The sequence below is a fragment of the Equus przewalskii genome, chromosome 27 (assembly GCF_037783145.1).
Source record: "Equus przewalskii isolate Varuska chromosome 27, EquPr2, whole genome shotgun sequence".
NCBI lineage: Eukaryota > Metazoa > Chordata > Mammalia > Perissodactyla > Equidae > Equus > Equus przewalskii.
In genome coordinates, this window is record NC_091857.1 from 773,692 (window position 1) to 917,870 (window position 144,179).

At 37.3% G+C, this 144,179-nt stretch overlaps 1 long non-coding RNA gene across 5 annotated transcripts; it reads left to right on the top strand.

The window, feature by feature from the left end:
- The first annotated feature begins 49,213 nt into the window (after positions 1-49,213).
- LOC139079833 (uncharacterized) lies at positions 49,214-98,104 on the top strand. 5 transcript variants are annotated; one of them, XR_011533782.1, is made up of 4 exons: positions 49,340-49,532; positions 74,838-74,962; positions 88,547-88,678; positions 95,991-98,104. It is a non-coding gene; the product is annotated as an uncharacterized lncRNA (long non-coding RNA). The 5 variants fall into 5 exon arrangements; XR_011533784.1 differs by having other exon boundaries at positions 49,376-49,532; positions 88,543-88,678; positions 95,987-98,104; XR_011533783.1 differs by having other exon boundaries at positions 49,384-49,532; positions 95,987-98,104.
- The last annotated feature ends 46,075 nt before the right edge of the window (positions 98,105-144,179 follow it).

A 144,179-nucleotide genomic window follows, 5' to 3' on the forward strand; every position in this document is an offset into this window, starting at 1 on the left:
AATGTGATTCCCTGATCTCTCCTTCCTCCCAACATCATAATATCTTTCTTGTATATAGCCTTCCGGTTGGGCAAGGAAAACACTGGAAATGGCAACAATAAAGAACAATTCTTCTTGTAACTAATAGGTTGGATGGGGGCAGGATGGAATTATTCCTTCCTGAGCCTGCTCATCCTGAAGCTAATCCCTGTTATTGAAGTGGATTGACGTTGCAGGACGTGAAAACAGCAAACAGCCTGTAGGTTACGCCTTTAGGGAATGCTCAGCTATTCTTTCTTCCAGTGAATTATATCCCTGACTCTAAGATTTTGAATTTTATAGGGAGATTATTCTTTTCCCTTTGGGAGATTTAGCAATATAATGAGTTCTATAGATTTTATTGGCATTGATTCATAGCTGTTTATAAAAAAAAATCATGCTTTAAAATATATACCTGAGTTACAATCCAATTGATGATTGTCAGCAGCAACAGTTGAATGTTAAAATATTTACCAATAATGTGAGGATCTGTGACGTCACCGTGGAGGTGGCTTCATCTTCACAGAGGTCGAAGATTTTTGTCTACAACTTTACTCATAAGAAAGACTTTGTAGGTAAATATAACATAGCATCAATTTGGATTTTAAGTGTTCATTTCACAATCTTAGGTTTTCCAAGTAAGTATGCATTGTAAATATATATTTACTGGCATGGAATATTTTAGTATATGGTCCAGATATGCCATGATAGAATTTCCTATAGTAACTAACTTGTAACAATGGATATGCATTCAAATAGCAAAGTGACCAGTACAGTTATGTGGTAATATATCAATGTCTGTGCTAAAAATCATTTAATCAAGGGGAAAAAATGAGGCACATCTATGAAAAATAAATTACTTGTTCTTAACCTAAGGCCACTTACCTAGACTACAATAGAAACACATATTTCATATTTAAAACATTACTCATACAGCTTTTACGATATCTTTCAGTATCATTTAAACTAGGAGAGGTCCTTAACTTATGATGTGGTCATCTGAATCAGACTAATGTAATCAAAATTGAATTTTGAAAAACTAAAAGAACAAAAAGAATCATATTTATCAGTTAATAATCAAACTCAAAGTTATATCTAGAAGGAAAAGATTATGTTAACCTTCCAGAAATATGATGTTTTCCAATAAAAAGCTTAAAAAGCTTTAGTAAAGCATTTACTAAGATCAGCATGAAAGTTTGATCAAAAATCATATTTTATTTTTTGTGGGAGAATCATTATTTTGATACGTTGCATAAACATAATTATACCTTGACACAGTATATTTTGTTATGAAAATAATGATTCCTTTTTCATATCATCCAGACATTATATCCACCATCTTCCTCTGTCAGCTTACTGTGTGCTCCCAACTGGTTGCTGTGTTCCTCTTTTCTTGTTACCCATTTCATTTTGGAGTCTATAGTCACTCCAGAGGCTAAACTTACACTGACTTGCTGGTTGGAAGAAATGTTTCAGACTCCTCCTTGTGATAATATTGCATCATAATGTGAAAATAAGACAGATGTGCCTTATTGTGATCATCTAAACCTCCTCTGTCCACTTGGGTAGCAGTTAGCCACATATAGCTATTTAAATTTAAATTAATTAAAATAAAATTAAGAATTCATTTCCTCAGCCATACTAGCTACATTTCAAGTGCTCAGTAACCATATGTAGTTGGTGGTTACCATATTGGACAATGTAAAACATTTTTGTCTTGCAAAAATTTCTATTGGAGAGCACTGATAAAGTGTATATATTGACAAGCTCTTTTGGACATGCCTAATAGAACTTTATATTATTTTCATAAACAGAAAAGAATAACAACTCTACCTCTCCTTAGAAACTCTTTAATAACAAACCCAAAAGGCCCAACATTAAGGGTACAGTGATAAACTAAAATGACATTTTACTAGGAGAATAATAAATTTCTCTTTTACCTTTGCTTTCTTGACTTGGCAATGTCTTCCCTCTCTCCTCTACCTCTAACTGTTTAATAACCCAAGTTTATGTTATCTGGTCATTTACTTATTTTTGGTACTTTTAAACAAATAGGACAATTAAAAGAGTATCCCTATTAGGGATTTTCTGAATTCTTTTTTTGACTCACCATTTAGGCTGTGTATTTCAGAAGCTGTTCTGGATACTGAGGAAACTAGAACAAAAAAGAAAAAATCTTGTCTTCATAAAACTTCTGTCGTCTTGCATAGGTGTTTGTGCGTGGGGAGGTGGGGTGGAGCTTGCCTCGGCATGGCGTGATAGTCACTCACAGATGCCCTTCTGAACTACAGTCTTCAATTCTTAAAGATGCAGGTTTATACTTACAATATTCCTCCATTTTACATAGAAAGCCAATGAAATAAATCATGAAAAGCATATCTTTTAATCAAAATATCCATTTATTTTCTATGAAATATCATACAAATAATAAATTTAAATTCAAGGCCAATAAAACATTGAAAAGAAAGCATATACATTGATGTATATTATTTATGCATGTGCATATGTATACATGTACATACACTTTAACATATCTTTTTCTGACCATACAAAGCTGTTTAACATATTTTGTCTAATTACACTTCAAAGTTCTAAAATTACATGGTAAAACTTACCACAAAAGCATTCTAATAAGCCTCATTCATTCATTCATTCATTCATCCATCTCATCTACATTGTTGAATTTATTGGCATAAATTTTTTTATGAATTATCATTCAGTTCAAAATCTTTTCTAATTTCTCACGTGATTTCTTCTTTGATCCTTGGATTATATAAAAGTGTGTTGCTTGTTTTCAAATATTCAAAGATTTTATTGTTATTATATTCCAATTTAATTTTGTTACTTTTTTGTGTGTTTATTAAATTTTAAATATATCCTGGACATTGTAATGATAGACTGAAGAGTTTTGTTTCTCTTTTACTCTTGGTGTGAAATCCCCCCAGGAAATCATGGGCTGAATCTTCACGGAAGCAGCAGCCTGGGGTACATCCTCTCATTTGCTAGCTTCACCACTTTCTAATTCTTTTTCTCAGGTTGACCTAACTCCTGTATGCCCCTAACTTTGACCCTGTAGGCCTTTTTATCCAGGCATCCTGCATTGAGCACTTCACACATAGTCATTGTAAAGTTCTTTTTTCCCTAATTCCAGAGTTGATGTTGAGTTCTTGACTTTGACACACAATTCCAGATAAACAAGGAGGAACAAGTCTCTCTCTCTTCTTCTCTCTCTCTTTCCTGTGTGTATGTGTGTGTGTATATATACACGCACACACCAGTGTATATACTAGTCTAACAACTTATTTAGTATTCCTTAAATCATAGTCCATCATTTATTCTTCATAGATGAATCAGACACAAAATGTCTCCTAAAATTAGCAATAAGGGTTTTTTCCGTTAATATTTCAGTGTATTCTAGATAGAATTTTTATTGCCCTAGAACCAGATATAATTTCCCATCCACCAAAGAATCCACCACAGGCTTCTCAAGAATGCAGCTGAAACTTGGTTAAAAAGGCAGCTTGCTTTATGTGCAACATCAAATAGTAGCTGGTCCTAAAGTACTTTGACTTTCCTACCGAATTCAGGATCCCCACAATAACTTTATGAACAAAGGATTGGAGGAATTACTATGGCTGATGAAACCTTCCAGAAACTCTGAGAAATAAGCTGTAGAGAATTAAAGTCACAAACAGAGGAAGTATCACAATTCTTCATCGTTAAGTATCAGAGATTTAGACACATAAACCTAAAAACTAGGTCATTTTTAAATTTAACGAAGAACGTGGTTTTATGTACTCTTTACTTTCTCTTTTTTAAAATTATTACTTTAAAAATTATTATTATTATTTTTGTCATATTATAGGTATCCAATCATTCTTGTAGCCTTGAAATCTTTTCTGGAACAAGATAGTTGCATAAATAAATACATTTACTTAAGATCTCTCAGCTTCAGTCACCTTTCCTTTGAAATAGGGAGAATAATTCCTATTGCATAAGACTTTTAGGAAGGTTAAATGAGAAAACATATGTAAAACATCTAGGAAAGTGTTCAGGCCATAGTAGCTATTTAATACCTATCAACTTTCTCCCCTGCCCTGTTAAGTTTTTCTTTTGGTCATATGGGCTCTATTAACATTTTTATCCTCCATGTTGGTAGACTAAATCATGCCAGGGAAATTTCTAATACCTAAAGTCTATGATTTTAAAGTAGTTTCATTTATTTAATTATTTTTTCCCTAAGCTCTTAAAAATACAATGACATTTTTCTTTCTAACAAGTTCTTTCACATCATTCAGAAGTCCCTGAGGAAAAACCCTTAGGGAAGCTGATTTTTTATAAATTTACAAATTCAATGTTTCATTCTTTCGCTGCCATTTTCCAGCCTGTCGAACACATCTGTTTTGCTTTTGCCTCCGTGGGTTCTCTGCAGGAGCCTACTTCTTGACGTGATTATCCCACAATCTCATTTTTAGCTCCTACACTGGCAGCTACCTCCTGAAATGCTTTAAGATATTTTTCAGAGTTTTTTGTTAGTGACTCTTGAGAGACTACTCTTTTGGGGGGTAAGCTTCCTCATTAAATCATCTGCTCAGGCATCTTTCTAACCTCTATGTTCAGTCTTCTTCGTAAATGAGTAATTATGTCCTGTGGCTCCTGCGTGAAGGAAAGTGCAAACTTGCGTCTCCCTCAGGAGAGAACTCTGAGCAATGCTAACTCTTGGAAGTATAGGTGATGGGGCCTGGAGCACTAATGCATTAGGAAATGTATTGTGGTCTTAGGGTGACTTTTAGAGATGGGAAGATGTCAGATTCTCTTTGGGTCTAAGAATTCCACAAGAGACTACATTCTCTCTCTGCTGAGACATTTTTCTCCAGAAACCAGAGTCAGAATCAGAGTCAGAGCCAGAGTGAGAATTTCTGACTCACGGTTGTTTTACCACCTGCAAGCTTCAACTTCTCCATAATCCATTATCCTGTATGATATATGACATCTCATCTCCCACTTCAGAACAGCTTCATCACATTGTCTCTGCCACCCTGGTCATGTCATTCAGAGTGGCAATCATTCACTTTGATGATCCTACTAAATTATGTTTCCTATAGCCTGCATCATCCATTTTGAACCCATCCTTTCCCCAGACTCAACAAACCTATCTTCCGCATTCTTCATGTATATTGCACACACTTCTGTTCTTTTTAAAATCACTTTGATCTACTGCTTACATTTAGTCTCTGCCATAGTTAAGATTCTCATCATGACATAACTGGATGTGTGTAACCACTTCCTAACTCTTTTCCCCTGCCTCTGATCTTTTCCCTTCTCTAATCCGTTCCTCTACACTGTCACAATTATGCTTTTGAAAATAATCATAGGTGATTACATTTTCCACTTTTTAAAATCTCTGAGTAGGTCCCTGCCACCCATAGATAAAGGATCTGCTTCTTGATACACCTTAGAGTTCTTTGCACTCTGGCTCTTACCTACCTTTTGAACTTTATCTTCTGCTACTTCCAAAGATGTATCTATAGTCAAGCCATCCTACAAAAATCATAATGCTATTTCATATTCTGTGACTTTACATATTGTGCAACCTCTTTCTCTGGAATACCAGTGTTTGTAATCTCTGAGGCTACCTTTAATGTCAGTTCAAATACGTACGAAACCTCCTACCACCCCATTCGCATTCACCCGTTCACCAAGTTCTTCCCTTTACTGTGTTTCTGAAGCTCTTTTCGCATTGTTCATTAGCAATTGCACAACAACTTGTGTTTATACTTCTCTCTCTCTTAGAGTAAGATGCCTTGGAAAAAAATCCTCAAAAGATGTCGTATTTTTTTGTCTCCAGTGCATGGTACAGATTCTCCTACACAGCGCATATTTACGGAATCAATGATTGGAGGAAAGAGTGTAAGAGGAAGTAAATAACAGTGCCATATGTTAGCATAGGATGTTACAATATATCTTAGAAACAGATTAAAAACAAAGCAAAACAGGTCTCTAGAACAAAACAAGGATTGAAAGTAGGAGGAAAGTGGAAAAATAAGATCTGGAGGGACTAATTTAGTGGGAACTTAGGGAGACTAAAAAGAAGGAACAAAATAGGAAGAGGTTTACAGTTTTGTGTAGATAATGCCTAAGCAAGCCAAGGCCTTTAGAATTCGAGGCTTGCTCTCTCCCACTGGTGTTTATCTCCTTAGGGAAAATGTAATTCATGTAGCCAGATAGCTCCTTTGCCAGCCCTCTTCTAGCTTTCTTAGGTAATTAACATAAAATGTTGTAAGGACTCAAGAAAGGTCTAGGTTTAGTCTACTAGTGTCATGTTTAAGTTGGCCAAGGGTCAGAGTGTTCATATGATCTGCTCCTTAGATGACTTTGCTGTGAACAAGAGGGTAAAGGCTGCAAAGACTGGGGAGAAAAACAAGAGTTAACAGAAGTACAGTGTGCTTAAAAGGGAATGGAGAAAAAGAAGGAAAGAAAGAAAAGAGTAACATAGAACACATTTGTGGTGGGAAAAGAGTACTGGACATGGAATCAGGAGCCCTAAGTTGTGTCTGGAGTTCACCAGTCTCTAGGTATGGTTCCTTGGGCAAATCATTTACTCTCTTCAGTTCTCATCAGTAAAACTAAGATGTTGATACCCACTTACAAGGTGGTTATAATGATTAAACTACATTATGCATGTAAAAGGAATCTGCAAATTTTAACATACTATACCACTATAAGTATTTTTTCACAATTTTGCCCACAGCAAATCCATGCTTTATTTTTAAAAAGTTGAAAAGAATACATATTAAACGTATAGTGGTAAAAAATAAAAATATTCTCATCCCTCTTGCTTTAGATAATTTTGTGTTTATCAATACATCAAGGCAATACTGAAAGAAAGTCAGTCAAGGCTTGGGCTTTCCTTCCAGTTGAGGAATTACTTTAATTTCTCTTTGGTTTTATGCTCTCCCAAAGGCAGTTTAGAATGTCACATACACTTAGAGTGGACATGCTGTACAGTGAAATTGTGCAAAACATTCCTGACAATCCTCATCTGAGACATAAACACTTCTTGTTTCCGGCTCATGTTTTCAATAAGGCCATATTATTTCAAGCAAAATTACTCAGAATATGACTAAACACATGCTCTACAAAACAACATGTAATAGACGAATTTCCTTTTCTTGCATGAAGGAGAAAAAAAAAACGCAGCCTAAGCTTTTCTTTATTTCACTGATGGTCTTTGGGAAAGAGCCAATTAAGGTACCACCAAACTCATATCTACCAATTCTTAGGATCTGTCCCAAGCTCTCTTTCCCACCACGTCTTCTTGTGATTCTTTTTTTTCCCATTTAAGACTTCCAAGGTGCCTACTCTCTTTCCAGCAACAATTTCCTTTCTCATTCTTCCTCACAACTTCTCATTTTTCTTGTCTCCTCCATGGAGGGAGAGAAAGCACAAAGCAGGAAGTTGTTTTGGCAAGTTATACTCAGGCCAGGAAAAACAATTGTCTTCAAATTAATTGAGTAATATCCAAAGCTTGACTATTGTTTTCCCCTTATGGTCCCTAGTGTACGAAGAAGTCTGAAAAGATTCATCGCCTCTTTGGACAGGTTTATACCTATTCACAGAGGAATCAATTTCCTAATGTATCAACAAGAAAGATATATTCTCTCGTATCTGTTTTAATATATATTATTCACAAATTTAATTTTTGAAACGTTTGTTTATTATCTTGAAATTTATGAGCAATATAGGCATTCTTTAAAGTTCAATAGCTTCACTGTCTAGGTTGGTAAATCACACATTAATGAATAAGATTTTAAATTCTTTTTGGAAAGGGACCACTGTTGTTCTTCTTTTGGGTATCCCCAAATTACAAACATTCATAATAGAAGTTTGATACATATACATTGAATTAAATTTGACATATCTCCTAACTCAAAACAAGTATGTGAATCACAGAAATGACATCTACTTTTGATGAAAGAATGTAATGATCTGAGGGGAAGAAAGATCAGAATGTTAGCCTATTCCTGTGCTGTCTGAAGCATAATTGGTAGGTGGTTCTCTAGATCATAGGTCAATAAAGAAATATAAGTGTAGCAAACAAGGTGGTATGCATTTCCACTCCTCTTCCTCTTTATCTTTCCACTTGGGGGTTTTGATAGAATCAAAGGCAGAAACATCACAATAGCTACAGTTTTGGGTTTATGGAGTTTTGCTACATATTGTTGTATGACAGAGATGTGCCAAAACAGCAAAATGGCTGCCATCTCTACTATGTGTTCACAGTAATACTCGAAAGTAATACTTAGTTGTAGAATAGCTCCTTAATTTTTTATTTTTCTTTTCTCTTTGTTAAGGCTTTATTTTTGTTGACCAAATTATCATGTACTGTTATCCATGAAGTGACAATCTTTTGGGAAGGGAATGATGTTGATCCTTGCCTTGGTGTCATTTGGGGTTATGCCGTTGCTATATATTTCAGTTAGTAACGCATTATGCAGCTGTCATGTCAGTACACAGAGCATACAAATGGACTGGAGTTATGTAATATTCCTTGAAAGTTTTAAGCAGATGGCAAGATACTGTGACAAAACACTTTAATTGAATACAAAAAACTCCTCTTTGGGTAAATGATGTATGTTGCACAGTTAGGTTTCAGTGTAGTTTTACCGGAGTCCAGCCAGAAGAAGGGTGTGCAACCATGTGAATTACACTCACTGAGCATTCCACTCCTTTGTGTGTATTTACAGATCCCCACCCCCTTCACACCACAGCTGGTACTTGTTTCCACCACTGAGTTTTAAATAATTCAGTGAAATTCTTGAGAAACAGGGAATGTTTTGCATAATTTTGAAGCTTGATTACTATTTGCACCAAATGTTGCTGATCAGCAAGATTGTCTCCATGGGAATAGTGAAGATTCCCTTTGAATTGAAATTCAAAAGAAATTCATTATCCTAAAAGCTTGAAAAAAGAAGAATCATCCCAATATGATTTTGCATTTAATATAGGAAAATTATGAAGGTAGATCACAACATAATGTGAAAAAGAGGTCGATTTGGTGGTTGCTGCTTCTGAACCATTAAAAAAAGGGAATAACACTATCTTGTGGCAGTTATATTAAAAATTACCATTTATTTTTCTTATGGTCTTGTTCATCCATTTGTGGGATTTTCTCTCTTTCTTTCTCTATTCCACCCCAAGAATTACTATTAATATTAAAGTAAAGATTCCATTATTATTCAAGAAATAGTAATCACCCCATTTGAATGCTCTCTGTATAAACTTTTATTTGTAATTAAACAGAACCCAATTCTTTAAAGAACATGAAAGGAAAATAAAGCACAAGACTCCTAAGAGATATGGAGGAGTACTGGGTGTAGAAATAGATGATTTCCAATATGAAAAGTGACTACATTTTGGGGCATGCTGACTAAGAAGGTAGCTCAGGTCCAGAAATAAAAGGAAACTAGAGCAAAGAAATAGTAAAGTTAGCTAAGGGAAGAAATATCTCTAAGCATTTTCCTTCAAACAGTAGAATTGGAGCATGGACTAACTCTATATCTTATGCACAGTGTCCAAGATGATTGGGACTGGGTTTGAGGATGGTGGAAAAAAAATTCCCAGACTCAATTTGTTCTACTCACAGGCAGCCTCAAGTGTCAGAAAGGATATGGCATTCACGAGAGAGGGCAGGTTTCTTGGGTCTGCTTTCTGTCTCTCAAATGAACGTGCCAGCAGTCAGGAAGCCTACAGGCTAAGTAAGCTTCCAGGTCTGAGGAGCTCTGAGCAAATGGCTACCCTCACGCCAGCTGGAATGGTCAGGTCATCACACATGGAAAAAATCTGTGCCATATAAAGTGATAATTCTTGTTAAAACAGCCTGTACATACGTGGGTTTTCAAGTTCTGAAATTCTTGATGCGCTGGGCTTATGAAATCCTTCTGATAGAACTGAAAAGCATTTTCTGCCACCTACTGTTGTCCCTGCCTGCTCTCAGGTACCTGAAATTTCCTTATGTCCATATAGGGGCTTTTCCAGCAAAGGTGAGAGGATGGCTGGCACATAGCCTTTTTGTCAGCATATAATTCATTAGATTCATCCCATGTGAATTTGCTAGTCTGTGTGAATTTCACAGGAGAGAAGGAGGGGGCCTCTGTTTTATTCAGTGATTAATCCCAAGCAATAGCTGAGCAGAGCAGACACTCGACAGACATTTGTTGGGTAACCAAATAAAGGAATGGGGGTGCATTTGATCTGTAACATATTCATGTAGACACAATAAATCCTATTAAGACATGATTTTTCCACAATAAGATGACTTTAGCTTTTATATGAAAGGAGAGAAGATGATTTCCTGCTGAAAGTTGCAGCCCTTCAGTCGCTGCATTGTCATTGAGATGTTCAACATCTGTGTACCCCAAGTCTCACTGAAGCATTTGAAGAAGGAATTAAAGAGGCGGTAACTGGAGAAATTTTAATGCAGATAACGTAAGGATGATGCATTAAGAGAAGGAACCAGAAGATGGTTCAGATTTTGTCTGAATGAGAGAGTCTGTGTTTTTTCTGCTTGTCACCTAGATTGTCAAGGGGGGAGAATGCTGTCTGTCCACATTTGCAACTTTAATTTGCGGAGTTTACAGCATAAAAGTGAACTGGTTTCTCTCTCTCTCTGTATCCCTGGAAGTCACATATTTATTGACATTATAGAAGATAGCTTATCTGAGTAATCTCTTTCTGAATCTGGGGCTAAATTATACTAATATTTTATTTGGGGCTATTTTCCATCCTACTTGGGATAACAGACAGCAAAGACTCTGGACACTGAAGCCGGATCCAGAGACTGCTGCTTCTGGGTTTCAGCAACATTCTTAACCTATCTCCTTCTGGAAAGGACTCAGTGCTGTGAGTGGATGAGCAGTGCCCACCATGAGCCCCATGAAAGGATTTATGTGATTCCATGAACTTGTGTTTAATAAGCATGATTATGACCTACTAAACAGTAGTAACTAGAAAGAAGTTAGAACAGTCCAGGAATCCTTTAGCTTCCACAGCTTTTCAGGAAGCACATGGAAAATAAAGAATGAACTAACTTCCTGTCTGTCCTATGCTTTGGGAACATGTGATGGACCCTAGGATGCCAGAATTTATGCTACATCCTCATTTATCCTTCTCTACCAGATATTGCAGGTATGATTGTAATAGAAAAAAACATAGAAGGAAAACAAATGGAAAAATTTGTCACTTGGCGAAGGCTTTTTATTTAGGGCTCCATAATGGTAGCTCGTCTTAAAAGAAGTGATATGAAAACCTTATTTCTATCTACTTGTTTCAAATCACGTCTGAAAGTGAATGCTGGGTATGAGAATCCTAGGCAAATGCACATAGATTAAAATGGGTTGGAAAAACACAACCAAGAGTAGTAAAAACACTGTTTATTTCTACATGTATCATATAAATATATTACATATGTTATGCCTATACAGGCCAGCACATTAATAAATTTCTAATCAATTTGTGGTGTGAAGAAAAGAGCTTGGATTAGACCATGAAGTGATCTAGGGAGAAAAAGAGCTTGGATTCTAATTCCAGGTCTGCCATAACTAACTATTTGGTTTAAAGCAAATATCAAATTAACAGAGATTTAATACTTTTATTTATAAGATTTGGGAAATAACACCTGCCTCAAAATTGGAATATCAAATGAATGAGACATGTTGATGCTTTTGAAAATGCATGTGCAATCAAGAGTGCTATAGATCTTAAAAATGTTGAAAAGGAAGAGAAAAAAGAAAAAGAAGTAGAAATTCTGTAAAAAGCACTGTCCTCAATACTACGGTTTCTAATTTCCTCAAAATCTCTCTCTTTTTTTCCTAATCATCAAGACCTAAGAGTCAACCAGTCATGGTTTTCAGGAAATTTTAGGAATTGCCTTCTTAGAGAAGGCTTAAAGCTTTGAATTCAATCTCTTGTATACTTTAAGTTTAAACGTCTGGACTTTACACACAAAGCCAAAGTAGTTTAGACCCTATGTATAAAAAAGAAATTTCAGTAACTAGAAAAAATACAGTTCCTTAAAATAAACAAGAATGTCTGCAATAAATTACACAGCAAATCACATCATTAAGATGAGTTTTAATAATCCAATTGCATTTTATTACCAAGGAAAGTCAATATTGTACAAACATAATATTTCAATCAGTAGAAGAAGCAAAATTACCCTAAATGATAATCTCATTAGTGCCTAAGAGGAAGTCAATAAAAGAGAAGCTCTTCTTCTTAAACATATATCCAGCTTCCTGATCCTGACTGTCCAATTAAGAAACTTGCATCATTAATTCAAGTGATCGATATACTTTTCAGATGTAAAGCAGATAATCAACTGCAGCAGATTCTTGAATTTATTAAAACTACAGTGTCAAAATATGCCAATGTTTGCAGGAGTGATTAGAAGAGCTTGCTAGATGAGATTTCTTTGCAAACACTGTTGTGAATGTATTTCATTGCTGTTATGCAGGGACGAACAGAGCTGGTTGAAGTGCATTTGTTGAAGGAGAAAAATGCCATAGTGCATAAGTTTTGTTGAGCCTTCATTGAATAGATTGCTTTGAATGTTCAGATGCTATTACCTTAAATAGGTGAAAGCACACACATGCGTTAGCAAAGCATGGAGAACTAACTTCTGTAGGCTGCTTCCTGATGTAAAGAGCCAAAAGAGACCCCGACTCTGACTGCATATTATTTAAAGAGGCGGGCAGGCCCCTGGTGTGGCACGGGTTGGTGGTCATTCTGCCACCAAACAGCATGGACCTCATGCTGATATTCATGACTGAGAGTTGTCTGCCAGTGTCAATCGGGAATATGCATAATTTTTTGTTGATGGCTGGAAGGAAAGTGGGAGAATGTCTATCTCAGACATGGACTATCACTCTCTCCTTTCAGTCTGATGGTCAACTGAAATCACCAGTTTACTCCTGCACCAATAACAGGCACACAGGAATCTCATGCAGACTACCCTAATTTCCATCCTTGGCATAGGGTTTGGGTCATCCTTTGTGAGATGTGCAACTTGATCTCCTTCAAGAGAACTTGCTGCAGGGAGCATGATAGACTGAAGACCCAGTGGCTGCCACCTCCCTGTCCTCACCATTGCTTTTGTTCTGAGGTCATGGTACCCCAGGCCCCTGCAAGACAACGAGCGAGGTGCAGGCTCCTTCCTGCAGCGTTCAGAGGGCGGGACTCCTCCAATGGACAACTACAAAGACTCATTGTTTTATAAGATTTAGAAAGTCTTTTAATGGTGGGATACAACACGCTGACGCTCTGATAGATCAAAGCCAGAAGTCTCTGTTACTGACAATTCTGAAATAGAGGTGGCTGGTGGGCAGGGCCATACAGGGAGTTGCCCCCTGAGGACAGGATAACAGCAAGTTGGCCCTGTAAAGGGTAGCTTATGTATGGCAAGAAGTTGTGGTTAGGTAGGTTTCCCAGGATCCCTGTGGAATGACTAATTTGAATAACTTTGTGGACTCTGGGGTTGGGGGGCTGTGCCCTATTGCTTGATTCCTGGCCTTGGGTTGATTAGGGAATGTACATAGTGTGTATAGCCCAGTGTGTGAGAGTCCAATAAGGGGTATAGACTTAGTCAGTTGCTCAAGAAGGACCACTGATCAGCTTCTAGGCAGGATCTCAAAACTGGGTCAAGGGGCTGGCCCTGCGGCAGAGTGGTTAAGTTCATGGGCTCGGCTTTGGGGGCCCAGGGGTTTGCTGGTTTGGATCCTGGATGCGGACCTAGCACTGCTCATCAGGCCATGCTGAGGTGGCATCCCACATAGCACAGCCAGGAGGACCTACAACTAGAATATACAACTATGCACTCGGGGCTTCAGGGAGAATAAGAAAAAAAAAAGGTTGGCAACACTTCCTTCCCTCTCCTTTCAGGTGCCCTCATGGAGGTCTGAGGCTCTCTCTGTGTCCTACTGCTGCTTCTGTTTTATTTATCTTGCATTTTGCTGTTCTGATGGTATGAATGAAGCATTTTTCCTGTGCACAAGCAAACAAACAAACAAACACAGGTAGTGACCACCTGATTAACCAGAAGTTTTCCTGGGAAATATTTTGAGGTCTCTTAGGTAGCAGCTAATGATAACCATTTATGTTTTAGTGTGGTCATTACTAAAATTTTAGACAAAAGTAAATATTAAACTTTCTTTTGCTTATGGAATATACTGAATGGCAATTTAATTTCATTTACTGAAAGAAAGTATAAATCTATTTACATATTATTAATTATTGACATTTTGATTGTTCATTTGCATTCATAAGGCGTGTCATGTTTTTAAAATGCTTTACAATGCAGTAATCTATTCAGCAACCTCATTACTTAAGTTCATTGTTTCCCTTCCCTCAATAGCATGAGATAATTAAAAGCGGGGGTTTAAGTACACTGGCAAAATCAAATATTTTATTTGCGAAGACTAAAAATTCAAGTTCTGTTTTGCTTTATTTTAAAAACAAGTTACTAGAGATCTTGTCAAGATGGCAGCGTAAGCAGACTCTGAACTCATCTCCTCCCACGAACACAACCAGGTTACAACTATTTTTGGAAAAATTACCCTGGATAGAAAACTGAAAACTGGATAAAAAGAACCCCCACAACAAGGGACAGTCCTGACTAAGGTGGAAGTGGCAGAAATTCCTTCTGGAGAGAAAAAGAAGCCACAATCAGGAGCAGTGGACTTTTTCAGCTGGCCAGGTAAGAGCCACCCTAAGGTACACAGCCCTCTCTGGAGGAGTGAGAACCGGAGCAGGGGCCAGTACTGCTATGAGCATCCTGCAGACTCAGCACAACTGAGATGAGGGTCTTACTATCTGGCTTCCCTGGCTATTAACCGCAGCAGGGATACCCTCAGAAAAGCTATCGTCTGAAAGCCGAAAAGACCCGGGTCTTAAAGGGCCCATGCACAAACTCACCCATCTCAGCAACCTAAGATCACCAGAGAGAAGGCTGACAGTGCTTTGGTGAAAAGAGACTCACCTGGTGGGTTCTGGGTGCAACTTGTTGATAGGAGATACCTCTCTGGAGACTGAGACATTGGTGGCAGCGATTGTTGTGCCTACTCCAGGCAGGCTGACACAGACCCTGGCAGATACCATTGAAATTCTTCCCCTGACCTCTTAGCCTAGGGGTCTGCCACACCCACTGGAGTCCAGATTTAAACCAGTTCAGCCAAGGCAGGCAGCCTGCCCTAGGGAACTGCCCCACCCAACAACAAGCCCTCAGGCTACTTGTTGGCCTGCATTGACTTGGTGTCTTGACCCTCTACAGGCATGAAAGGGTATCTGCCTCTGTGGGGTAGGGCCTGTGTGAGGAACAGGTGAACTGTGGGGAGCACTGGTAGAGAGGTGGGCGCCTCTGCAGTGCAGCATCGGGGTATGCTCCAGGGGTTGAAAAGTGTGCATGGACCAGGACTGTGTTGACAGTGTGTGTGGTCTTGTGGGGGGTGAGGCTTACCAGTGGCATAAGACCTGTGCTTCACAAATAGCCATAAAAAGGATCAGCCCCACCTCGCAAAGCCTGAAACAATTGAGTGCTCCTGTGCCAAGGGCTAGCCCCACTCAGCTGCACTCCTAAGAGAACTGACAACAGTCTTGTAGGCCCATAGCAGTTGTAAGCCCCTAAGCCTGGTGACCAGCTACATTGGGTACCAACCCAATTAAGAGGAAAACTGCAACAGGAGTGTGGTGTTAGACCTTGTAGTCAATGGTGCTGAGGCTCCCCATACCAGATTCACAAACAGCTGGCCAGGGAAGGACAGACTAGACTCCCTGGGTACCTGCATTAAGAGCAACCCTGCCACAGCAGAAGGACACAAGTAGCCCACAAAGGGGTCACTCCTGGATCTTTGGACTGGTGACAAGAGGGAAGCACACTGCTGGGCCTCTAAAGGCATCTCATACATAAGGCCACTTCTCCAAGATCAGGAGACATAGCCAACTCACCTAATATATAGATATAAACACAGAGAAAGAGGCATAATGAGGAGACATAAAGAGGCATAATTTCAAGCAAGGTAAGAGGACAAAACCCCAGAAAAAGGACTAAATGAAACAGAAATAGGTGACCTACCTGACAAAGAGTTCAAACAAAAACTCATAAGGATGCTCACAGATAGTGGGAGAAGACTGGATGAACACAGTGAGCTCATCAGCAAAAAATTGGAAAATATAAAAAAGAATCAGTCAGAAATGAAGAATACAATACTGGAAATGAAAAATTCACTAGAGGGACTCAATAGCAGAGTAGAGGATAGAGAAGAATGGATCAACAAGCTAGACAAAAGACTAAAGGAAATCACTCAAGCTGAAAAGAAAAAAGAAAAAAGGATTAGACAGAATGAGAACAGTCTAGGGGAACTCTGGGACAATATCAAGCGCACTAACATTCATATTATAGGTGTCCCAGAAGGAGAAGACAGAGACAAAAGGGCAGAAAATTTATTTGAAGACCGAATAGATGAAAATTTCCCTAACCTAAGGAAGGAAATAGATATCCAAGTTCAGGAGGCACAGAGAGCTCCAAACAAGATAAGCCCAAAGAGGCCCACACCAAGACACGTTATAATTAAAATGTCCAAAATTAAATATAAAGAGAGAATCCTAAAAGCAGCAAGAGAAAGGCAACAGGTGACATACAAAGGAAAGCCCATAACGCTATCAGTGGATTTCTCAGTTAAAACCCTACAGGTGAGAAGAGAGTGGCATGACATATGTAAAGTGCTAAAAGGAAATAACCTACAGCCAAGAATACTCTATCCATCAAGGTTGTCATTCAGAATGAAAGTAGAGATAAATACCTTCCCAGACAAGCAAAAATTAAAGGAGTTTATCACCAAGAAACCACTTCCACATGAAATGCTGAGGGGACTTAATTAGTGGGAAACCAATGACCACAAATAGGGATAAAAAGATTATCAACGCCCCTCTAAAAAAACCCAGGCATTAAAATCACTGCTAAAGGCAAAAATATAGTAAAGGTAGCAGATCAACCACCTGTGAAGATAAGATGAAGGTGAAAAGACAAAAGTGCTAAAATTACCTATTTCAATGATAAGAGGGTAATGGGTAGACGCACAGAAAACAAGAGATTAGATATGATTTCAAAAGCATAAAGTGTGGAAGGAGGGGAGTCAAAAAGTAGAGATTTTAAAAAAAGGTCAAGGTAAAGAGTCTATCAAGTCTATGTAGACTGTTATATACATAGAATACTATATAGGATCCTCATGGTAATCACAAATCAGAAATCTATTATAAGTAAACAAATAAGTTTGACAAAAGAAATCAAACATATTACTAAAGAAAGACATCAAACCACAAGGGAAGAGATCAAGAGAAAAAGAAACAGAGAAGAACTACTACAACACCCAGAAAAAAAAGTAACAAAATAGCAATAAGTACATATTTATCAATAGCTATTTTAAATGTCAATGGACTAACTGCTCCAATCAAAAGGCATAGGGTGGCCAATTGGATAAAAAAACAAGACCCATGTATATGCTGCATACAAGAGACACAGTTTGAACCTAAAGAAACTCACATACTGAAAGTGAAATGAAGGAAAAAGATATTCCATGCAAATGACAAAGAAAAGACATCAGAGGTAGTAGTACTTATATCAGACAAAGCAGACTTTGAAACAAAAAGTGTAACAAGAGTAAAGAATGGCACTACATAGTGATAAAGGGAACAATCTAATAAAAGAATATAACATTTGTAAGTATCTTTGCAACCAGCATAGGAGCATCTAAATATATAAAGCAATTATTAACAGACATAAAAGGAGGAATAGACAGTAACACAATAATAGTAGGGGACTTTAACACTCCACTTACATCAATGGATAGATCATCCAAACAGGAGATCGATAAGGAAACACTGCTCTTAAAGAACACATTTGACCAGATGGACTTGGTGGATATATATAAAACATTCCATCCAAAAACCACAGAATATTCATTCTTTTCAAATGCACATGGGACATTCTCCAGGACTGATCACATATTAGGCCACAAAACAAGTCTCAATAAATTTAAGGAGATAGAAATAATACCATGCATCTTTTCTGACTACAAAGGTATGAAACGAGAATTCATCTACAGGAAGAAAACCAGAAAAGCCACAAAAATGTGGAGATTGAACAAAATTCTACTGAAAAATGACTGGGTCAATGAAGAAATCAAAGGAGAAATCAAAGGAGAAATAAAAATATTCCTAGAGACAAATGAAAATGAAAATACAATGTGCCAAAATCTGTGGGATACAGCTAAAGCAGTTCTAAGAGGGAAGTTTATAGCAATTCAGGGCTACCTCAATAAAGAAGAAAAATCCCAGATAGACAATCTAACAGCGTGTCTAAGGGTACTGGAAAAATAAGAATAAACAAAGCCCCACATCAGCAGAAGGAAGGAAATAATAAAAATCAGAGCAGAAATAAATAAAATAGAGACTAAAGAAACAATAGAAAAAATTAATGAAACCAAAAGCTGGTTTTTTGAAAAGATAAACAATATTGACAAACCCTAAGCTAGACTTACCAAGAGAAAAAGAGAGAAGGCTCAAATAAATAAAATCAGAAATGAAAGGGGAGACATTACAATGGACACCTCAGAAATACAAAAGATAATAAGAGAATACTATGAAAACCTATATGTCAACAAATTGGATAATCTAGAAGAAATGCATAAATTCTTAGAAGCATACAACCTTCCAAAACTGGACCAAGAAGAAGTAGAGAATTTGAATAGACCAATCACCAGTAAGGAGATCGAAACAGTAATCAAAAACATCCCGCAAAATAAAAGTCCTGGACCAGATGGCTTCCCTGGTGAATTCTACCAAACATTCAAAGAAGACTTAATACCTATCCTTCTCAAACTCTTCCAAGAAATTGAAGAGGAGGGGAGGCTTCCTAACTCGTTCTACGAAGCCAACATGACCCTGATACCAAAACTAGACAAGGACAACACAAAAAAAGAAAATTACAGGCCAATATCACTGATGAACATTGATGCAAAAATCCTCAAGAAAATACTAGCAAATAGAATACAACAATGCATTAAAAAGATCATGCATCATGATCAAGTGGGTTTCATTCCAGGGATGCAGGCATGGTTCAACATCTACAAATCTATCAACGTGATACACCACATAAACAAAATGAAGAATAAAAATCACATGATCATCTCAATAGATGCAGAGAAAGCATTTGACAAGATAAAGCATCCATTTATGATAAAAACTCAATATAAAATAGGTATGGAAGGAAAATACCTCAACATGATAAAGGCCATATATGACAAACCCACAGCAAATATCATTCTCAATGGAGAAAAACTGAAAGCTATCCCTCTAAGAACAGGAATCAGACAAGGAAGCCCACTGTCTCCACTCTTATTTAACATAGTATTGGAAGTCCTAGCCAGAGCAATCAGGCAAGAAAAAGAAATAAAAGGGATCCATATTGGAAAAGAAGAAGTGAAACTGGCACTCTTTGCAGACAACATGATTTTATATATAGACAACCCTAAAAAATGCACTAAAAACTTTTAGAAATAAGAAATGAATACAGTCAAGTCACAAGATAAAAAATCAACATAGAAAAATCGGTTGCGTTTCTATACACTAACAACGAAGTAGCAGAAAGAGAAATTGAGTAGAAGCCCATTTACAACTGCAACAAAAAGAATAAAATACCTAGGAATAAACTGAACCAAAGAGGTGGAAGATCTGTACATCAAAACTATAAAACATTGTTGAAAGAAATCAAAGAGACAAAGAAATGGAAAGATATTCCGTGCTCTTGGATTGGAAGAATTAACATCATTAAAATGTTCACACTTCCTAAAGCAGTCTATTGATTCAATGCAATCCCTGTCAAAGTTCCAACAACATTTTTCACAGAAATAGAACAAAGAATCCTAAAATTTACATGGAACACCAAAGACCCTGAATTGGCAAAGGATTCCTGAGAAAAAAGAACAAATCTGGAGGTATCACACTCCCTGACTTCAAAATACACCACAAAGCTATAGTAACCAAAATAGCATGGTACTGGCACAAAAACAGACACACAGATAAATGAAACAGAATGAAGAGCCCAGAAATAAACCCACACATTTATGGACAGCTAATATCCTACAAGGGAGCCAAAAGCATACAATGGAGAAAGGAGAGTCTCTTCAATAAATGGTGTTGGGAAAACTGGACAGCCATATGCAAAAGAATGAAAGTAGACCATTACCTTTCACCATGCACTAAAATCAACTTAAAATTGTTTAAATACTTGAATGTAAGGCCTGAAACCATGAAAATTCTAGAAGAAAACTCAGGCAGTATGCTCGTTGACATCAGTTCTTAGCAGCATATTTTCAAGTACCATGTCTGACCCAGCAAGGGAAACAAAAGAAAAAATGAACAAATGGGACTACATCAAACTAAAAAGCTTATGCACAGCAAAGGAAACCATCAACAAAACGAAAAGGCAACCCTACAATTGGGAGAAAATATTTGCAAACCATATATCAGATAAGGGGTTAATTTCCAAAATATACAAAGAACTCATGCATCTCAACAACAACAACAAAAAAACCAACAACCCAATTAGAAAATAGGCAAAAGGTATGAACAGAGATTTCTCCAAAGAAGATATATGGATGGCCAACAGGCATATGAAAACACGCTCAACATCAGTAGCTACCAGGCAAATGCAAATCAAAACTACAATGAGACAGCAGCTCACTCTGGTCAGAATGGCTATAATTAACAAGATAGGAAACAAGAAGTGTTGGAGAGGATGTGGAGAGAAGGGAACCCTCGTACACTGCTGGTGGGAGTGCAAACTGGTTCAGCCACTATGGAAAGCAGTATGGAGATTCCTCAGAAAATTAAGAATAGATCTACCATATGATCCAGCTATCCCACTGCTGGGTATTTATCCAAAGAACTTGCAAACAGAAATGCATAAAGATACATGTACCCCTATGTTCATTGCAGCATTATTCACAATAACCAAGACTTGGAAGTAACCTGGGTGCCCCTCAAGGGAGGAATGGATAAAAAGATGTGGCATATATACACAATGGAATACTACTCAGCCATAAGAAATGATGAAATCCAGCCATTGGTGACAACATGGATGGACCTTGAGGGTATTATGTTAAGGAAATAAGTCAGAGGGAGAAAGTAAAATACTGTATTATCTCACTCATAAATAGAAGATAAAAACAACAACAAACAAACACCTAGCAACAGAGATTGGCTTGGTGGTTACCATATGGGAAGGGGGCAGGGGGAAGGGCCATAGGGGTGATTAGGCTCCCATGTGAGGGAATGGACTATAATTAGTTTTGGGGTGGTGATGTAATCTACACAGAATTCAAAATATATTACGATGTACATCTGAAAGCTATATAATGTTATAGTCCAATGTTACTGCACTAAAAAATAAATAATTAAATAAATAAATACAATTTAAAAACCCCCCAAAAAACAAAAAAAAACACCAAGTTACTGCATTGTTTCATTTTTAGCCTTGTGCTTAAATGTGGACTATGATAGAGGTATCCCACATGTAATTTTCTGGAAGAAGCTGGAGGAAAGGCTCTGTGTGTGTGTGTGTGTGTGTTATGTATTAGTAGTATTCCTCAGTTTTGTTATAGCTTCTACTAATTTCTCTGGTCATGAGAGGACTTTTTATTTTATTTTTTATTTTTTATTTTTTATTTTTTTTGTTTTTTTTTTTTAAAGATTTTATTTTTTCCTTTTTTCTCCCCAAAGCCCCCCGGTACATAGTTGTGTATTCTTCGTTGTAGGTTCTTCTAGTTGTGGCATGTGGGACGCTGCCTCAGCGTGGTCTGATGAGCAGTGCCATGTCCGCGCCCAGGATTCGAACTAACGAAACACTGGGCCGCCTGCAGCGGAGCGCGCGAACTTAACCACTCGGCCACGGGGCCAGCCCCCATGAGAGGACTTTTTAAACTAAGGAGTTTACAATATGTTAGAAAAAATTTTTTAAAACTCAATGGAATCTACTAAATGAACTATAATAAAACAATCCATTCACAGGAGAAATTAATCAATTGAAATTTATTTTTGAAGATCTATGTGAGAGCAGATGTATTGAGACCAACCTCTGAAAACTTCTCCTCACAGGTGGACACATCCTCTCAGGTAATGCAAAAAAGGCAAACTCGTTCTCAGAGCACTTCAAGGTCATGTGCCCAAGGGATCCACTGGGTCTGGTCCAGGTCTAGAGTCACGTGGCTGCCCTCCCTAGGTGCAGGATGTGGGAGAGGAATAGGATGGGGAAAGCAACTCACTCTCCCAAGCTCCTAATTCTCCTGGATCCTGACCCTAATAAGCTACATCAATTCTAAGATTAGTACAATTTCATTAACCAACTAGAGAGAGGTTATGTAAATTCTCTTGCTTCATTTTCCTGTTTTCAACCCAGACTTTGTGTAACTTCATGTATACTAATTCTACTCTGGGGTCTTAAATTTCTAACTACCTGTCTGTAAAATTCTCAAGTCCAGATTTAAGAAAGTTCAAATTCACATAGACACAACATACACGAGAGCTGAATACTCATATATTATAAACATATACATGCAATGCTCTGAAACAAGGCTATTCAATTTCTGCATTATCTTTTACATATAGCTGTGTATTCATAATATTCGTTTTGTTTGTTAATGTGGATGCATGTTAGCATTTGTCTTAAATATTAAAAGACTGGGGAAAATCATATGTTTGAAATGGGCATGGATTAATATAAACAATATGATTTAATAACAATTTTAAGGAAGCATAATATATTTTACTATTATAGCTAATTTCCTTTAATAATCATATAGTACAAATCATATTATTTGTTAAAAAAGCATATTAATTTTCTTTGTGAGAAATATACAGAAATTAAAGAAATACCTTGCTTAAAGTAAAGGTTACGAACATGTTTCTCCTTTACAGCACACATGCTAGCATTAGAGTCTTTAAAATTAAATATCTATAACAAAAATTTATGGTAGAAAAATGGGCCTCTATATTCAATTTCAAATAGAGAAAACCCATAGCTTGGTTTAATCACTTAGTTAAAACCGTAGTTTGAATAAAATGAGAATTGACTGAATAAAACTTCTATAGGAAATAACCACAGGAAAATCTCTACAGGAAAGTAGAGAGCACTACACATTAAATATTTGTCAAATAAAACATTATTAGAATGTCATTACACAGTCATTGCAAATGGTGGTTGCTCAAAGGTGATGAGGCTTTTTGTTGGCCATTTACCCAGATTCTTATTCATATATTCTGTGCTTACATAGGATGGGCAGAGTGAAGGTAGGAGGGAGCTGAAACAGATAATGCCAAGTGAAAATAGAAAAGATTGCCCCTAATTAGTTCAAATATGCTCCTACACTCAAATAAGCAAGCAAACTAAAATAACTGAACTGAAAGTAACCAACACAAACCTGGTCACACTCATTCTTCTGTTGTAGTTTTCAAACACACAAATCATCTATTTTTCTTCTTATAAAACAATAGAAATCACTTCCATTAGTGTTACCAAAATAAAGTTGAAACTTACTGAAAATAAACTGTAGAAAAAGCTAAAATATATCTCTCTATCTATTACAGGCTTTCCCCTCCCCCCCCCCATATATATAGGTAAAGTTTAACGGGAAGATTTCCAAGGCTGACTTTGGGTATACTTTCAAGTTCTTTCTCAAAAGTGAGAATTTTAAATATAGACTTTTCATCAATTGCCTGATCTTGGCCCTTAAAGTCTTACTCTCCAATGTACTTACATTTATTAGGATTACCCAGTTGGATCCCTGTCTAGTGTGATGCTGTGGAGTGTTGAGCTCTGTGAGGACTGTCTCCCCGTGCAAACATCTCTCAGGGCCCTGCTAATGAGCTCCCCTCTGTTGTCTCTCAGACCACAGCTCCATTAGCAGTGTTGTAATACCAAAGATAGGTAGTGCAGCTTGTCAATTTGATTTTTGCTAACATCATGGCCTGTATTTTGTACTATATTTTATAAGGATCTCTCCGGGAGACTGTGGATCACCTTGCCGGCCAGGCAGAAGCCATTCATCCTGGCCTAATGAAAGCACAGTTTAATTAAGAAGCATTTTGCCATTTACTGTGTACTCTAGACTACAATTTTGATGTTGGTCTGTAAATGCTAAGATTTGTCAGATTCAATTTCTCTGCTCTAATTTCCTATCAGAGAAAATGTTATATCAGGCGTGGATCCAATTTTCCTTTTCTATTAGCATTTATATTGACAGAATTAATGATTTTATTGTTATCTTTGGCTTGTTGCTAATAGCCAACATCATATCCCTTCTTGGGGATGGTCCCATACGTATTGTAAACTCATTGTCCCAGGAGGAATGACAACTCATTGTATTAGATTTATTTTAAGGTAGCCTAGTTAAGCAGTGGGAAAAGAAATCAGAAGAGCATTGGAAAAAAGGATAGTATTCTCAGATAAAAAGGAAGATTAACTTTTTTCTATACGAATAAAGTGTCTAAATGGATAGGCTGGCAAAGATTCCACGAGGCTCTCCCGGCAAGTTTGAGGAAGCATAAATCCGATACATTTTCACTACCCAAAAAATATCCTAAGGGGACTATGAAGCCCCATTGGATTTGAAATACAATTAACAATATCAAGAGGTAGTATACTTTGCATATATTTCTCACCTTTTGGAAGTCAATTTCCTCTATAACTAATCTAATCACCTCCCTGACATAGCTGTAGTTTACATATTAATTTATTTCCCAAATATTCAGGCTGGAGTGAGTTTAAAGTCCCTATTCATGAATAATTTATTCATTACTTAAGTGCAAATGAGTTAGTTGTGCAGTTTTATGGAGAAAGAAAGCCATGGTGTGGCACTCTTGTGTAATGTATTTCTTTTCTGTGCAGGTTATTACCATGAACCTCTTCCCGTACTCACCTTAACGTGTAACAGGGGCATCAGTGTTCTTCGAGTTCACAGTCAGCGTATATTAGAAGCATTTACATCAAGATACAGCCAGGAAATTTTATTGTAAATGTTATTTTACTTTTTATCTAACACATTGATAAGTATATTTAAATCTATTTCTCCACCATTTACAGTACTGCAAAATAAGGAAAAAGAGAGGGAATAACTGGTATTTTTGTGTTAAATAAGTGCAAGAATAATTGTCTTCTTGCCAGAAGTAACGTGAAATGGAGATATGTTCATGGAGTGTAATTAAATATATTTAGTATCCAAAACTGTCTATATGCAAATTCCACATCAATATTTTCTAAATTATATTCATCCTCTGAGACATGTGTGACTAACACTACGATTTCAGTGAGGTGAACCAAATCAGTCCCTCCAGAGATTGTTAAATGAATTTCTAAAAGCATTAAGAAACAGAGTTCCTCTGTGTATTACTGTTCACATCCATGGCTTACAATTTAAAATCACAATAGCAGATTATAGTAGGCAGAAAGAAACATAACAGAGAAGATATTAGTTGAGGAGAGAGAGAGAGAAAAAGAGAGAAAGAGAGATGGTATATGATAGTATTATAGAGCTGTCCCACTTAACACAAAAGAAAACCAGCAATTTAAACATTATATATTGGATTAAAAATGCCTCATTTAGGGAAACCAAATGTTCCAAACTGTCCTTTGCATACACAGATGTTCTAGGTAAGGACTCGTGACTAGAAATCAGAAGATTCCGACTTTAATTCAGGGGCCTCTGTAAATGTATTGACTATTTTGACAAGGAAGTCACAGTAAACAGAGAGCTTGAGTCTCAGTGCAGTGCACCTGCATGCCCTTAACCTCTTTGAACTCACTTTTCTTATCTGCAAAGCAGTAAAAATAACATAAGCACAGCAGGGTGGGAGTATCAAACATGGAATTGCAATGTAAATTTCAGTGTGCTGCACAAATGTGTTCGTGGTAATATTGTCATTGAATTAAATAAATGTATGTAGATACTCATTCTCATGTTTAAGTTATTATATTTTTAAAATTCACTTATCGTTCATTGATTTCCACACAAATACACTCCCTTCAGCAGAGTTGAAGAAGTTAGTGGGTTATAAAAGGATGCATTTATTTGGTCTTTCATTCTACTTGACAGTAGTGTCTTGTAACGATGTCAGTAAACTTAGAATTTTTATTTTGAATAGTCGTTGAATTTGGATGGTTACCTTTTTAGGCATTGTGTAAGTAAAAATAGAATTATTGCATCAGCATGAAGAAAGTTACACAATGAAAAGAGAAATAATACAAACTCTAGGAAACCTTTCAATTATGTCATAGAAGTTGAGCGGTGCTAAAAGAAATCCTGGTTCTACCACTTGGTCACTGGAGATGAGAAAGAACCATTTAGACAGTCCATGGTGTATTCAGGCAGTGGGAATGAAGTCATGGAGGGGGGAAATCACTTCCACCTGTAGAAGTCCAGAGGGAGTTCTGTGGACTAAGAGTAAGAAGGCCCCTCTCCAGAACTCCGGGCCTCCATCCACAGGAGTGAAGGAAAGTTTCTGGTTGTAAGTCCTTCCCTAGACACTACTTTTTCTGTTAGAAGAAGGGAGAAAGGGCCCCTGGTCTATACTATTCCCAAAATTTTCTAAAAATCATGGCCTTCCCTTCACACTCTGTCTTGAGATCACCAGAAATAACATCAGCATGTCTCCATCCTAATTACCCAAGTGACCATGAGAAGCCCCAGACTCCCATGGCATCCTCATCTTCAACACTCGATGTTACTGAAGATTGCATGCTTCTAGTGCTCTCTTTATTTCTTAGCCATCCCCAACTTCTGAAAGCCTTCTACTGAGTCCTCTGGAACACACAGTATATTACTAGAAAAAAATTCCCTATATTTTCAAGCTACATCTGAATGTTCCCTTTACTTCCTGTCCTAACAGAAATTTGAATCTCCCTTGAGAATACTGCTTCCCCCATAGTCCTCTCATACCACTGAGCCTGAAAGTGGGATGAGTGTCCTCCATGATATGGATTGAGATGATATGATATGAGAGGATAGACCACTCTCCCCGTGTCTTCTTGAGGACCTGTTAACTTTAAATTTCCTGTACTAGACAGTAGTATCCATTACCTTTGCTGTTGCAATAATGTACCTACCACTGAGTCATAACCTACTCCTCCACTCCAACTGCATCTTGTATCTTGAAAGCTTTTGCATCTGATTTACGGTCACTCTAAAACCACACCTTGGCGATTTCAGTGTTCACGTGGCTGACACTCCCAAAACCTTCGCCTCTCCATTCCTTGAACTCCATGTTCATCCCACCAGCCTTTCACTGCCTTGATCATACCCTAGACTTGTCAGGATCAATATCTATAACATCATCAAAAATCTCAACTCAAGCATCCTTCTGACAACCACTTTTGTCACTCTCTCTTGTGTCTCACTCTCTCTTGTGTCTTAAATCTAACAGTCCTGATCCTCAGCCCCGTCAACTGAGCTTATCATGTCTTTGTTTTCTTTTACTCCCCTCTCTTTCTCATTTCTCTACTTACCAGCTTACATTTTTTAGCCAATCATTATGTTTACTTTCCTCAACTTTCTTGCTGTTCTCTTATTTCACTTCCCTCAATTGATTAGACCATAATCCTGGTTTAATTCAACACTCCTTCTTTGTGTCTGCACCTATGTATCAGGATATGGCTGTTTCACTTTAAACTAATAACCCTAAATGGACTCTTAATGCTACCTGACAATCATTATATCTAGTCCATCCACTCTCCCAGTACCTACTTCCTCCTCTCTTCTCAAAATCTAACACCTCTCTTCTTTATCTTTTCATTCCTCACTCTCAGATGATGATCATCTTTCCTATTTTTGTGAGAAAACTAAAAATCAGAAGTGACCTTTCAAAATCTCCAACTACCATGTCTACCTATCTCCTAGCAACAATACCCACATACTCTGTCTAACCTCCCATCACCATAGGTGAATTCTTGGTCTTTTTAAGGTCAATTTTCCACTTGCTTTGGAAATTCCACCCTTTTTCTTCTGCATTAACATTTTTTCCCTGATTGCAGATTCTTTCCTGGTGTTATGCATCCATCTAGAACAACCCCCCGCCCCCCCATCTTAAAAATAAATTCTCTTAACCTTCACTTCCCCCTCTACCAACAAAATTCTTGAAAGGTTTTCTACATGAACTGGCTTAATCCCTGTATTTCCAGTGTTTCATTTTATTATTTTAGCTTCATCCATGTTGTTGAGTGTACCACTAATTCATTCCTTTTTATTGCTGAGTAGTACCCCATTGTTTAGATACATCCTACTTTGTTTATTGCTTCTCCTGATGGTGAACATTTGAGTTGTTTCTAAATTCAGCTATTATAAATAGAGTTGCTATAAACATTTCTGTATGAATCTTTGTATGGTTAAATGCTTTCATGTATCTTGGGTAAGTGAGTGAAATGGCAGGTTAATATAGTTGGTACATGTCTAGCTTTTTAAGAAAATACCAAATGGTTTTCCAAAGTGGTTGTACCATTTTACATACTCACCAGCAGTTTTTGAGATTTCCTGTTGCTACTCATCCTTGTACGAACTTGATTAGTTGAGTCTTTATAATTTTAGATATTCTAAATAGGTGTAGAGTGGCATCTCATTGTGGCTTTAATATACATTTCTCTAATGATAATGATGTTGAGCTTTTTTTATGTGCTTATTTGTCATTTATCTATCTTTTTTGGTGAAATATATGTTCAAATATTTTGTCAATTTTTTAATTGGGTTGTTTATTTTCTTATTTTTTATTTCTAGGAGTTCTTTATATATTGCAGATACCAGATATATTATTTAGCAAAAATATCCTCCCAGTGTGTAGCCTGTCTTTTCATTCTCTTGATAGTGTCTTTTGAAGAGCAGAAGTTCTTGATTTTCATGAACACCAATTTATCAAACTTTTAATTTTATCAATTATACTTAAGCTGTTGTATCTAAGACATCCTTGCTGAAACCAGGGTTATGAAGATTTTCTTCCAGAAATTTTGTAGTTTTAGATTTTATATTTGAATTTATAACATATTTCAAGTTAAGTTTGGTGGGGTGAGATATAGAGCAAATTCTCCTTTTGATCTGTGTGTGCAGAAGAGTTATTATTTCCTTAATTGTTTGGTAGAAATCGGCAGTGACGCCATCTGGGCCTGGACATGTCTTTGCAGGAAGGCTTGTAACTGTAACTTCAATTTCATTATATCTATATAAAGGTATTTAGATCATACATTTCTATTTAAATAAGATTTGATAGTTGGTGTGTTTAAGGAATTTGCTTATTTCACCTAAGTTGCCAAAATTACTGGCATAAAGTTGTTCATGATAACCACTTATAATGTAAATATCTGTGGACTCAGTAGGTATATCATCTGTCTCATTCCTGATATTGAAAATTTACATCTATTTCTTTCTTTCTGATGTGTCTGGCTATGGGTCATCAGTTTCACAGACTTTTACAAAGGATCATCTTTTTTTTTTGAGGAAGATTAGCCCTGAGCTAACATCCACCACCACTCCTCCTGTTTTTGCTGGTAAGATTAGCCCTGAGCTAACATCTGTTCCAATCTTCCTCCACTTTATATGTGTGATGCTGCCACAGCATGGCTTGACAAGTGGTACATAGGTCTGTGCCCAGGATCCAAACTGGCGAACCCCAAGCCACCGAAGCAGAGAGCACACAAACTTAACCGCTGTGCCACCAGGCCAGTCCCAAGAACTATCTTCCGATTCATACGTTTTGTCTGTTTTTCTTCTGATACTATTTCATTGATTGCCACTTTAATATTTCATATTTTCCTTTCTTTTCATATCTTGCCCTTCTCTTCATATTTGAAGTTCACCTTGAGCTTCATCGCTCTTCTTATTCTAGTTTTTATGATGGAAGCTGAGGTCATTGGTGTGCGAGATTTCTTTTTTTCTAATATACATATTTAAGGTTATAGATTTTCCTCTGAGTACTGTTTCTGTTGTAGCTAACAAATTTTGATACGCTATGTTTTCATTTTCATTCAGCTCAAAGTGATTTCTAATTTTATTTTTGGTTTCTTTTCAACCTATGGGTTATTTAGAGTGTGTTATTTAATTTTCATATATTTGGAACTTTTCCAGAGAACTTCTTATCATTGATTTCTAAATTAATTCCACAGTAAAAATACTTTATATGAAGAAATACTTTATAAGACTGAAGCCTTTTAAATCTACTGGGATCTGTTTTATGGTGTATATCTATCTCACACCTTCTTTATCCCTTCATCCATTGGTTGCTTCTAAGCCTTGGCTATTGTGAATAATGCTGTAATGAACATAAGGGGTACATATATCTTTTTGAATTAGTGTTTTCTTGTTCTTTGGATAAATATCCAGCAGTGGAATAGCTGGATAATATGGTAGTTCTACTCTTAATTTTGTGAAGAATCTCCATACTGTTTTCTGTAGTGTCTGCACCAGTTTACATTCCCATCAGAAGTGTTTGAGGCTTGCCTTTTCTCTGCATCCTCTCCAAAACTTGTTATTTCTTGTCTTCTTAATTATAACCATTCTGACAGGTGTGAGGTGGTATCTCATTGTGGTTTTGATTTGCATTTCCTTAATAATTAGTGATGTTGAAAATGTTTCATGTGCTTGTTGGCTATCTGTATATCTTCTTGGGAAAAAAGTTCAGATCCTCTGCCCATTTTTTAATTGAGTTGTGTGTTTTTATTGTTGTTTTTGAGTTGTATGCTTTCTTGATATATTTTGGATATTAACCCCTTTTTGGATATATGATTTGAAAATATCTTCTTCAAATTGGTAGGTTATCTTTTCATTTTGTTGATAGTTTCCTGTGCTGTGCAGAATCTTTTTAGCTTGATATAGTCTGGTTTATTTATTTTTTCTTTGCTTCCCTTGCCTGAGGAGACATATTTAAAAAGATACTGCTAAGACTGATGTCAAAGAGTGTACTACCTATGTTTTCTTTCAGGCGTTTTATGGATTCAGGTCTTACATTCAAGTCTTTAATCATTTTGCATTAATTTTTGACAATGGTCTGCTTTCATTCTTTTGCATGTGGCTGTCCAGTTTTCTCAACACATTTATTGAAGAGACTTTCCTTTGTCCATTGTATGCTCTTGGCTCCTTTGTTGAAGATTGTCTGTCCATAGATGATTGAGTTTATTCCTGGGCTCTCAATTCTGTTCCATTGATCTGTGTGTTTTCCTGCCAGTACCATGCTGTTTTGCTTACTACAGCTTTGTAATATATTTTGAAATGAGGGAGGGTGATACTCCATCTTTGTTCTTTTTTCTCAGGATTGGTTTGGCTATTTGGGGTCTTTTGTTGTTCCATAAAAATTTTAGGATTTTTTGTTCTATTTCCATGAAAAATGTCATTGGAACTTTGATAGGGATTGCTCTGAATCTGTAGATTTCTTTAGAAAGTATGAATGTTTTAGTTATGTTAATTCTTTCAATCCTTGAGCACTAAGTATCTTTCCATATCTTTGTGTCTTCAATTTCTTTCAATGACGTTTTATAGATTTCAGTTCGTAGTTCTTTCACTTCCTTGGTTAAATTTATTCCTCTGTATTTTATTATTTTGTTGTGATTGCAAGTAGGATTGCATTTTTGATTTCTCCTTCTGCTATTTCATTGTTAGTATATAGAAATGCAAGTGATTTTTGTATCTTGATTTTGTACCCTGCAACTTTACTGTATTTTTAAATTATTTCTAATACTTTTTTGATGCATCCTTTAGAGTTTTCTATATATATGTCATCTGTAAATAGTGACAGTTTTACTTTTTCCTTTCCAATTTGGATACTTTTTATTTCTTTTTCTTGTCTAATTGCTCTGGCTAGGACTTTGAATACTTTGTTGACTAAGAATGGCATAGTGGGCATCCTTGTCTTGTTTCTGATCTTAGAAGGATAGCTTTCAGTTTTTCACTGTTGAGTATGATGTTGGCTGTGAGTTTGTCAGATATCTGCCTTTATTATGCTGAGATACTTTGCTTCTATATCTATTTTGTTCAGAGTTTGTGTTCTAAATGGATGCTGAATGCTTTCTGTGCATCTATTGAGATGATCATGTGATTTTTATTCTTCATTTTGTCAATGTGCTATATCATGTTGATTGATTTGAGATGTTGAACCATCTTTCCATCCCTGAAATAAATCCCACTTGATCATGGTATATGATCCTTTTAATGTATTGTTGTATTTGATTTGCTAATATTTTGTTGAGGATTTTTCATCATGTTCATCAGTGATCTTGACTTGTAATTTTCTTCTTTTATGTTGTCCTTGTCTGGTTTTAGTATCAGAGTAATGTTGGCCTTGTAAAATGCGGTAGCAAGCATCCCCTCCTTTTCAATTTTTTGGAAGAGTTTGAGAAGGATAGGTATTAAGTCATTTTTGAGTGTTTGGTAGAATTCACTAGAAAGGCCATCTGGTCCTGGACTTTTGTTTTTTGGAAGGTTTTTGATTACAATTTTGACCTCCTTACTAGTCATAGGATATTCAGATTCTTTATTTCTTCTTGATTCAGTTTTGGAAGGTCATATAATTTTAAGAATTTATCCATTTCCTTAGATTATGAGATTTGTTGACATTTAGCTTTTCATAATATTCTCTTATAATACTTTTCATTTCTGTGGTATCTGCTGTAATTTTTCCTCTTTCATTTTTGATTTATTTACTTGAAACTCCTCTCTTTTTCTTAGTGAGTCTAGCTAAAGCTTTGTCAGTTTTGTTTATCTTTTCAAAGAACTAGCTCTCAGTTTCATTGATTTTTTTGTTCTCTATTTAGATTCTATTTCACTTTTATCTGCTCTGATTTGTATTATTTCCTTCTACTGATTTTGGTCTTCTTTTGTTCTTATTTTCTCTAGTTCCTCTAGGTGTAGTGTTAGATAGTTTATGTGAGATTTTTCTTGTTTCTTGAGGTAGAACTGTCTTGCTATAAACTTCCGTCTTAGTAATGCTTTTGCTGTGTCTCATAGATTTTGGAAAGTCATATTCATTTTCATTTGTCTTCAGGTATTTTTTGATTCCTTCTTTGATTTCTTTGTTGACCCAATTGTTGTTCAGTAGCATTTTCTTTAATCTGCATGTGTTTGTGACTTTTCCAGTTTTCTTTTCGTTGTTGATTTCTAGTTTTGTTCTGTGGTGGTCAGAAAAGATGCTTGATAATGTTTCAATATTCTTAAATTCACTAAGACTTGTTTTGTGGACTAATACGTGATCTATCCTGGAGAATATCCCATGTGCACTCAAAAAGAATGGGTATACTGAAGTTTTTGGATGGAATCTTCTGTATATATCTACTAAGTCCATCTTGTCCAATGTGTCATTTAAGGCCAATCTTTTCTTAGTGATCTTCTGTTTGAATGATCTATCCATTGGTGTAAGTGGAGTGTTAAAGTCCCCTACTATTATTGTATTACTGTCAATTTCTCCTTTTATGTCTGTTAATAATTGCTTTATATCTTTAGGTGCTCCTATGTTGGGTGTATAGATATTTACAAGTGTTATATTCTCTTGTTGAATTGTTCCCATTATCATTATGTAGTGCCCTTCTTTGTCTCTTGTTACAGTTGTTGTTTTAAAGTTTATTTTGTCCGATGTAAGTGTTGCTTACCCAGCTTTCTTTCCATTTCTGTTTACATGGAATATCTTTTTCTATCCATTTTCTTTCGGTTTGTGAGTGCCTGAAATTCGTCTTTTATAAACTACATATATGTAATTCTGTATTTAAATCCATTCAGCTACCCTAGATCTTTTGACTGGAGCAGTCTATTTACAGTTAAAGTAACTATTGACAATTATGTACTTATTGCCATTTTGTTACTTTTTTTCCTGGATGTTTTTGTAGTTCTTCTCCATTCCTTTCTTCTCTTTCTCTCTTCCTTTGTGATTTGTTGACTTCTTTAGTCCCACACATTTTATGTTTTTGACAACATATTTGACCTCTTTTATTTTTGTGTGTCCGTTAAACTCTTACCATATATATAGATGATTTAGTACTTTTGTCTTTTCACCTTCATACTAACTTTATAGGGGGTTGATCCACTACTTTTACTGTATGTTTGCCTTTATCAGTGATATTTTTTCTTTGACAATTTTCTTAGTCTTATTTGTGGCTTTTTCTTTTCCAGTTAAACATGCCCCTTTAACATTTTTTGTAAGATCAGTTTAGTGGTAATGAACTCCTTTAGTTTTCCTTGTCTGGAAGTCTATCTCTCCTTCCATTCTGAATGGTAAACTTACCAGGTAGAGTACTCTTGGTGGTAGGTTTTTTCCCTTCAGCACTTTGAGTATATTGTGCCACTTCCTTCTAGCCTGTAAGGTTTCTGCTAAAAATTCAGCTGATAGCCTTATAGGGTTTCCTTTGTATGTAACTTTTTGCCTTTCTCTTGCAACTTTTAGGATTTTATCTTTATCTTTAATTCTTGACATTTTAATTATAACGTTTCTTGGTGTTGGCCTCTTTGGGTTCATCTTGTTTAATTCTCTCTGTGCTTCCTGTACCTGGATGCCTGTTTCCTTCCCAGGTTAGGGAAATTTTCAGCTACTATTTCTTCAAATAAGTTCTTTGCCCCTTTCTGTCTCTCTTCTCCCTCTGGGATTCCTATAATGTGAATGTTAGTTTGCTTAATGTTGTCCCAGAGTTCCCTTAAACTTTCCTCATTCTTTTTAATTCATTTTTTTGGTTCAGCTTTGGTTATTTCCTCTACTCTTTCATTCAGGTCACTTGTCCATTCTTCTGTCATCTACTCTGCCAATGATACCCTCTAGTGAATTTTTCATTTCTGTTATTGTATTCTTCAGCTCTGATTGGTTCTGTTTTATATTTCCTAATTCTTTATTAAAGTGTGTTCTTTCTTCTTCTCTGAGTGTTCTGCTTTCCTCTCACTGTGTTCATCTATTTTTCTCCCCAGTTTAGTGAGTATCCTTTTGATCATTAGTTTGTACTCTTTATTGGTAGGTTGTTTACCTCCGTTTTGTTTAGCTGTTTTTCTGAGGATTTGTCCTGTTCTTTCATTTGGAGTATATTCCTTTGTATCCTCATATTGCCTACTTCTCTGTGCTTAGAAATTTCTACATATTAGGTAGATCAGCTACATCTCCCAATCTTGGAAAAGTAGCCTTATGTAGATGATGCCTTATGGGGCCCAGCAGTGTGCTCCCCTTTTGTCATCCATGCCAAATGCTGTGTGGGCTGCATGTGGCCTTCTGTTGTGGTGGGGTTGCTATTGCTATGGGCACACAGGTAGGCTGTATTGGCCCCTGGGCCTGCTGGTCTTGAGGCCCCACCATATGCTACTGTTGTGGGCATGTTATTGTGTGGGACAAGCCCCCAGTGTGGCTGTTTGTATGGTCTGGTAATGCACAACTACTATGGTTTTGCTGGTGGGCAAATCAGGCCCCCAGTGTGACTGGTTTCTAGGCCTGGGGATGCTTCAGGGCCCTGGTGTGGCCGGTTGCATGTTTCTGCTACACTTGACTGCTTTGGATGCGTTGATGGGTGGGGCTAGCTGCATGGCATGCAGCTATTGTCAGCTCATTCTTGTGCAAGGCAGGCTTCTGGCACAAACTGGCTCCATGGTTTGTGGCACACAGCTGTGTCAAGAATGCTGATGGTTGAGGCAGGCCTCAGGTGTGGCAGCCTGCAATTGTTTTAGGCATTGGTGGGCAGGGCAGATCTCCTGTGTGGCGGTCTGTGAGGTACAGCAGTGAAAGTCATCTGTAGGCTCACTGGTGGGTGGTGCTGTTCTCTGGGGCAGGCTGCCTGCTGCCTGGCTAGGCTTGATTGCATTGGGTGCTCTAGTGGGTGGGCAAACACTGTGCTAACAGGCTAGAGGAAGGATTCCAATGGCACCTGCCATTGTTTGTATCAGCACGTCTGAACTAGGTTACAAGAATGGCTGCTGCGAATGTCTCAATCCCTGGGGCTGGGCCCAGCTGCCTCCTGCCTCTCCAGATACTCTCTGAGCTTAGTAAATGAGTCTCTTACCAATTGACTCTGCACTTTTCTATGTTATTTTTTGCTGGTTTTCAGGTTGAGTGGGTCTGTGTGTGGGCCTTTTAAGAGCAGGGTTTCTTTTCCCTGAAGTTCTGTAGTTTTCCTGGGAGTATTCCCCATTGGTCTTCAAAGCAAGGTGTTTTGGGATCTTGTCTCTCTTGTGCTGGGTCTAAGGGCTGAGGTGCCTGATGCGGGGCTCACATCCCCTCCTGCTCGGGAAAAGCTCTGCACCTTTGAGATTGCTCCTGACAATGAAGATTGTTCCTGACCGTGAAGATCTTTCCCTCAGCAGGGCTGTATCTCTGCCTCTTCCACCCTTCTCTGTGTTCCCCCTTGTTTTGGAGGTTCTTTTTATTAAGTTTCCAGATCTCTCTGAGAAAATTGTTCCGCAGATAGCTGTAGGTTTGTTGTGTCCCGTGGGAGGAGACGAGTTCAGGATCCTTTTGCGCCACCATCTTCCAAACTTTCTCAAGGTTTCTGTCTTCTTTGGAATTTCTCTCTACTTGCTTTTAAATTATTGAGAGAGGGGTGTTGAAACCTATTATATTCATGGTTTTGTCTATTTCTCCTTGCAGTTCTATCATTATTTTGATGCTCGTTTTACATGTATAAACATTTAGGATTATTATGTCCTCCTCATGAATGACCCCTCTATCATTATATATTGATCCTCTTTCTCCTTGATAATATTCTTTGTTCTGAAGACTTATTTGGAGTTATTAATATAGTCACTGCAGCTTTCTTTTGATTAGTGTTTACATGATATGTCTTTTACTTTTGACTTATTTATATCTTTATACTTAAAGTGAGTTTCCTGTAGTAAGAATTTAGGTAGGTCTTGCTTTTCTTCCAATGTCTGACTCTTTGAGGTTTTTAGACCATTTCATTTAATGTGATTACATGGATGGATTATATCAACCATATTGATATTTGTGTTCTGTTTGTCCCATTTGTTCTGTACTATTTCCTATTTTTCTGTTTTCTTTTTGATAAATTGATAATTTTTATGATACCATTTTATCTCCTTCGTTGGCTTATTTGTGTTAACATTTGTTTTGCTATTTTAGTAATTGCTTTGGGTTTATTGTGTACATATTTCATTTATCACAGTCTACATTTAAGCAATATACCATTACTGCATTTATACTATAAACTTGGCTTTTTACTGGTGAGAAATCTGATGCCATCTTTACATTCCTCTGAACGTAATGCATTTTTTTTCTTCTGGCTTCTTTTAAGATTTTCTCTTTGTCACTGGTTTCAAGCAATTTGATTATGACATACTTTGGTGAGGTTTTATTCCTGTTTGTTATACTTGAGTTCATTGAGCTTCTTGGATCTCTGATTTATAGTACATATAAATAATATTTGGAAAATCTCTTCAAATAATTTTTCTGCTCCTCTTCTCCCTTTCAGGGACTCCAATTACATGCATATTAGGCCATTTGAAGTTGTCCCAGAGTTCATTGATGCTGTACTTTTCCTTTTTTCAATTTTTTTCCTCCTGCTTCATTTCGTAAAGTTCCTATTGTTATTTCTTCAAGTTCACTAATGTTTTTCTTCCAGATCTTATCTGCTACGAATCCCATACAGTGTATTTTTCATCTCAGACTTTCTCATTTTCATCTTTAGAAGTTCTATTGGGTCCTTTTTAATTCCTTCCATAACTATTTTTCTAGCTTCTAGACATGTGAAATATCATTATTACAACTGCTTAAATGTGCTTGTCTACTAATTCTATTTAATTTCTGGATACTTTTGATATTGATTACTCTCTTCATTGTGCTTTTCTGCTTCTTTGCCTTACTTGTGGTTTTCGATTGGATGCCAGATATTACAAAGCTTACCTTGCTGGGTATTGGGGATTTGCATATTCTTAAAAACATTCTTGAACCTCATCTTGCGACTTGGAAAGTTTGTCTCCTTAGGTGATACTTTCAAGTTTTGTGAGGTAGGACCAGAGACGTGTTTGGTCTAGTTCTAAATTTGCCCCATTGCATAGGAAAACCTGATGCCCCTTGAATTATGAGATCTCCCACTTTTTCTCATGAGAATAGAAATTATTTCTAGGCCTTTGTTTCCTAAGTGCTATTTTCCTCAATTTTCTTAGATTAGGATCTCTAGCCTTGGGCAGCATTCTCACATGCATGTGCTGATCAGTACCCAACTGAATACTCAAAGGGGACATGAAGGACTCTGAGAATTCTCACCCAGGGAGGCTCTCTCACCTCTGGGACTCTTTCCTGTGTACTCTATCATGCACCTTGGCTTCCACAGACCTCCATTTCTTTCACCGCAACTCAGGGAAACAGCGGACTCTGCCCAGTTCCCATTCCCTGTACCGCCACCTTGTAACTTTCTTCAGGCAGTAAAATGGAGAAACAAGTCTTGTTTGTTTTCTGTCTCCCAAAGATCTGTGTCCTTTATTGCCTTCTATCAAGTGTCTTGAGCGTCAATTTTTCATGTATTTTACCCAATTTTTAAACTGTTTGCTTTGGGATGGTAAATCCATTCCCTATTACTCCGTCTTGACCAGAAGCAGAAGTACATCTCTTTGATTATCTTTTAAATTTACTGCAATTAGGCTTTTGTCCCCACAACTTTAGTAAAGTGTACCAAAGTCACCAATGACCTCCATATTGATAAGTCTAATGGTCAGATTTTCCAGACTTGACATCTATCTTGAATATTTGGAATGTATCTCACACTGAAGTTGTTCAGAACTAATCCCTATTTTTTTTTCCCTTCCACTTCAACTTTACCCCTAGTTTTCGATCATATTTTTATGGATCTTATGTTTAAATCTTTCATCCATTTTGAGTTAATTTTGTATATGGTATAAGGTAAGGGTCCACCTGTATTCTTTTGCATTTTGTGTCTTATTTTTATCCATAGAATTTTTTTTTTTTTTACCTAAAAGGCTATGTACCTTTTACTGTTTCCCATCGTTAGAAGTTTAACTCTAAGAAGATGGAAGTTTTCGTTTGTTTACTGCTATAGTCCTCACAAGTAAAATAGTTTTGGTCACATAGTAGGAACTGGTTACATATTTGTTAGAGACATTATGTTAATACCAAACATTTTGTGAAATAGGTAGCTGTGGATCATAAAGCTAATGTACAGCCTGTGCTTTTAAAAATTTCTTTATCAAACTGGCCCCAATCAGGAGAGGAAAACCACAAAATAATAACAGAGGGTTGGATTAAACATATGTTGGGTAGTGAGAAGTAAAGAGAACTCTAAACAATACATAAATATCAGATACAAGAAGCAGTCTCTAACCCCAGGGCTGAGATTATGCAGCCAAGAAGGAGACTACCAGGGGTGAGATCTAGACCCTGCTGGAGAGAGTAGTGCTTTGGTTCATTGAGCAGCAGAGACGTGTCCATAGTACACCACTGGCAGAACTTGCCAGAAGTTTGCCCTTGAGTTTGCTGGGGAAAGCTTTTCACAGGAGGTGCTTCACCAGGGCACTCTGCTACAAAATAATCTGACGGAGATGCAGGGAGAAGCTGCTGGCTGCGGAGAACAGCTAGTCACCACGGACTTGGGCGCTGAAGAAGGTAAGAGGCCTGCGGGAACCTGGCGGTGAAGAAGCTTTGAATGCTGCAGGATTCTGATCACTGAGCACACTGGAGCCAGTAAGCAAACATCTCTTTTCCTCTTTCAACGTCTTTCCAGATTCAGCAGTAGTTGGCAAAGGGGAACAAATATTTAAAGGGCCCATATCCATTTTCTCAGAAAAGGTTAACAGGCTGAATTGGAATTGAGAGGCAATAAATTGTTAAGTGGCACACTTTCTGTGCAAATTGTGTATATTTCCAGTTAGTACCTTAAATATTTTTATATGTGGATTAAAATTGGTATTGTTTGGTCCAGATTACAAAGCAAGAAATTTGGTGATTTTGCTATTACAGGTTATGTTGTTAAAGAGTCAACCAAGATCACCATCTATATTGGAGGAAAATTCAGGAGAGGAAATAGCTGAGTACTTTGTTTAGGTATATGGTCATATTGATCCAGAGAGCGAATTTCTTCAGTCGGGGCACCTAAAATAATGAGTTTCTACTTAAAATTTGACTCTTCAAATATCTCACTTCGACCCATTTTTCCTAATTGACCAAAGGATCTTACAGACAATTAAGTTTTTATCTAAGTTTCTAAATTTGTAGGTATTGTTCTTCAAGGTATGAGTGTTAATTCTTAAGTTTTACTCCCAGCTTTACATTATATATATAAAGGAACATACATTAATGTGCTTTCTTTGAAATTAATAGACTTTATATTTTAGAGCAGATTTGTGTTCACAGCAAAACTGAGTGGAAAGTACAGAGTTCCCAGATACCCTCCACCCCGCCCCAGACACACACATGGCCTCCCTCACCATTGACACCAGGCATCAGTGTGGCGTATTTGCTACGGTTTGATGAACCAACATTGACACGTTACTACCAACCAGAGTCTGTAGTTACATTAGGGTTCACTCTTTGTGTTGTACATTCTATGGGTTTTGATAGGTGTATAATGACATGTATCCACTATTATAGTATCAGACAGAGTAGTTTCACTGCCCTGAAAATCCCTTGTGCTTCATTTATTCATCCTTCTCTAGTCCCCTACTCTCCAACCCCAGCTATCGCTGGTCGTTTTACTGTCTTCCTTGTGTCGCCTTTTGCAAAATGTCATACAGTTGGAATCCTACAGTGTACAGCTTTAGGATTGCTTCTTTCACTCAGCCATGTGCATTAAGATTCGCCTATGCCTTCTTATGGTTTGATAGCTCATTCCTTTGTAGCTTTGAATAATATATCCATTGTGTGGATGTACCAGAGTTTATTTATACATTCACATACGGCAGGACAAATTGATTGCTTTAAAGTGTTGGCAATTAAGAATAAAGCTGCTATGAACATTCTTGTGCAGGTTTCTGTGTGGACACGAGTTTTCAACTAAGTTGACTAAATGCTAAGGAGCACAATTGCTGGCTTATATGTTGAGCGCATTTAGTTTTGTAAAGAACCCACCAAACTGTCTTCCAAAGTGGCTGTATTATTTTGCCTTCCCACTAGCAATGAATGAGAGTTCCTGTTACCCAACATCCTTGTCAGTATTTAGTGTTGTCAGTTTTTTGGATTTTAGTCATTCTAACAGGCAGATGTGGCCAGTCTGGTAGTCTAGTGCTTAAGATTCGGTGCTTTCACCACCACGGCCCAGGTTCTTTTCCCCATCAGGGAATGACACCACCCATCTGTCAGCTGTCACACAGCGGCAGCTGCGTGTGGCTGTGATGCTGAAAGCTATGCCACCAGTATTTCAAATATCAGCAGGGTCTCAGATTGTGGACAGGTTTCAGCAGAGCCTCCAGACTCAGACAGTAGGAAGAAGAACCTGGCACCCAGTTCTGAAAAAATTGGCTATGAAAACCCTATAAAGAGCAGTGGAGCGTTGTCAGATACAGTGCTGTAAGGTGAGAAGGCGGTGCAACAAGACTCAGCAGGGTTCTGCCCTGCCACCCACAGTGTCACTAGGAGTCAAAATCGACTCCATGGCACTGATAACAACAAAACACAGAAGTATAGAGGGTATATCTGTTGTTAATTGAGCAATTATTTTGTTTCTTTTTTAGCTTATTAATTTACTACTTTTTATAGTGACAGACAGAGATAAATAAGATTAAAAAGTATTTAAAAATTTTCTTTTATGGAGAAAAATGAAAATGTTCTGTTGCTTTCAAGTTTATCTGAGCAACTATTGCACAACATTTTCATATTTAGCATTCATTTATTAGTTCCAGGACACTACCATCAAGGAGAACATCAGGATAGTTTGATTTTTGTTGGATATCAAATAAAATTTTTTTTTTCAATATTTCTTCCTCTGCCTTGAGATTTTCCTTGTGGTTTGTGAAATTCAGGGAACTTTTGACAGCTGTCACTTTGCTATTTTCTTTGCTGACCTGGGTCTTCAGATAGTCTCCCACACCAAAAGGAAGAAGGATGGATCAGGAGCCTTAGCCAGTCTTTGGACAGCTGATGTCAGTGCCAAAGACGTTCTCATTTGTTCCTAACTCAGATAGAAGTTAGGGTCTATTTTGCTTGAGTTACCATCTAAAAAGAGATGCATTATTGCATCTTTGGTACTCAAATTGTACCTTTAATGCTTCTGGTCATATTTTATAACATCATAATTTTCTTAATATTCAGGACTAAATTGAAGGCATCAATAATATCAGGCACCAAAGTGATTTCTAAGGAGTCACTCACAGCTTCATGGAACCTTACACCTTTGCAGTCTCAAGGTTGGAATCCTTCCAGGTAGAAAACATTTTCCACTGTGACACCACTATGACAGTTTCATGTACTGAAAAGGATATACATTTTGTAGTCAAATACATCTGTGTTCAATTCCAGGTTGGGTCCTAACCAGCTAAGTGACTTTGGATGAGTTACTTAAACTGTATGATTCCTATTTTCCTTATATGAAATATAGGTTTTTAATACTTAATTGCTATATAATTGTAAGCAATAGACTCAATGTAAATACAGTCTTTTGGTATAGTTAATAATGTTAAGCATTCAACAAATACAGCTACTTTTTGTTAAATAATTTATAAAGCTAAAATGATTAATATTAGATTGCTTGGGTTTAGTGAATGATGACTAAACAGATACATTGATGAAGTCATTGTCTTTCTAGTATGCCTATTATTCAATAGACATTAGTTAGCTAAAATCATCAGGAAAGATACTTCAATTCTAAAAACATGAAATTAAATTAATTGAATCATCAAATATAAAAATAACTAAAATATACAAGCAGCCAGAAATAAAATGTATCAGCTAAAACATTTACTAGGTCACAGTAATCATGGCACAATAGAATTCCAGTATGGAAGGAAATAAAGAATAAGATAAAATTCAAACAATTAAAAATAGAAATATAACCCTCAGGACACTGAAAAAATCTGCTGAAATATTAAAATAATGTCAACTAGCAGCTAGTAACTTTTAAATAATCATAAGAAAATGCAATTCTAATATGCTGGACTTAAGATTGAGGTGATAAGTGGGGATGGCAGCATAGCAAAATGATTAAAAGCCTGGATTTGATGTCAGAAAGATTGAGGTTGTAACTGAGTATTTTTGCTTTTGAACAGTGCACCCTTGATTAAATCATTTATACACTTTTTAAATCAGTTATGCCTGTTTCCCTTATATAAAATGGAAATTATGACACCTATTGCACAGATACACTATAAAAAATAAAATGTATCTAAAGATCTTAGCATAGTATCTAAGATATTATAATCATGGAGAATCATTTAACAGTAGTATTATTGTTGTTTCCTGTTTCAGATATTAAACTAATGTAGTCTATCCTACACTAGTCTAGCAGTAGTTAACATCATTTCTCAGTGTCACATGCTACTAAAATAGCTGGAAATACTAAAATTGGAAGGTATAAAATTTTAAGGAATTTGGACTTCTAAGCAAGTTTCATGAGAGGGAAAACTCTAGTCTGGAACATATAAGAACAAAGCTAATTCGATTCTCTGACGTTTATTCCCAAGACTAAATGAGGGCAGGCAAATCATGGCAAACGTAAGGTACCTGACAGCAGGCCCATCAGTCGCATTCAGGAGCCGCTCACACTGCCCTCCAGTCAGAAGGTAAATGTGGGACAAGGGGTGTGTCGGGCGGTAACTAGAGACGAGCCTGGAAAAATACAGGAGCCAGGGATAGAAAGCCTTGTGCTTGATAGATGTGTGTAGAAAGCCTCCGTTTCCTAACCAGATGTATGTCGCATATGGAAATAGTTATGTCTCTCTAAGAGAGGTTCATGTTCAACACGCCATTGTGTAACATTAGACAAGAAAGTTTTTCAATATGAAATTAGAGATGCAAATCGATTACAGTTTTTCTGCAGTCAGTACAGAATATCTCACCATTTTAGACATTCTTAATAGAGACTCTAAAGTAGTGACCTTTCTTTGGCTTTACATTTATTTGAATCATCACATAGGAAGAAACAAAGGACTAAGTAGCAGTGTCAACAAACCTTTTAGCATTTATTTTCCTGAGAAATTCCAAACAGTACCATCTTTCAGGCCGCATTACTACTCCACCGGAAGTTTTAATTCTATACCAGAAAATGGATTTATAAATGGATAACTAGGAATATAACAACAAATGTTTGGTTTAAGAGCCAATAAGTGATATTTACATAACAGGAATATTCAAGAATTAAATCTTCCCAAGACCATGTCTGCGATAGGACAAATGAACTTTGTTTTCACCTTATATCTACAGAACTCTACTATGGAGATAATACATACTTATACTTGAACAGTTGTCAGACGGCCGTTAATTCCTCAAAATTCAGAAGACTTGAACAAGTAATATTTGTATGATCATAATTTTAATTTCCAAATAGATGCTTAGTGAGCCATTATTTTCAAAGGACGATGACTTCAGCAGTCAGAGGACGGGTTCATGGGACAGAAGGGCTGGCAAACAGTACATCTGGTGGTTCGTATCTCCTGGAGACTTGACGCTTATCCTTAGTCTTCATCTGTCAGATTCGGATTTATTGCAAGTAGGATTCTAGCAGAAAGCAGGTGCTGCTTTTTGTATTCTTATGTAATATTTTATATCTTTAGGGAGGACAGTAATAAAATGTGTCATCTTGTTGAAACGCATGTGGGACATGTTGCTGAGAGCCTTACAGCCCCTTGTACTTTGTGTTCACAGAGCACCGTAGAGAGCTCCGAGGGACACGCTTCCTATTTGATTTTGTTTTAATTGTTCCCAGCTTTGTTGGGATATAATTGACAAACAAAATTGTATAAATTTAAAGTGTACAACATGATGTTTAATATACTTGCTTTTATTTTTAAAAAATGCCTTGGTAACCAATTTAGTTTTGGCCAACTTTTAGGCTAATCTAAATTATTTTCTTACCTATGTAACTGAGGTTTTGAAGACTACATTTTAAATAGATTATTAGTTTAAGTGATTGCTCAGTACACTTATTACATTGTACTGCTCTTATTTCCTACACTCCTTGAGGGCATTTTATCTAGACCCAGCACTTAGTACTATTTTTTGCCGATACTGTACATTTACAAATAAATTCAACAGCCTTATTGACTTGATCAATGAAATTTACAAATTCTGTGTAACTGTTATTATATAATCTATATTCAGAACACATTAAAGTACATAATATATAACACAGACATATGCCTGGAGATGTAGTTTTGACATATTTTCCTGTACTTTAACTGTTTTCCATTGAAAGCAGTACTATAGAATTTTTTAAAAATCCCTACGTTATCAGCAAATTTCTTTTTATATTTGTGATTTGTAATTGCGACTTAGGCAAAGGCTGTAAAGAGTTCAGTTACAGTATTTCTTTTATATTTTAGAGAAAAATGGAGAATAACTTCCCTGTTATTTCTTTTATTGCAGATGTGGTACAATCAACCCATGATATATGATTGTCTTTTATTGCTAACTGTTCCAACCCTCTTTCATTTCCCAAAGAGCAGAACTCTTTCCAGAATTTTGTCCTCTTTTCATCCAATTATAAGTGATCACATTTTATCGAATGACATTTTTTTTAGATTCTGAATTAACAGAACTGAAAAAGCTTTTCACTGCCATTAGTAAAGACAGAGTTATTCTTAAAAGAAATCAGGCAAGAGCATTCTTTTCCATACTACTTTATATTAATTTTTCCTTTATTCCTTCTTCAATTAATCTTACTGCATCCATCACACTTTCTACGCAGTCTGTATTTATAGCAAAATATTAAAGGAAATCTCAAATTCAGTATAACTGGCTGATCAGTTAAGTTTGTTAACATTTAAAAAATTCCTGGGTAACAACCCAGAAAGTTGAACTTTTTCCATACTGTTTACATGACAACAGATAAATATTTGAGAGAGAGATTAAATTTGATTATGTCTTGGGTCTCTATGAGCTCTAAAATTTCCATGGTTCTCTGATTTTTGTCATTTCTCTTCAATATGCTAAATATAAAATTTTAGGAAAAAATCTTCTAAGGTATTTGGTTATGGGAAAAGAATTTTAGCCACTAAAATACTGTAATGCTATGTACTAATAAAAAAGACAAGAGAGAAACAACAACCTTTTATGGTCTACTCATTAATCCCTGTAGTAAAAAATAATGAGAACTCCAAGTCATCGCAATGAAATACCGAACCACCACCCCCCTGCTGACCCTAGCAAACAGTGCTCAAAAGACTATTATGATAAACAAGAGTAAAGAAGTAATAGCTTCATGTTTTGTTTGCTTTTCTGTTTTTCCTTCTTATACATAAGACCTTCATCCTAGTATACTCGAAGTACCGACCTGCCAGAGCAGGAACAGGGACTTGGTAAAATAAATAGAGAAAAATAACTAGTAAAATGTGATTTCTACATTCAAATTTGGATTATTAGACTGGAAAAGAGGGTTTCAAGCTAGGATACCATCTAAAGAAACCTCTCCGCAGTATTTGTATCTCCCTATCTGAGTTTGAAGAGACTTCTGACTGTGATTAAAGTATCTGAAGGAGGATTTGCTTCAAGGGCAATAGGTTGATCTGTGAGATTGTGAAAAGAAAGGCAGGCAGAACGGCTGGAGAACAATTTTGCTCCATCCAAAATAGAAACTCCGTGTTAGACAAGTGATGGTGAAGCCAAAAATAGAGTTAGAGGCTTGTGCTCAACTCAATTTTAAGAACTCTCAAAGGATATGATCTCAAAGCCAGCCCCTCTATCAACCTGGGATGTCGGGTTATCAACTTAACCATGCATTGTTGGCGGCAGAGGGAGACCTGGAGGCTTAGCAATCCCCTGCCTCTTTCATTTCTTGGGTTAGACAAGTAGTAGACATTTGGCTAAGAAGATTCCAAGTGAGGGTGTGACGGTGGGGGTGAGGTGGCTCTGTGCCTGCCACCTCGGGGCCTTCCCTGTGTGCTGGACAGATACGTCATAGCCAGATCCCAGAGTCTATAGCCTTACCAGCACCTGGGTTCTGAAGAAGGCCGCCTGGCCTTGATTGGCAAAAATCACAACTAGAGCAGAATTAGAGCAGCTACAGATTTAGTCGCAAAGAGCAACTCAGGTGGACCAGGAAGAGCAGGAGGCGACGGGGAGGCGGAGGGCCCTGTCTCCGCTATTGCGACAAGGGTGACCAAGCCTCCTCTAGTCTCTACTTCCACCTCTCATTTAGGGGAGACAAGCAGGATGGGAGGGAGGCTATACAAGCCACTGAGCAACCGAACACTTAATTTTCATACTGTGCTGAACAGCGCCTATCAGAAAATTTTCAGTTACAAGATTGGGTCAAGTTTAAAATGTGAGATTAAAAGTCCTCCACTGCCTCCTCCCATAAATTATGGGAGGGAACTTTTGAACATGATCAAATCAGCCACATGCAATAAAAGAAATTTCTTTCTTGTGTGTGTCTCTGAATTGTTGTTTGACATTTGTACCAATGCTTCACGGTATGAGATTAAAACGTGTGTTTTTATTCAAAGACATGATCTTGTTTTAGTTTAGACACATTTGTCACAAATATTATCTGCATATAGTTTCAGATACTGCTTTCCTATTTTCAGGAAAAAAGATTTTCTTGCTACAACTAGGTTTTAGAGTTTTAAATAGTTCTCATTCTTAGCAAGGCCTCAACATCTGTTTTGAACCCACAGTTCCCCGGAAGCCTCGCTCCCTTGCGCAGCTTCTCTCACCGCTGGTTCTGGGAGAGCCGCCGGCCTGTCTGACAGCACCGTGACCTCGGAGCTGGAGAGCAGACCTTCGTCCAGGCAGACATTGCAACAAGGCTCCCAAATGCGAGTCCTTTTTGAACACCATTCAAGGACACATCTCACCCCTGTATAGTACACACACACATACATGGACAGACACACACAGTCTACTCATAAAGTTGTATAAATAATTTCAAACCATAATTACATTTTAGAGATAAACTATGTGAACATCAAAGGAAAAAAATCATGTAATTTAAAAATATTAAGAAGATTAATCCAGAAAAAATACTGGACATAGACTAAAAAGTTATGAAAATATTTGTTGTTGTTGTTGTTGTTGTTGTTGCTTTGATGGAGATTAGCCCTGAGCTAACATCTGCCACCAATGCTCCTCTTTTTGCTGAGGAAGACTGGCTCTGAGCACACATCCGTGCCCATGTTCCTCCACTTTATATGTGGGACGCCTGCCACAGTGTAGCTTGATAAGTGGTGCCATGTCCACACCTGGAATCCGGGCTGGTGAACCCTGGGCCGCCAAAGCAGAACATGCGAACTTAACTGCTGCGCCACCGGGCCAGGCCCAAAAATATTTTTATTAATTGAAAAAATCCAGTTTTCTGTATAATAATTTTTTCAAAAAGTTGTAAGAATAAATTCAAGCTTTAGCTCTTGAATCTATTTGAAACATAGTTTGGGGAACTTCCTTGTTTTCTGCTATGACAATATGCTGCAGGCTCATCTTGGGCATTTCCTGACTCAGACCCTGTGTCACACGGTCTTCCAAGGATCCTAATTCTTGTTACTGGGAAATGGTATCTAGTCTTTTCTGTAGTCTGAGCTACAAGATATGTATACTTTAACAGAAAATTATCATGAGTTCTTACTGTTACTTCCAATTCAAACTAAGGACCAGAGAGATGTTATGAAACTCAATCATCTCACCTTTGTATCTCCTTTTTTCCTGTTCTCAATGACGTTAGTGCAATTCCTCATTTGGTTTATCCCACAGCGCACACACATGCACACCAGGCTCAGAATGAAACTAGCATCGCTCATAAATAACAACTACAGAGAAGAGTTTAATATTTTTTGAAGTTCTTTTTCTTTCTAGGGTATATCTACAGTCAAATCTCTGTATTTTAAAGTCATCATGTGATTGTGCCTCTAACTTGATGCGCATTTTGTTTCGTTTGTTCCATTGGGTTTTAATGTTTCTGGATAACTTACCAAAATGTCATTTTGTTTTGTGTGTGTTTGAGACTCCAAGTCAAACTTGCACACATCCTACATGCAGATAAATCTGGCTTCTCTTCAGTCCTTTTTCCACTTCTCCAAATAGACTGCTCATCTCCCCCACCACCTGAGGTAACCCTGTTTATTTTTATAGTTTCTACATGCATTTCTTAAAAATATATAATTTGGAGCAATTTCAATTTACAGAATGTTTGCAGAACTAGCACAAAGGACTGCATTCCACTCCTTCAGAGAACCCATTTACGTTACGCCAGTTGCCCGTGAATCAGTCCCGGCCACTGTGGTGTGGCCGGTGTTCGTCTCTCTAGACTCCTGGTTCCTCATCGTTCCTGGACTCTCATGACCTTGACATTTTTGAAGACATGAGCCAATCATTTTGTAAGCTATTTAATTGATAATTGTCTGATGTTTCCTCACGTGTAGCTTCAGTTCATCCATTTGGGGCAGAATAGCACAGAATTGACCGTGTGTTCTTCTCACTGCCTCCTCTCAGGTGGTGTAGAACATAAATTTGATTAAAAAGCGATTGCCAAGTTTCTGCATGATAAAGTAACTTTGTTTACATATTTGTTATTTTTCTTCATTGTTAATAAATAATTTGCGGGTAGATAGCTCGAGAGTATGTAAATATTTCACTAAATTGCTTTTTGAATTTTCTTGAATCAATTTTATTAAATTATTTATTAATTTTATTGAAGATTCTGAAATAATTATTACTGAGGTAGTTGCCAAATGGTGATTATCTAATTCCACCATTCCTTCTGTGGATAGCTTTTGATATGCTACTATATGGATGGGATTTTCTTCTCTCTTTCTTATTTACTAGTTGTTTTATCTATGTAAACACATGAAATCATTGTTATAATACATCACTATCTATGTGTATATCTACCATCTACCTATCTACCCATTTTAAGTGTGTGGTTAGATGAAGTTTTGTAAATTTGTTGTGTATTTTGATGGTCAACTTTTTCCAGACTTGCCTGAGGAGTCCCTTCAAGCTGGCTTTTGTATTGTTTTGATATGTTCCACTACCCTTTGAGAATTTCTTTAAGTTTGAGATTTATTATAAGGAATTGGTTCACTGACTATGGAGACTGAGAAGTCCCATGATCTACTGTTTCCACGCTAGAGACCCAGGAAGCCCCGTTACAGTTTGAAGGTGTGAGATCCAGAAAGCTGATGGTGTAGATTCTAGGCCAGATTTGAAGGCTTGAGAACCAGGGGCTCTGAGGACAGGAGAAGATGGATGTCCCAGCTTGGCAGTCAGGCAGAGAATTCAACCTTCCTCCTCTTCTTTGTTCTAGTGAGGTCCTCAATGGGTTGGCTGATGCCCACCCACATGAGAGAAGGCCATCTGCTTTACTCAGTCCACCAACTCAAATACTAATCCCTTCTGGACACACCCTCACAGACACACCCAGAAATAATGTCTAACCAGATATCTGGGCATCGAGTGGCCCAGTCAAGTTGACCAATAAAATTAACCCTCACAGGCACCTGTTCAAAATTTCCCCACAGGATGTCATAAAACTACATTGGTTATTTGAAAAAGTAAGTCTAGTATAAAGAGGTCATTGTTTCAAGGCTGGAAATTCTTATTTTGCATAGACTGGCTGCTGAATAATACTAACTCAGTCAACACAGTTTTGTTATCTTTATTATTTCATGTTTTGGATAAAAGGAAATGTGTCATCATCTTAGAAAGAAAGCAGAAATGATTGAGTTTACAATGATATTTTCTATTTTTCACTTTATAAGTATAGAGGCCTCTAACAAAGTGAGATAGAAGTTAAAATATATACACCAGTGAGAAATGGATATTCCAGGTTGCAGTTAGAAATCACTGACATCTCATCTTTGATAAGAAAACTCATATGATGAGTAACAGACTTGATTTTGCAAATTTAAAGAATTTTTATATTTCCATTTGTTTAGTATGGGTAAAGTATTGTTCTAAGCCTTCAAAATATATTTAATTCTTTACTTCTGATAACAGCCTTATAAAATAAGTATTATTATTTTTTCCATTTAAACATAAGGAAACTGAAGTTGAGAAAAGTGGAATAATTCACCCAAGGTCACAGTGTTCTTAGGTGGGAGAGCCAGGATTTATGCTGACAGCCCAGCCCAGTCTGGCTGTCCTCTTACACACTCTGCTACAAAGCTCTTCAAATTATAGATTAATAAGTTGTTGTCCACCAAATATCATTGCATTTTCTCATTTCATTATAGAACAATATGACATTTTCTTTGAAAAATTTTTGCATGCAATGACTGAGAAAATACATTTTTAAAAAGTAAGAACCCTTCAGTCAAATATAGGAATTTTTTTTCTGGTTGAAGATCAGATATCATTTTAAGATTTTTATCTAATGTTTCACAAACTATACCGTCAAAGCCTTTGAATAGCTGCTTAGCTATTTTGTCTAAAGAGAAACAAGTGAGGATGTGGCTATAATCCTCCAAAATTAGTTTTAAAATTACGTATCCTAGAGGCTGTGATCTTTAAAGATGAACATTTTAAAGCAAAAAAAACCCTGAAAGTATGTGGCACAGTGTATTATATATTTCTATTCTAAATGAAAGTATTATTTGAGGCCAAGAAGGTATTGGTATGAGTAACACTAAAACATCGTGCAGCTATTTACATGTTTGGGGTTGTGTCAGGCTGAAAGCTGAGGAAGAACAAATGAAGGAAATTTATAACTCTATGCCCTTCAGATAGAATAGAAGTGAATTAAACACTTCCAGTTAAATAACATTGTTAACTTTCAAGGTTGTAAAACTCACTCCCATTGCAATTTTCTTTAATATTGAAAAAGAAGATATAGCCATATTATAAAACAATCTAAACATTTCTGTGGACAAGAAACAAAAGAAAGCCGGCAGCAGGAATTGAAAAGTGTCTGGCTCCCGGTGTAAATGGGTGGTGGTTGTCAAGATGCTCTTCCTATGTGGTAACAGGGACTAGAGCTCCTCCCATATGGTGGGAGGCAAAAGCCAGACTCAGCACCTGAAATTACGGTGTGAGCTCCCCTACTTGGGCTGGGTGCCTAAAATCAACTACAACCCTGCCTGAGTGCTGGGACCTTGTTGCTCTACTTCTAGGAATGGTATGAGGGAACAGAGAGATACATGGCCGTACAATAGGATCAGGGCAAGGCAACATCCCAGCCCTTGATTTGTTGCTGCGGATGAATAGCCTCAGGTACAAGGATTAGATCTGGATCTGAGCAGGGGACCATGTTAGGCCAGATGAAGGCCTGTCAAACCACCAAAAAAGAAAGTGGGTGCACAGAGAGAGAAAAAGGAAACACACACGTGTGTGCACCTGCGCACATCTAAATAAAAGCACACGACTGGAAGGGCAGCCTTTCAAACTGAAGTTCCAGAGCACATGGAGGGAGACAGATTTCACAAAGGATAGGCAGTAAAGGAATGAGCATGCTTTCAAAGAAAAGTCAAATGTTATCATAATATTCCAAAAAGTATATAGCAAAGTGTGTTTAAAACTCTCTAACAAAGAAATTAATAAGCGAAAGTAGGATAATACAAATTAAAAGCAGTAGAAAAAATAATAAGAAAAATTTTAAATAAAAAATTTAATAGAATATTTGCTTTACTGGACTTAGTTGAAGAGATGAGTAGCTAACAGAAAGGTAATATTGAGGCATTGATGTAGAAATCTGTACAGAAAATGCCAAAATAAAGAAATTACTAAAAAAAAGTTACCAATATCTGATAGAGTAGAATTGAAAGTGAAAATAATTTAAAAGGTACTATATAATGAAAAAAGTCACAAAAAATCCAAATGTAATATTTATGACTAAAAATCATATATTCATTAAATATAAGGAAAAATAGAAAACATATTACAAGGAAAATCAACCAAATCCAACACCATGTTGGGAGATTTAATATACTTCCTTCAGAAATTTGTTAATCAAAAAAATTTTCTATAAAGTTATCTTTGATGACATAAAACAGCACAACTGACTAACTTGATCTAATAAATACATGGAAACTTGCCTTGTCTGCACAAAGACAGACTATACATACATACACGGAATTTTTATAGAAATTGACTCCATACTAACCTACAGGGAAATTTTAATATTTGAAACAATGTAATATAGATTTTATTTTGTGAACAATAAGCAATTAGATTAGAAATCTATAATGAAATGATGGTTAAAAATTCACACCAAGTACATTTGGAAATTAAAAAGCAAATTTTTATGTAACTCACAAATAACAGAAGATGGCTTTTCCCTCGTAGAGACATAGGTCTGAAATCTTTAAGAACTTTTCAAACCCAAGATAAGATTAAGGAAAAAATCCATAGAGGCTGGCCCTATGGCCGAGTAGTTAAGTTCAGGGCACTCTACTTTGGCAGCCCAGGTTCAGTTCCCAGCCATGGGAACCATCCATTGGTGGCCACGCTGTGGCAGTGACCCACATGCAAAGTAAAGGAAGATTGGCACAGATATTAGCTCAGGGTGATTCTTCCTCAGCAAAGAAAAAAAAAAAAGTCCATAGTCATTCCTAAATCCTGAGTATAAAGAAAATATTTTAAGCAACACAGTAGAAAAAAGAATCAGTTTATAACCAGACTTCTCTACAGTGACTTTGAAAACTATATGGTGGTAGAATAATATTCACAGACTATTGTTAGAAAACGTTTATCATCAAAAAATCTGTCCCCAGTAAAGATAGGCTAGCATGGATAATTGTGCTCAATATACTAATCATCGTTGTATGTGCTATAGATCAATCTTTCGAGATGGATGATTTCATTATCTCCAATTTACATATGAAAACACCGAGGCCCACTCCTAAGTGTCCCAGACAGGAAGCAGCAGAATCTGGTTCCAGATTCACCATTAAACATATTGGCATCTTTACTCTAAAAATCACGAATAGAACAGTGCAAAAGAAAGATGAGCACAAATTAATAGAATGCCCCTCTTTATCTGCAGAAAATACTTAAAGGATACTCTAAAGACATAAATTTGACAGTCAATAATAAGCGTTGCCTCTTTTATGTGTAGCTATATGTAAATGAGTGACAATGGGACTAAGATTTTATACTTTTAAGGATAGATAAAAATCTTGAAACAGAAGAGACACATTGTAAATACGAATCTCAAGACTTTAGAATTATCTCAGTAAAATTCCTAAGATTAAATATTTGAGAGAGGAAGAGAGGGGGAGTGGGGAAATAAAAATATTCCAAAGGCTCATTACTAGTGGGTTTGGAAAGAAACAGATAAAGCATCTTAATTGAGATGGTATTTTTATTTTATTTCCATATAATTATTGGAAAAATTGAGTTTTAGATATGATTACAAGAAATGCAAATGGAACGTGCTGTGAGCTGAATGTTTTCGTCCCTCCCTCACCAAACTCAGTTTTAAAGATCTAATCCGAACGCGATGGCGTTTGGAGGCGGGGCCTTTGGGAAGTAACTGGGGTTGGATGAGGTCGTGAGGGTGGGGCCAGAGGGAGGGGTTAGTGCTCTCAGAAGAGACTGTGAAAGCCTGCTCTCTCTCTGTCCACCGCGTGGGACACAAGAAGGTGCCTGTCTTCAAGCCAGGGAGAAAGTTCTCACCAGGAACCAAGTGTAAACGTTTAGTCAAAATGGATCATCTCTATTTATCGCAATTTGCTGAAGAAATTATTTATTAGTTTCATTTTTTAATTAATTCTATCTTAATTTGGGTACTACTTTTACCAATATCTATTGTTGTTTTTTCTTTCCTTACGTTTTATGACTTAATTTATTTTTATTGCCCTTTTCCCTTGTTAATTTAGAAATTCCTACAGTGAAATTATAACAATTATATCATGTAATTGCTGCAAATTTGTTATAAAAGATGTAATTGTTATAAAAGACACACCTAAGTCAACGTGGAAACAATAGTTTCAAAATAAAAGAATGAGTAAATTGTACCAGGAAAATGCAAACAAAAAGAAATCTGAAAGTGACAGATTAATGACAAAGAGAAATTTGACATGAAAAGTACCAAGGAAGAAAATATGGATTGTTATTTTACATTAAAAAATATACTCCCAAAAGAGATGACAGAGTCATAGACCTTTGTGGATGAGACAGTCCAGCAATCAAGTGAACAAAGCAAATTCCAAGGAGAATTCGATTAAGCACAGATATAAACATACATTTATATATATATTTTCAAAAATTAGAATGAGATAAAAATAACCAAGAGCACACTATGTTTACAAGACTGCCATGGAGCTCGTGTGTTTGTGTATGTTTGGTTGTGCAGACACTTATCTAAATCACTGCTGTGGGAGAGAGGATTTTACTCTAGTTACAAGCTACTGAGTTAGGCTTTTACTATTGAATGGATCCTGACAGAAGATGCAAGGCTCTTGGCTGAGAGAAAGAGGACTTATTTTTGACAGTACAGTAAGGAACATGAGCACGTCTACACGGGTTCCCTATCCCTTTCCAGTGACCTGGGGTTGAAGGAGGTGGCCCTGGTGCACGCCTGCCCCTGCGCTGGGTGCATTACAGAATAGGAAGGCTGAGTCTGGGGAAAAGGCCACTTTTAGAATGAGGGGCAGGTAAACCTGCTCTTTGTCTCAGAGGGAGAGAGGACTTTGTCCTTCTAGGCTATGTCTGCAAACGCAACCCAGAGGAATTGTCTGGATACAGTGCCATGAGTGAGAGCCTTCTTTCCCGCTCGTCAGCAAGGGCATAAAGGACGCTCGGGGCCCACGGCAGGGTGACTCTCTCAACAATCACACTGGAGGTTGAAAGCAAACTCATTAAGAACATTAAGTAACTGTCCGCCAGGAGAAAACAAAAACAGACCCTATTATACTGCATCTAATAACAAATTGTGTATATATTGAAATAATTGAAATATTTCAGTAAATCTAAGAGACTAAAAAATATGGCAGGAGAGAATTTTGAAACAAGACCAGAAACGTGGAAGCTGGGAAAAAGATAAAAGATTACTTAACTATAGAAAACATTTTTAGAATGTCATAAATGGGGTCAATAGAAAAATAAGCTACATAGACATATTTTTGTAGTACAGAGGATTATTATCATTAAATTGAAGTGAAAATTACCAAAATCCAAGACAAAAAACCAGAAAAATGATACAAGTAGAGAAATCATAGAAAAGCAAATCTAAACAGTAAATAGTAATAGAATAATACAAGTCAAAGTAAAAATGAGATAATTTTCTGTAAGACTGGTAAATTTGTAAAAAGCAATGACACTTACTTTGTAGGACTGGATCAAAGGTGCTGACGTAAATTTGACAGCCCATTGCTGGGAAACTAGCCTGTAATATTTTTATTGTGTAATGTTACTTGTAGTAATTAGTTTTGCAAAAATGTGGAAACAACATGAAGGTCTGTCAATGGGTAGATGCTGAGTACATTATTGTACATTCATACTATGAAGTATTCTGCATCATTTTAAATAATGAATTATGGTTATTACAGAAGATATGGAAAAAATTCCATAAGCTAATATTAAAAGAGAAAAGCAAGATTTAGAAAAATATGCATACTCCAGTTTTCTAAAAGTTACAGTAATAAGAAGTCCATTTTGAGTATATGAATGTAAATATATCGTAAGTAACAGTTTTGAATATGGTGAAAACTGTGGAATAACGCACAACTTTGAGGAAGCCGAGTTCTGAGGTAGATATTAAGTAAGAGATGGGGGAGTGCAGAGCGAAATCTAAAAGAAAATAAAAAATGTTGCATCTAGGTATAGAGTATTGAGGGTTAGAACAGCCACTTGTAACTGCATGGAAGCTGAGTCATTTTATATATGTATATATATAAATATGCCACTAGAAGGAAGAGGAAGCTACCCAGCTAACAATATCTTGTGTGACTCATTAGGTAGACTCTTTGGATCCCAAGTCCTTGCTAACTCCCCATCAAAGGAATGGTCAATCCACCTGCAGCTACTGGAGCTCAGATGGCTCCTGCTGCTCTCCTGAGTCTGCTTTATCTGGCCCCACGCCAGCTCTGAGTGCGCCTGGGCTGGACAGTTGGTGATTCTCCCTGCAGAGTGCGCATCTGTCCCTTCTGATAGGGCTGCTCTTTCAGAAAGTGCCTGAAGAGTGTCTTGTTACAGAACCCTCACAGAGAGGAGGCTCTCCTCAAAACATGCCTGCCTCTCCCCTCAGGTGGCCTCCAGCTCGTCATGGGCACAGACACTTGGAGCTGTCTAGATAGACTCGGAGGGAAGGAAGCCAGGAAAGGGGGAAAGGACAGCAGGAGACACATACCCAGGCTGAGGCGTTCTCTAAGACAATGTGTCCTCTAAGTGCCAGGAGATAAAGCAGGAGTATGTGCTTTTGAATGGAACCATGAAAAGCAGATGATATGAAAAAAGTGACATGTAGAAGTCGCTCTTCCTGGCATATACCTGGGACCTCTAGGTTCTCAACTTGGATTGATGCCACAGAAGGAAGCACAAAAAGACATTCAGAGGGAAGGGGTCAAGGGGCCAGCAGGTCAGAGGGTCACCTTCACCACTGACCACTGTAAATGCCAGCTATGGCCTAAAGTGAGAGCACGTCTTGGGTTGAGTTCTTTATCTACTCACCTGAGATATGCCAATGATGTATTATTCAGAGAGAAAAGCAAGGTGGAAAGTAGTGTCTATAGTATTAATACATTTTCTTAAAAAGAGATGTTAATAATAAAACCCCTTACATGTGTGTAGATGTTTGCATATTTTTAGAGTAGGGCAAAGACAATATTGATTACCTGTTGGAGACAGGCATTTAAATGGAAAAGGTTTGGGGAGAACATATAGCAGCTTTCTTCACAGACCGCTGTATTATTTTACGAGTTCTTATGTGAAAGATTTACTCTGATAATTTTGGAAAAGCAATTTAATAAAGAAAATAATAAAAGACTTGGGCATTTTGTGCCTTTTCACACACAGAAGTCACAGCATTGTGACCAATGGTTGAAAGTGTGTTGAAAGGACTCCCTTTCCTTTATCAAGTATATATACTGGCAAGAACATATAATAAAACTAATGAAAGAAAATCACACCCAACCTATGTGTCAGTTTAGACTTCACCTTATGATTGCAGTTAAACTACCTGGATCTTGTTTCCTTTATCTGTCACGGAGAAACTTACCTCAATGACCCTATGCTGAGGAACGAAGAAGATATTATATTGTTCTGAAAGTAATTTGTAAATAGGATATTGCTATTATATTGATCTCAAGATGATAAGAATTATTTCACTATTCCGTCTCCAACGTGAGTATGAAAAAGGATGGGATGGGTGAGGAAGAGGTTGCTTTCAAAGACAAGAATGCAGTTACCTTTATAATTTTAAAGGGATGGATAAGCACCTTCTTAATAATCATATATTATCTAGTGCACATACTTACCTAGCAATGTAGACATGTTAATATAAAATTAAATCAAAATACTGTCATTGCAGAAAGCTTTTAGAGAAAACATATTGATTAGTCTAAAAATGAAATGTGTTAAAAATGTGAAAAAATTCTTAAGAATGATATATAGGCTTTTATAATATTTATTTCTATGATATATGTGCATCTCTGGAGATAGTCCTGCCTTTTAAGACCATAGGAAATTAGAGGAAACTGAAAAGAAAAGTCTTAAAAGGCACAATGTAGTGGGTCATTCCACCACGTCAGGCACTGCTTAACAATCTGTTGAGAAGGCAACTTGAACTAAACAAGCAACGTTTTACTCGATTTCCAAGAGCGACAGGTGCAAAGTGGCTTGAGGAAAAAGCATTCATTATGGGTGAGGTTAAAATTAGGTACTTAAAACTCGTCATCTAATTTAGGTCATTTATCATCCTCCTCAAAGCCCCTTTTGTACAATTGAATCCTGAAGTGCTCAGCTTCCTATTAGGTCATCACAGCTGCCACGGTATCACTCAGAGCAGATGTTTCACAGACAGAAAGAGCCCCGCTAATTTTAACAGAAACATGGTAACTGTAAGTCACTTTTTGGCAGTTCCAGCAGTGAATGTGAATGTACCATGCAGGTGCAACTGTACGTAGTGAATTGAAGGATAAATGCTTTGAGAAAGGGAAAAGTGATATTGGTGAGAGATCCCTGAAGGGTTTCGTTCCTGACAGGTTGGGACTCCAGAGCCTGTATGCTGTGGTCCACTGTGATGAAATTCACCCTGTTCCTTCTCTTTTGAAAGAAGAGAACAAAAACTAAAGTGGTCAGGCTAATTATAGTGCATTCTCACAATCATTTTCCAAATCTATTTGCACTTGGAAATAGAATCTTGAGGGGAATTTCTTACATTTAAGTCATGAGCTCACATATGAGTATCTTCTCAACTTTTGCCTGTAGTAGTATGAGCATATGTGTTTATATTTCTGCATGTTTAGGTATACGTATATGTGTATGCAGAAATCAGAATGAACCTGTGAAACTCACAGATATTGACCACATACCATAAATTCCTGTCCGGTTCATTATTATTAGAATTCATGGCATGGCATTTCTGTGGAAGAGAAAAAAATCCCTTCTACTCAGAAAAAATATGGGAGAGATATTTGTGACAAGTGGCTAATTTAATTCTTAGTGTTTAGCAGATAATTAAATGTACTTGAATTAAATGGGAGAGAGTCCCTTGCTTAATTATAAGAGCTTTAAAAAATATGAATTGCAACCATTAAATGTTAATTTCCTGTGTAATCACTGTACTTGACAAATATATATATTTCTATATGTATCTATGCATGTATGTATGTATATATAATGTATGTTATATTCTCAAAAACATATTTCTTAAAGAACGTATGTGATGACATTTTTAGGAGTTAACGTAACATTAAGAAGCTATGGCCCTGCATTAGTTTCTTAGGGCTACCAGAAAAATCACCACACACTGGGCAGCTTAGCACAACAGAGATGTACTTTCTCACCGTGCTGGAGGCTGCACGGCCTCTCAGGCTTGAGGGGAGAGCCCTTGCAGCTTCGGGGGGCTCCAGCTGTTCCTTGGCTTGTGGCCGCATAACTCCAGTCTCTGCCTCTGACTTCACCTGTTTTTCTCCAATTGCTCCCTGTGTCTTCTCCCTTGTAAGGACACTTGACATGGAATGTAGGGCCCACCTAGATAAATCCAGCATGATCTCATTTCAAGATATTTCATAACATCTGCAAAGATCTTTTTTCCAAATAAGGCCACATTCACAGGTTCTGGGGGTTAGGACAGGGACATAACTTTTGGGGGGCTACCATTCAACTCACAACAGGCATTATAGAGGTAAATGAATGTTTTAAGCAGTGTTACTCAAAATCCAGTCCTCAGATGGCCGCCAAGTTTGTGAACTATTTGCTACTGGTCTGCACCAAGATGAGGTGCTTGCACCAGGAGGTAAATCAATTTTATCATAAAGCACACAGATTCAGCTGACAGTTGTTTGGAAAGATTTTCTTTTTCTTTTTTTAAAGATTGGCGCCTGAGCTAACAACTGTTGCCAATCTTCTTTTTATTTTTTTCTGCTTTTTTTTCCTCAAATTCCCCCAGTACCTAGTTGTATATTATTTAGTTGTGGGTCCTTCCAGTTGTGGCATGTGGGATGCCGCCTCAACGTGGCCTGATGAGCGGTGCCATGTCCACGCCCAGGATCCGAACCAGTGAAACCCTGGGCCGCCAAAGCGGAGCATGTGAACTTAATCACTTGGCCACGGGGCCGGCCCCCATAGAAAGATTTTCGTGGTGAAGGAAACGGTATATTGATTTATTTTCCAGAGCAAGCTCCTTATCGCATCACCGGCCAGCACTTTTTGAGTTGTACAGTTTTAAAATATAATGGCCCATTGACTCTAGGTTGATGTGTCAAATGTAGTCTTATTGGATTGTAAGTCTAATATGGTCACTACAGAAAGATTCTGGGAATGGGGTCATTACACAAGATACCTGATCATCACAGAACTCATTGATTTATTAGCCTTAAATTAGTAGGAACCAGGTACTTGATGGCATGGAGCAACATGATATAACTGAAATGCAAAAAAAGGAACATCAAAGTGAACATACCATTGCCTAACCACACATAATCTGTTTGCCTTTGTTTACTACATTGCATTTTTCTTGCAGAATAGTAGGCACATGTGCAAAACAGTATATAAAGTTATTTTTTACTGTTATTAAGTGGAACACATGCTGTCAAAATCCCAGCCACTGGACTTTTACCTCGCATGTAAAGCTGACATCATCATCTCCAAGGCATCATTTGTGAACACCGTCTGCAATCCATGGGCATCTCCATTGGCTAAGAAAATTTGATTTGCCCTCAGTTGTGTGCAAGGCAACAATAACTTCTCCCCTGTATTATCTTGAAGTGTGGCATATTTCTTAAAGCTTTTAAGCTAAGATAACTATCAGAAACTTTGGTCGTATTTCACTACGCGATGTCATATTTCGTTTTCTCTATCACTTATCAGGCTTTCTCTCCAAATATCTATTGCTTCTGCTACCAGAGTGACTCAGGGACACATCCCCAGCGAATCAGTTCTTAAGACCCATTTATTTTTGTTGTGCATATCAGTGTTCATCTTATTACATATTGTTTTCATTTTCAAAGTTAAGAGCATAAAATCGTATTTCCCCAGGATAAAAAGGGCCTAAATCAATTTCCCTAAGTACATTCCAAAAGGAGCATTAAGTGTGGCATCTAACTTCATTACACTATTGAACTTGAATTTGCTGAACTGAGAAGTTAAGATGTTAATGTCAGACTAAATCAAAAATTAAAGTCTTGGGTCATCACGGTCCATTCAGAATTGTCACTTGAGCATATAGTATATAATATGTCCCGGTAAAAATTCCCACATATTTTGAAAATAATTTCCTCTTTTTTTTTCTCTGTCCCTAGGGAACAGTTTTAAGCAAAGCATTTCCATATGGAAAGAGTGAGGAGATTTAATGGGCTGTATAGCGTCACTCATGAACAGTATTTAAGTCTCAGGAGCATAACTGACTCTCGAAGATCAGCATGTATGCAAGCATTTCATTCCCTAGTATGTTCATATGCTGTCAGGGCAGGACACTCCACCAACACAATTATAAACAACCCCAGAAGCCGTGTGATCAAGCCCACTGTTCCATGATCTTGTTGGACCACAGATGCTCCCATTGTAATGGTGAAAAGGAAATCGATACAGCAGCTTCCAGGGTACTTACTCTCGTGAAAGTGAGGGCAGGACATGTGTTTCAACATGATTTTCACAGGTCAAAAAGAATAACTTGGCAAAGATGATCATTTTTATAATTAGTGATGTAATAATAATTCCTAAATTATTGAAGTCAGAAAAGGTGTACTCCCTTTTCCATCGTTTTCTGTGAACTTGAAGGCAGGCAGTGGTCCTGGGACCTGAGTGCACAGGTGACGTGAGGCAGCTGGCAAGCTTTAACAGCATCAGATGCTCAGGCCCCATAACCACCCAAGATTCTGATTTATTCAGCTTAACTTTCAAAGTTCCCACGTGAACTGAATGTGTTGGCAGGTTGGAGAACCAAGGCTTGTTCAAGAGCAACTATTATCCAATTCTAGTATATAAAAATCACATGGGAGCTTAATAAAATGCGTATTTTTATTATGCCAAGCTGCCAGGAATTTTGATGAGTCGGTCTAAGTAAAGGTACTATAATTACATTTTTGCAGGCGTCCTAGGGGACCCTATACCCATGGTCCATGTACTTTACCAGTTGAGAAAAAATCAAGCAGACTCCTTCAGGAGATGTCCTACTAGTTAGAGTACTACTTTATGCAACACTGATCTGTCAGGAGTTTATTTTGACTTATATAGTCACATTCATGCTCAGCTTCCATTTATGATTGTGAAAAGAATTATATGAATATTCCAACTTTATAAATGAAAAAAAAACAAGCCACAAAATGTTAAAATGGCTTCCCTAATTCTATCAAAGAGAGATATTACACCTAGGATTAATTCTGGTTTATTGTTTTTTTTCATTCTACCTAAATAATCTCAGATTAGCTAAGCACTGTCCAAACAAAGGTACCGTCGTCTGGTTCTGGGACCAAAATGAATGATGATAAGACTGAAAACCTAATACTGGAAGATATGTCAGCATAGAAACTTGACACCCTCTCTGAGACGCAGAAGGGCCTAGTGGATGAGATCATGGGCTTGGGAACCAGACTGCAGGTGTATGTGAATCCTGGCTCTGCCACCAATCAGCTTTGTGACTCTAGGCAAGTTACGTAATCTCTCTGTGCCTTAGTTTTCTCATTGTCACACAGGAGTAATTCTCATCTCATAGGGTCTCTGCGAGGGTAAATAGATTACTGTGTATCAACTCCTAGAACGGTGACTTTAGGAGTCATGGTGCGACGTATTCTATAGTTGGCTTTACTATTTGACAAGTAGAAACGGACATTTGTAGGGGCTGTATTTGAATGAGGTACTGTGATTCAAGTCATACGAAGATTGTATTTTTGTTTTCAGTAAATTCTATTAAATCTTCAGTTGTATTTGATTACAGGCTACATTTAAAATATCTTTCCATTTAATCAAATGAGTTGAAAATTGCTTATATGGGATTTATTCCTCAAAATGCAGTGGCTTTGGCTCTACTGATTAAGCATCTGCCCTGTTCTTCCTCCAAAAAATGAAAAAAGGGAAAAAACCTCGCTTGCTTTGTAGTAATATAGTAATATTTAAGAATGAATCCCAACTGAGATAGAAAGGAAAAAGGAAGGCTTTCAGGTCCAGTTGGTACAGCGTGGAATGCCGAGCCCACTAACTTCAGGCACCTAAGAGCGGCTCCGAGGGGGAGCCTGGGATGGGAGAGAGATTCTTCACATAACTTCACAGGGCACAACGACTCCATCACTGCCGAGTGCTCTCCCGTACTCAGTCCTAAAAGCTTTGCTGACTTTCTCATCAGCAGGGGAACCCAAAAGCAACATCCAATCATTCTGACAAACTGCTTGAAAGACTAACGACCTCGGATGGCAGCCACAGAGAGTGCGGACGCAGTCAACAGAACAAGCAGTTTTGAAATGACAATAATTATGCCCCAGTGAGACTGAGGAGAAAGGTTTTAGAGCCTATTTTTAGGTTCATCTAATGATCATCTCTTGCTTTTAGCAACTTCACTGGACCGCCTGGGATGGCTTTTTGAGCCTGGTTTTATATTTTTCTCTCCCTTATTTTCTCCTCACTCTAAGTCACTTAACTATACACTAAATCCTTTTGGGGTGTGCGTGTGTGCACAGGTGTATGTGCACATGCGTGTATGTGTGATTCTGGAACAAAGCAGAGTATAAGAATATATAAATGAATAAAAACAACTTTGAGGTATGTGAAGGAGTAAAATTTTGGCAACAGAATCTGGACATATCTTGTTGCCACATTCTATGCTACCTATAGTTTGATGGTTTCCCCTATAATAATGAAACTAATTCAGAAAAGAGTTACTTCGAACTACACGGTGCTGAAGTTGATCCATAAACAATTCTATCTTTATTGAGAGAAGGAATAAAGACTGTTACCTGCTGTTCTCACAGAATAAATAATTTATATTCTCTTCTCCACAGAAAGTTCTGTTTTGGTTCAGAGTTGGATCAAGTGTTTTATTTAGTTTTGTTTTTGCTATTGTAGTTGCCTTATGACATCAATAAGGATTTGTAGCACGAGCTTAATAGAATTACTTCCTGAGCCTCTGCTGGCATCAGAAGCCAGAACACTGTGTATTCTGAGGACAAGCAGCACATCCTTCATTATCTGTGATCCTTCAACTCATTTCAGATTCTGCCTATGTCTTGCCAAGTGTTTTAAACATCCAAGTGCTTATTTCTTGGGTTGATCAAAACACTAGCTGATCTACCATTACTTGTGACGCTAATGAATCTTTTATAATAAAGTTGTGCTCATTTCTTACATAGAAATAAAATGCAAGGGCCAATAGCAGAGGCACAGTCTGCATTTGCAGTGTGTCGTCTGTCCCCTTCCTGCTTTCCTTTTGCAGTACTTCTGCTCATGTTTGTTAATTCCTGGCTCCTCTTGCTTTTGCTGTCTTCTGTGCAGAACACTGTGTATAGAAAGAAATATTTTAAAATGAATATTTCTTAAGGTTAGAAAGTAACTGTTTCGAATCTAATCCTCAAACTCTATGTGAAACAGAGATGTTTCTTTAGGAACTGGGGGCATTAAAGATCAGCATTGTACATGTTTTAACTTAAAAACACCACTCTTTATTGCTTATATTTAAAGTTTGGCTCACTCTAGTTTTATTTGCGGCGTGAGGGCGGCCCGCTCTTCCCACAGGGGCTCGACCACCGCTTGGTGGCGACGTCGTCGAGAGGATTCTGCGGTGGGGCCGCGGAAAAACCCGAGGCCCTTTTCAGCCCGGCGCTGGCACTGTGATTTACCGAATCATAGCCCTATGTCTTCATCTTTCAAAGGGCCTTTTAGCATGGGGACTAGATCAAATTTCCCATGGCAGAGTGATAAAACATGTTACACATGCTTATTTTTAACATAAATAGCCACCATGTAAAATTACCCAAAACTAGCAAAATTAAAGCAAAGCTTAATTTATCTTTCTTTTTCTTCAAAACAACTGCAAAATACCAGAAATGTAAAATATACACATTAATAAATAGAAACAAATAATAATAAAAACACCAGAAAAAAAACCCACCTTTGAGTTCGTCTTCTTAAATACGGAAAATGTAATGACACACCAAGTCCTGCTAAGTCTGGATCCAATTTACACTATGGCTTAGGGTGTTCAGTTTTCCCCTTGAACAAAATCCTGAGGCCACACTGAACTGCTTTTTCCTTATAGAGTCTGTGTCTTTTCCCATCCCATATCCACATTCACGCCATTTCCCCTGCACAGAATGCCTCCACCCACGACCCCCAACCTCCGCAGACCCCATTCTCCGACAGCCGTCCTGGTGCCGCACCCTCTGCCCCTCACCACAGGGCTACAGCTGTGTTTAAATCAAATGTATGAGCGTCTGTCTCACTGATAAAATGGGAGTTTTTCAAGCAAAGGGACTATTTTCATTCACTGTTTTTGCAATTCTCTTGTTTTTCTTCCTTCCTTCTTCCCTTCTCTTCCCTCCGGGCCATCCCTCGACTCCCCACTTTTGATTTGGTGAGGAAGATGGGCCCTGGGCTAACTTCTGTTGCCAATCCTCCTCTTTTTGCTGAGGAAGATTAGCCATGAGCCAACATCTGTGCCAATCTTCTACTTTTTATATGGGATGCCACCACATCATGACTTGATGAATGGTGGTAGGTCTACACCAGGCATCCTAACCTGCAACCCCAGGCTGCCAAAGGGGAGTGCACGAACTTAACCACTACACCACCAGGCCAGCCCCCCACCAACCCTTTTTTAAGTAAGTGTAACATGGCTGTAATAGATCTGACATGTGCAGGCATTGCGGATATGATAAATCCAATGTGGTACCTGATCTCCTAAGAAATAGCATCAAGTAAATAAATGTGTGCCTGATAGAGACAAGCACTTGGTACTTGGAAATAACAGTGGAAGCTAAAATATATGGAGTGGTTATTAGGTCATAGACACTTTTATAAGAATTTTACATGTATTAACTATTTAAGTTTTATACCAAGCTAAGAATTCGATGCAATTATTATGCTCATTTTGTGGATGAAGTCTTAGAGGACTAGGGAGGTTAACATAATTTGTTCTAAGTCAAACAGCTGGATTTCAGCTAAGGTGCTGATCCAGGGTGTACACTTACAACGACTGTGCATACTGCCTCTCACTACACATAAGGTAGAAACATATAAATGTTGAAACAGCTTCTTTTCCACATATGATAACCGGTTCCGAACTAATAAACCATAATCTGATATATTATTATAAGAACTATTATTTTTAATTTTTTCTATTTATGTATCTACTATACTTTTAGTCTGTACTGTAAGTACTTAATTTCCTTTTTTGATTTATGCTTGCATTTTTACCTTCCTAGTTAACATGTAAATTCTGAGAAAGCACAGATTTCATCTAGGATTTCTTTTGTCTCTTCAACTTCTGGCATGGTGGTGGACACATACAAAGTTTACTTACAATAGAGACTTGACTGGTAATTACTATATTTCCAATGCTATTTAAGCTTATTGAACTCTTTTTTCAAATTACTCTTTATAGAATTGTTTTTAATGACAAATGAAAATCAAAATTATATGTGGAGATTTTCTTGCAATACACATAATTGGACTTGATGCCAAGGTCTTCTTTGTTAGGTATTATCTTGAATGCAAGCACTCAATTGAAAAAGCACTCCATCTTCCTGCAGGAATTGTGGTCTGAGGAACTAGCCGGAGGAAGTGTTGACAGGCTTGCTACTGCTTTACTGTGAGTCCTCATGTCCTTTGTCTCTGGCCCAGGAGTCTCGTGTCTTCTGCCAGAATCCATGGATCTGTGGCAGGCCAACTTGTTAACTTACAAGTAGGGTAAATCTCAGACCCGTCACAGTTATTGATACACTTTTATTCTGAGAGAGGCTCATCAGCAAGCAATAAGCATTCACATTTGATTAGAATCTTAACAAGACCCAGAACAACATATTGAGATTTCATTTGAACTATCAATACTGGCTGATCCATAATTAGTCCACTTTCTAAGTTAACATTTTCCTCAAGAACATCTGTCATCCTACCAAGTGCGTCGTTCCGTCTCTGACATCCACAGCCGTTATCCTTGGAGTAAGCCTCTTTGACCTGCAATGGTCTCCACAGTGTCGTGATCCAGTTCGAGCTTCTCCATCCCTTAGCTTTCCATGAGACACTGTTTCCTGAGCTGCTTCTCCCAAGCTCTCCCTTCTAAGAACTGAAATTCCACCAGGAACTTCCTAGGTAATTTTGTTTTCTCCTCCTTTATTTTGGTTCTTTTTTGAGGAGGGGTAAGGGAATTTCGTAGCATTTATCTTACACTTCTTTGCAGAACAGTGACTATTCTATTAAGCTTTCTCTCTTTCTATATTGTAAACTCCTTAAGAATAGTAATGCAGTTTTATTCATTTTGATGCCCTCTATCCCCCATAGCCTGGCATAATTGCTTGAATTTAATGGCTAGTTAAACCCTTTTGAATGAATGGATTTCAAGTATGTAATTAGTATATAATTCTTGCACATTCACGAAGTGTCTAATGTGACTTCAATACAGGCACTTCGTTATTTTTTGTAAGCCAAAAATACATTAGATAAACATTGTTTGTACTTATAGAGGGAAATTGGTACATAACTAGATTGTTGTCCAAGGGTTTTATTTAGAACAGTTAATAAAATATCAATAGGTCTTTAATATTAAGCTAAATGTATATATTCAGTTTCTTGATGTGAAAGTTCCATAAATAGTAAAATGAGTATTACAAATATAAACACAACACAAATAAACTAAATTATGCCCTATTAAAGATATGGCTTTAGGCTAAAGCTTTAAATCAAAGACCCACAGATATTTGTGTTTCATCAGTCAGAAGAATTATGTGAAATCAGTGATAGTTCTGCTTACCAGGAAACCCCTTGTTCAAGACTTTAATGACAAAGTATAAAATATATCAAGGAAGTACATGAAGTTTGTAGGAAAAAGTGTTTTCTTGGCGAGTTTCACGCATCCTATTATATATCTCTACTTTTGTTCAAGATCTCAGTTTTTAAAGTCTTAGGTCTAGGACCCAAAGCATCTGAATTCATGTGTCCATCCCAAATGTGCTATAGTACGGATTTAGGCAGTTCTGTAGATCAGAGGCTGAAAAATAATACTTGATCTTTTAGGGCTATGCTTACTAATTTTATCATTAAATATATATTATGCAACTAAAATCAAAATATATTGCTTTATTAAGGCTCAGCAAAGCTTTTTTTATGGAAATTATTTCTTATATGATATATAATTATGTAATTTTTTATAATATGAAAGTTGTTTCACCCTCTTTGAACATAGGTAACTTGCTGGCAAAGGAAGGTGGGTCAGAAATGTATGGGGCAGGGGCCGGCTCTGTGGCTGAGTGGTTAAGTTCGTGCACTGTGCTGCGGTAGCCCACGGTTCGGATCCTGGGCGCGGACATGGCACCGCTCATCAGGCCACGTTGAGGCGGTGTCCCACATCCCACAACTAGAAGGACCTGCAACTAAGATGTACAACTATGTACTGTGGGGTTTGGGGAGATAAAGCAGAAAAAAAAAAAGAAATGTGTGGGGCACTAAGACGTATTAGACTTAGGGAGGCAAATACTTATAATAGAAAAGGAATTTAATTTTTAGTCTGAAGATTTTAATTTGAATCTTGGCTCTGGAGGCAATGTGGAATCGATGAGACATATAACAGTGTACATTTAAATGAAAAAATAACTTTCTAGATGCTGTGGATGATGTTTTTGAGGGAGAGATGATTATTGGCAGGGTGATAATTTAATAGCTGTTAGATGTGAACAGGAAAAAAAACTGCATAAAAGGTAGAGAGAAAAGATTCAAGAAATCTAAGAGAAGAAACAAATTAAACAGCAGACAAAATAATTCCTGGTTTCTGGTTTTGACAACTGGTTGGTTAGAGTTACTACAATACCATATTTCCACAAATTTGCAAAGGCAACATTTAAATATAAAGAAAAACATTAATAAATCATTATCTTTGTGAGGGAGAACATACGGGAGAGGACAGAGTGGGAATATTTCTTTGAATATTATTTGTTGTTCAGTATTGAAGTTTGAAATAATCAAATATTTTAAATATTCAAAAAATAAAATGGAATTGAAAAGGAAAATCCAATGGAAAAAAATTTCCTAAAAATGGGAAGCCAACTGAAAAGAATGTATCTGTTTTTCAAGTTGCTGACAGCCAGCATGGATAAAATAACTCCTTCAAATGCTTTTTAGAACATAGATGTGGACTTGCATACTTGATAGCATTCTACAAACAAAAGCAACTTTCAAATACATCCATAAGACATTGTTAGTTGCAATGCTGGTATTTTTATCTTCAAAATCTCTGTGTGTGTTGAGAACAAAACAAATAAATAATTACACCAATATTGTTAGGCATAGATTTTTCAGTATATAAGAGATATAGTTTTAAAATCAAAATGATTGACTCTATGATATTTAATATGAAATGGAAATATCAGCATAATCTTCTAATTTTTTAATTAATTAAATAGTTCCTAATTCTACCTACTGAAAACACGCAGATTATATTCTGTAAAAACTATTCCCCATCAAAGAGAACAAGGGCTTCCGAGAATAACTGATTTTAGTTTCGGGGCTAGAAATGTGCAAAATAGGAGGTCAAGACGTTTGGGAGAGAAGAGTCTCGGATCTGTTGTTCTAAGTTCCCCTAGGACATGAAATTATCAGGCAATATTAGAAGTTCTGATTTTGGGCTCCAGCTATGCAATTTAATACATATTCATTTAATTTCTATAGCATTTAAGAGATTGAATCTAACAATCTTTAGAATACTGACAGTTCTCAAAAGTACACGCTTAAAGAGACTAAATTAAGAAAACTCAGAGATGGCACACTGGTGCCTGAGAGGCACTAAGAGAATCACTCAGAATGAGAAGGGGAGCATCTATCCCAGAGTCACTGGGTCGAATCGTGATTTACACGCCGTAGGTCAAAGAATTTATTTGTTAAAACTAGTACATCCGCTCTCTTTCTTCATAATTTATAATTAGTTTGATTTGCATGACTTTATTTTGGGTCTGTTTAATTGAAATTCAAAATAAGCATGCTAAACAATAAAAATAATTATGTATTCTCTTATGTTTCACATTTAAAATGTATATTAAAATTTCTTCAATCCCAATGATTTCACTTCAACTTTAGTTTTTCCATTTAGACTCCTTTCCCAAGTACTTGTGATCCATTTGATGAAAAAGTACTTCCCAACATCTGCCTTGAATTTCCTTTTTCCTCCAGTCCCATTCCTGAACCCTCATCTTGTTATCTTCTGTAAGTGGAAAATAGTCTGCTTGACATTATTTCTATCATGTTCAGTTTTGTGTATTTCAGTGAAATCTTTCTTAATTATGTTCTTCCCAAGAGAGCACTAAATCTTTTTTAGCCTGTCTTCATAGATTTTTACCTGTTGGCCCTAAGATAAACCCCATTGCTTTTTAAATCAACTTCAAGAGTTAGAAAGTCTTGGGTACTTTATTAAAAGAAGCCATATTAAAACAATATTCACAAAATATGAAAACTCAATTTTCATGCTTTGGAAGAATTTGTTTTCTCTGAAAATAAGCAGAACCTCTAAAGAACGAAGTGACATCAGATACACCAGTACTTGTACATTTTGGTTCCACTTCTTTTCTCTTTTGTTTATTACCTTTAGTACCTTGAGGGTTCAAACAGTGGTGAAATAGCATTTTTAAGAGCTCATTTTCTTTTAATGTTTACTTCCTACCCAATAAAGCAAGATCTAATGCCTAGAAGATATTAACATTAAGTTAATCTTTACATTTAGATTGTTTCCTGTACTTATTAACCTAAGGTCAATACGATAAAAGGGCCAAGTAAAAAAGAGAGTCATCTTTTTTTTAAATAATAAAATGGGAAACCAGTTGTGACTTCCATTTAAATGGACAGCTAGTGTAATAGCTCAAGATTCACAACGGAGGGAAATACAAGAGAGAATATACATTTTGTCAACCAATATGATTCTACCAACTAATAATGTGAATTAATGGCTCTCTATATAAACAGTAAAGAAAAACGCTCATTTTCACTTTGCATAGTACCAAGTATTGTCTACATTAAGACATTCCAGTTAAATGGATATTTTAAGTGAACATATTGAAGTAATTTACAGAGTACATAATAGTTGGCAATATATCAAAGATTATCAGAGACTGTGGTTTACTGTGTAAATAGCAGAACAAGTATATAAAAATATCAATGATCTTTGAAATATGGGCCTTCTAGATATTTTAATAAATGCTTTCTCTGAGTAGCTATTATAATAGATATGTAAATTGGTAAACTTTCAAAACTATCTCTATTTCAACAATATCATTAGAAGTTTAATAAAATTTAGAACACTGGACACATAGTCAAGGAAAGCAATTCTAGAAATCATCTTGGAGCTTTTTTTACTTTTCTCAGGAGAATTTATTTCAGCTCAGAACTCGGACCAACTTCAAAGGAGATTTTTGCAGTAATTTTGGATGTATAAGTTGTGCAGGGAAAAAGTAAAACTGGCTTCCAGACAACAGCAAAAACAAACCTGTAAATGCTTTGCTATGCAAAGCAATTATGTTGCATCTTCCGAAACCTTCTCTGAAAATGTATACATATGTGAACTTCCTTTCAGTCTCTTTGGAGAAAAGAAATGAAACAGATAAAAGCATTATGGCGTGAAGATAACATTAAATAGTTTTCTGCCTCTGTCCTAAACAATGGTCAACAAGTCTAAATAGATATTATTGGAGAGTACAATGCAAAGTAAAGCTGTGGATCCCTGGTAGGTCTTACAAGAAAAAAAACACCGTCCCAACTTTGAATGTGTAGTAGCTTAATTGGTTTAAAAAGAGTATCAATCAACTACTTGTTTGCATTAAATAATATATTCTGGAATTCATTAGTAGATCGTTTTGTAAAACAAACTAATAATTCTGAGCTATTTGCATCTTCTCAGTATAGAATATTACACTTTACTAATTTTTCATGTACAGGTTTGTAGTCACAAAAATGCAAAACACCCCAATAGACCTTTGTTAAAGAGTTAACTGGGGGAGTAAGGCATCAAGAGGTGTAAATCTACTCCTTTTTTTTTACAATATATAAGTCTTAAGTAGTAAAACAAAAATTGTTATGCAAAATAGAGCTTTAGGAAGTATCATTGCTGTATCAAGAAAATAAAGCAGAAAAATTAGTATACTCTCAAATGTTAAGAATGAAAAATAAATATAAGTGACCCATGGTCTTTCCATGTTTACTTGAAGTTGATCACAGTGATAACAGCATTTACCTGAACAAGACTCTATGCTTTACAAGGGTCTTCTCCACCTTCGCCACATTCTTATTTTCTGGTAATTTGCACATTACTTCTTCCATAATTCAATACACTTAAGGAATTTATTGTCAATAATTTAATCCAGTCTGATTCTTTTTAGATGTAAATGTCAGTCTTTTAAAATACAAATTTTCCTTCATATCAAGATAGACACAAAATATTGTTTAAAATAAGTTTTCTACACATGCTATAATTATTTTTAGTTTAAATTGAGCTAAATTAGGGAAGATAGCCATATGTTTACTAGTTTTTAATAATCAGCAACATGAATCATTTCTTTTTCCTACTTGAATTACTTTTTAAAAATCTGAAAAGTAACTCTCAGCCCTAAAATTTATTGTTCTTTTTTTAAAGATTGGCAGCTAAGCTAACATCTGTTGCCAATCTTCTTTTTCTTCTCTTTGTTTTTCTTCTTCTCCCCACAGACCCCCAGTACCTAGTTGTATATTGTAGTTGTAGGTCCTTCTGGCTCTGCTATGTGGGACGCCGCCTCAGCATGGCCTGATGAGTGGGGCTAGGTCTGCACCCAGGATCAAACCAGCAAAACCCTGGGCTGCCCAAGTGGAAAGCGTGAACTTAACCACTGGGCCACTGGGCTGGCCACAAAAATTCTTTTGAAAGACAATTAAAAAAAAAGAAAACTGGTTTTACTGTTAAGATTCATAGTTGCTATGCCCTATCCTAAGTAGACCATTTCTCTTTTAGGGAAATAACTTGTCACTTGGAAATTCTTTAGCTCTGTTCCAGCTCAGTCCATTAAAAACATGAAATGGCCAGTCAAAAATGGAAAACTCCAGTTATTAGTTTTTGAATTGTTGTTCCAGTGCTAAATGCTGAGAGTCAGGAGGCGCCTCTGGATACAGCAAATAAGTCAGCACACACGCGAGATGAGTCACTGTGCACGTATCCTTCATTTCACACAGTCAAAAATAAAAGCTGACAAAGCTAGCCTTTGGCTTCCTTGTCCTATTCCTTATGTCTTTTTTCCAGATTATTTCACTAAACAATTTCTTTATCCCACTAAATCCTTTTAAACCCCCTTCTCTTTGCATATCTTTCAAACCAACCCACTCTGTTTCTCCAGCACACTTGTCTTCAAGCCTCTCTCATAGCTGACAAACACTTTTGTATAATGTTTTCCTTTTTTTTTCTTTTTGAAGTCTCTGATTTCTTTGTTTATCTATAACATTTAACTTCTTATTTTCAAGTGCTATATGAATATTTTAAATAAGTGGCTTTTGAAAACCCCAGGGCGAGATGTATAAAAATTCTATTTTTGTGCTAAGAAAAGACATAGAACAGAAAAGCTTTATAATGGCTATTGAAGTTTTGAACAAATAATTTAACTTCTTTCACCCTCCTCACCCTCATGTGTAAAGTAGATAATAATGCCTCCCTTAGAGTGTATAAGAATACACTTTTCCAACTAATATTACTATGCAATTATTAATGATTCTTATCTTTTTTATACGTTCATTTCTAGACCAACCAAAGAATTGGCATTGGCTACAGGAAATGTTCCAACTAAAAATAAACGTAAAATTAATGTTTTGTTCTTTCTTTTTCCACCAACACTAAGTTAAGAATTATTCTTTGTGTAGTGACATTGTTTTGCTGTCTTTTTCAGTGATCAAATGATCAGCAGGCAGACTGACCAGCTGAAGCTTATCCACAGAGTCCCCTGACAGAGAGACATTATGGTGGGAAAAGGGCATGAGGAGGTCAGAGTGCGATGACACACTTTGTAAGAAGGTACAGTTCCCTTTATTCCACATCTTTGTTCATCTTGCACTTTTCGACATTAATCGATTTCACAAGTGACTTTTCAGTTCTAAAAAGAATGTTAACTGGCAATTTCTCATTTCCTCTATACTCTTGATTCCCCTTGCTCAGTACTGATTGTAAGATAGATTTTTGGGTCAATGAAACACTAAGTAGATTCTTTTTTTGAATACAACAATGAAAAATTTGTTTTTGATTCAATTTTGTTATTAAGCCCCTAGTAATAATATTTCAAGACAAAGAGTAACGCTTCAAAAACGTTACTATTTTCGATCATTTTCTTTTGGATTTGTTATTAAGATCTGGCTAAAAAGCTGATTACCTCATGTTGAGTCTGTAAAGGATAAATTCAGTTAAACACAAAGTCCAGCTCTATTTGCCCTGTAACTGTGTTATCATTCGAATGAATAAATTCTGATTCACTCTCCCAGCTAGGATTCAAATGTAAATGTATTTAATGAGGTAAAATTATTAAATGGTTTATGAATGCAGTAACTAGACTGGGGTATATTCCTTGAGCCAATTTTAATATCCACTTAGAATGGCCAATTTGAACAGAAGCCCCCAAAATTTCATGGCGCTTTTTACCTCCATAGCACCGTGAGGTCTATGAAGGGTCTAGTAACCTTGTCTTCAACAGCCTACTTCTGAGTGTCCCTTCCGTTTCCTGTTCTACTGGAAATGTAGCTGTTCACTGAGGACACTCCTCCCAGGGCTCTCTCAGGTGGAGAGTGTTTCCCCTCTCTCACATGTGATGTCAGTCTGGGGGTAGATGGTATCTTTTGTGCTTTGTTTGCTGTTTTTCAAGCAAATTCTCCTCTCTCCCACATAGTCTCAACTTCTCTAAAGTGCATGCTATCAGAATAAACCTTCAGACTAAACTCTTAATTGATGGCATTTACTTATGCCCATGTCAGTTCCCACCTCCACATCACATTCATGCCACGCTTTGCTGTCCAGATCACTGCCTTCCTTTCCATCACTACTCTTGCCTGGGTTTTTAGTGTCTTCTATAACCTTGTTAATTACCCACCAATACCCTGAGCCCTCAGTTGCTTTTCCTCCACACTACTTTTTCACCACTCCCATGGATAAACTTGGGATATTTCCATTAACAATAATTATATCACAACTTTACATCTCAATTTTAGTTTTTCTCCTCTCTGACCACCAACTTCCAGCTCATCTATATTTTTATAGCACCCAACAGTTCTTTGACTTTCCTCAAGAGCACAGATCCACTGATTTCATCACCTTTTCACTGTACAATCTTAATCTCCTCCTGTGTGTTTTCTCCTTATCCAGCTTACGTTCTGTGATATGCTACTACAATATCACTATTGAAAACACCTTTTGCAGCTGTGCTCTTCCCTTCTTCCACCCTATCCTCTGTATCGCTCTACTGAAAAACTCCCAATCTTACTTTAATACATGTCCATATAGCTGTAGAAATTTTCCAGTAAATATGGAAAATCATGATGCAGGAGGGAAAGTGAACCTTTCAAGAAAAAATTCTAAGGTTAGGTGAGAGGCGATGGATAAAAGAACCTAGTGCACAAATGGAGCAGTTGTCCAGAGATAGTTTATAAACAGTCTGTCCATCAAAACAGGCATCTTTAGCAGGGGGTGGGTGGGGGTGGTAGTCAGGAAAATATGAATTAAACAAAAATGAACAAAGGAGTTGTGGGTATATGCACAGAAATTGTTATAATGACGGGCCATGAAATTCAAACTGATTAAGAAGGTACATGAGACCATGAGATGAGAGATGGAAAGTAAATATGTGGATTGGAGATTCAGATGAACTGAAGAATTTTTGGAATGTGAACATTACAGTTGGTATGCCTGGAGGATAGGAGTCAAAGAATTGGTTACTCGAACTCAAGATTTTGGAGATGGTATAGTTATTATTAATATGGTCTAGTGTGTAAACAGGAGAGGGTTGGTGAATGAAAACGTTCTTATTGATTAAATGCCTTGATTTATAACAAAGCTTTCTTCTATAAGAAATAATGTAACAGGTTACATGCTGTTTTATAACAAGAATGAAAATTAGTTTTTAAAATTTTAGAATGCCCTTAAATTTACTCATCTACTAATCTAGATTCTAGAACAACTAGCCTGTGTTTATAATCTCCTTAATTCATTCCCTTATGGGACAGGAATATGATCATGAGAATATGATCAAATATGTACAGACTTTCCCTAGAACATACAGTCATGCACCGTGTAATGATGGTTTCAGTCGACAACGGACTGCATGTATGAAAGAGGCTCCATAAGATTAGTACCATGCAGTGTAATAGGCTGTATCATCTAGGTTTGTGTAAGTGCACTCTATGATGTCCACACAAAGATGAAATTGCCTAACGCCCCATTTCTCAGAACACATCCCCATCATTAAGAGATGCATGACTATATGTTCACACACAAAATAAGCACATATGCAAAATTTCTGGAGATTCAAATGCCTCCTGAAATTTATCATTGGATCCCTTAGGATAAAGGTATTATTTAGTGTAGAGGTATTCAGGGTCACATTTTTCTAGTACTTTCTAGTTGCCTATTAGCCTGCCATTTTGAATTTTAAGAATAAGATGTTAGATGACAAAGCCACTTTAGTGGTGGAAACTTTCAAATTAGTTAAATTGCTAAACTTAAGCCATCTTGTATCTGACAAGAATTCTCATCAGATAAGAGGTACATACCGAAAAAGATTTCCTTCTCAAGCTCTGCCTCACAGGATAAACTGAACTCTTGAAATGAAGATGGAGGGGCCAGCCTGGTGGGGTGGTGGTTACAATCTCACACTCCACTTCGGATCCTGGGCACGCACCTACACACTGTTCATCAAGCCGTGCTGTGGCTGCATCCCACAGAGAAGAACTAGAAGGACTTACAACTAGGATATACAACTATGTACTGGGGCTTTGGAGAGAAAAAAGAAATGAAGATAGAAAATACTAAGGCCACTACCAAATCCAAGAGTGTTTATTTTCCCCAACTGAAGAGACTTGAAAACTTTATATTTCAAGCCCAAAGTTAAGATTTCCATGGGTCCTCCTCTACTTTCTGTGGCTTTTAAAGCAGGCAACTTACCTAAAAATGCTCTGGGATATGACCTCAGACCTACATTTCACTACTAGGTTTTTCATTGATCTGTGTGTGATGTAAGTAACTCATATGTTTCAAATTCTTCACTCATAGCATATTACCTATCCTTCCAAGTGAGTATGAAAGAGATAATTAATGTGAATTCTCATTCACAACATACAAAATATTAGACAAAAGAAGAAAAATAATGTTATATAGTCTACTCTAACATAATAACAATGTCAAACTAGCCTTCTTGAGAATATAGCATCCTGGGCCTGTATGCCATAGGTATAGTGTGAGAATGTTGTAAATGACATTCATATTGATAATCCAAATAATTCTAAGAAAATCATCTGTTTACCACCAGAAGACTTTATATTAAAAAGGTTGAACATTCTTCAAATAGCTAGTGATCGCATATTATTCATTATTTATTATTTAAAATGCAATTAGTTGGCAGATCAGTTGAAAATGATGTGGGGCAATATACTGCTTCTGAAAGTGTGTGTGACTACATTAAAAATCAAATTTAATAAATAAATGGATGTAGTCATTAGGTACTCACAATTTATTAAATACTATACTCTGTAGACACAATCAGAGATATAAATAAATACTGGGGAAAAAAATCCATGTCCTCAACAAGCATATCATCTATTTGGGAATACAAAATTAAATATAAAATTTACATATTCAAAATGTTAATAAAGACATTATAGGAAACTTAATTACACAGATTGTAAATGACATATTTCATAAGGAGAAATTCCTTAAGATTATAGTGGTTGAACTGGATTCATTAGTTAATTAGTTACTTTAAAATCTTCAGTTGACCACCTATGATGTGTTAGGCATGATTCTAGGGCTTATGTCACATGCAGGGAATACAAAAGCAAATAAGATAAACTCTGTCAAAAACTGTGAATGGTATGAGCTTTCACCCTATGTGCAGACTCACAAGTCAGCCTGCCATAGTATTGTGGATAACGGCAGAGGGTGTGCGACTCCTGTTCTGAGTCAGAGTCTTTACACTTAACGGCACAGCAAAAAGAAGGAGCTTCATGTTTGGGTGAGTTCCCCTTGTACTTCAAGTCCCCCAGGGGTGACGTGAAGGGGCTCAGGCACGCACTGAACAGGTAGTGGGTTTGCATCACAGCTGAGGAACCCTGGGCTTAGAGATCCCGACTCTTTTATTATGGACAGTAAGCAAACCTGCCTGTCCTTTGCTCTGGAAGGAGACACTGATTATACCAGTCAGTCAGCAACCTTGCCCTCATGTTTGCAGGAGATGCTGATATTCCAAGGCTCTTTGCCAAACAATCGTTCTGGAAAAGATAGGCCAGAACAAAAGTCACCAGGGCCTGTATTAGATTTTTATTGCTATTCAACAAATTATCACATACTTAATTGGTTAGAACATGTTTATAATCTCACAGTCCTTATGGGTCAGGAGTCTGGGTGTGGGAACACAGTCCTCTGCTCAAAGTCTCATAGGCTGAACTTAAGATGGCAGTTAGGTTGAGTTCTTTTCTGGAGCTCAGACTATTCTTCCAGGCTCACTTTGTTGTTAGCAGAGTGCAGATTCTTGTGGCTGTAGGACTGAGGTCTCCATTTCTCGCTGTCTGTCACCTAGCTTCTAGAGATCAGCTTATAAACGTTACTCACAGTTCCTTGCCATATTGCCCTCTCACAGGCTTTTTCATACTCACTTTCTTTTTTAAGGTGAGCAGGAGAGTCTCTCACTCCAGTCTACTAAGATGGAGTTTTATACATAACTATGTGAATGACTGTTCCATCATCTTTGGCCATATAACATATCCTAATCAAAGGGGTGACTATGCTTTTGCGATATTCTATCGGCCAGAAGCAAGTCAAAGATTTCTCTCACCCTCAAGGGGAGAGGATTATCCAAGAGTGTGACTCATTGAGGGGTCACTTTAGGGCACTTCTGATTAAAGACATGTGTAAAAATAATTACTGTCCAGCAGAAGTACCTTGACAAAGGGAAGCTCATGTTCTATTGGTCTTTCTGGTCTTCCTATGTGTATATTATACATATTCATAGATAAACATATATACAGGTCTGGTAATTAAAGTTTGTGCTAAGCAATACTAAAGAAGTAACAGACAGCTTGATAGACTAACAGAGGCACCATTTTGGAGATGTAAGATGTTCTTTGAGAATGGATAGGCTTTAGACAGATCACGAATTGGGAGAAGATTATCAGCAATTGGAGAGGTATAGAGAAAAGAGAAAGAAAATTACCAGACTTCTTGGGGATCATCAGTGAGTGCTCAAATTAAATGTGAATGGTGACCATTGAAAAGATGAGAAGATGCAATAAGGCTGGAAGGTTCCCTGAAAATGATAGGCTAAAGAGATTTGACTTTACTGCATAGGCAGTAAGAGAGTGAAGGAAATTGGAATGGAGGGAGGAAGTATGATTAAGGGAATGCTATTTAAATATTTAAACTTAAGCTCTATTTTCTAGGGTAGTAAGATATCCAAGCAGAAATATTCAGGATGCAAGTAACTAGAACTTTGAAAGAAAATAAAATGCAGACTTGAACAGTAGATGTAGAGAGGGGATTTCTCATGAAATGGGGTTCAGGAACCTACAAAAAAGAAGTGTATAAAGGGAGAAAAAAAATAAAGATAAAGGTAAACTGTTGAGCACAGGAAGAAGTAGAGTTAGTAAAACTAATGGTGAAGGTATGAGGAGGACCAGGCTAATGTAGCATTATATAAAACAAGGACACAAATGAAAACATTGATGTGGAGCATCATTTGGAAAATCTCTGATTATTTCTCAAAGCATTTTGTGAGTTGAATGGGGTAGAATTTTGACTAGAGATAATTCAAAAAAGAGCATGCTGAGGAAGTAGAAACAGTGATAATGGATTGCTTTTTCTAGAAATTAGGGAAGTGAAGAAATTGGCAAGTAAATCAAACTGCTGAGGCCACTGCGATTGTGACTGGGGCTGCAATGTCCAAAGCATTTGAAAGTGCTTTGTAGAAATACACTTATTTATAATCTTTAAGAAGCATAGAATATTGTAAATAACTTGTTACTCATTAGGTACATGGAAATAGAAAACTTCTGGTGTTACCAGTTCTAAGATTAATTTTCTGGGAACTGCCCTGTCTGAGCATATCACAGACACTTGGGGGAAAATTACTGTTTCTACCCAGGTTCAACCAAGGAGAGCAATTCTGGTCTCCTTTTGGATTTTAGCAAACTATGTTCCATGCTAGAGGATGTGATTGGTGCATATCCTTCTCATCCCAAAGTATTTTAAAGTATATTTTTTGTGGTGATCTTTTAATTACCACAGAACGCAAATGTGGCTGAAGAAGCAGCCTATTTCAATCTACGCAAATTTTTGGATATTTGCTTTAAAGTTTACCTAAGCTCCAATTTGCTAAATTATCTGTTTTCTGTGTCTATAATAACTTTAGAAATAAGACAAGAATTGTAAAGTTATTAAGGAATGTCTGTGAAAATAGAATAACAATATATATGTTAATACCAAATAAAATGGTGTCTTTCATCAACTGATTCTTAGGAATCCATACAGTAAAGTGAAAAGGAGCCCTGCAGAAATTGTCAACTCAAAATTTTTGCATAAAGCTTTAAAAGTTTTGATTATTTCGTTCATTTTTATTTTCTGACATTTTAAATTAATTTTTGAAAAATTGGGCAAATACAACTCTATACAACACTGAGGCACTGACTACAAGGGTTTGCCAAGCGGCCCTAATAAAATTACAGCCAAATATTAACAATGCAGACATATGCACACACCACCATGCCTCCACATACATGATATTAAAATTAGAAAACAGGACATATGAATTCATTTTTGTTAAATTTGAATGCACATACATACATAGTTTTGCTTACACTGAAAATGTCTGTAAGGTTACAAAACTGGTTACATCTTCTGGAAAATAAGATGAGAATTTTTCCGTATTTCTTTTAGAATTTATATTTAATAATAAGCATAATGAGGCCTAATAAATGTATTGGTAAAAGAAACTTTTAAAAAGAAGTTATTATATGTAAAAAAATGAGGACTTGAATTATAGTAGTGTGGTATGTAGATTGGTGGGTGGTTGAGAAAAAGGAACAAATGTTGTTGACACTGATATTTAGACAGGGAACTTGGGATGTAGTGACAATTTGGACAAGGAGGGCAAAGAAGATTTGCAGTGTATGACACGACTCAATTTCCCAGACAGAGTACCTTTCACCTGAATAACAAGGCTTTGGATAAGGTTGATCAAGAACCAAACACATACAATTCCCTTTTGTTTAATCCAAAAAAGTGTAGTGACCTAAACATTTCTTTTCTTTTTTTTTTTATTGCAGTAACAATGGATTATAACATTATATAGCTTTCAGATGTACGTGATAATATATTTCGAATTCTGTGTAAATTACATCATGTTCACCACCCAAAAACTTATAGTCCATCCCCTCACATGTGAGCCTAATCAACCCTTTTTTTGCCCTCCCCCCTTCCCCTATGGTAACCACCAATCCAATCTCCATTGCTATGTGTTTGTTTGTTGTTGTTTTTACCTTCTACTTTTGAGTGAGATCATACGGTATTTGACTTTTTCCCTCTGACTTATTCACTCTGCATAATACCCTCAAGGTCCATCCATGTTGTCACAAATGGCTGTATTTCATCATTTCTTATGGCTGAGTAGTACTCCATTGTGTATATATACCACATCTTCTTTATCCATTCATCCATTGATGGGCACCTAGGTTGCTTCCAAGTCTTAGCTATTGTGTATAATGCTGCAATCAACATTGGGGTGCATGTATCTTTATGCATTTGCCTTTTCAAGTTCTTTGGATAAATACCTAGCAGTGGGATAGCTGGATCATATGGTAGTTCTATTCGTTTTTCTTTTTTTTGAGGAAGATTAGCCCTGAGCTAACTGCTGCAAATCCTCCTCATTTCGCAGAGGAAGACTGGCCCTGAGCTAACATCTGTGCCCATCTTCCTCTACTTTATATGTGGGGTGCCTACCATAGCATGGCGTGCCAAGTGGTTCCATGTCTGCACCCGGGATCCGAACCAGTGAACCCCGGGGCTCTGAAGCAGATCTTGTACACTTAACCACTGAGCCACCGGGCCAGCCCCTGATCTTTTTAATGTATTGTTGTATTTGGGTTGCTAGTGTTTTGTTGAGAATTTTTGCATCGATGTTCATTAGTGATATCAGCCTGTATTTTTCTTTTTTTGTGTTGTCCTTGTCTGGTTTTGGTATCAGGATAATGTTGGCTTCAGAGATTGAGTTAGGAAGCCTGCCCTCCTCTTCAATTTTTTGGAAGAATTTGAGAAGGATAGGTATTAAGTCTTCTTTGTATGTTTGGTAGAATTCACCAGGGAAGCCATCTGGTCCTGGACTTTTATTTTTTGGGAGGTTTTTGATTGCTGTTTTGATCTCCTTAGATTGATCTATTCAAATTTTATCGTTCTTCTCGGTCCAGTTTTGGAAGGTTGTATGCTTCTAAGAATTTATGCATTTTTCTAGATTACCCAATTTGTTGGCTATTAGCTTTTCATAATATTCTCTTATTATCTTTTGTATTTCTGAGGTGTCCATTGTAATCTCTCCTCTTTCATTTCTGATTTTATTTATTTGAGCCTTCTCTCTTTTTTTCATGGTGAGTCTAGCTAAGGGTTTGTCAATTTTGTTTATCTTTTCAAAGAACCAGTTCTTGGTTTCATTAATTTTTTCTATTGTTTCTTTAGTCTCTATTTTGTTTGTTTCTGCTGATTTTTATTATTTCCTTCATTCTGCTGATTTTCGGCTTTGCTTATGCTTCTTTTTCCAGTACACTTAGATGTGCTGTCAGGTTGCTTATTTGAGATTTTTCTTCTTTGTTGAGTTAGGCCTGAATTGCTATAACCTTCCCTCTTAGAACTGGTTTAGCTGTATCCCATAGATTTTGGCATGTCTTATTTTCATTTTCATTTTTCTCCAGGAGTTTTTTGATTTCTCCTTTGATTTCTTCATTTACCCAATCATTGTTCAGTAGCATTTTGTTTAATATCCACATTTTTATGGCTTTTCTTGTTTTCTTCTTGTAGTTGAATTCTTGTTTCATACCTTTGATCAGAAAAGATGCATGGTATTATTTTGATATTCTTAAATTTATTGAGATTTGTTTTGTGGCCTAATATGTGATCAGTCTTGGAGAATGTTCCATGGGCATTTGAAAAGAATGTGTATTCTGCAGTTTTTGGATGGAATGTTCTGCATACATCCATTAAGTCCATCTCGTCAAATGTGTCGTTTAAGGCCAGTGCTTTCTTATTGACCTTCTGTTTGAATGATCTATCCGTTGATGTAAGTGGAGTGTTAAAGTCCCCTAGTATTATTGTGTTACTGTCTATGTGTCCTTTTATGTCTGTTAATAATTATTTTATATATTTAGGTGCTTCTATGTTGCGTGCGTAGATATTTACAAGTGTTATATCTTCTTGTTGGATTGTTCCCTTTATCATTATGTAGTGCCCTTCTTTGTCTCTTGTTACAGTTTTTGTTTTAAAGTCTATTTTGTCTGATATAAGTATTGCTACCCCCACTTTCTTTTCTTTTCCGTTTGCATGGAATATCTTTTTCCATCCTTTCACTTTCAGTTTGTGAGGGTCTTTAGGTCTGATGTGTGTCTCTTGTATGCAGCATATACTTGAGTCTTGTCTTTTTATCCAATTGGACACCCTATGTCTTTTGATTGGGACATTTAGTCCATTGACATTTAAAGTAGCTATTGATAAATATGTATTTATTGCCATTTTGTTACTTTTTTTTCTGGGTGTTTTAGTAGTTCTTCTTTGTTCCTTTCTTTTTCTCTTGCTCTCTTCCCTTGTGGTTTGAAGTCTTTCTTTAGTAATGTGTTTGATTTCTTTTCTCAAACTTATTTGCTTACTTATTATAGGTTTCTGATTTGTGATTACCATGAGGATCCTATTTAATATTCTATGTATATAACAGTCTATATCTAGTTGATAGAATCTTTAGCTTAACATCTTTCTAAAAGCTCTACTTTTTCACTCCCCCCCCCACTGTTTATGTTTAAGAAATCATATCTAATCTCTTGTTTTGTGTGTGTCTATCCATTAGCCCCTTATGATTGAAATAGGTGATTTTAGTACTTTTGTCTTTTAACCTTCATATTATCTTCACAGGTGGTTGATCGGCCACCTTTACTAAATTTTTGCCTTTAGCAGTGATTTTATTGCCTGGGTTTTTTGGGGGGGTTATTTTTTTTTTGATAATTTTTTTATTCCTATTTGTGGTCATCACTTTCACACTTAAATAAGTCCCTTCAGCAATTCTTGTAGAACTGGGTTTTTGGTGATAAACTCGTTTAACGTTTTGCTTGTCTGGGAAGCTCATTATCTCTCCTTCCTTTCTGAATGACAGCCTTGGTGGATAGAGTATTCTTGGCTGTAGGATTTTTCCTTTTAGCGCTTTAAATACATCATGCCATTCACTTCTCGTCTGTGGGGTTTTGACTGAGAAATCCACTGATAGCCTTATGGGCTTTCCTTTGTATGTGACTTGTTGCCTTTCTCTTGCTGCTTTTAGGAGTCTCTCTTTATCTTTAACTTTGGACATTTTAATAATAATGTGTCTTGGTGTGGGCCTATTTGGGCTTATCTTGTTTGGAGCTTTCTGTGCTTCCTCAACTTGAATGTCTGTTTCCATCCTTAGATTAGGAAAATTTTCATCTATTATTTATTCAAGCATATTTTCTGCCCCTTTGTCTCTCTCTTCTCCTTCTGGGATACCTATAATATAAATGTTAGTGTGCTTGATATTGTCCCAGAGTTCCCTGAGACTGTTCTCATTCTGTTGAATCCTTTTTTCTTTTTTCTGTTCTGCTTGGGTGATTTCCTCTAGTCTTTTGTCTAGCTCACTGATCCCTTCTTGTGTATCTTTTACTCTGCTATTGAGTCCCTCTAGTCAACTTTTCATTTCCAGTATTGTATTCTTCATTTATTATAGATTCTTTTTTATATTTTCCAGTTGTTGATGAGCTCTCTGTGTTCATCTAATCTTCTCCTAATATCTGTAAGCATCCTTATGAGATTTTGTTTGAACTCTTTGTCAGGTAGGTCACTGATTTCTGTTTCATTTAGTTCTATTTCTGGGGTTTTGTCCTCTTCCCTTGCTTGAAATGTATTCCTTTGTCTCCTCATTATGCCTCTTTCTCTGTGCTTATTTCTATGTATTAGGTTAGTCAGCTATGTCTCCTGATCTTGGAGATCTGGCCTTACATAAGAGATGCCTTTTGAGGCCCAGCAGTGTGCTTCCGTCTCGTCACCAGACCAAAAGATCCAGGAGTGACCACTTTGTGGGCTACTTGTGTCCTTCTGCTGTGGCAGGGTTGCTCCTAATGCAGGTACCCAGGGAGTCCAGTCTTTCCTTCCTTGGCCAGCTGTTTGTAAATCTGGTATGGGGAGCCTCAGCACCATTGACTACAAGGTCTAACAGCATGCTCCTGTTGCAGTTTTCCTCTTAATTGGGTTGGTACCCAGTGTAGCTGGTTGCTAGGCTCAGGGGCTTACACCTGTTATAGTCCTCAGGTCTACAAGGCTGTTGTCAGTTCTCTTAGTAGTGTTGCTGAGTGGGGCTGGCCTTAGGCACAGGAGCACTCAATTGTTTCAGCCTTTGCAAGGTGGGCCTAATCCTTTTTATGGCTATTTGTGGAGCACAGGTTTTATGCTGCTGATAAGCATCACCCCCACCCCCCACAGGACCACACACAACATCAACACAGCCCTGGTCTGTGCACACTTCCCAAACCCCTGGAGCATACCCCTATGCCCCACTGCAGAGGCCCCCACCTCCCCACCAATGCCCCCCACAGTTCACCTGGTCCTCACACAGGCTCTGCCCCACAGAGGCAGATACCCTTGCCTGCCTGTAAAGGATCAAGGTACCCAGTCAATGCAGGCCAACAAGTAACCTGAGGGCTTGCTGTTGGGAGGGGCTGGTCCCTAGGGTGTGCTGCCTGCCCTCGCTGAACTGGATTAAATCTGCACTCTAGTGGGTGTGGCAGCCAGGGGAAGAACCTCAATGGCTCTGCCAGGGTCTGTGTCAGCATGCCTGGAATAGGTCAGAACAATGGCCCCCACCAATGTCTCAGTCTCCAGAGAGGTCCCTCCTCTCACCAAGATGTCCCCAGAGCCCACCAGGTGAGTCCCTTTTCATCAAACGGCTGTCAATCTTCTTTCTGGTGATCTTAGGTTGCTGAGAGAGTAAATTTGTGTGTGGGCCGGTTAAGACCCCAGTCTTTTCAGCTTTCATCCAATAGCTTTTCTGCTAGTATTCCCCACTGCAGTTAACAGCCAACAAAGCCAGATAGTAAGACCTTCGTCTCAGTAGTGCTTAGTCTGAAGCATGCTTATAGCAGTATGGGTCCCTGTTCCCTGCTCTGTACCTCACTCCTCCAGGGAGGGCTGGGTACATTAGGGTGGTTCCCACCTGGCTGGCTGAGAAACTCCTCTGCTCCTGAAGGTGGCTATTTTTCTCTCCAGCAGGAATTTCTGCCTCTTTTGCCTTAATCAGGACTGTCCCTTGTTGTGGGGGTTCTTTTTATCCAGTTTTCAGTTTTCTATCCAGGGTAATTTTTCCAAAAATAGTTGTAACCTGGTTGTGTTCATGGGAGGAGATGAGTTCAGAGTCTGCTTATGCCACCAACTTGACCTAAGCATTTCTGTACCACTGTTGTAGAGGTAGACACTTTTTCATTAACAACAAAAACTGGCATTAACTCAAATTATACAGAAATAATTTTTATGTCTATTAATGATTTAATATAAAGATTAATCTAAATCTTGAAGCTCCACTAGGCTGCTAGGGTGGAAAGAATTTCTCATTGTCTAACAGCTTATTTTTTCTCTTTTTTTAATCTGCCCTATGTTCCAGGATCAGGGTCAGAAGTTCCTTGGGGATAAAACCAACAACATTTAGTCAGCATTAAATCTAGTAAAGGGAGATGCCCACTGTCTCATGTAGGCATGTGTTCAGCCTCTGAGAGTCTCTACTTTAATCTGTTCAAGAATCAGCAACACAGCTATTCCAGGCAGTAATAAAGTGACTTCAGTAAGCTAATGTCTACTATTAGCAAGTATCCTAAAGTGTTAAATTAATCAATGCTCAGAATCTCATTTTAATTTTCTAACTGAATCTAATCTTTGGTCTATAGTTTTTGTCAAGTCCTATGGACAGATAAATTACTAAATCTAAGCAATAAAGATCATTATTTTTAAAGCATATTCACTATGTATTCAATTGCAGTCTATCAAAGATATTGTAAGAAATAAACTGCATGATTTGCTTACAAAAGCCTAGTTGGCATCCATTAGTAGGTACAATTTGTCTTGCTTTTATTAAAAAATTTAATTTTTTTTTTGAGGAAGATTAGCCCTGAGCTAACATCTGCCGCCAATCCTCCTCTTTTTGCTGAGGAAGACTGGCCCTGAGCTAACATCCGTGTGCAACTTCCTCCACTTTATATGTACGATGCCTGCCACAGCATGGCCTGACATGTGGTAAGTAGGTCCACACCTAGCATCCACACCAGTGAACCCCCAGCCCAAAAGCAGAGTGCTGGAACTTAACTGCTATGCCACTGGGTGGCCCCTGTCTTGCTCTTTTTGAGAATTGGCTACTATTTAACCTATGGAATATAGGTACTTGAAAGAGTCTTAAATCTCCACGGTGGAAAAAATAAAGAAAATGGTGGTGGTTTAACTTTATCTGTAGAAGAAAAAATATTCATGAATAATTGATACCTTATTTTATTGTGTGTGTAATATATTTGTCCTTTAATATTACTTTATATGTAACCCTGAATGTTTTAAAATAAAATTTATTTTGGATTACATATGTGGTAGCATTGTTCCAAATTAGAACAAAGGAAGAGTTCTAAGATTACGTTATATTGGTTTCAGAAGAACATCTTTTACTCATTTTCAGTAGTGCATAATTATAGCGCATGCCCCAAGGTAACTTTCCGAGCTTGAAGCGTGCACTGAAGCGTCATCTTGAGAAAATTCAGTGTTTTGCCTTCAAGTATCTACTGTTACTGTGCAGTTGTAACAGTTGTATTGTCTTATAACAATAACTGTTGTTTATGAAGAGAAAATTATTATAATCAAAATTTCCAAGTGACCTATAGTTCTTCAAAGAATAATTCTAAAGCAGTAACTGGAAAATCAGAATACAGCTCAGCACAAAAGTTAAGACTATTGTTTTAGTCTTTTAAAACATGAAGCATTGGAAGTTACAAAAATTTATAGAAATTAAGCCTACATAAACATAGATGATATTTTTACATTTACTATTTAAGATATGCTTTCTTTAACAAATATACACTTTGAGTAACTAAAGTGTTTCCTCTTTTCGAAGAAGAAAGTCAGCTTCATGATTCCATTATTTGCTAATTCTCTTACAGATTTTATTTCATGGATGTTTTCAGATAACGTTTAAAGAAGTCCTTCAGCCCTTTACTTTTAACAGAATCAACAAATTTTCCTTCTATGAATGTTTGGAGCCTATTTACCCTTAGTGCCTGCAATAAATATTGCCTGGTGGCTACAGTTCAGGCTCTGGATTCAGAGCACCCATGTGGTATTCCACTCCATCTGTAGCGCCGTGACCTTGGGCAAGTCACTTAACTTCTCTTTTTCTCACAATGTTTTCATGTTTACAATATAATTCATAACAGTGATACCAAGATTGAACTTTTGTTCTAAGAATTAAATACATGTAAAGAGATAAAAATGTTTCCTGGAATACTTCGAGTGTTCAATATGTGCTTGATATTATTTTTGAAATATCCGAAATACAAAAAATGATCCAATATCTATGAATAAAGTATGACAAATTATCAATTATCATGTACTTATATATCTAATAAAATAATTCAAATCTGTTTGCCATCCTCTATTCCCTTCACCAGTTGTCCAATGGACATATCTTCTTGGATGGATTCCATCGCAGTAAACTTTGATACCAAAGTAAACTTGTACTTCTCATCCTAAATTAGTGTTTATCAGATCTCCGCTTCCTATTAAGTTCCCAGTCACTTACAGGTTAAATCTTGGAGTCGTCTTTGACTTATTCATCTCTATTTAAATTTTTTATTAAATTCATCTTTATTTAAATTTTTGGGCTTGGAGATCAGACTTTTTCTTTCAAAATGTTTCTCTCTCTCTCTGTTTTTTCTTGTCCTACTACCGTAGTCAAATTCATTGCCACTCATTCCTGGTTTAGAAGAGTGGCTCTCTAGTTTGTTTTTTTCATTCAGCTAGATCCATTCATTACTTCTGAGAAATCCATGATTGAATGCCAGTTTTATATGTTGCTTCCCTGCACAAGATCCTCCATTATCTTCTCTTCTCTATATTATGCTAAATATAAACCTCCTTTGCCCAGTCATAGGATTTCTTCTACTCTAGCCCATACCGATCCAATTCTTTCACACAGTGAAAACCTGTAGTAGTCTTTATATTTCAAGAACCATGCTCACCACCACTCCTGTTCTTTGTCATATGTTGTTTATCTCATGAAATATGTCCTCTCTTTATTTTTTACTTGGCTATATTCTACTCAACTTTTAAAGTTCAAGCCATGTTCTAGGTTTTCATAAAGCCATCGTTGACTTAGTATGCGATACTTTCCTTCTCTTGTGAATTATGATTTTATTTGGTGGCTATATCATGCTATTTCATGCTTAATAATTTGTGGTCAATCTTTTCTAACTGGACGACTCGCCACATCTAGTGTACTTACCTCTTTTGCTTTAATGACAATTTGTTTTCTATGACCTGTATTTTTATATGTTACCTTTCTTGACCTGCCTCTAAAATTTTGCCATTTGACATGACTCTATCTTTGGCACACTCTTTTATTAGCTCCCATCAATGTTTTATTTTCCCACACAAGTACTTTTAAACAGGATGCTGCAGACCACACTAAAATTTCTATCTCTAGCTCCAAATTCTGTTCTGCGTTTTGGCTCCATATATCTAATTATCTATTAGATATGTTGATTTGAACCATAGCTTGAAATCTTAACTTTGAATGTATGCAAAACCAAATTTGTAATTTTTCTTACCCCCAAAACATATTCTTCCTTTGACTGGTTTTAGGTTTTCTTTACACTTAGCTTCTTAAGTAGAAACCTTTGGGTCATCTTTGACAGCTTTCTCTTCTCTTACACTTGACATAGGACTACTCCCCAAATTTTGTTGATCCTACTTAGTACATCTCTCTAGTCTTCACATTCACTACCACTACGAAGGTTCAGAGTCCCATCAACTCGGTCATCCAATTGTGTGATATTTGTTCTTTTCTTGTGCCTTTCTTATCCCTCTCTAATTCCTGATTGATACGTTGGGCACACTTATTAAGACTGTATGTCACAAGGGCTGGCCGGGTGGTACAGCAGTTAAGTTTGCACGTTCTGCTTCTCAGCGGCTTCACTGGTTCGGATCCCCTGTGCAGACATGGCACCACTTGGCAAAAGCCATGCTGTGGTAGGTGTCCCACATATAAAGTAGAGGAAGATGGACATGGATGTTAGCTCAGGGCCAGGCTTCCTCAGCAAAAAGAGGAGGATTGGCCATAGTTAGCTCAGGGCTAATCTTCCTCAAAAAAAAAAAAAAAAAAGAATATATGTCACATTAGGTCACTTCCTTTCTGGAGTTCTAATTGTGAAACGTGGATGATTCTCCTATATCAATACAACTAACTACAGAAGTGGTGCTTAACATTGTTATATAGTTAACATTAACTTTTACCTAATTAAGAGTTATTAATTCATTACTAATTAACACTATATCCTTTACATGATCATACTTCCATACAAATATATGTAAGAGTTGTGGACAAGAATATGTATGATTAAATCGTAACTTGATGAGGAAAAACAATATTTTCAGGATCAAAAACTTAATAAATCTGAGTTTTATTGCCAAAGGGAATGCACTAGCAGATAAGAAGCTATAGTCACCATTAATTGAAAATATGTAAACTGTGGATAGATATTATCTAACAAATCTGAAATGTTTATACTTTGATACCATCCCCAAATCTCTTTTGAAAGACACATATAAAATAACTAATTTTTTTAATTTTTATTTTGTATTGAGGTACCATTGTTTTATAACATTATATAAGTTGCAGGTGTACACCATTATATTCTGATTTCTGGGTATATTACATCATGATCACCACCCAAAGACTCATTACCACCCATCACCACATACATGTGCCTAATCACCCCTTTTGCTCTCTTCTCTCTCTCCCTTCCCCTTTTGGTAACCACCAATCCAATCCCAGTCTCTATGTGTTTGTTTGTCATCGTTTTTGTCTTCTACTTATGATTGAGATCATGTGATATTTGACTTTCTCCTTCTGACTTATTTTGCTTAGCATAATACCCTCGAGGTTCATCCATGTTATTGCAAATGACAAGATTTCATCTTTTTCTTTGGCTGAGTAGTATTCCATTGTGTATATAGACCACATCATCTTTATCCATTCATCCCTTGTTGGGCACCTAGGCTGCTTCCAAGTCTTGGCTATTGTGAATAATACTGTAACGAAATAGGGGTGCCTATAGCGTTTTCTGTTTTCTTGTGAGTAAGATTGGCCCTGAGTGAATATCTGTTGACAATCTTCCCTTTTTTGATGGAGGAATATTGTCCCTGAGCTAACATCTGTGCCAATCTTCCTCTATTTTGCATGTAGGACACTGCCACAGATGACTTGATGAGTGGCGTGTAGGTCTGCGCCCAGGACCGAACCTGTGACCCCCAGCCCCCAAAGTGAAGTGTTCAAATTTAAGCACTACACCACCAGGCAGGCATATATCTCTACACATTCTTGTTTTCATGATCTTTGGATAAATACCCAGCAGTCGAATAGCTGGATCATATGATTGTTCTATTCTTAATTTTTTGAGGAATCTCCTTACTGTTTTCCATGGTGGCTTCACCGGTTTGTACTCTCACCAGTAGTGTATGAGAGTTCCCTTTTCTCCACATCCTCTCCAACACTTGTTATTTCTCGTCTTGTTAATTATACCCAAAAATGGCTAATTTTTAACATTTTAAAGAGTTGGTTTTTACCTGTGCTTTCCAAAAACATCTATGGTATAGTAACCTTTTGAGGATGATTTAAGAACTTACAGTTTTTCTTAATTCTTAACTGAACTCTTGACATGTTTGCCTTCTTCATTCTATTCATGTTCTTTGGTTTCCATCTTTTTAGAGTTGGTAGATATTTTTGTCCTAGTGTAAATTATAACAGTGTGATTTTTCTTTTATTTCAGTTCTAGAGTTTCTATTTCAGTGATTCTATGATCTTTTCAAATATAGCTTAGAGTAGCTAAATTTTTATAGTTTATCATATCGGGGTCGAATTTTCTCATCAGTGCTTCAATATTTTTAAAACATTTATTTTTAGTTTATTACATGTATGTCTATGCAACCACAATATTGAAAATAACATTTAAGTTAAAATATGATTTTATATCTTTTTCATGTAATACAAAATTAGCAATAAAATTGCCAATAGAAATCTTACTTCTAAGTATTTAGTCAGTGGGATAAAACTCTGACAAAAAGAATATTAATTTTCACTTACAAAACAGTAGTAATCCAAATTTCTAACTAATAGCAAACCAATTTATTATAAACTAGTTTACTTAAAATTTTAGGCTAATTGACCATTAATAGATGAAATGTGTAATGGATTAAATGTACATATTTTTAAAAATGACAAGTTAGAATGAGTTGGTTGTTAGAAGATGGAGACAATTTAATGACTGTTTTAACATTAGAGAATGGAGGGCATAGGTTTGGGAGGAGTAAAGTATATTTGTGTGACACAACTATGACACGAGGATGTCTCTGATAGGGAAGTTGGAGATCTAAGATGTATGAGTCTTTAGGGGAAACACAATTGTCACATGAGAACACTTTTGCATGAAAAAAGGTAGTCTATTCCAGCCAGCATGATGTCTCTAGCCTTCTCACATCTGCATTGTATTCCCGTATATTCGTTCTCTGTGTGGCAGTTTTTAAAAATACGAATTAAAAAGATTCATTAACATTTATTAAGCACTATATACTAGCACTGTAATAACTGCTTAACATTACATCATTTAATCCTCCCATCCCTATTAAGTAGGTATTATTGTTATTATTTCCATTACAATAGAGGAAATTGAGGCAAAAATAATTTAAGTAAATTGTCCAAAGTCACACAGCCACAAAGATTCATAGCAAGGTTTTGATCATTGTCTACAGAGTTCTCAATCTTAAGAAAAAGAATCTACCTAACTACCTACCAACTACCTATATTTATCTATCCATCTATCATCTATCTATCATCGTCTATCTATTGATTCTTGATCTATAGATCAATAGATAGATAACATAGATCATTAAATTTGTAAAAATGACAAAGTTGAGATACAAAGAATAACTGCAAAACAAACATCTGTATATTCATCACTCACTTTTAGAAATAGCCATACTTTGAACATCCTGGTTTCCCCCTACTCAATTCCATCAACTTTCTTTCTATATTTTTTTCTGAAAGTTATCACTGTGCTAAACTTTACGTATAACATATTTTTGTCTTTCTAATGCTTATAACATGTTTGCATGGTATTGAAGGTTATATAAATGGTACTATATGGGATATATTTTTATGCAACTTATGTTTTTCATTGATAATACATGTTGATGATTATGGCAATCAATAATTCACTTTCTGCATATTATTTCATTTTATAAATATTACATATTCACATATTCATACAATAATTTGTATGATTATATAAATTACATTGTATTATCATATTTTTGTTTCTATAAACAATGATGCTGTATATTTTACATACATTTCTCATGGTGTGTGTGGACAAAAGCCTCTTTATGGTATATGCCTATTAGTAATATTGTCAGGTCATAAGACGTATGAATCTTTGACTTTGTTCAACATTGTCAACATGTTTTTTAAAGCAGTTGTACCAATGTCCTCTTACTATCAACAGCGCATGAGTCCTGATGGTTTCACCCTTGCAAATACTTCATATTGAGGGACTTTAATTTTTGCTAGTCTGGTGGAAGTAAAACTGATCTCAGTCATTTTGTTTTCCCCTTATTTTTATTGAATTTGAGTACCTATTGGACTGTTTATTACACATTATTTTTTCCTTTTTCATGAAGTGCCTATTAAAAATCATTTGCCCACTCTCCTTTTGATTTTTTTAAGTCTCTTTCTTATAGGTATTTGGGAGTTTTTTTGAAAACTATATTCTGGATACTTATTCCTTTGTAAGTTTTATTATTGCAAAGATTTTCTCATTTTGCAGATTATCTTTTCATGTACTTTATGACGTTTTTTGATTAAGAGAAACTCATAATTTTAATATATTCAAATTCATAAATCTTTTCCTTTATATTTTATACTTTTTCTGTAGGAAGTCTTCCTTTACCTCAAAGTTCACAGCTATATTCTTGTATTGGTTACAAAGTTTAGTGGTTTTGCTATTTATACTTAAGTCCTTAATACATGAAGAATTTTTATGGTGTGGGGGAAGAATCCATTTTATTTGCTCTTCATTTTCTGATGATAAATCATTATCGAATGACTTTGCCTCTAGCAAAAACAACTTGGCATGGTACTAAGATAACTACACCAGCATTCTTTTGGTTGGAATTTATCGTGTATGTTTTTCCACATCTTAAAAAGTCTTTGTGTGCCCTTCTATTGTAGGCATGCTTCAGGTAATGAATGTATTTCTGACTTACCAACTACAGTCTTTTTTTTTTTTTGAGGAAGATGAGTCCTGAGCTAACATCTGCCGCCAATCCTCCTCATTTTGCTGAGGAAGACTGGCCCTGAGCTATCATCCGTGCCCATCTTCCTCTACTTTATATGTGGGATGCATGCTACAGCATGGCTTGTCAAGCAGTGCCATGCCCGCACCTTGGATGTGAACCAGTGAACCCTGGGCCACCAAAGCGGAACTTGCACACTTAACCGTTGCACCACTGGGCCGGCTCCTCAACTACAGTCTTAGATCCTGTATTTTATCTGAAGATGTAACTCATTTATATTTATCACAATTACTGAAATATCTGATTCATGCCTACTATTTTATTTTATGCTTTGCTTATGTATTACATTTTATATATTTTTTCTCCTTCTTTGCCTTATTTTGGATTAATTGTATTACTTCCTTTTTTTCTCATATTAATATTTTTCTTCTACTGGCTTGGACATTGTGTATGCTATTTATAGTATTTTAGGAAATAGAAATTTTAATGTGAATACTAATTTTAACAAAGTATAAATAAACCTTAAAATTAATGTTTTCTTTCTCTTCTTTGGAACAACACAGCCATGATGACTTTTGTCCCAATATGTATAGTATTCTATAATTTAGATATTATCAAATGTATCAATATTTGCTTGAATTTGCTCACACATTTACCGATTTCTTTGCTTAACATTTCTTCTAGCATCTGAAACCTTCCCTCTTGATCATCATTCCTTTTTAAGGACATCTGTTAAAATTCCACTTAGTGAGGTGTTATTGCTAGTAACTCTTTTGTTTTTTGTCTGAAAATATGTCTATTTCATTCTTGTTCCTGAAAGGAAATTTCCTTGAGAATATATTCTAGGTGAATATTTTTTCTAACACACTCAGGACATAGTTTTATCATCTTACATCTTTTGTTGTTGTTGACAAATCCATTTTATTGTTGCTTCTTTGCAGAATGTTCATTTTTCTGTCTGGCTACTTTTTAGATCTTTTAGTTTTTGGTAATAAGCTACTTCGTTCTCATGTATTTAAATGTAAATTTCTTTTCATTTATTCAAATTGAGATTCTTTGGACTCCCTGAATCTGAAGATTCGTGTTTTCTATCAGTTCTGAAACTTACTAGCCAGTACATTTTCATCGATCTGTTGCTACCTTGTTATTATATATAGTATGAAAATCAACCAGAAAGAAGAAAATTTCATAAAATGTGATGGCAGAAACTGTTTAGAATACAAAAGATAAGATAAACATAACAATTTTTGAAACAGCTAGAGTTATATTAATAAAATAAGAAAATCAAGTAAAGAGATTCTAGTTTCTGGTTTCCATAGATGTTTATGCAAAATGTTATGGCAGGTGTTTTTCTGTACCTGAACTGCATGTCTCTAATTACTGCAGTATTTTATTTGATGAAAATCTATCCAAGCTTTAGCCTCCTCAAAAGATTGTTTCTGGAAAATGCCACTCAAACCACACAACACCCTTGTTTGTGTTTTATACTTTTGAACAATTCCTTGTGTTCAGAAATTGTAATATAAACTTTCCCAATATCACTGCACAGCCATATCTGTGATTCCATGATCTCACAGTCCGGTCTAAAATTGGATTTAAAGTGGTATACAGACATTTTTGGAAAAAGTAGACTATATTTTCATTTTGTGTGCGTCATTATTACATAGAAAACACTCCCCTACACAACTGTTGTTTTCTAAATGGGTCTTTAGTTCGGTATTGTGTTTATTTACATCTGCAAAATCTGTGAATGTACATCTATTTAGTTACTCTTTTTGAAGACTCAAGACTTATATATATACACTAGCTTAAAAGTACAGTTCACATGTTAAGAATATTGTGATAGGCAGCTAAGTAGAAATAAAACTTTTAAAATGCGTGTCCTGATGTGTGTTGTGGTAACCCTTTCAGATCTTCCTTCTGGAAAAGAAAAGACAATGGGGTTCAGATAAAAGCACAAGATTGCTTTTTACTACATAGATGTTAAAGTGTATTTTTTCATTCATAGTTATATTTGATGCTTGATGTTTTATTGGCTAGATATCAAATGCAAATCATTTGTAATATGGGAAATATGCAGACTCAATAAAAATCTTTGGAAATGCTTATAGACAATCCTTTTCGTGATGTGTCATTCCTTACAAATGTGGTTTATTGGCATTATATATGATTTAGCTCAGAGCACACATCTGTAATTCAGGCAAATTAAAATATTTCAAAATGAAATATAGATAGATTAGTCAATTCTGTTTTAAGGAAAATGATGTCTGAGTTCTTTTTCAAATTCTTTGCCTTATCTTAGAGGCACAGATTTGTCTTCTGATTTAATTGTTTTGGGATAGAATATCTCATCATCTTATTACATATTTATATTGCAAATTTCCACTCATAATTATCTAGTGAGTTAAATGGCATTTTAAAAGAAATCTTCTTGAAGGATACACATGTAAAACATGGGAATTTTTTTTATTTTTTAATGAAAATACGTATTTGAATTTTTTTGTGTGAGAAAGATTGGCTCTGAGCTAACATCTGTTACCAATATCCCTCTATTTTGTATGTGGGATGCCACCACAGCATGACTTGAGGAGGGGTGTATAGATCCATGCCCAGGATCTGAACCCATGAGCCCCGGGCTACCAAAGTGGAGTGCATGAATTTAAACACTAGACCACCAGGCTAGCCCCTGAATTTTTTTTAAAGGGATGTAGCTATAACAACTTGTATTTCAAACTTGCCATTGCTACTGGCTTCATATCTACTCTTGCTTCAGTTGTTTGTAGAAGCGAAAGGTGCACCCAAGAGAATCAGCTGAGCTTTTGGAATCTGAGAAGACTAAAAGCAAAGCAAATGCAGAAGGGAAAAAGAGCCATGCCGACAAACGTTGTCTTCATGAATTCTGTTCTTTTATAGAAGGGGACATTTATGTACTTTGAACACTTGATTCCTTGGTTTATTCATGCAACAATTCAGAAATATGTATTTTTATTTTCCATATGCCATACCCTATTAAAAGTGGGTAGATATTGGTTTTTACCATAAGGAACAGCAGTGGAGATAAGCTGCCACTGCTGAACTCAAAGCTTTCCATGTAGTGACTGCCCATTTTATTTCAGTGTCATCTGACACCCAGACCAAATCACTCTTTCTTATAACTAAGAAAAGCTACCAAAACCTATTTTACCCCATCTCAGTCCAAGTAGTTTCTTTCACTGGTTTGAGAATCCTGCATTGTGTCAAAGAAAAATTTCACTGGACAGAGTTAAATAGGCAGGAATACTTTATTCAAGACTATTGATAGGGAAGGGGAGACTGAGCCCAGTTTCATGGAAATGACAGGCAGGAGAGTTCATAGCCTGGAGAGTTCTCACCCTGGACAATTCTAACCCAGGGAGTTCTCACCCTGGAGAGTTCTCAAACTGGAGAGTTCTAACACGGATAGTTCTCACTCTGGAGAGTTCTCACCCAGGAGAGATCTAATCACAGAGAGTTCTCACCCTTGAGCGTTCTCACTCATCAGAGTTCTAACCCTGGAGAGTTGTCACCCTGGAGAGTTCTAACCCAGGGAGTTCTCACCCGGAAGAGTTCTCACCCATGAAGGGTTCTCACCACAAAGAGTTCTGACCCCTGGAAAGTTCTAACCCTAGAGAGTTCTCAATCCAGATAGTTCCCACTCCAGAGAGTTGTCACTCTGGAGTGTTCTCACCTGGAGAGTTCTGACCCTGGAGAGTTCTGAATGCTGGAGAGTTCTCACCATGAAGAGTTCTGACCCCTAGAGAGTTCTCACCCTGGAGAGTTCTCACCCCTGGAGAGTTCTGAACGCTGGGGAGTTCTCACTCTGGAGAGTGTCACCCTAAAGAATTCTGACCCATGGAGACTTCTCAGCATGCAGAGTTCTCACCCCAAAGAGTTCTCACCCCTGGAGAGTTGTCACCCCAGAGAGTTCTCACCCTGGAGAGTTCTGAACCTGGAGAGTTCTCACTCATGGAGAGTTCTCACCCCAAAGAAATCTGACACCTGGAGAGGTCTGACCACTGGAGAGTTCTCACCCCCGAGAGTTCTCACCACAGAGAGCTACCAATCTGGAGAGTCCTCACCCTGGAGAGTTCTCACCCCTGGAGAATTCTTTCTGTGAAGTTTTCTCACCTCAGAGAGTTCTCACCCCAAAGAGATCTGACCCTAGAGACTTCTGACGTCTGGAGTGTTCTCACCACGGAGAGTCCTGACTCCCGAAGAGTACTCACCCCTGAAGAGCTCTCACTCTGGAGATTTCTGAACCTGGAGAGTTCTAACCCCTGAGAGTTCTCACCCTGGAAAGTTCTGACTGCTGGAGAGCTCTCACCCAGGAGAGTCCTCACCCATCAGAGTTCTAACCCTGGAGAGTTCTCACCCCAGACAGTTTGCACCCCAGAAAGTTCTCATCTTGGAGAGTTCTCACCTGTATAGTGTCCTCACTCCAGAGAGTTCTGAACCTGGAGAGTTCTCACCCCCAAAAGTTCTCACCCAGGAAAGTTGTCACCCCTTGAGAGTTCTCACTCCATAGATTTCTGACCCCTGGAGTGTTCTCGCCCAGGAGAGTTCTCACTCTTCAGCATTCTAACCCTCTAAAGTTCTCACCCCATATAATTCTGAACCTCAAGAGATCTCACCCGTGGAGAGTTCTCACCCCAGAGAGTTCTGACCCCTGGAGAGTTCTCACCCCAGAGAATTCTGACCCTTGGAGAGTTCTAACCCTTGAACATTTGCACCCTGCCAAGTTCTCACCCCAGAGAGTACTGATCCCTGGTGGGTTCTCAACCCTGAGAGTTCTCACCCCTGGAGTGCCCTCACCCTAGAGAGTTCTGACCCCTGTAGTGTTCTCACCAGGGAGAGTTCTAACCCCTGGAGAGTTCTAAATATGGATAGTTCTCACTGTGAAGAGTTATGACTCTGGAGAGTTCTGACCACAGAGAGTTCTGATTCCTGGCGAGTTCTCACCCAAGAGAGTTCACACTCCAGAGAGTTCTGACCGCTGAAGTGTTGTCACCCAGGAGAGTCCTGACCCATCAGAGTTCTAACCCTGGAGACTTCTCACCCTGTAGTTTTCTCACCCTTGTAGAGTTTCCACTCTGGAGAGTTCTGACCCATGGAGAGTTCTCACCCTTGAGAGTTTTCACCCCTTGAGAGTTCTAACCCCAGAGAGTTCTCACCCGAGAAAGTTCCCTTTCCAGAGGGTTCTCACACTGAAGAGTTCTCACCCCCGAGAGTTCTCAGCCTTGGAGAGTTCTCACCATGGAGAGCTCCGACCCCTGGAGAGTTCTATCTCTGGAGCATTCTCACTGTGAAGAGTTCTCACCCCAGAGAGTTCTCACTCTGAACAATTCTCACCCTGGAGACTTCTCACCCTGAAGAGTTCTCACCTCACAGAATTCTCCCTCCAGAGAGTTCTCACCCTGGAGACTTCTGATCCCTTGAGTGTTCTCATCCCAGAGAGTCTTAACTCCTGGAATTTTCTCTCCCTGGAGAGTTTTGACCTCTGACAAGTCTCACCCTGGAGAGTTCTCACTCTGTAGAGTTCTGACCCCTGTAGAGTTCTAACTCTGGATAGTTCTCACTGTGAAGAGTTCTCACCCCAGAGGGTTCTCACCCTGAAGAGTTCTCACCCTGGAGAGTTCTCACTCCAGAGCGTTGTAACCCCCGAGAGTTCTAACTCTCATGAGTTCTCACCCTGGAGATTTGTAACCCCGGAAATTCTCACCCCAAGAGTTCTCACCCTGAACAGTTGTAGCCCAGAGTTCTCACCCAGGACAGTTCTAACCCTGGAGTGAGTTGTGGAAATGTGCTGGAGGACATTAGGGTGAGGCTGGTCAATGTGATCCGCTATTGGTGTTTGCTAACTCGTGTTTATTGAGGATGTTAGGCTCCTGTCCTCCTACAGAGGCAGTGAAAGAGGGGCCCTATCTTTCTTGTCACTTTCCTTTTCATTTCATTTCATAATTACGTTTCAAAAGGTTGTTTCCCAGGTCCTCAAGAAAGATATTCCTGGGCTGTAAAACTGGCAGGTACGTAGGGGAAAATTTCATAGCAAAAAGGGGATAAAAGTATTTACAATTGCCAATTTTCTAAAGTAAAAGCTGTAACAAAAAGGAACCTACAGTCAGGAAGAAATGTGTCTTAAGTTTAGTCAAGCCAAGGCGAATATCAACGCCCTCTTGTCAATTGTTCTGAATTTAGTCTGCAGAACTAATTTGCCCTAGGAATATAATACTTGTTTACTGAGTACATATTAATCGGAAAATAAGTCAAAAAGAACATTATAGAGAATCTTTCAAAGGCTCGAGTTTCCTTATGAAAGGTGAAGCTAACCCCAATCCTCCTCAAGTCCCTCCATTTCTAGTTCTGCTGGTTTGCACACGAGGGGTCTGTGCTTTTTGCTGTTTTTGCCTGTAATAAAGGGGATTGCCCATTGCCTTCTATGCAGCAGCTTTATTTGCTAGAACCCAGACATCATGTGCTGGCAGTTAGCTAACCCCTCGAGGAATTCTGTGTTTCATTGTGCGTTGGCTACAGTGTAGAGCCACATCATTTGATTAAGGTACTACTCAGACCTGTGAGTTCAAGTTAGTATGACTGGTGGGCTTCTGCATCATTTCTTTTGAGACTGTCAACTCTCTTCCTGTTTGTGTGCACTAGGTATATTTTGTTTTAGCATTTACTTGAAATGCTAATTCCAATCTTTATAGGTATAAATCATTTTATAAGACGAGAATTGATCAAGTACAAAACCATCAAGTTCTTGTTGTTAAATTGTGCTTACTTCCACTGTCTTTGTGCGTCTATCTGTATTTTTCAAAATGGAGAATTACTTCAAAGAAGGGAAGTATAGACACCTAAAATTGGCTGTGCTCTGATATGTAGACCAAAGAGATTTTACATTTTCTTAAGATAAACTGCAAAATCCCTTGCTGTTTGCTCACCTTCCTTTATAATTCTGACAGTATTCTATAGCACTTAAAATTCTTACAAGTTTCGTATTTAGTGTTTGAGTTAAGCGATTGAAATTATGAAAAATTTTCTTTTCTAATTTTTATGACACTTTTAATTTTTAAAAGTCCTCTTTGTTTTGAAAATGTGAATTCATTTAGACTTATTCCTGCTGTTTTGGAAACCAGTTCAAATAAGTATGGCATTTTTCTTATGCTGGGAAAAGAGAGAATCTAGACTTCCTTTTAGATTACTGCCTTTGGTAGATATGGACTGGGTTGTCATGTTGTATTTTCTCTCAATTTTTAAAATCCTTGATATATGTTACTCCTGGAGGCAAAGGTATATGAAACATCACATGGCCAAAGAAACTGAAAAGCAATTATTTTTATTTTCTTAAAAATAATTTTTCTTCCAAATAAATACCATGTTTTTTTCTAATAACATCAATGGAATGAAAGATCCTTGATAGATATATAGTCTCCCTTGCTGTCACTAAAATTGTCTCCCAAGGAAATATATTTTATGATTTGAGTCTTATATTAAATGCTTAGCGTTTTTTTCTTTAATAACCCCACAAAACTCTCAAGGAAATTGACATAAATGCAGAGCTAACATTTTAAAGCACAAAATGTGAAAAGACTATAAGAACTTTGTGTTCTCCAAGAGCCTGGTTGTTTCATTTTAATTATTTTTTCCCCAAATTCTGAAACTACTAATTAATTAAATAAATTTTAATTTTGGTAATTATGGCATATTAATGCTATCACTTAACCTCTAAATATGACTGTGGTGAAATTTGATTGCATAAGTTTACACACCTTGTTATTTTCAAAGTACACTGATTTAAGCTTTTAAAATTTTCTTTATGATTCAAAAGCTCTTTAAAAAATTATTCTGAAGTTTTGAAATGACCATGAGTTTCTTGTTTATAATTGTGTTGTTAATTTTTATTGTGCTGTGAGCATTGAATGTGGGCTTTAGAATTTCCTATTTGTGATTTTGTCTTTTTATGACTGAGCACATGACCAATTTTTATGAGTATTAGTCAATCATTTCAAAGATATTTTTCAATTTTTGCAAATAACATTTTATTAGTTATTGCTTTTCCATTTAAGTCTTCTGTGTTCTTATTGTTTGCTTGGCATGTTATACTACAACTTAATTTTAATATTTTTCATTATTCTGTCTACCAACACATCCTTAGATTCCTAATTATTTTTGCCTAATAAGGGGCTTTCTGTTTTTCTGTATTTAAGTTTACAGACTTTCCTTTTATTGTTTAACAGTTGATAGACTATGATCTACTCTATTTTCAATGTCTTTTGTGTTCTTCTCTTCCTTCCTTCTCTTTTGCCTTCCTTTGCTCTCTCTCTGAATACTACTATGGATTTGAGGATTTTTATCTATTCAATATTTTCAAACCATTAATTTTTTGAAGCCATCAATTTTCTTTTTCACTATCAAAAGTTTTCCAGATTTGCCCAGTGAAAGGCACTTCAGCCTAGGTCCTACATCCTTTCTTCATAACACCCACAATGGAATTCTTTATAAATTTATAGATTTTTTATAGCTATTTTAGTATTGGTGGTGTTTTGACTTGTAACTTTCACAAAGGCATGAACTAGACAACTGAAATGTCTCCAAACTTTTACTCACAGACATAGATTTTTTTGGATCTTCTCAATTTTGGATTGATTTTAGGATTTTTTTTTTTTTACTCATTGTTTAGTCTATCTTTAGGAATTGAAAGTTGATTTCCTCCTCTGTTCTAAGCATTTCAATCAGTGTTGAGCTTTTCAATTTTTTAATAAACTTAGATTTTTAGAATATTTTTAAATTTACAGAAAAACTGTGAAGATAGTACAGAGATTCCATAATCCTTACACCCAGTTTCCCCTTTTAGTAACATCTTACATTAGTACAGTGTATTTGTTACAATTAAAAAAACAATATTGATGCACTGTAATTGTCAAGTTCATATTTTATTCAGATTTCCTTAGTTTTCACTCAATGTTCCTTTTCTGTTTCAGGATCTCATCCAGGATAATGTATTACCTGTGTGTCTTATGTATTATGTCTTCTTAGACTCGTCTTGGCTGTGACAATTTCTCGGACTTTCCTTGATTTTCACTACATTGACAGTTTTGAGAAGTCTTGGGCAGGTATTTTGTAAAATGTCCCTCTTGAGATTTGTCTGATGTTTTTATCATGTTTAGATTGAAGCTATGGATTTTGGGTAGCAAGACTATAAAGACAAACTGTCATTTTTTTCACCTCTCATCAAGGGTCCGTATTATCAGTATGACTTATCAGTTATCCTTGTTAATGCTGACCTTTGTCACTTGGCTGAGGTAGTGTTTGTCAGCTTTCTCCACCATAAAGTTCCCCAGCTCCATATTCTTTGGAAAGATGTCACTATGGCACAGACCCCACCTAAGAAGTGAGGAGTTATGCTCAGTCTCCTTGAGGGTGCAGTAACTACGTAAATTATTTGGGATTCTTCGGCATGGGAGATGTGTCTCATCTCCACTTATGTATTTATTCATCATTTATTTATATCAGTATGAAGTCGCTCATATTTATTTTATTAATAATATTGCTCACCTTGTTCCAGGCTTGGCCATTGAGAACACTTTCAGGTGACTCCTGTGTCCATTTAACATACTCTCATCAATGGGTATGTGCATGTGTGTTTGTGTGTGTTTTGCAAACTTGTTTATTTCATGACATGATGAGATGCTCCAGGCTCATCCTGTATATTTCTTGCCTTAGCCCTAGAATCAGCTATTTCTCCAGAGTCCTAGTTCTTTCTATTGGTCTAGGCCTTTTGTTATTGAGCCAATGGATTCCTTCCTTAGTTTTGTCCATTTTCTGTGTAATGTTTGCTGTGTTTGACCTGATCTTCTTTCACTGATATTTTTTTGAGTGAGGGGCTTTCGTCATCAATTCCAGGACACACCGATTTCTCCCAGGAAGATATAAGAAACCTTCATAACTAAAGGGGTTCTTCTGAAAAACAGGGTGCCTGAAAATTTAAGGGGAGACAAAAATATCCAGCCCCAGGGAAAGTTGGATTCCGATTCAATACAAAATGTGTTGAGAAATGGGGTAAATGTATTCTTTTTAAGATGAGTATAAGGAAAATGAGATCTTGGTTTAAAGGCACTGTAAAAGAGAGAGCCCTCGGATCAAGGAAGAACGGAGCCTGAGGGAGTTCAACTTTCTTGAGGTGTGGGCCTCTCCCTGCATTCCTGAAATCAGGGCTGCCACGGAGAGCAGAGCTGAACAGTAACATTCCAGTGGATACGGCATAACGACAGGCGTGGAAGAAGATAGTTTGGGTAAAATATATCCGGGGAAAGTGAAATGAATTATGCAGAAACATATTCTAAAGGAACAAGTTAACTGTTCTATCAAACGGTCTAGAAGGAAACGTGTTTCAGAAATATCCTATGTTAACGTGGTTTGGAAAAGAAAAGTTTACAAAGTCTACTAGTCTGATAAACACAAACACTATCAAAGACAATGGATAATATATTTAATATATATAGATACACTGTAAAATGTATTTGGAGAACATTAATATGGATGTAGAATTTATATATAGTGTTAATGATTTCATAAATAATATTTTTGTGAGAAATATGTGATATAGTGGATTTAAATGCTTGGCCTGTGGTAAACACTCAATAAATTTTAGCCATTATGATTATTATTTATAGTATCAACAGTAGTAAAATTAGTATTTGTAAAAAAAGTAGGTACTTCTGACCCCTCCCATCTAATAGAAAAAGAAAACTTTAGTTTTAAACCAAAAATTTGTTGTTAGATTATAAGTGGTTCACTAGGGACTAACTTTTGTGTGTGTTTTTTGTAAATGAAGGGATTATACTTTTTCCTTTTTTTTATAGTGAATTGTAAAAGATTGTCTAAAATGGTTATGCACGGTTAGATAATTGGAGGGACTCGCAAGACTCCACTGAATATACTAATGTAAGCCTTTAATAAAAGTGAATAGTATGGTAAAAAAGGAAAAAGAAATTGCAGGCAAGCTTTCCAGGTGCAGCTCTCCAGCTCCCTTCTTGGTCACACAGGATGCACTTTGTGTCTGGATGGTGAGCCATGCAGATATGTGGGAGGAATCTTGGTTTCAGGAGAACTTGGGCAAAAGTCTCCGGCAGGTCTTTTACACCCCATGGGTCACGTAGCCACACCAGGCTGTGGAAGAGGTTTAACTGGGTGTAAGTTATCTGTAGATTCCTAAACAATGCAGACCAATTAGACCACATACTTCCAGAGGAGTTTCAAGCTTTAAGCAGCACACTATAATCACTAATTAGCACATTTCATCCTTATTTTGGCTGAAGTCAAGGGTCCTTGGAGTAAGGCAAAGACTGCCTGAAATCTAACTGTATGATAATTCCACCATATGCAGTGCTTGTCAACAATTCCTTCTCTCCCTGCACATGTGTGCCTCTTTCCCCAAAAAGAGGACTGATTCCCCTCCACTCTGTTCTGAGATGAGCTTTTGACTTGCTTTGGAAAGTAAAATCTGCTGGAAGTGACATTGTGTGTTTCAAATAAGAGACCTGGTAGTTTCTGCTTTTGCTTACTTGCTACTTTGAGCTTCCATGTAGAGAAGTCCAGGCAAACCTCTTAGAGAAAGAAGCCCTGCAGAATGAGAGAGAACATAATGGGGCTACATGGAGGAAAAACCCAAGAATCCAGGCTGACAACCTTCATCAAGGTGCTAGGCGTGTGAGTAAGCTCTTGAATCCTCAATCTCTAACTGAGCCATGAGAGCCAATGACAGGTGGAATGGAGAACAACTGTCCCTACTGAGCCTGCCCTAATTCTTTACCTACAAACCTGTGAGCAAGAAGATGGTGGGTGTTAAAGTGATTATTGCAGTGACTTGTTAGGCAGAAAACCTAAGGGAAATCTAGTGGATTAAGATCTAATTGTGTCAATTTATAATTCTGAATATTAATTATGCCCAAACTTAAGTAGACGATAATTACATTTCTTAAAAGAGATTTTATAGATCATATAGTGCCTATATTAATATTTAAACATTAAATTAAATATTTATAAATGAAATTTTAGTATTTAAATGAGAATTTTAGATTTTCAAATTAAGAAGCATCTTGCCTTTACCTTTAGAAATATCTTTAGAAATTCTTTAGAAAACAGTCATACGTGATCATTACTTTTTTAAATAGACTTTGTTTTTTAGAAATCAATTTTATTGATTTCATCTCTAATTTCTACTATTTCTTTGCTTCTTCTTACTTTGGATTTAATTTGCTCTTCTTTTTCTGGTTTCCTAAGGTGGAAACAGATTTTTGATTTTACATCTTTCCTCCTTTTTAATATATGCATTCAATGCTATAAATTTCCCTCTAAATATTGCCTTCACTGGATCCCCAAAATTTTGATAAGTTGTGTTTTTATTTTCATTTAGTTCAAAATGTTTTTTTAACTTTTTTATTTTTGGATAAAAGCTTTAAGCAGCACACTATAATCACTAATTAGCACATTTCATCCTTATTTTGGCTGAAGTCAAGGGTCCTTGGAGTAAGGCAAAGACTGCCTGAAATCTAACTGTATGATAATTCCACCATATGCAGTACATCATATTTCGAATTCTATGTACATTACATCATGTTTACCACCCGAAAACTAATTAGAGTCCATCCCCTCACATGTGAGCCTAATCACCCCTTTTTTCCCTTCCCCGTTCCCCCTTCCCCTATGGTAACCACCAATCCAATCTCCAATGCTGTGTGTTTTTTATCATTGTTTTTATCTTCTACTTATGATTGAGATCATATGGTATCTGATTTTCTCCATCTGACTTATTTCGCTCAGCATAATACCCTCAAGGTCCATCCATGTTGTCCCAAATGGCTGGATTTCATAATTTCTTATGGCCGAGTAGTAGTCCATCGTGTATAATACCACATCTTCTTTATCCATTCGTCCCTTGATGGGCACCTAGATTGCTTCTATGTCTTGGCTACTGTGTATAAGGCTGCAACGAACATAGGGGTGCAAGTATCTTTATGCTTTTGTGTTTTCAAGTTCTTTGGATAAATACCCAGCAGTGGGATAGCTGGGTCATATGGTAGATCTATTTTTAATTTTCTGAGGATACTCCATACTGCTTTCCATAGTGGCTGCACCAGTTTGCACTCCGGCTAGCAGTGAACAAGTGTTCCCTTCTCTCCACATCCTCTCCAACACTTGTTGTTTCCTGTCTTGTTAATTATAGCCATTCTGACCAGAGTGAGGTGATACCTCATTGTAGTTTTGATTTGCAATTCCCTGATAGCTAATGATGTTAAGCATCTTTTCATATGCTTGTTGGCCATCCATATATCGTCTTTGGAGAAATCTCTGTTCAGATCTTTTGCCCATTTTCTAATTGGATTGTTGGATTTTTTGTTGTTGAGCTGTATGAGTTCTTTGTATATTTTGGATATTAATCCCTTATCAGATATATGGTTTGCAAATATCTTCTCCCAATTGTTACATTGTCTTTTCATTTTGTTGATGGTTTCCTTTGCTGTGCAGAAGCTTTTTAGTTTGATGTAGTCCTGTTTGTTCATTTTTTTCTTTTGTTTCCCTTGCCCAGTCAGACGTGGGATTTGAAAATATGCTGCTCAGACCAATGTCATAGAGCGTACTGCCTATGTTTTCTTCTAGAAGTCTCATGGTTTTGGGTCTTACATTCAAGTCTTGAATCCATTTTGAGTTGATTTTTGTCCATGGTGTAAGGGAATGGTCTACTTTCATTCTTTTGCATGTGGCTGTCCAATTTTCCCAACGCCATTTATTGAAGAGACTCTCCTTTCTCCATCGTATGCTGTTGGCTCCCATGTGGAATATTAGCTGTCCATAAACGTGTGGGTTTACTTCTGGGATCTCAATTCTGTTCCACTGATCTATGTGTCGGTAGTTCAAAATATTTTTAAACTTCTCTTGAAATCTTTGACTCATATTATTTAGAAATATGTTATTTAATCTCCATGTAGTTTGGGATTTTCCCATCTATCTTTCTGTAATTGATTTCCGGTTTAATTTGATTGTGATCTGACAGCAGACATTGTATGACTTTTATTTTTCCAAATTTGTTGAGGTATATTTTATGGTCCAGAATGTGATCTATCTTGGCAACTCTTCTTTGTGAGCTTGAGAAAAATGTATGTTCTGCTGTTGTTACATGAAGCAGTCTATAGATAACAATTATATCAAGTTGATTCATGGTGTGGCTGAGTTCAACTATGCCCTTCCTGTTTTATCTCCTGGATCTGTCCATTTCTGATAGGGGAGCATTGAAGCTCCCAATAATGGTAGTGGATTTATTTACTTCTCCTTGCAGTTCTATCCATTTTTGTCTGACATAGTTTGGCCCTCTGTTGTTAAGCTCACACACTTTAAGGATTGCTATGTCCTCTTGGAGAATGACCTCTTTATCATTATGTTTTGCCTTTCTTTATACCTGATGAAATCTTCTCTCTCTGAATTTAATACAGTTACTCCTTCTTTCTTTTGATTAGTGTTATGTTGGTACATTTTTCTCCATCCATTTGCTTTTAAGTTATATAGTCATGAGCTGCATAATGACATTTTGGTCAACTATGGACTGAGTATGCAATGGTGATCCCATAAGATTAGTATCATACGGCCTGAGCATGTAGCAGGCTATACCATCTAGGTTTGTGTAAGTGCACTCTATGATGTTTGCACAATAATAAAGTCACCTGACAAGGGATTTCTCAGGACGCGTCCCTGTCATTAAGTGACACATGACTGTATATGTCTTTATATTTAAAGTGGTTTCTCATAGACAACATATAGTTGGTTCATATAGTTGGTTTTTTGATCTACTCTGAAAATTTCTATTAATTGGTTTCTTTAGACCATTGATGTTCAAAGCGATTATTGATACAGTCAGATTAATATCTACCATATTGGTTAGTATTTTCTACCATTGCCTTTGTTTTTTGTTCCTATTTTTGTCCTCCATTCCTTTTTCTACCTTTTGTGGTTTTATTAAGCATTTTATGATTCCATTTTCTCTCCTTTCTTAGCATATTTGTTACATTTCTTTAAAAAATTCTTTTAGTTGTTGCTTCAGAGTTTTCAATATACATTTCAGCTAATCCAAATCCACTTTCAAATGACACTATACCCTCACAGGTAGAGTGTGTACTTATAATAGCAAAATATCCTAATTCCTCCCTCTCATTCCTTGTATCATTGCTGTCATTCATTTTCCTTATATATAAGCATACATAAGTACATATACAATATATATGATATGTACATAAGTGTATATAATCAAATACATTGTTTGTATTATTATTTTAAGCAGAGTGTTATCTGTTAGATCAATTAAGAATAAGAAAAACAAAACGTTTTATTTTACCTTCACTTATCTTTTCTTCAGTGCTTTTCCTTTTTTTTTTTTGAGGAAGATTAGCCCTGAGCTAACATCTGTTGCCAGTCCTCCCCTTTTTCCTGACGAAGACTGGCCCTGACCTAACATCTGTGCCCATCTTCCTCCACTTATATGGGGCACCTGCCACAAGGTGGCCGGATAAGCAGTGAGTAGGTCCCCATGCGGGATCTGAACCCGCCGAAGCGGTGTGTGTGAACTTAACCGCTGGGCCGCCAGGCCAGCCCTGCTCTTGCTTTCTTTATGTACCTCTGAGTTTCTGACCTATTTCATTCTCCTTCTTGCTGAACAACTTCTTTTAACATTTCTTGCAAGACAGATATACTGACAGCAAATTCTGTCAATATTTGTTTTTCTGAGATAGTCTTTATTTCTCCTTCAATTTTCAAAGACAATTTCCCCAAATACAGAATTTTAGGTAGGTTTTGTTTCTCTCAACATTAAATATTTCACTCCACTCTCTTCTTGCTTCCATCGTTTCGGAGAAGTAGGATGTAATTCTTATCTTTGATCCTGTATTGGTAACGTCTTGCTTCTTTCAAGATTTTTTTCTAATCCTTATCTTCAATTTGCATGTGGTACACCTAGTGAGCTTTTTTTTGGCATTTATCCTGTGTGGTGCTTTCTGAGCTAACTGGAACTGTGGTTTGGTGGCTGACATTAATTGGGGGGAATTCTTCATCGTTGTTGTCTCAAATATTTCTTTTGTTCCTTTATCTCTTTCGTCTCCCTCTTGCATTCCCAGTCCATGTATGTTACACATCTGTAGCTGTCCCACGGTCTTCAGATTTCCTCTTCTGTTTCTTTCAGTCTGTATTCTCTTTACCTTTTTAGCTTGGAACTTTCTACTGACATATCCTCAAGCTCAGAGATTCTTTTCTCAGCCATATCCAGTCTACTAACGAGCCCATCAAAGGCAATTTTTATTTCTGTTACAGTGTTTTTGATCTCTAGTATTTCTCTTTTGTTCTTTCTTAGAATTTCCATTTCTGCTTACATTGTCTATCTGTTCTTGCATGCTGTCTACTTTATCCATTAAAGCCCTTACCATCTTCATCATAGTTCTTTTAAACTCCAAGTCTGATAATTTTTACATCTTCACTATGTCTGGTTCTGATGCTGGCTCTGTCTCTTTAAACGTGTTTTTTTTTTTTTTTGCTGGGGACGATTCACATCTGTTGACAATCTTCCTCTTTTTTTGCTTGAGGAAGATTAGCTCTGAGCTAACATCATGCCAATCTTCCTCTATTTTGTATGTGGGTTGCTACCACAGCATGGCTGATGAGTGGTGCAGGTCCATGCCTGGGATCTGCACCTGTGAACCTGGGCCGCTGAAGTGGAGCATGCCAAACTTAACCACTACGCCACAGAGCCGGCCCCTCTTCAACTTGTTTTTTAGTGTGTCTTGTAATTTTTGTTATAGTCAGACATGATGTACTGGGTAAAAGATACTGCTGTAAACAGTCCTTGAGTAATGTGGTCTGGAGGTGTGGAGGGAGGGGAAGCATTCTCAAGTCCTTTGATAAAGACTATGATTAGTATTTTAGTCAGTCCAAACCTCTGAACTGTGAACTCCACAGGTGTTTCTTGATTTTTTGCCTCTTTAGGTGGGCCAGGAAGGTTAGAGGGGCTGGAGTTGGGTATTTTCCACCCCAGGTCAGTTATGCTCTGATAAACCCAACAGTTTAGCCTCTGGAAAACTAGTTTCCTTGAGGGCAGTCCTTGCTAAGAAGAACAGAATGCTCTGGAGTACCCTAAAATGATTCTTTTCCCCTCCCCTGACAGAAGAAGGAGAGAATTTTCCTCTGATATCTCCTGTAAGCACCTGTTCCACCTCCTGGAGGTGAAACTCACAGAAGGGTGCTGGGCTGCTGGGACCAGGTCCCCTGGGAGTTTTTACCCCTCACCTTGTCCACACTGAACCTCCAGCAGTTTATCAGTTATCGTTCAGGTCTGCTACCCGAGTGCTGGTTACAGTGGAGGTTCCTGCTTGGGGCTTTCTGCTCTGCTTCTGATTCTCTGAATCTGCTGTCCTGTCTCTCCAATTCTGGGGACAGCGTTTTGCTCTGTGAGCTCACTTCTTTGACACATGTAAGAAGAGTTGTTGAGTTTTCAGTTTGCTCAGGTTTTTATTTGTTATTAGGATGGAGAAGCCACTTCTAAGCTCCTCACAGACTGGATTGAAAACTGTTGATTGTTGCATTTACGAAAAAAGTTTAGATATAAAATGATTAGATATCTTGGAATTTTAAAAATATTAGATTGAAATTGGAATTTAATTCTTGCTGTTTTAACTTAAATCGATTTCACACACATATTCTCACTGATTTATATAGTACTTACAAACTTTTCTGCTCTTCTCAAGATTTCTAGTGCACACTCCTCTGCCTTCCACACACTGTGTTTCTCTGTGGTACGTGTGAGTCAGCACGGATTCTTAGTACAGTTTCTATAGATGAGTTTTTAAATAATCAACCAGTGAGTTTCTCAAAGAAGAATAATTTATACTCCTCCATGTACTTATTTATAAATACAGAATACGTCTTTCTAATGAAATAATTGTAGCAAAAGTAGAGTAAATGTCATGCAGGTTATCATCATTCACAGACCCTTTCTGAGGAGCAGAGTCACCTTCCCGCCCTGATGGTTCCACCCCGACAGGAGCGCTGCTGGGCACAGAGCCCAGCTGAGCTCTGAGTGACTCAGAGAAATACGTCTTCATGTTGCTGTAGCTACTGTAATGCGGCAGTCTCTGTTCCTGCAGTGGAACTCAGCCTGTGCTGACTAAGATGTGTGGACATGTTCCAAAGGTTGTTCTCACAAACTCCATTTAGACTACACAGGTTTGTTTCAAAGGTGAAGTTTATTGAATTCAGATCATCGTATTTGGTTTTTTTTCATGAAACTACTGAAATCTCCATGGAAGTGTGTGAATGCCAAGTTATGAAGAACTTGCTGCTTCAGTGATTTCACAGCTAAAAGGAAAGGATCAGATAAGTTAATGTAAAGTGGATTAAAGAATAATTTTAATTTTTCTTAGGGGAAAAGTAAAACAGCTCTAGAAGGAAAAAAAAGGTAGAAATATTAAAAGTTTCCAAGTAACACTGGCAGTGAATCTGGATGAAAGTCTTTCAAATACACACACACACACACACACACATTAGCCTATCTCATGATTTTGGAATCTTAGTTTAATGATGAGAGTATTGCCTATTCACAGACACAGTCTTCAGAAAGAGAATTGATCTTACATCATCCTCGATGCTTTAGAAAGACTCCACTCTATTTATATCTATTTTGTTTGTCCTGAGACACTCACTAAGTATATGTTAAATTTTCACAAAATATTAGCATGCCCACTGGGCTTTGAAGTCTCGTTTTGGTTTGGAATTTTTCTGCTGCTTCTGGTGCTTCCTTGTTTATTGTTCCTGGATTCTTACACTCATTCCATGATAAAATATTAAAGATATAACAATAAAAAATATCTCTTCTTCTACAGTGCTAGTTTATGGTGAGAATATTTCTAGGCAAATAAAGCCTGATTACTATCCAATAAATGAAACTACAAAGTCACTGTAAAGGCTCCATGACAACTGAAATACTTGTCCCGTAATGATTTTTTCCCTAGAGTTCACCGCAGAAGCAACCTGATAGCCTTTCTCCTGCAGCTGAATAAGCAGTTATGTGCTTACTCTAGTGTTTAAAATGTCTCTGAAGGCTCCATCCTTAGATAAAGTTTAAATAGTGTATAAAAAACACTAACCAAGGGAAAATACATAATATGGTTTACTCTCCTGAAGCGTAAACTGAGCAGACACACATTGTGCCAAAATAGCACATACTTACATTTCTTTTAAAAACGATATAATACTACATAAACCCAGAGTCTTTGAACAGGAAGAGGCATATGCCCACAGGGGCCTTCAATTCGCATATCACGGGCCGAGGGCAACACAGGTGCTGAGGATGAATTCTGGATGAAGGCGTCACCTGCGAAATGACAAAAATTGACTCTGTGTGTACCTCGCTGCTGGTGACTGAGCTATCCTGGTACTTGGCTGATTTCCCAGTAAATTACAGGTGGGCGGGTGCTGAGGTCTCGCCGTTACAAAGCATCATCTGTTGGATCAGTGCAGAGGGGAGCGCAGGTGAGCAGGATTAATAGCTACGTTTATCTCCCCAGTACTTAGTGTGTGGCTCCCTCGGAGCAGAGCATTTCGTGGACTCCAAAAGCGTTTTGACGAAGCTTCATGTGTTCCATGCTGGCAGGGTTCTCACGTCCTAAGTTAGGGTATGTTTCATTTCCTAAGGGGGCAGAGGTGTAACAAATAGACAGGGAACCACTTGTACGTGAATCATCATTCCTGTTGCTCTTCCATAAACAAATATTGGAGTTCGCCTTTACATTCTTAATATGGATTTGAAAATACAACTAATATACTCATCCTATTTTTATAAATATTTTCCCATATTTAATAGCTGTTGACATTTATCAAGTACCTTCTGTATGCTGACTAGATACTGATTGAGGCTTTTATGTACACATAGTTCTAACAACAATCATTTTGTGTAGATTATTTCATAATTACAACCAATATTATCATTGGTTACAATTATAATCAAATAATGAAGAATACTAGGCTAAAACGGGTTGCCTTTTCCTTCTTGAGAGACTTAAAAGATCACTTAGATTGTGCTGCTGGATGAGGAAAGACTTTTATAGTTATAGGCAAATGGAAGAATAGAGCATAGAATGCAATTTTGGAAATTTTTGGTAGTTTTCTAGTTCTATGTGCAATGATATATTAGCAGCTGAGTTTTCCAGTGTATATTATGATTTTGATATAAAGCTTGACTGCATTTGTCTGTTTGTGTGTGTTTGCATGTGGTTTGTACTTTATAACCCAATAGAAGGCCTGGGAGAGCAGACAGGATGGGGAAAGGCTGTGAGATGTCGTTTCTATGCTGTCTGAGGCTTTGCACACACCCGCAGCCCACAACTACACAGATCTTGATGAACTTGAATAAATAATATACTGTTCCTGTATTCCTTTCCAGTCTTTTCTACCAATACAGGCATGCGACTCCTGTATTTATAATTATTTCTGGAATTCCATGTGGCCAGGTGTTTCTCAGATAATGGCTTTCTTGGCTTTGAAAATGTCACTGCATCCGTCCCATTCTAATGTCCTGAGATGCAAATGTGAGAACATGTGGAATTGAAAATGGAAAATAATCAACATTGTATGTGTTTAGAGTTTAACATAAATATAAAACAAATTTTTCCTTTAGCTCTACTCCTGTTGTTTGCAGTGATAAACATCACTAAATTTGTTAAAATGTATAAAAATACAAAATCTACTATAAGTTATTGAAAACATTGAAACTTTTTCCAATGTTTTCAAATATCTAATAGTCTATTGCAAATTTGGAAGTTTAATTTGTGTCTAATTTTTAGAAAATAAATAATTGTTGCTCCCATGTATTCAAAAGGGTAACATTTTGACACTATATCACAGTGATGTATTTGCTTGTATGAAAGAGATTAACTCATCTTATCTTTTTGCATATCTCCAAATATGTCCCCATGCTTGTTTCGCAACTGTCTAAACCCTTGAACCACAACTATACTCCAATAAGATGTGCAAGAAGATGGAGAGTACACTGTCTTCTCAAATTAGTGCCTGCAATTGCTGTCAGAGGACAGTGACACCTGTTGGAGAGACAACTAGCCCCCACCCAAATCCACCCTTTCCTTCCGTACAGGTGGGACTGTGGCTGGAATCATGGCTAAAATACATTTTCCAGGCTCTCTTGTAGCTAAATGAGTCCACATGACTGGATCTCATCAATAAAATGTGAGAGGAAGTGATGTGAGTCATCTCTGAGACAGAGCTTTTAAGATGGATATTTGTTCCTCTACGTTCTCTCTCCTCTTTTACCGGCTGACTGAAGATGACAATGAGACAGTAGCAATTGGAGGGGAGCCACAAAGTGTAAAGAGCCTGGGTCATTGAATAATACTAGTAATGCACCTCATCAACTAGAAATAAATAGCTTGGACTGTTACCTTAAAAAGGAAAGAAACCTCTATTATATTCCAGCAATATATAATTCTGAGTGTATTTATTATATTATATAATACATAATGTTATACATTGTATTTATTATAACATTTTGATTTAACCTAAGTAATACAATGCCAATGTATGAAGCATCCACTAAAATGAGGAAGCCTTCCTCACGGCAAACACAGAGATCCGGCAGGGCCAATTATGAACTCCAGTCCACAAATGGTGGGTGTTCAGAGCATCGTCCTGAGAAGGCTTTGAGGGTTCCCTAGGATTCCACACTGCAGACTGCTGTGAATAAAGAAGGGTTGCAAGTATTTCCCCATATTTGCCAAACCTGAAGTAAATAAATTAATGACTGTCTTGTCTATAAAATGAAGACAAAGTTAAATATTAACACACAGCAACATGCTATATGGGACAGCTCTGTTGGCAGAGATTTGGAGGCTTCTGGGTTCTTTTAATATGTGATGTCCTCTAGGCCAATGGTATGCCTGCTACCTTCCCTCTCCATAATGCCATGCTTTCTTTCTTCCCTCCTTCCTGTCCACTAAGCCAAAAGTTTGAAAATTTAACATGAATCCTCTTTTTCTTCTGTATGGGTTTGGAAATTTAAAACGTAGAACATTTCTTTTTAAACAAATTATCTACAGAATCTCTCAGGGACTAATATAATTTAACATACTTAATGTTCCTATTAATGTAATGTAGCCTTTGAAGATGCATGGATTACAGGTATGTTATGAGGAAAAACCTGAAGTGAGTTTATCACATCATTTCCCAATGATGTCCTGGGGATGAGAGAAGAGCTTTCTGTTTTAGTTTATTGAGCAGAAAGCTCTCTGTGGATCCTTAAGAAGGGGGATGCGTTGTGAAGAGGAGAGGATGGAAGGGGATCATTGGAGAAGTAGAGAGGGAAGGAAAGATGCCTCCATGTGGAGGGAGACAGGAGTTTCGCGGGCCCACATCACGATTACCGCTGCACCACCTCGTGGCACCCCAGCGAGAGGGGCCAGGACTTAGGAGAGCAGCAGCTGCAAGAGGCACGGAGGGAGTCGGGATGCAAGGTGCTGCTTCCAGCCTCCGCGACGTCTGCTGTGTCCAGGCTTCGCACCTGCAGAGCAGAGCCAACTGTCCACGCTGGACCCTCAGCACAGGGGATGGGCACTGCAGCGGCTCTCATGCTGCACTGAATGATGAAGTTCCTGTCCTCATTTCCTTTAACACCGCAAAAGTTTATTTAAATTTATAGGCCACTGTAATAGGAAGGAAAAGGGGAACAGCCTTAAAACATGCCTGAGATAATAATTCACATACCTTGAAGAGGGGGAGTTGGGAGTTATCTTTACACTGCTTGAGAAAATTAGTGTGGAGTGAAATTTACTCCTGGCACTTGCAAACAATGTAGGATCTTTGAACTGATCATTCAGTTTCATCCAAAGTCACTTCTGCAATGTCAAAAGAGATCAGTGTACACTGTAGAAGGTCTTTGTTGATGCCGCCTTGTATTTACATTATGTGCAGTCACTATAGTTAATGACTTGATTACGTAAGACAGTAACATTAGGGGAAGCAGGGAGAGGGGCATAAGGAGACTTTAAACTATTCTGCAACTTTTTTGTAGGTTTAAATTTAACTCAAAATGTTAAAGATTAAAAGATGCAAATACTCAGGTACTGGTCTTGGCCTGGAGCCATTTAGTATAGCAACTGAAAAATCACCATGGCCCTGTGTCGTGTTCATCATCAATAGTCTAGCGTTTATCTGTCACTGTACACCTGTGACCATTTACCCTTTTCACCCTCTCCCCACTCCTTTCCCCTCTGGTGACCACCAGTCTGTTCTCCTTATCCATGTGTTTGTTTATCTTCCACATATGAGTGAAATCATATGGTATTTGTCTCTGTCTGTCTTATTTCACTCAGCATAATACCCTCAAGGTCCATCCATGTTGTCAGAAATGGCACAATTTTGTCTTTTTTATGGCTGAGTCATATACCACACCTTCTTTATCCATTCATCCATTGATGGGCACTTGGGTTGCTTCCAAGTCTTGGATATTGTGAATAATACTGCAATGAACATAGGGGTGCATATATCTTTTTGAATTAGTGTTTTCATATTCTTTGGATAAATATCCAGAAGAAGGATTGCTGGATCATATGGTAGTTCTATTTTTCATTGTTTGAGAAAACTCCATACTGTTTACTATAGTGGCTGCACCAGTTACCTGCCCACTAACAGTGTATGAGGGTTCCCTTTTTTGCAGTCCTCTCCAACACTTGTTATTTGTTGTCCTTTTTAAAAATAGCCATTTTGACAGGTATGAGGTAATAGCTCATTGTAGTTTTGATTTGCATTTTCATGTACCTGTTGGCCACCTGTATATCTTCTTTGGAAAAATGTTCATATCTCTGTGCATTTTTTGATTGGGTTATTCATTTTTTTTGTGGTTGAGTTGTATAAGTTATTTCTATATTTTGTAAGCTGAAATATAAAAACGTACCCCTGAAGTTTACACAATGTTATAAACCAATATGACCTTAATAAAATAATTTTTTAAAAAACTCCATGGTCCTTTGTTGTTAGTGCCATCTAGTCAATTCCACCTCCTAGCAACCCTGAATACAGCAGAACAAAACCCAGCCAGGTCTTTTTGCACCATCGTCTGCTGATATTCATAGTGTTTTCCTGGCTGTTTTTCTCAGAAGTGAGTGGCCAGGAAGTCTGGGAGCTCCACTGACATCTGTCCCCACGGGTGACCCTGCTGATATTTGAAATACCCGTGGCATAGCTTTCAGTATCACAGCAATAGGCGGCCACCAGAGGATGACAATCGACAGACAGGGGTTGTGGTTCCCTGCCTGGGAAACCCAGGCCGTGGTGGCTAGAGCACCAAATCTTAACCACTAGACCACCAGGGCTGGCTGCAGTGGTCCTTTTAATAAGCCGTCGAGATATAATCAACTACTAAAATATAGGCTTATTAGGATGAATGTGAGTTATCAAGAAATGCTTTTAGTCCATGTTTATATTACCACAAAAGTTATTATAAAAATTATTCTTTAAGGTAGGTGGGAAATTCACTAAAGCAATGTCAATAAAGACTCCAGGCAAAGCAGACATTTGCGCACGCGTCTGTTGAGCAGAGTTGCTGGTGGAGGTTTATTAAAGAAGTAGAAACATGGGAGTTAGTGAGGGAAAGTTTCAGAGGTAGGTGAGTGTTGGTGGAGAACAGGGCAGAGGACACTGCTCTCAGGTGTGAATCTCATATGAGCTGAAACATATGAGGCAGCTGCGAGGTGCTCTAGGAGTATGCAAGTGGGAAGTTGATATCAGTGCATGATGGAAATCAAACTAATTTGTAAGGAGAGACTTACCTGTGGTGTTTACACCTCTAAGTGAGATGGAGGATGGTCCTGGGGTAGAATCAACTTTAATGTGAAAAGAAGTAAAAGTAGGGGCTGGCCCAGTGGTGTAGTGGTTAAATTTGTGTGCTCCACTTTCAGGCCTGGTTCGCCAGTTCGGAACCCGGGTTGGGACCTATGCACTGCTTATCAAACCATGCTGTGGCAGGCACCCCACATATAAAGTAGAGGAAGATGGACTCAGATGTTAGCTCGGGGCCAATCTTCATCAGCAAAAAAGAGGAGGATTGGTGGTGGATGTTAGCTCAGGGCTAATCTTCCTCAAAAAAAAAAAGAATTAAAAATCACTAAGTCATCAGAGCAATTAATTGTCAAAACAGCTACATTTGAAGAAAATTATATGTACAGCAATATAGACATATAGGTGTGAAAAGGAGACCACTTGGGTCAAATAATCACTTTAGACTATCCTAGTAGGAAAATATGGCCCTTGCTTGGTCTGCTATAGGTGAAGGTGCACTTGGCACCCAAGGTTAGAAGAAGATGAGCCTGTGATTCATTGAAAACTGGTTGGTGGTCCATTGGCCTGGCGATCCGAAGAGCCTTCCTCCTACACTCTGGGGCTTTGGCCAGGCTCCTCCCTCCCACTCTCTTAGAGTATTGGGTGGCAAAATTCCATGAGTAGCACTTGGGAACCTGTAAGAAATACACCACCCAGACCTACGGGGATCAAAATCTCCAGAGGGGGAGGCCCAGCAATCTGTGTTTAACAAGCCTCCAGGGGCCCCTGGTGCAGTCAAATTGGAGATCTCCCGTCTCTGGCAGTACCTCACCTCCACTTACACCGTGAACTTGGTTCTCGAGACACTCGCTCACAGCTCACCAGTTTTTAACTTTTCCTTATGTACATATTAGGTCTACACTGAAATTCTAACTAAATCTTTATATCAGGCCTTTAAAAATCTAATCTGTTCATATTTTTTCCCTGAAAATCTTATCAGAATGACAGAGAACATTTTGACCCTGTCAGTTGTTAACATTCGAAAAACGGATGGTAGAAATATAATAAAATTGACAGAGCTGCTGAAGGATGCAAAGAAGTAGGGTTATTTTCATCTATTAAGTAACTGATTGAATTGACAGCATACCAAAAATTTTGTAAAAGTTCTACTGTACACGGGTGGAGTGAATTAACTTAGGAAAGAGTTCAGCGCCTGGCCATGCAGAAGCGTTCCTAGCAGGACTTGACTTGCACCTGTTAAACTATTGCAAAGAGCACACACGCCTGGGCACTCACGCAGGGAAATGCTGCTCACTGCCGGCTCCACGGTGAGGTAATGTGCAATCGGCAACTCACAGGCCAGCAACCGATCCTTTCCCAGAGGGTCACGTAAAATACCAAACAATTATTTTCTGATAGGAAAAAATAAATCAACCAACAATGGCACTCTTTTTAGTTGCGTTTGCCAAGCAGCTGTATTTATAGAAAGCAATGGCCTGATTTTTTTAAATCTTGATTTCTAATTGAGCAGTTTGGTGGTCTAATGATTTTAGTTTGTGAAACTCATAAAATACACGGGCCAAAGAAGCCTCCTTTGTTCTCGTCCGTGTTCTCGTTATTTATAATGAGTCTTCCCAGAAGCCATTCCGGGCCTTCCTCACTGAGTGCACGCACGCTGGTGCCGCAGGGGTAACCAGCACCAGGCCGGGACTGCGCAGCAGTGCCAAGAGGCTGCTCAGGACTCCAGCAGATGTTTCTGCTTTGGGGGCCAATAGAAATTTTATAGGGCTTTTCCTCCCTTTCAGGGAAAATTGCCAGAACAGTCAAGGAATGGGAAATATATAGGCCTGCTCGCATTTCTAAGTTGGGAGGGATATTATGTCTGATAAAGGATCTCAAGGAGGGGAATTTCTGAGCTCACCATCTCACAACAGCTACGTAAAATGGTCACCAGGAAAAAGAGGAACCAAGGAAACCTCGCTTGGTTTCAGATTACTCTGCATATTGAAAACTGTGTGGATGTTAGAGGAGTTAGAATTGATACCCATTTATGGTAAAAACACAACTGGGAGTCAATGGGGACCTCCTGCCCCTCACCCCCCAAATGACACAGATGCAGTACAGTGAATTTCTGCACTGCCTTTTTAAATTTTTGTCTCTATTAAAATAATCTAAATTGTGGGTCCACTGCAGGAGAGGATGTTTGCAGAAGAAGTATAAGTCTGCTTCCTTTTAAAATGTGTACCAAACAGTATAATTTTGTTCCTGAAAAGAGCAAAAATAACAAAACAATTCTTAGAGTGGGGAGATCTGAGACTTGAGCTATCATAGATTACTTGATTTTCATGGTATTTTGGATCTTGAGAAAAGTCCTTGTGCAAAATCATGTGATTAACATCAGAGATGACTGGTCACATGAAACATGTGAAGTGACACCACGGAGCTGGGCAGTGCTCTAGTTCTGGCGATTAAAAGTTTCACTTTTGGAATGAAGTCTGAAATAAGAGGGAGAGAGAAGCCTATTAAGGCACTTGCTAGAATTGTTTATGTCACTGGAGGTGAGGAGCCTCAGCCTGGAGAACAAGGGTGCTGTGCTTCTCCGTGGTTTTCCTCTGTAACTAAGCTGTCTGCTAAGAACCAGAGATAGTGAGCCATTCCAAAGCCACTCTGATAACCCTTGACTGGATTATGCTTCTCTGATACTGTTCGCCTAAAGCCGTGTATAAACAATTAACACAAGGAGTATGATTAACTAGAAATAGTAGTATAGTCCATCTGTTTAGCCACTCTGATTTTCATATAAATAGTACCAGCTAAGGTTTCGTGTGCTTGACAGAACAAAAGTGGTTTGAGGTGATTCCAAGAGGGAAATGTACCATTCACCTATTAAAGTTCTGATAGGACAGTGCAGACTTTAAAATCCACTAGCTAGTTTATTGTTAAAAATGAGTATGTTAATTGAGGTCCCGGTAAAGCTCTAGGAGTCTCCTCCCTTCATTGCTGCAGGGAGGCAACCTCCACAGAGGAGTTCAAACTATCTATATTTCAACTTCATCTAAGTTAAGACTTGAAGGAGGAGTAATATTTTGGCTAAATTGAAAAGGAATAGCCCACCAAACTGGGGAAAGCATGTAGAAAGATTCAGAGTTGAAAAAATTATATAACACATTTGAAAACTGAAATACATCCACATAAATATCACATAAATTGTAAGGGAATGGAAGGAGATGAAACTAGTGAATTTTGCAGGGACAGGATGAAAAATGGACTTCTGAACCACTGCAAATGGATTAGAGGAAAACAAAACCAGTTTCAAGGTGGCCATGCCTAGGACACGACATTACTCTGCGTGGGGATGTGACAGCGAGAACTAGAGGTAAGCTGATGGAGACAGAGGATATTTAAGAGTTTTAATTGATTAGACTTGCTCACTGACTGTATGTGGGGATGATGGAGAAGGAAAGCCGAGGATTATTCCTACTTCCTGGCTTGAGCAGTGGGTTAGACAGGCAGAGCCTTCACTGAAACGTTTGTAGGTGTGAAGGGAAAGATGGATTCACTCAGCGCTTGACTACAGGCAATTATTTCTCAGCATCCCTGGTGTGTACATGTGTTCTCAAATCCTCCGAGCATTCTCTTCTGTTCTAGTAACATTCTGTAAGTGCAATAATTAAGAGCAATCTGCGGGAGGCCAACTCAGTGCCCTGCTTCCTGACCATGCTGACGGCCTGATCATCTGGACACAGCAGTTACTCCTGCTGCTCCACAGTAACCTCCCATTGAAGCAACTGGGGAGGGTGCTTCTGCTCTGAATGCTTGCCAAAGGCCAAATCATCCTAGATCATAATGATGGCATTTGACTTCTGGTTATAAGCCCTCTTTGTTAGAATTTCATAACAAGTGCATAAAGATAGACTGAGAACAAAGGTCATCTGACTCCCTCCATTGTCCTTGCCATTTTCATCTCTTCCCTGGTCATTTTCACTTTCCTTTTTCTTAGACTAAAACACAAAAACATCACGCACATATGTTCATTTGAAAAAACAAACGTCCACAATGTTACCTGCTTTCAATTCTGCAAACAGCAAGAGCATGAAACTTCCTTTGAGCTACATTGAGACACCTTGCTGAAGTATCAACACCTTAGGGGATTTTTGTTTGTTTGCTTTTTGTGAGGGAGATTGGCCATGAGCTAGCATCTGTTCCAATCTTCCTGTATTTTATGTGGGATGCCGCCACAGCATGGCTTGATGAGCTGTGCTAGGTCGGTGCCTGGGATCTGAACCTGTGAGCCCTGGGCTGCCAAAGCAGAACATGCCAACTTAGCCACCTCACCACTGGGCCAGCCCTACCTTATGGGGTTTTTATTCCCTGCAATCATGGATTATTGAAGAAGTAGAGGTCCTTGAAGTTAATCTGCACATTGCTTCACAAACTCTACTGTGTGTGTGTTTGCAGGGAGAGCTGTTAAAATGCAGATTCAGCATCAGTGGTTCTGCACCTGCATTTCAAACAAACTCTCAGTAGGCTGGAGGCTGCTGGTCTGCAGTGCATGCTTTGAGAAGCAAAGTTCTAGTCTAGGCATTTCCCTCAGAGTATGGTGGGAGGAAAGAAGGTAGAGACATTTATTTAGTTCAAGGCCGTGTCATTGGTGTTGCTTTCATGTTAAGTTAGCAATGGGATCCAGATTAGAATAAACAAGTTCCCTGATTCTCACTCCACTGTCCTTGCTGCCACAATCAGCAACATTTGCCTCCAGGAGGTGTTCAAACATAAGTGATGTTTACTCCTCATTGTGGAATCTAGACAAACTTTCCACTATGCATCAAAGGAAAAATCTCCCAAAAGAAAGTGATGAGACACATATTTGCTAATATTTGGGGGGTTTGCAGCTAATTAAATACCTAATATTTTGCTAATCAGCCATGGTACTGTGTGTGATAATTCATTAAACCTTTGGAAATGTACATGTAACAATTTTCATAGATAAAGTAAGTGCTTCATAGAATATCGTTTCATACTATCTACTAGAAAGATAATTACAGAATAAAATCCTGGGTTTTGTTTCCTTTTAGAGATCATTGAATTCAAATGTTTAGTTTAGAATCTGTTTTAATACGGAGATGGAATTTTCCTCTAAGAAAAGGGCTCTGGCGGGGTGGGGGGCCTTCTTCATCCCCTCTCGCCCTGCGAGCGCATCTGCCGCAGGCAGGCCCACCGGCCGGGATTGGGACGGAGAGCAAAACACTGCGGTGCTGAAAACTGGGATAGTTCAGCACCACAAACATAGGACCTTCCAACAATAGATTGGGGGATACCCTTCCAGCTAAAACATCTGGGCACCAGGTCACACCTGGCTTCCTTTATGTTTTGCTCCTCTCCTGACCCCCCCGAGGACACTGCTGCTCAGGCTCAAGCAAGCGCTGGTGGGGCAGCACAGGGCCCTGCTCACGGTTGGCAAGAGCCAGCAAGACTAGTGCGAGTGCTGACTCCTGAGCCTGAGGGGACTGCAGACATGATCAGAGGCGATCTTTGTCTCCAGGGAGAAGAGGACATGCAGTCTCAGTGCTGGCTCAGAACACCTCCTTGCCAAAGGCGGCCAGTTCAGCTGTGGTTTGCTTGGAGAGTCCTCCAGAGGATGTGTTGAAGCCATCAAACCACATCCCCCGGAATGTCTTCTGGGATTCAAGCACTGGCCAGGGAACAGAAATGAAGTAACTGTTTCCAGTGATTTACAGCTGTCCTAAATGTGAGACGGAAAATGTGTGGAGAAGTTTCAACTCAGCAGGGTCCTCAATCGAATGTTTTAGAGATGTTTCCATCGCTTCTGGCTGCACCTTGTAATTTTGCATCTCAATAAATGCTCTACCATCTGAGACCTTTCAAGAACACTAAATTCATTCAGAAAAGGAAAACCCCTCTTGTATTAAACAGCAACATGTAATATTTATTGAAAATCTTAAAATGTCTCCCCAAATTAATATCTGATTCAAAAAGAAGCCAATTGTAGAGCCAGCAAGTCAGGCTACGAACACAAATATTCGATTCATAAATCTATCAAAGAGGAAGGATTAAACAGCCCTTCACCTCTGTCTGAAAAGTTTGAGAGAACTATAAAAATTGGGATGTATTAACTGTGTCTATGAAAATTTACCCGTCCATATGGCCCTACGTTAAATCAAGCTCTGGGCCTAATGTGGGACACAAAATACTCGTCACTTACTGTCTCTCTTTGAGAGTATGTTTTGTTAGAGAAATTCATTCAAGATTCCATAAATACACTCTTCGAGTTGAGAACAAAAAACAGCACAGCGAGGAGGGAAGTGATAGCAGCTATGAAAAAACAAAGGCATAACATTATTTCATGGGAATGGATCCAAAGTGATTTTTTTTAAACCACATGGAATATGTGTAAATAATCTATAAGCCTCTGCAGAACAACAAAAACACATTTAAAAAGTTACCTGGGTAAAATCCAAATAAAATTAGTCTATCATATAGATTCAAGGACACATAGATCATAATAACTGGGAAAATTAGGTTTACTATTATTAGTTAATATAGACTATAAATTGGTGAAGGTTTCTACATGGAATTCCTTACATATGGTAAGCCAGTAAAGACACTTAGAGACTCCCTTGATCTTATTGTTGTCCAGTAATGGTCTGATACATAAAATTCAACTATTAGGCCTACAGTGCTCTCTCAGATCCGAGAGTGCCTACCATGTATCCTGCAGAATCTGTGCTATTCATTGGCTGTTTGATTTTAATTCTCTCTTTATAATTCTGCAAAACCGTTCAATTGCGTATCCTAAACAACAGCCAAGATCTGATACCCTGTGATCCCAAATAAACTCTCAGACATATTTTTTGGTAGCACAGTCTTGCTGTGATTGTTTCAAGAAAGCATAATTTCATTAGGTTTAGCATAGATTTTTTTCTAGTTTATAGAAGGCCCTATTATTGCTTATTTTCTTACTTACAGCTGCTTCACACATTTAAATTACTTTCTTAACACTTGATGGCACTTGAGTTTGCAATATGGCTTTATTATCAGACTTCAAGTGCTATAATCCTTCCCTTGATATTGCGCTCTTTGAAAGCAGCACAGTACTTCCTTGATTTTCCTCAGCATCTATTATCACTGTTTCTTAAGTAAATGGATATGTCCTTCATTTATTAATCTAATCCACGAATCCTTACTATCTACCTGTCATGTTTTATGTAACATTCTAGTCAATGAGAAGGATGAACAAGACAGACCCAGTAGCTGCTTTCATGAATCTTAATGATTAAATGAAGAAAGATTTGGTTATTGATTGATAAAATTGTGCCTATCCTAAATCCTTTGCCATCACACCTTAGAAAAATAAAAGGATTACTAGTCTCTTCCCAGAGGAAAAGATATAAGAATAGGTAAATATTATGGGCTCAATTGAATCTGCTCACTATTCCTAAGTTGAAGTTATAACCCTCAGTACCTCAGAATGCCACTATAAGTGGGGATGGAGTCTTTAGAGAGGTATTAAAGTTAAATGATCCTCAGGCTAGACCCTAATCCAATGTGACTTGTGACCTTATAAGCAAAGGAAGTTTGTAAATAGACAGATGTAGAGAGAAGACAATATGAAGACACTGGAAGAAGCAGGTGCTCTACAAGGCAAAGAGAGAGACTTCCGGAAGACAATAACCCTGCTGACTCCTTCCTCTTGAACTTACAGCCTCTAGAATTGTGAGGAAATAAATTTTTGTTGTTTAGCCCCCCAGTCTATGGTACTTTGTTGGTACAATTAAACTAGTACAATACGTTATATTGTTTTGTTTTGTTTTGAATCCTGAGAAGCTTAACTTTAATGGTTGAGTTCAAATTCTGGTAGGAAAAAAAGAAGGACCACATTGGCAAGTACTTAAGCATTGGCTTTCAGCCTCATGGTTAAGTGGCCTGATGGCAAAATTTGCAGAGGGCCGTTTTGATTGTCTACTTTGCCTTAACCAATATAGCAGCAAAAGCTTCCAGTTCTGTCATGATGCAGACCTGGAGACTGAGCAAAAATGTTGAGCCTTTGTTAGACATAACTAAACCTTCAAGTATGAGAACATGGAGGGGTAGGAGCGCTTGAATCAATATTTCATTTTTAAGATCTGACCTCAGGAAATGCAGTCATGTGTGGGTTAAGGACAGGGAGAGATTCTGAGAAATGTGTCTTAGGTGATTCCATCATTGGGTGAACATCGCAGAAAGTACTTATGCAAACCTCGCTAGTATAGCCTGCTGGACGCCAAGGCTATATGGTACTGATCTTATGGAACTAAGGCTGCATATGCAGTCCATCATTGACTGAAACATTGTTATCCAGGGCATGACGGTAAATCAAACACTTATACAAAGATTTAACCCAAAGAATTAATTTTCTAAAAAAGTAAAATATCAAAATAAACCAAATGCATTCTGTCATTAAATAATGTATTGTAGAAGTATATTTATTTGTATTGAAAGATATTTTGAAGATAAATTTTAGTGAAAAAGACAGTGTTAGATAAGTTCCTGATTTTGTGGGGAAAAAAAGATATAATAAAAATGCATAAAATGGTCAGAAATGTATTTACCAAAATATGTAATGGTGATTATTTCTTGGTTATGGTGTTATAGCATTTTTCCTTAATCTATATTTTATAACATTTCTCCAATAAATATGTATTATTTTATAATAAAAATAGCTCCAAAAGTTTGTCTTTTAAATAACCAAATTTTTAACTTTTAAACTTTAGGTTAAAGTTTTAAAGGCCATGAGTCATGTTGTGATTACACGCCTTGAGTAGGGTAACCACTGGAAAAGTTTTTTAAAAAGTAAGACCCCTTATAAATATAGCCCACTGGTCCATGGCAAAAAAGCAAAAGCAAGACAATGTAGCAAAGCAAATCTTTTTAAACAAATGGTGCTGGGACAACTGGACAAACTTATGCAAAAGAATGAAGCTAGACACAGACCTTACACCACTCACAAAAATTAACTCAAAATAGCATCTACCTAAATGTAAAATGCAAAACAATAAAACTCCTACGAGATAATAAAGGGGAAAATTTTGATGACTGTGGATATAGCAATGACTTTTTAGATACCATAATCCATGAAAGAAAGAATTGATAAGTTGGACTTCATTAAAATAAAAAAAAATCCCTGTTTTGTGAAAGACAACGTCAAGAAAATAAAAAGAAAAACCACAGATTGGGAGAAAATAGTTACAAAACATATATGTGATAAAGAATTGCTATCCAAAATATACAAAGAACTCTTAAGACTCAACAATAAGAATGCAAACAACTTCATTAAAAAGTGGACAAAAGGCCTGCAGATACCTCACCAAAGAAGATATATATGTGGCAAACAATTACTTGAAAGGATGTTCAGCATCATATGTCATTAGGGAATTTAGGCAATTGCAAATTAAAACAACAATGTGATACTCACTGCCATCTATTAGAATGCCCAAAATTCAAAACACTGGCAACACCAAATAGTAACAAGGATGTGGAGAAACAGAATCTCTCATTCATTTCGCGGGAATGCAAAATGGTACAGCCACTTTGAAAGATAGTTTCACAATTTCTCATAAAACTAAACACAAGCTTACCGTATGATGCAGCAATCATGTTCCTTCCTATCTATCCAAAGGAGCTGAAAACTTATGTCCATACAAAATCCTGCACATGGATGTTTATAGCAGCTTTATTCATAAGTGCCAAAACTTGGAAGCGACCAAGAAACCAAGATGTCCTTCAGTAGATGAGTGTGTAAACTAGCACATCCACACAATGGAGTATTATTAAACACTAGAAAGAAATGAACTATCAAGCCATGAAAAAACATGGAGAAATGTTAAATGCATATTATGAATTGTAAAAAGCTGATCTAAAAGCTTAAATACTCTATGATTCCAACTGTACAATATTCTGGAAAAGGCAAAACTAGGGAGATAGTAAAAAGATGTGTCGCTCAACGGGTGGGTGCGGGGGGAGGAATGAACAGGTGAAACACAGGATTTTTAGGGCAGTGAAACTACTCTGCATGATAACGTATTGGTATATTGGTACACTCATAGAATGTACAACACCAATAGTGAACTGTAACGGGAACTATGGTCTTTGGGTGATTAGCATGTGTCAATATAGGTTCATTGATTGTAACAGATGTACCACTCTGCTGGGGATGTTAATAATATGGGAGGCTATGCATGTCTGGAGTCAGGGTGTGTATGGGAAATCTCTGTACCTTCCCCTCAATTTTGTTGTGAACCTAAAACAACTCTGAAAAGAAAGTCTCAAAATATAAAAAAAAAAGTAACATGATTTAGTTCTCAAAGTACTACAGATTAATGACTTTGAACATTTAGAATCATAACTTGTAAATTTTGATTAAAAGTGAGTGAATTCTTGGTTAGCGCATGCCTGAATATTTTGGGGAAGCTCAAAATGAATCCACCAATGAGTGTAAATAATAGTGATTTGCTAATGAGACACTTAGCACGCAATTTTGATCTTGAGTGAAGAAGTGCATGCAGGAATTACCAGTTCCATGTTGGCTTATCATTGTGTTAAATTCCATGTGCAGAATCTTGACTCTCATCTTGATCAAAGAGATCACCTTGAAGCAGGATGTTACAGGCATCCATTAAACATATTACAATGTTAGACACTGATTCATTAAACATATATTTATTAAGCACTTTTTATATGCTGGAAAATGAATCAAAGATGGATAAAACATAGTCCTCGCCCAGTTGCACTTATACTTTTGAGGTAAAAAGCTAAGAACATATTCAAAATTGGATGTGATTTTCCTGGCTTACTTAATCCTTTGCAGCCCAGTTGTATGTTCCTCTCCATTTTATTCAGAAATATTTATGCTGTGCCTATTTATATTTGTCGTTCCTTTTCTTACACCATCCCTTTAATCCTTCCACAAATGTATGCTTGCCCCTCAAATCAACAGATATTTATTGAGCAAAGTACTCTGCTAGTTCTGAAGATTACAGAAAATTGAGGAGACTAATAGAAACATCTGCATAACCAAAGAAAATTGTAGAAAATGCACATGGCATAACACAGTAATCAAAGGAATTCACAGTGAGAAAAATCAAATCAGCTTAACAAGTACGCAGAAAGACTTCAGGGATTTGGAAGGATGGAGAATATGTCCATAGCAGAAGTGGGAAATTATGACATAAGAGTAAATAGAACCTCACAGACGAAACGACAAAGGCAGGGGAATTTGGGACATGTTCCAGGTAAATGAGTAGCCTATTTGGGTGGGAGGAAAAATGGAAAACAAAGAAGCCTTCGAAAGAAGATTGGAAATTTAAGTAGGAGAATATGGTTGAGCATGATGAATTCCCCAGGAGTGTTCTTGGTGCAGAATGCAGAAGTAATGGGAGACCAGTAAAGGAAGTTGAGGCATAAAGTGACTATTTAGAGCTATGCTTTAGGACAATTAATTTGGTCACATTTAAAGAAGGATGAATTTGTAACAGAAACATTTGAGTAGTGAAATATATATACTCAATTTGATACACGACTGAGAAAATTTACACAAATATCTTTTTAAACGGAATCACATTTAATTTTCCTATTTGTAACTGTTCTAAGGTAATTGATATTTAATGTAATTTTATTGAGAATTCTTTTGCAAGAAAAATATCCTTAGGAAATTGTGTTCTCTTTTTTATAGTATGAATTTACTTTTCTTGAGGAAGATTAGCCCTGAGCTAAATACTGTCAGTCCTCCTCATTTTGCTGAGGAAGACTGGCCCTGAGCTAACACCCATGCCCATCTTCCTCTACTTTATATGTGGGACACCTACCACAGCATGGCTTTTGCCAAGCGGTGCCATATCTGCACCCGGAATCAGAACTGGTGAACCCCGGGCCGCCGAGAAGTGGAACATGCAAACTTAGCCGCTGCGCCACTTGGCTGGCCCCTAATATGAATTCTTATATATATATTTAAAGCAAATCAAATATACAATGAAGTAAAATCAATTCCACAGATGTTTAACACATTATAAAGCATGCAACATTTTGAGAGATACAAAAATGACGAAGACGTGATCCCTGTTGTGCAGTTCAGCTTGCTCTGCTTTAGGTTTTAAACTCCTGGACAGCATGTAATTTCTTTGTGGAATTAAAAAAATAGTTTCTACAAATATGTAGGTTGATCAAAAGTAAGTTCAATGAAATCTATGGACTAATGATATTAGGTAATATAAAATCTAAAAATTGTTGTGTTTTACCTCTTTGAATGTTTACTCAAATTGTACATAAGGGACTATGGGTAAATTCAAGTAAAAAATAAAGTACAAAAAGTGCAGCGACTCATTCTTTCTCAACAGGAAAGCAGCGTGCACCACGATGCTCGGAGGGAGGGTCATGCAAACTTCACCTTTCTCTTTGGAAGGTGATTGTGGATAAGAACCCCCGAGGTTGCCCTCAGCGTCCTGGTCTGGATATTGCCCAAGGGTCTTGTGGTTGGTCTTAGGCCAGTCAGAGTCATACAAAGCCCAATGATTTCATAGAAAAAAATGTTTCCTTTACTGACCAAATTTAGTTCACACCCTTTATCCAATATTCAAGAACGTTGGGTGTTCATATCCAGTATGAATAATTGAGAAAAACCAGAATTGGAGATCACAAATATAGAGCATTTAAAGTAGATTTTAAACAATTTCTATACCATTTCTCAGATTCGTTGTATAGAAAATAAAACAGCATTACTTATTCTTGACTAGTGTTTTAAGAGTCTTGAGGTTTTTCAGAGTAATCTTTTTATTAAAAAACTGTCACACATTGTCAGCAATAATGGCTTATATCAACAGCTGATCCCACCTTATTTTTTTTCTGTCGGTGACAATGGGAAATGTTTGGTAGGACAGCACAGTGTTTGGTTTTTTTCTCTGTTTTTTTAGGCCTAATTCTTTTCAAACCTATATTATATAAAATATTTTTTTGCTATAGTAAAATAAGTTCATTATAGAAAGATGGAAAATTGGGAAAAGTATGAAAAAAAACACAGTATTTTTACCATCTAAAAGTTTAACCATCATTTATAATTTAGTTTATTTTTGTATGTTTTGTGTGTGTATAAATTGTTTTTCAAAAAGTTTAATATACTTACATAGTTTTGTGACTTTGCCTTTTTCTATAAGATGTCCTGTATAATTTAAAAATTATTAGCTATTAGTATGATACATTGTTATTAGCTACTATTCAAAGGCACACCATCTAATGCAGACTATATAGAATGCCATCATGAGAAAAAATTTACCCTATTTAAAATTTCCAAAATTCTTGGATTTCCCTATTATAAATTTTTTCTTATTGCAAATCACAGTGGTCTATAAATACATAAATTAAGGCTCTCTCTTCTGTTTTCTAGGTTATTACAAGCACAATTGCCGAGTCAAAATTATAAACATATTTAAACCTCTTGATAATTTTCTCAAAGGAAAGTCTAGAAAGTTTTATCAATTTACAACACTGGGGCAGAAAGTGAAAATTTTCCCTAACTCCAGCCATCTTAGGACACCACTAGTTTTAGACGCACACACACACAAATGCTTTCACATTATTCTGTTTTACATTTTTTGGTTACTAATGAGGCTAGAAACCTTTCATATGTTCATGGGTTATTTACATTTATTCTTTTGTGAATTTCCCTGTAATGTCTTTTGCACATTTTTCTGTAGGGGCATAGGTTTCCATCCTAAAGATTTGTATGTTCTCATAAAAGATTAGTAGTGCTATTTGTCTGTGGCATGAATTGAATTCTTTTCCAGTTTATCATTGATTTTAGTGGAATTTGAGATTATTATTGACATGGTGACGTTTCATCTGTAAGCAGTCAAATATATATTTCTTTTTTTTACATTTTTGATTAATATCTTTGCTTATAGGCTTAAAAAATTTTCAGATAAATATTAACCTGGGTATGGTATCTTCAATTCAACATATATTTGTAGTATGACTTCTTAGTGCCCAGCAGTAACATAATCAAGAGAGGTTCTAGGAAAATTAAACATGCCGCCTCTGCCCTTAATCCTCACACATTTTGTTATTCCTGTTGTATACTCATTGTATTAAGCATTATAAGTTATGTTCCCCTCCCCCAAAATGTAAATCTAGCCCAAAGAAATAAGGGATTTAAAGTGAGTCCAGGATTACTCTAGCCCTCTGTTTTACAGACACTAATCTCATAGGCTCAGATAATCCTGACCAATTTTGGCGGTGTATATTCAAATACTCTGCTTTATGAGGCTTGAAATTAGTCATACAAGTGACAGTCCAACCTCCTGTATGGCAGGGTTGGACCCTGAACTCCTGGGCTTATTCAGATCCACAGCCTTCACCTAACTCCCATGATGCTTTTAGAGTCTGTGTGTCTTGCCTTCATCCTGACTAGCATTTTAGTTCCTCCGTGAGGATGGGAGTGCTGAATTGAATGAGAAGCCCCTTGGCTAGGCTCCTTGGCTAGGATATGGCCGTGCTGTGTTTTGGGAGGTCCAGTTAACATGACATTGTCGTCCTTGGACCCTGGCCACTGATTGGAACTTCCACAGTGCTAAGATCACCCAGAACTACCACTGGGTACCTGCCTACATCTGGGCTTTTATCACTGACCATTGTTGGGCTCAAGTTCCTGAATCAGAAACCTACTTTGAATAACAATCTGTGTCTACTTCAAGGCCAACGCTAGGTAAGCCCTTTGGACCAGAGTGATAGCTATCTCCTCTCAGGAATGAGTCAAGGGCACAACCCTTGGTAAGAAAATTTGGCTAGAGTACATTAAATAAGTTTCAGGAGGAGAAGAGTATCAGAGCAGGGGTTGCTAATAGGTTTTCAGGGAGAACTTTTCTGGAAAAAGTGACATTTAAGTAGAGACCTGAACGAAGTCAGGAGTTAACTAAGTGAATATCATGGGGAAAAGCTTTCCAGGCAAAGCAAACTGCAAGTGCAGAGGTCTTGAGGTGGAATGATACTGGGGTATGTGCAGAACAAGAAGGCTAATACGATTGGTCCCGAGTGAGTGAGGAGCATGGTAGGAGTGAGATGATGAGTCCAGGGAGACAGCAGGGCCAAACCATACAGAGCCCCGTAGGTCCTGGTAAGGACTTCCATTATTACTGTGGGTGAGAAAGGAAGCCAGCAGAAGCTTTCTTAGAGTGGTGATATAACATGCGGTATGTTTTAAAAGGACCATATTGACTACCACGATAACAGACTCTGGAGGAGCAGGGGCAGAAGCAAGAGGAACACTGAGAAGGCCGCAGCAATAATCAAGGAGATGCATTAGTGTGCGCTGGGCACATTTTCTGTCTCCGTCCACTCAAGTCACTCTAACAAAATGCCACAGACTGAGAACCTTATAAAAAGCAGAAATTTATCTTTCACAGTTCTGGGGGCTAGAGGTCTGAGATCAGTGTGCCAGCATGGTTGGGTGAGGGCTCTCTTTCAGCTTGCAGACTTCTTACATCCTCACAGGGCAGAAGGGGCTCAGGAGCTCTGTGTGCTCTCTTTTATAAGAGCATCAATCTCATTCGCGAGGCTTTACCCTCATGACCTAATCATCTCCCAAAAGCCCCACCAATACCTTTGGGGGTTAAGATTTCAACACATGAATCTGGGGGTGACACAAACAGGTAGTAATGATGAATTTGGATGAAGTAATTGGATTATGATTATATGTTAATGGTAGAACTAACAGAAAATCCTGATCAATTAGAAAGACAACATGGATGTCGCCAAGATATTTAAAGTGAATACCTGAGAGAATGGAATTGTCATTAATAAGGATAAGGAAGACTAGCATGAGCAATTCTGAGAGGTAAAATCAGAAATTTGGTTTTGGACATGTTAAGTTTAAACAATTGATCAGATATCTAAATGGAGATTTTGAAGAAGATGTTAGACCTTTGAATCTGGAGTTCACATGGAGTGATCTGGAACAGAGAAGTAAATTTGGAAATTGTCATCATATAAATTCTATTGAAAACCATAAGAATGGATGAATTACCTGTAGAGTGAGTATAAATAAAGAAAAGAGTAAGTCCTGAGTAAATCCTCAAGCAAAAGAGCTATACTCTGTGAGAAAATGGTGGCCTGCAAAGTAAGAGAAGGATCAAGAAGCTACTGAAAGGATGCATTTCAAGAATGATGGGTGATCAATGTATTAAATGCTTAGGATGATTCAACATATTTGCCTGAGAATTGACCACTGCTTTTAGCACAGTGGAAGTTGATGAGGATTTTTAGGCTGCTTACTTTTAAAATGGCTTATGATGAGGATTTTTAGGCTGGTTAGTTTTAAAACTACAGATGAGATTCAGGCTCCAAGGAGTGGAATTTGTTTTGCCCCTTTGTTGGGAAACATTTACATTTCTAAGGGAAACCTCTATCTGTGAAGATGCCTCCCTCTCTGTGCCAGGAAGAAGGGGGAATGGTCTTACCTCTAGAAGCTCTTAATGGGGAAGGCAAGAACTTAAGTTGGTTGCTGTCTGGCAATCTCATGTAACTGGTTTAGGGTGGTGGCGTCTAACCTTTCTAACCTTTACTTAATCCGATTTGATTCTTGTCTAAAAGTCATGGGATCACCCAATGACCAGACCCCACCCGCACTGATACCATTTTAACTTTTTTTCATGTTCTTTCCTTTGTCTTGTAAAGAGATGAATCATATACCTATGCCTTATAAAATTAGCCCTAACCCTCAACTCGGGGCAGCAGCAGAAGCTCTGACTGCCCGTGGGTCCTGTCCCCACGCACCAGCTCTGCCTGCCCATGGGTCCTGTCCCCATGCCAGCGGGGGCAGCAGCAGGAGCTCTGACTGCCCGTGGGTCCTGTCCCCACGCACCAGCTCTGCCTGCCCATGGGTCCTGTCCCCATGCCAGCGGGGGCAGCAGCAGCGGCTCTGCCTGCCCATGGGCTCTGTCCCCATGCCAGCGGGGGCAGCAGAAGCGGCAGCAGCAGAAACTCTGACTGCCCATGGGTCCTGTCCCCATGCTATTCTACTCTCTAAATAAAAGAGCACTACTGCCAGATCTTGAGAGTCTAAGAAATCTTTCTTTCGACTCCTCAGCTCACCGACCCCGCATCAGAAGTCACTTTGGAAAGCTCATTTCAGCTTAAATTAGAAAATTAAGACTTGTATTGGAGGGATAAACTATTTTTGTTTATGTTTACCTGAAGACGTATATTTTAAGAAATTATCTTTTGCCTATGTTGTTGGTAGAAACAAAGCAACAAACAAAATGTTAACATAAAGAAATCACACATAGCTGTTATTCCACTAGTGAAAGATACAACCAAAGCAGGGAGCATTCAGAGAAAGACAGCTAAATGACAAGACAATTTATGGTAGGCTAAAACTAGAATACCTTAGTCTGAAAAGATGAAGACAAAAAAGTCTAACATATTTGAAGATATGCAATAGAAAGAATAGAATTCATGAGGTTTTCCTAAATTCCTGGATTATGTAATTTAGTAGGTATCTTCTGATATTTGGAAAATGATGTGTTTAGTTATAATAAAAGCTCACACACAAACACAATGTGATCATTTGAAAGCATTTAAAAGTTGTAACTAAATAGTCAGCCACCATCTCACTTCCCTTCATTCACATCACATCTTTACTTCCCTTTTATGCAGTTTAGGTCATGGTCTGTCAATGTTCTCAGTTCTTTGCCTCAGTTTCTTAACTCTCTGGCCTCTTTGCCCTTTATTATGCACACCTGGAAAATATCAATGTTAGTTGCATAAAACTCTCTGCATCTATTTCCCCATCATCTGCCCAGTCGAACAAAATTATTGGAGGAAAAGATACAACCATATTCATTTATTTCCTCCAAATTCATGACTCCTTACACAGAATGAGGCCTTAGCATAACCTGAACAATCCTTGGAAGTTTCTCTGTTGTATTCCCTCCACTGTCCAAGAAGACTCTTCCATCTCTTTCTCTTGTTCTCAAATGCCAAGTAATTCCTGCTCCATCACATTTTCAGCTGATGGCAATACTTCTAATCTCACTATTAAAAGTCAATATTAAAAATCAGGAAAAACAAAAACTGCTACATGCTTTTTCTGAAAAAGCTACCAACTTAATTCCATCTATACCATATACTCTGTTTTACATCTTGCCACAGTGAAGCCGATGATTGGATTCCTACCTAAGCAAGTCTATCCCCAGGTGTACTAAATTCCATCCCTCTTGCCTTCTAAAATATACACATTTTTCAATTACTCCCATTGTATTCTACATCAACATTTCCCCTTTGGTGATTGTTGCCAGCTATATACATTGTTATTTCATCCATCTTAAAATGAGTTATCTTGAATGTCCATTCTTCTCTATTGGCTACCCAATTGAAAGCATAATATCATTAAGTAGATATTTGTGTAAACTTGCTGTCTCAAAGAACATTTCTTCCATTTTCTCCTGAACTCATTTCAGTCAAATTCTGGAAGGCAGATGTTTACTGAAAAAAGAATTTAAAGGAAATTTCTGGAGGGGTAGAAAGGTTCTAGATCTTTTTCTGTGTTACATGTCTGTATACAATTGTCAAAACTCATGGAACTGAATGCTTAAGATCTGTGCTTTTGACTGTGTGTAAATTATATCTCAAAAAAGGAAAAGTGTAAACTAGCCCTATTCCTCATTCTTCTCCAAAAAAAAAGAAAACCCTAAAAAAACAACAAACAAAGGCACAAATGAACAGCTAAGTTTTAAAAGAAGAAACTCTGGAAGGAAGCATGAGAGAGAGCCAATTCAAAATAAAAAGAATTGACAAGTGGTGTAATAGATACAGCTGAGATTAGAAATCTATAATTTGTAGTGATTTTGATTTTCAAGTTGTATGATCTTGTCCTTTGTGGATTAGTCATTGAGATAGAATGACAGAGTGAGTAGAACACAACAATTCATCCGGGGTTAAAGACTTTGAGGGCAATTAGGGCAGGGGATCTGGCCTGTGAAGTGGCTGAAACAATGATCAAACAAAGGATGTTGTTTACATGTCCCTGGAAGGCAAGTAAAATTGGAGAAAGAGAGTGAGTCAGAGGGCATTTTGGTCAGGTAACAGCATACTAGAGTATAAGACTATCAAGGGTTGACAGCCATCCCCACAGAAATGAAAAGGGCACTAGCGATGGAGTGCAAATTCTCCGCCTTTCACTAGTTTAGTTATCTTGAGACAGTTACATCAGTCCTCTAATGTGGTTTCATGTGACATAGAAAAGGATATCCTCTGACTCCCATATTAGCGACAACGTTGAAGTAAGTTACTCAAAAGCATTTATTTGGTAATCTGTTAAACCTCATAAGGGATATAAAGGATTATTTGTGTGTGTGTGTGAGGGAGATTTGCCCTGAGTAACATCCATTGCCAATCCTCTTGTTTTTTTTTTTTTTGTTTGAGGAAGATTAGCCATGAGCTGACATCTGCACCAATCTTCCCCCACTTTGTTTGTGGGAAGCCTCCACAGCATGGCTGATGAGTCGAGTAGGTCTGCACCCAGGATCCAAACCTGTGAATCTGGGCCATGAAAGTTGTGCATGTAACTTTACTCAGCCACAGGGCCAGCGCCAGAGTTGGGGGAGGGGCATCTTTTACCATCAAAAGTTTAGCATTGACTTTAATAATTATATATGAAATGAATCAAGTCATTTATTGTAACTGTTTCTTAAAAATTAGTTTTTATGTCCACTTAAACATGTCTACCTCAATGTATATGACTCAAAACTTTAGTCATTCATTTTATTGAGCTAATCACAAAAAGGATTTAGGTTTTAGTGAATAGACCTTTTCCTTTAAGAAATTTGCATGAAATTGGCAAATCCAGTAGCTTTAATTTTAATCAGCAATTATTTGAAAAAGTTTTTTAACAAAAGCCTCATAGCAGATGCTCACATAAAAATGTGTCTATTAGTTAAACATTACCACAACACAACACATTAATGTGATGTTTTCTTTGATTAACAAACACATTCTCATAATATAACAAATCAATGTGATTTTATTGTGACAGATGCATGTAATTTTTTTTGTGGGAGGAGAAAATATTCAATTAAAGGTCCTGACAGAAAAACTAGCATCTCATAACCTGAATAAATGATTTCAGATTTTTAAAAATTATTTGTGGTATAATTTTCATTCTGTTAGACAAGATGTGAACCCAGTTAAAAATGTAAATGAAAGACATAGTCCTATGAAAGATATAGCTTCTAGTTTGCATTTTTCCCTACTTGTAAAAGACACTTGTTAATTATGCTTAAAATTCTCTTTTACAAACATATTTAAAAGGATTTGCTTTACTAAAGTTCTTAAGAACTTTCTTGTTTTTTCATCCCTTCTTTATTTTTTCTCTAATAAGTATTCTTTTTTTTTTAAAGATTGGCACCTGAGCTAACAACTGTTGCCAATCTCCTTTTTTTCTCCCCAAATTCCCCCAGCACATAGTTGTACATTTTAGTTGTGGGTCCTTCTACTTGTGACACGTGGGATGTCACCTCAGCATGGCCTAATGAGTGGTGCCATGTCTGCACCCAGGATCCAAACCGGCAAAACCCTAGATTACCAAAGCGGAGCACGTGAACTTAATTACTCAGCCACGGGGCCAGCCCTCTAATTAGTATTCTTTCTATGCCCAGTAATATGGTACTTAGGGAAAGGTTATGGACCTCTGGGATGTGTTATCTTCCTAGGGCCGCCATAACAAACTACCACGAATTGGGGGCTTCAAACAACAGAAACGTATTGACTCACATTTATGGAGGCTAGAAGTTCAAAATTAAGATGTAGGCATGGTCATGCTTCTCCTATCGCTCTAGGGAATAGTTCTTCTTTACTTCTTCATAGCTTCGGGTGGTAGCCATCAATCCCTGGTGTTCCTTGGCTTGAAGACGCATCACTCCAATGTCTGTCTCTATCATCATGTGGTGTTCTCCCTCTATGTCTTTTTCCCTCTCTTGATAAGGACACCAATAATAATGGATTAGAGCCCATGTTAATTGAAAATTACCTCATCTTAATCTGACTACATCTACAAAGACCCAATTCCCAAATTAGGTCACATACAGAGCTACAAGGAGTTAGGACATCAAAATATTTTGAGGGACACAACTTAACTCATAACAATATACGTCATGTTGAATATATGGAAGGCTAGTTGTAGGCCTTAGCCTACTTTGACTCCCTTAATAGTCAAAATCAGGATGAAAACCTTCCAGTTTGATTTGAAGGGAGCAGAATTTGCGACCCCAAAATGTGCCCCCTTGGCATAAGGATTATCTTGATCTGGTTGTTTTTAAGAAACAGCAGACACAGGAGAAGCTCTGAAAACCCATAGAAGTTACTATTTTGTAAGAGAAATTTACATTTATGAGGGAAATCTCCATTTATAAGGATATCTCCATCTCTGTACCTGGAAGAGGATGACTAAATTTCTACAAACTCCTATCAATGGAGAAGGCAGTGGACGTAAAAACTTAATCTTCATAACATCCTTGCTCTTGTTTACTGTGCTTTTCCTGGTAACCTCCCATAACAGGCTCTCCCCATCCCTCCATCACCTTTTTTGTGTCATTGGCTGGCGACAGTATTTAATGTGGTGGCTTGGGCCATGTTAGGGAGTTGTTCAGTTTTACTGGGTATTTCCCATGTATATAGGAGGTATACATATTATTAACTTCTGTTTGTTTTTCTCCTGTTAATATGTCTTTTTATTACAGGGAAATCTCAGTCAAGAACCTAGAGGGGTAGAGTAAAAATTGTTTTTCCTCTGCTATAAATTCAACTTTATGTAGACATTGAAAGTTCCCTAGGAATGGCTGCAAAATAAGGGTCAGAATGAGCTCTGTCTGGCATGATGCTTGAAAAGTCGACTGTCACTTCAGTTGTTAGGACTGTAAGATGGAGAGTATAATTTTTTAAACATTTTATTTGTAAACAATTATAGCTTCACAGGAAGTTATAAAAACAGTAGAGAGAGTTCTGCTGTACCTTTCAGCCATTTCCCCAGTGGTTATGTAGGAGAGGAAGAAAGTTTCCTTTACCCTTCTAGGTTCTTCTCACTGGTTTAAGAATTAAATTTACATGAGACAGATTAACAGGAGAAAATCAAACAAAGTTTAAGATCATGTAAACATGGGAGAACCCCAAGAAAATTGAGAAACTCATCAAAATGGCTGAAGTCACCACCTTAAATACCATCTTCAGCTGAAGACTAAGGAGGATGTTGGGGTAGTGGTTTGGGACTTCAAAGGGGAGGCAGGCAATTCACTTGGAGATGGAAAAGCAAATTTGGTAAATAAATGTTTGCCATGCCATGCAGAGACAACGAAACATAGAGAGGACTCTGATCTCTAGGACCTGCCTAGTCTCCCCACCACACTTAGCCCATATTCTTTGTAGTTATCTCTGGTGATAGCTCTGTTCCCGTTACAGGCCATCTATCTATTTTCTTTTGGGCAGTTAAGGGAGAGGGAACAAGACAAACTTTTTGAGTCTTCTGTTTTGTAGGGGGGGAAAGAACTATTCTTCTACCCTCTAGGTCCTTCTGGTTGATCTAAGAATTAAATTAACATGAGACAGATTAATAGGAGAAAATCAAACAAATTTTAATAACATGTATACATGGGAGAAGCCCAGGAAAACTGAGTAACTCACCAAAATGACTGAAGTCACCACCTTAAATACCATCCTCAGCTAAAGACTAAAGAGGGTGTTGGGGTAGTGGTCTGGGACTTCAAAGGGGAGGCAGGCAATTCACACGGAGATGGAAAAGCAAATGTTGGGTAAAAAAATGCTTCCCATGCCTTGCCAAAAAACAATAGGACATGGGGAGGACTTTGATTAGGCAGGCCTTGCTTGGTTCCTCCCTCTTTACCACCCATAGTTCATATTATAGAATAGTTATCTCATGGCGATAGCTTCTTCCTGGGACAGGTCTTCTATCTTAAATTCTTTTAGGCAGTTAGGCAGAAGGTCAAAGTTTCTTTCTGAGTCTTTTATTCGTAAAAATAATCAAACCAAAAAGATACATTTTGAGGCAGCATATTTTGTTTCCCTTCAGTTACTTTGTATTTAATAATAGTACTATGCTAAAACCAGGAAATCACAAAGGTAAAACATGTGTAAAGCTCTATGCCTTTTATCTCATGTGTAGAATTCTATAACCACCAATACAATCAAGACACAGAACTACACCATGACCATGGAGATCTCCCTCATGCCACCCCTTCACAGTCACACTCGTCGCCTTTCCCCCACTAGC